The following is a 103,227-nucleotide window of genomic DNA, read 5'->3' as shown; positions in this document are numbered from 1 at the left end:
ACTACTTGACTTCTATCAAATCTCATACAAACCACCCAGGTGCCTGAAAGTTGGTGTAACACCTTTGAAGATAGTGTATTGAGTGAGTAAGAAGATTGATGAAAGTATAGCACTAATTAATCATCACGGCCTTATTTACGAATCATGATGGCACCTACTCTGTACCGCTAGTAGGTAAGTCGAACCATAGTCCAGAGCTTGAAACAATAGGCTAACTTGGTGGAAAATTGCTTAAAACCTAGAAATTAAAAATTAAAGACTTAAATAGCAATAATACAATCATAAAGTTCTAATAGATAGATAGATAGAAAATCGACAATCATCCCAAGACTCAGTAATGTCAGTTCAAGAGCTACTACAAATGAACTATGAGTACTAAATTTCAAATACAATCCATCTTAAAGATGAAAGACTAGACAGAGAAAAATAGAAGGAAAAAGGGTAACTCCGACTCTAAGAGCTCAACCAATCATCGAAAATAACCTTGAACAAGCATTGAATCAGCGATGGCAACTAGTACTCGGATCTGCACCAAAAATGTACAGAAGTGTAGTATGACTACGAAACTACGGGTACTCAGTAGGAATCATTAGCCGACCGAGCTAAATCATGATACAAATACAATAAAATACAGGATAGAAAAGCTAAGTCAAGGTAAATAGGGCCAAACCTGGAAATAATGAGGCTTTGGGCCTAACAATATGTCTGAAATAATTACAATATTATAATCATGGTCTTATGCCCACATACATATCCAGAACTCATATAAATAATCATATCTATAATCCAAAGCATATTTTTGAGGCATAACATACCCATAAGCCATAAAGCATATCTATAATCATCTCATATATAGGAGGCATCTCATATCTATAGGCCACATATCACATCTAGGATTCATAATATCAATAACGCATCTCACATCTAGGAGGCATAATATCAATAAGTCATCTCACATCTAGGAGGCATAATATCAATAAGGCATAATATCAATAAGGTATCTCACATCTAGGAGGCATAATATTAATAACGCAATAGCTCATAATTATGAGGCATAGCACATCTATAAGGCACCTCAAATATATAGGCCATATATCATAACTATGTTTATACCTATATTATTAAAAATGTCGATGGACCATATCATAAATCAAGTCTGAAAGCCATATCATAGCTATAAGCCCTTAATCATAATCTGAGAAAACCATCATCATTCACCAAGTCTCGGAGTAAACTTAAACTAAAGGCTCAAAAGTCTCAACTATGTCAAACATGTGAACATAAGTCCATAAGGGCTAATACTAGTCTTGGCCTAAGGTGGGCTAATACTAGTCTTGGCCTAAGGTGGGCCAGAAGAACCCACTTCTAACCCTTGAATTCCATATTTAGTCAAATTCTACCCCAGACTATGCTAAGGTGTCTATATTGATTTCTAGATAGTACATAAGTCATAATTAGCCCTAAGATAGTAATTCCACCTAGAGAATGAGCAATTAAGTCAACTTCACCTATTATACAATATCAAGATCACTAAATTAGTCCAAATAAGGTTAATCATACTAACCATATTTCCAAAATTTAAACCATATTTCAAACCTAGTATCATATCATATCTATTCTATGATTACCTCAATCTATAAAGGAGGCAATAGGATTTTAAAAGTGTAATAACTGTTTTACCTTATGGGTCAAAACCCTCATCTAATTCTCTAACTTCAATATTCAAGACTAATTCAATCTACCCATAATAAATCTTAGCATTTAGAATCACATACAATATATAACATACATCATCTTACAGCGATGATTAGACAAAATCCTACCTCAAAACCAAACTGTAAATACTTAATCATCCACAGAATGTCAGTCTTCACTCCATGATCTTGAAATACCTTTATTTTATAAAAATCATAATCAACATGTTATTAGTAGTCAAATGAGACCTATGTTTCCATATAATAGGTCAGGTCAAATTTTGGGTCAAGAACGAGCTTGTCGAGCCCGCTAATGAAATACAAAAATTAAAACTGTCATGAGGTCCCTCGAAGAATAAGGAAGCTATGCTACAACGTTGATCATAAATGGAACACAATTTGAGTCTCACATCGACCCTTAATGTTTAGGAATTTGAAGTCCTAATTTCTAAGAATTTATCAATAAATTAAAGGAAACTTACTATGAAATAAAAGGGAAATCATGAAACAATTAATAACCAAGCTCCCCCAAATTACCTACAAGCTTAGACCCAAGTTTTGCCTCTCTATTAGGGTTTTGGCTCTCAATATATGGATGAAAAATGGGATAATTCAAGACATAAGGGGTCTATTTATACCTAGACCAGGTAATCAAAAGTTGTTATCACAACCAGTAGGTGTGCAATTTCACCAACTTGGTGATTGCACATCGATTCATGATCGCCTATCATCTTTGTGATCTTACTATCTTGCCTGCCAAGCATACCACGATCGTGACACTTGGTGAGCGATCAGATGCACCAGCTGACAGTTGTGGACATAAAATTTCCAAGTCCCCGCCAAGACCTTGAGATTCTTTTAGAACCCCGCATTCACAACTAAACTATGTAAACACACTAAATTTGATGCTATAGACTCAATGGTGCAATTAAATTTTCCATCATGGTCATAACGACCAAATGTGGGTGCCATACCTAAATTTCATTTTCTTAACTTTTCGATCAATAGCTTAAAATGAGCACGGCTGCCTTGGGATCCAAATGAAAGGTCTACCCTAAAATTGATATGTCGGAGTTGATGGCTCTATCAAAATTCTTATCTGAGGTCATTTACTAGGATTTATGGTTCGAGACCAAATCCTAAATAGTGAAAGCTCCAAAATAGAAAAATAAGTGATCACCAAATTGATAGTTTCGACATATCATAAATGACCTGTAGTCACTGTAGGAAGGCTCAAAATATTAGAAATGCGCATAAATTAAGAAAATGAACTGGAGGTTCATTACACTATACACCTTCATTTTTTTTAGTTTAGAGACCTAGGGAATCAAGCTCCATAAATTTGGGGGTTCAGGCCATATCAGAAGGTATTGTCCTAATTTTCTGTCTGCATGTAAGGTGACTCAACAATTGACTTCTAGTTCTCTAGTTTTAGTAGGTTGTGGTGTGGAGGAAATGGTCGAATTCATCCCTAAAATAGGTTTGGTGGATAGTTCGCATGAAGGGATAGCATCCAATCCAACTGAGGTACAGGAAAGGTTGATATAAATAGTGCTAAGGCTAGTAGAGGCGGTGATCAAGGTAGTTAAAGAGCATAAATTTTTGTTATTCCATTTTATGCTGAAGTAGAAGCTTCTAATGATGTAATCACAGGTACTATTCTAGTCTATACTGTTATGGCTTCTGTATTGTTTGATCCATGGTCTACTTTCTCTTGCATGACTATGAAGTTTTCTTTGTGTTGGGACTTGACTTGAACTGCTTAATACTCTTATATATATGTCTACACCAGTTGGGTGTTTGTATGTGTTTATTAGGTTTATAGGGCATGCCCTGTGATGTTTATGGGGTACAAAACCTTAAAGACTTAGTAATTTTATACATGGAGTATATTGATATTATCTTGGGGATGAGTTGGTTATTTCTTTATTATTCCATTCTTGATCGTTATGATAAAACCATCAACATAGCGATGCCTGGGATGGAAAAGTAAGAGTTAAAGGGTACTTTTAAGCCTACTCGTGTGAAATTTGTCCTTGGGAAGGGGTATAGGATATTTTTAGCCCATATTCATAAAGATAAATTTGTAGACCCTTCGATAGATTCAGTCCTAGTTGTATGTTAATTCTTAGAAGTATTTCCTAATGACAAAATTGATTTCTATATAGACTTAGAGCATAAAATTCAACCCATCTCTATCCCTCCATATTGTATGGCAACAATTAAGTTGAGAGAATTGAAGTCTTAGTTACATGAATTATTTGACAAGGTCTTTATCCTCCCAAATATTTCTTCTTAGGGTGCTCCCATTTTTCTTATGAAAAAAAAGGATGGTACTATGCAGATATACATAGACTACCATCTGTTAAACAAGGTAACTATTTGCAACAAATATCCCTTGCCGAGGATAGATGACCTATTTGACAGTGTTAGGGAGATGCAATGTTCCCCAAAATTGATTGAGTTCAGGTTATCATCAGCTTAAGATTAGGGTGGAGGACATCCCAAATATAGCTTTCTAAACTCATTATGGGCACTAAGAGTTTCTAGTCATGTCCTTTAGCTTGACCAATGCCCCAACTACATTTATGAGTCTAATTAATAGAGTTTTAAAGTCTTTTTTGGATTCTTTTATTATCATTTTTATTAATGACATACTAGTTTACTCCAAGAGTAAAGAAGAGCATAAAGCTCATAGGTGTATAATACTGGGGTTTCTTAAGGAGAAACAACTATATACCAAATATTAAAAATATGAGTTCGAGCTATCTTGAGTATCCTTAGAGCACATTGTACATAAGGAAGGTTTTATGGCAAACCCACAAAATGTTGGAGCTATCAAGATCAGGCTAGATCGACGAATATGATAGAATTTTATAGTTATGCATGGTTAGCCAGTTATTATCACTGATTCGTTAAGGGATTCATTGTCATCACTTTCCATATTACCCAACTTACTTAGAGGAAGTTTCATTTGTGTGGGATTACAAGTGTGGGGAGAGTTTCCAAAAGCTTAAAACTTTGCTAACCTCAACCCTAATTCTCACATTGCCTATAAAGATAAGAATTTAATTGTGTTTTTTCATGCCTTGTGGTTGGAATTATGTGTTGTATTGATGCAGGATAAAAATGTGATTGCTTACATTTTAATGGAACTAAAGCATATTAGAAAAACTAACTAATACATGACTTGGAATTGGTAGTTGTGGTCATTTCTTTGAAAATTTAGAGATATTACATGTATGGGGTAAAGTGTGAAACACTCATCGACCATCACAACTTGAAGCATGTGTTCACCTAGAGAGACATAAGTTTGAGATAGAGAAGGTAGATAGAGTTGATCAAAGATTATAACGTCTCAATTTTATATCATCCAGCTAAGTCCAATATGGTGGCAAACATGTTGAGACAAAAACTAGTGAACATGGAAAGTTTAGTCTGGATGGAGATGTCAAAATGCCCATTGGTGAGAGAGCATAATCTTTGGCTAATGATTTACTGAGATTGTAGGAGACTTGCAAGGGAGAAGAACTGTCCCATTTAGAAGTTAGGTCTACGTTATTTGACCGTATTTAAAGCAGAAAATTTAAAGATATAAAGTTAAGCAACCTTCGAGAAAAAGTCTTACAAGGTTAAGCTTGAGAGGCCATCCTGTATGATGAAGGACTATTAAGGATTAGGGGGAACATGTGTGTACCTTATGTGGGCTATTTGATTTTTTCTATTGTAGCGGAGGCCCACAACTCTAAGTACACTATGCATTCAGTTCCAACCAAAATGTATAGGGACTTGATGCAATATTACAGTGCCAAAGAATCGAGCATGATATTATAAATTTTAGGACCAAGTGTCAAAATTTCCAGTCGATCATGTATGAACATCTAAAATCTAGAGGCACATTTCAAAGGATGCCTATTCCAAAATCAAAGTGGGAAAAGATGACTTGGACTTTGACGGCGCCCAAGCATACACGCAAGTGTACGTGGTCTTATCAAGTAGTAAAGTGGCTTCAAAAAAGCACAAGTATCGATCTCTCAGGGACTGGCGTTCGCCACCTATCCAATTCTAGTTTAACCAATTGAGGAGAGTAGCAAATAGAGTTTTAAAGTTGTAAATTAAAGCTAAACTAAACTAATGCAAAAATATTAATAACTTAGGACAATCTATAGATAGTAGCCCAGAGTTAAGGCTTACGAAAATCATACTATGTTATTGAACTTCATTCATTAAATCACTTATCTTGGTTGTTGATTCGTAGGGTTAATTGCATGATCATGGTTTCCCAACCTCTAATACTTTACCTAAGTTGAACCTTACAACTACATCGTTGAGAAGGGATGTCATAGTCCACTTAAGTTCTTTACAAATATCATCCTACATGTGAATCAAGTAAGGTATCTAAGTACATCCATGTACTGGATACTAATTTGAATTCCTTATTCAGAAAGAAACACAAACTATACTTTGCTTATTCCCATGTTCTATCACCCTATTCCCTCTCCCGAGTTTGAAAGGTTGACAATTGATGTATTCTAAGGGTAATTAGTCCTTAAAATAGTTTAAAAAATCATAAAAAAACAACCAATGATGATAAGCAAATTAACAAACTTAATTCAAAACAAAAGTAATCATGAACGTGGTCATAACCCCAGAAAAGAAGTTTTAGCCTTTAATGGAAATATTCATCATCCAATCCCTTAGATTAATGATACAAACCATAAATGAAACTAAATTAAAGATATATAAGCCCTAAAAAGAAGTTGTGTTAGCCTCCTCATTCTTCCAAGACGTCCAAAAGTGTGCAAAAACGTTATACAACATGTATTTATAGCATAAATGTAAGCCAAATCCCCATAGAAGTTGAATTATCTTGAAAACGCCCGGGTGTGGAGTGGATAATACATATCATTATCCATTGATATGGAATAGAGCGTGTGTCGCATGCTAATCGCATTCACTCTCTGGAAGTTGTCTTTGAAATTTTTTCTAAGGCATGGGAGCACCGAAATGAGAATGTATCACATGCTAATAGACTTTAGGACCACCACGCACCTATTGGTTACTATTTTTGGCATATTATAAATCCATTGGTATTTTTAATGCATCCATTTTCCTCTCCTACAGTCCACACGCACCCAAGACATTCTAGGGGTCCAAAATTACGTCAATCTACGTATTATGCCTTCGTTGAGCCATTCTAAGCCTTTTTGAGTTGTTCCCACTTGATTTGAAGCTTGTAAATCATTCATAATTAATCATAATCCATTCACCAAGTATACTATAGCATTAAACACAACAATTTAAATCTCAAAGAAACACAACATCCAACACAGCGAACTAGAAACACTAGCTAAGCATAGGCTAATTTCACCCTGATCTTTAACTCATTATTTTGACCCTTGGCTTGATACAATTGACCCTTGAGAATTATAAACAAGTTTTTTAACATATAACTACACATAAAAACCATTTGGAACACTTTAAATATAATAGAATCCACCGGAATCAACTAGACAAGCACCTAGCTCAAACTAGTAACACTAGTTTTCCGGTTGAACTCTAAATAAATATTTTAGGTACAAACTTGTTTGAAACTCACTCTTAACATCCTAAACACATGTTTTAAATCTTTTATACACATTTATATCATTATCCACCATTACAGAATAGAATCATCCTCAAAACAAAGCTAAAAAGGCTAGAATAGGGACACAAGAATGCATAAATACACCCAATATCAAACTTAATGGTTAGTCTTCCTAAGATCTTGAGAAAGTGTGGATCTATATGGGTTATGGTTTATCAATTGACTAATATGGATCACATTATCCTGATAAAGGTGGATTATAATGTTGTAAGTTGGCAAAAAAAAATTTGAAGGAGATTGTAAGGCTACATAGGGTACTTATTTTTGTTGTGTCAGACAAATGTACTCAGATTACCTCTAATTTTTGGGAGAAGTTCTAGTCATATTTGAGTTCTAGATTGGACCTAAGTACATCTTTCCATCAAGAGAAACACAGACAGTCAGAGAAAACTATCCTAGTGCTTGCGAACATGCATTGGCATGTGTAATGGACTTTGGGGGACAATGGGACCCATACTTACCATTATTCAAATATGCCCATAATAATATCTACCACTCTAGTAGTGACATGGCTCTTTTTGAAGCCTTATACAATTGAAGATATAGGTTTCCAATTGACTGGTTTGATGCATCTAAAATAAGGACTAGGGGTACTGACATGCTCAAGGATTTGATGGAGAAGGTAAGGTTTACATAAGAAAAGATCATAGAAGTTCAAAGATTATAGAAAGAGTATGCAGACACTAGGTTAGAGATAAAAAGTTTGAAAAGGGGGAGACAATACTCTTAAAAGTGTCACCCATGACGAGTGTAATGCATTTTGGTAAGAAGAAAAAGTTTAATCTGAGGTACATCAGACCCTTTAAGTTCTTGAAAGAAGTGGGGTCAGTAGCCTACAAGCTAGACTTGCCTCTTAGTATGTATGGAGTTCATGGGGTATTCCACATATCTATGCTAAAATGTTATCATGGAGATAAGGATTGCATCATCTATTTGGACCCTGAGTTGTTTATCTTATAAAGAGGAACCAATTGCTTAAAAATAAGGATGTGAAAAAGTAAAGGACTAGAGTTATTCCTATTGTAATGGTTCAATAGAGGAATTGTCCAATTGAAGAAACAACTTGGGAAATAGATGCAGACATGCACAAGCGATACTTGCACTATGAACTCAGGTATGTACTCTTGCTTATCTATGTAAGTTTGATCTACTTGTCAGTCAAGTACAAGCGAGTTGTAAATTGGTATCTAATGTAGCAATCCAAATCATCATTACACTGAAATAAGAAGTTAACTTTCACCAACTTTTCTCTTAGACAATTTTTAAGAAAACTAGGGCTAGCCTTTTCTATTAGACAATTTTTAAGAAAACTAGGGCTAGCCTAGTGTTGGATGATTTTTTAGGGTGTACTAGTCTAAGTAAATATAGTATTAATGTGAGTTTTAGTGAGAGTGTTTTACTTGGTTTTTTATATAGATTACAAGTTTAGGAAGTTGCAAAAACTTTCATTATATAAGATATATAGAACTCTAGCTATAGAGTTTACTGTGAAAGGGTTGGTTCATGACATCGTATTTTGAAGGGTGTGTTGTAAAATATATCCAACTGAGTAGAGGTCCTGAGATTCTTTCTTGATATTACTGTAGTGGAAAAATAACCATTGCATCGGTAAAATTACCACTGCAACTACAACAGTAGCCTTAAATACAGTTTTGACAATTTTTAAAGCCAGAAACATATTTCATTCCCTACTATCTGAAAAATGAACCAAGGCCATGGGGAAGGCAATTTTCTAAAAAAAATTGGAAATTTTTTCTTTGGAGGTAAGTTCTTTACATTATAAACATGAATTACTTGAGAATCGTTAGAATTATGGGGTTAAGCACTAATTCATAAACTTGATACAATTTCATGGAAATGTGTATAACATCAATTATAATGATTTTATATTGTTAGAAAACACTATTTAGAGTAGAATCATAGTTGTTCGTTCTAAGTAAAGTGGAATTCGTGAAGTTTAAGGGGTAGAAAACCCTAAGATGATGAACTAAGGTAATATTATGGTTAAAATTGATAATTATTGATACTTGTGGTTAAAAGGGATGAAATGATTGAATTGGGCATGTAACCTTGTTGTTATACATCCAGAATAAAGTGAAAGAGAAATAAAAGGCAAGCTCATGGCCTAGAAGTAACTTTAAGTAGGGAATCGAGATAGGTTACAGTTTATTGTAGCAATTAGACTTACATGACTCTAAGCTTTTATGTAAATACAATATCTGTAATTATTTTTGGGCACTACTTGTAGTTATTCATTGCAAATGCATATTCATACATATTGATCATGATGAGTTGAAGACAATGATGATGCTATCAAAATCATGATATTCATTATGTTGAGAGGATAGTTATGATGATAAATGGATGATAATGTAGATAATATTGAATTCATGATGTTCAAGATGTTTAGAATAATGTTGATGAGATTGAGAAGAGAAATATATGATGTGCACATCTTGCATGAATATGCATTGAATGTTCGATTATAATTATATGCTATGATACAACTTGTTGTTGAAATTGTCTAAGAATAAAAATACATAAATATGAGACTTTATACCCTCTAAAATGAAGAGTCATAAATATGTTACTATCTTTGGTTATAAGTTCTGTGATGATCGCTGTTGCATTTATTTGGTTTGCTTATTTGTATGGTGTTGACTTGAATTAGCCTATGATGCCTACCAGTACTTGTTATTGTACTGATGCTCCCTCTATTTTTTTGTTAAGTGCAGAGTGTATTCCAAAATTTGAGATGAGACCCGTGTCTAACCATCAGTTGCAGACTTTAAGTTAAGGGTGAGCACCATGATCGAGAATCCCATTGAATTTTCATACTTATTCATGTCCCTTATTTCGGGACTAAGACACTCTCTTGTTTTATTTCATATTTTGGATAATATTTTAGCTATTCTTGTATGGTGACTTTAGGTCCTGGAATGTAATAAATAGAGAATTTTTTCACTCTATTAGTGATTTGATGATGACGTTGGATTTGACATTTTTACTTTTTTATAGAATACTTGAGTCTAGAATTTATTAATGATAAGGTTAAAAGAAAGTAAATGTTGACTGCTACACTTGATTAATAAGGGTTGGGTTAAGTATAGTTCTCTCGCATTAAGGGTAGGTGCCAATAATGACCGTTTGGGTTGTGACACCCACCAAAAATTTACATGAACTAGCATGTGAACAATGTCTCATGAGGGTCCGTCTGAATACCAATGATGGTGACTACAGTCTGCGACCTCTACCAAAGACAAAAACTAGTCTCCATGAAACTCGAAACCAATGGTCCTGAGTTTGAAGCACAATCTCTTAAAATTGGATGATCCACTCCAGAATTCCCCACTGACTGTAGGTGAAATCATGTTATGCCCTACTTGTATACACCTCCCCCACTGAGTAAGACCTCCAAATTCTGATAAAAACTTAGAACCAAGCCCAGTAGTAGTAGAAACCAACACTATGTGCCAATGAACTTTCCCTTGAACATCTAAGTTAATTTATTTGAACTGAAGAAAATTGAACTGGTAGATAATAAGAAGGCCTAGTCAACCTGTTGTTGATGTCTCAACTAGATCAAACCTTAAAATTCAAGTTGCAATCAAGTTATGCAATCTATATCTATAACTTAACATTGGCTCTGAACAACTTGGATTTAATTCCCAAATTGGTCCTATTGACAAGGAAGAATCCACGCACGAGATCTATCACAACTCTCAAGAAGTAATCCAACGAGTCCAAATAATAACTGGAGCTAATGAGTCTTCAAGAATATCAAATACCCAAACCAATCTCACCTTTAGAAACTAGGCATAAATCTAACTATTCCTGCAAGAGTTGAAACTAATATAAAATCGAAGAACACAATCACAATGGAGCAAAACCACAGGCTAAAGGAACGAGCAATCAAATCCACAACTATTCAAAAGAACAACACACCAAAGCATGACTAAGAACTTATCAAGACTGTAAAGAGTCCTCATGATAGACAAATCGAGGAACTTAGAAAAATATGATCACTAGTACTCACTCCCTAGAGTCATACCCTTTGGTTGCGGACAACTGATACATAAGAATACAATAGTCCTCTTACACCAAGTGAAAGTATCCCATAAAATCACATTAGGTGAAACAAATCCCTAAATAAGAAGCCACTGAAACAACCTATTCAAACCTCCCTCAACCCAACTGAACCATGGACGGCATTATAGAAAAAAGGGATTACCTGACCCAATTTTAATATTTGAGTCAAATCACAATTGAGACAAACCAAGAAACCCAGGAGAATAACCAACAAAACATATCCCTCCAAGGGACTGATAGAAAAATAGGAATGCCAAAGCAAACTTTAGTAAAACCACAGAAGGCTAAACCTTTCTTCACCCACTCCTTTCAATAACCAACCTCACCTTATAAAAAGAAAAATATCCAACAATCAAGGTATCCTTCTAAGCCAAATAAACAAAATTACAAGAAAAAAGACACTACTAGATAACACTAGTCCCACCATATATTAAATAAGGAGCCACAATAGATAAAAGAATAACAAGAAGCAATAGGATAAAGTGCAAGTGGCATAAAATAAAAATAAAAATTCCCGCTCTAAGATCAGATCAAGGCCACTATGGAAAAGAAAAGGGAATTTACCCAAGGCTACACCCCAATTTAATCACAATACCAATCCACCTAATCCACTACTAAAAGAAAAATATCTATGGGGTTAGTTAAATATGTTAAACCTACATAGGCTAACAATAATGTATATAATAATAGCAAGGCATATAGACACGGATGGGTATGAAAACCCCAATTTAAATCAATTAGAACTAAAATATAGTAAATAAAACTTCCACCTATAATGATGGAATCTGAAGCCATCATCTCTGTCTAGCTTAAAGAAGTACAAATTGAAATGCGTCTGACCCTGAACTGAGTATCCAAACAACTAACTAAAATACCCAAGGCACCACCTCTAACTAAAAGTGCCACATCCCTGAGCTATCGATTTGGTTGCACTGATTGCCTAATAATCCCATGTTGGAGACACTCTCTAAACCAATGAAAAATCTTTCTGCAATTTCAACAAACCCCTAAAGCTCTAAATTGGTGAGAGACATTAGATAACCTCAATTGGCTAATCAACTCACAGCTGGGACACTCTCTAGACTAATGACCAACCTTTGAACAATCACAACATGCCCCCAAAACACTCTAATGGAATGAACCTACTTAATCAAAGTGGCCACCATAGCCTAAAGACCTAGATCGATAACCCCATGATGACTAACCAAAAATCTATCCACTGTGACCACATGATCTATCTTAGAGTCACTGATAACCTGAGGTGCTACCTGTACAGACCTAATAGGCTTTGAGTGATGTTAACTCCACTGGGAGGATTATTTTCTCTAGATGGAATACCACAAAACTATGCTGATGGTGAGGCCTTTTGCTACCACCTCCATATCTATCAATATATGACCACTCTAAAGTCCTCACATAATCAACAACCTGGAGAAAGGTAGACCCAAAAACTGTCATACACTCTAATGCCAACTAGAGTGGTAAAGAAATCCTCTAATAAACCTTTAGACCATCTCATGTTTAGTAGGAAATAACATAGGAGTATATCTAGCCCACATAAGAAAACCAATCTCATACTCTAAAACCAATAAAGAACCTTTTTGAATGCTACAAGACAACTATGGCCTGAGAATGAATCGATATGCCGAATACAACCTTTGACTGTGGCTTATCCACAAAAAGGCTCAAAATCTCTAAACAAAACCTCAAAGAAATAAGGTGATCTAAACCCTGTTAGATCCTAGGTTGGACCTACACCCTTTGGTTGACACTAAAGGTCCTTAATACCAAGTTTAGACCCTTCATACTTTAAACTAAAACTCTAGTAACACATGTAGAAGTCTTGTCCACGGCTATCAAAAACCTCAATCTAACAATCTGAGAAGGAGTGGAGCCAAAAAAAAGTACTTATATGTTGACAGAAGTCAGCACACATGATGAAGAATCAAGAAATGGGTTTTCCAAAGAATGCCCTATAGCCACGTAAATATAAGATGACGTCACCATACCAATCTACAAGACTCTACTAGGCATTTTGCTCTTGTACCAATGGCACCAGTGAATCTAAGTCTGACACCAAACTATCAAGGCCTGATTTTATAGGTCATGATAATATCTACTATAACCTACCAGTAAATAAGCTAACCCATAGGCTAAAACAATGAGTAATAGACTAATAAGAGAAATGGAAGTCAAACTCTATGAAAAAAGAAAGAAAGCCCAAAAATAATAATTATTCCTCAAAACCTAGTGAGGTTAGTACAAGAGTCACTAGTAAACAAAAATACAAGGTAATCATATAAATATGTACAGAACTTTCCCCAAAATGTAAAATAAAGTCAAAGTAACAAAAAATGGAGAACAGGAATAACTCTAGACACTAGGAGCTCACCCTAAACCTATGATCCATGGAAGCTCCGCATAATACACATGTCAGCAGAAAGAAATTTAACATGACCTAAACTTCGGGCCATGTCGTATAGGCACCTCAAGAACACATGTACTTGAGTTCACCCCGATAACCCAACCTAATCACCAATAATAATCCACAAGGGTCGGATGGATCCCGACCATAAAATAAAAAGAGAAAAATATAAATCTAATAGCCAATGTTAGACAATATCTACCATCTTATTAATATCAATAGTCTAGCCAATATGCCCAAGTCCACAGTCATTCACAAAACCTCTAACAAACTAAAGTTGACAATACGTCGGGACATGCCCTTGACATAGCCAAGTACCAAACCTATACAGGTCTATGACATAAAGTAATACGACTACGAGAGATAGGTATTTAAGAGTATGAAAGATAACCACGTCAAGATCAATGTACAAACCATCTCAAACACCTATAATTGCATAGAAGAAAATAAAATGCTCCGGCGCCTACATCGCATGGAGATATAGTATCCAAAGATAGTGGTTGGAACGCAAGCATGTAACTCAAGGATAGGGATAAAATAACATCACTATTCAATACAGGTCAATATACATCATATTCAATCATATTCACACATTTGTCCTTACACATAGATATATCACATGCTAATCAAGAAATGAAGACTTCATAACATTCTCAAATACTTAAATCATATGACACAAAGTAGAGGACTCTGGCATTCCATGCTTAGGTTCATACTATATTCATTAGGCATAAGACTTGAACAATATTCACATCTCAATGGGAAAGGTACTTCATCCATGGTTACACTTCATCAAGCAAAAGGGCTTCAACCGCATAGTAATTTATTGAAATAAGGTCTCTACCCATATACCATAATCACTTAGGCATGGAACTCTAATCACATGATCACATATTCAACTAGGCATGGGACTTTAATCAAATGCTCTCGCGTTCACTTAGGTATGGAACTCTAATCACATGATCACACATTCTACTAGGTATGGGACTCTAATCACATGCTCTTACATTCACTTAGATATAGAACTATAATCATATGATCACATATTTAACTATGCATGGGATTCTAATCATATTCTCTCATATTTACTTAGGTATGGAACTCAAATGACATGATCACACATTTAAGTAGGCATGGAACTCTAATCGCATGCTTACACGTTCAAGTAGGCATGGAACTCTAATCGTATTTTTATACGTTCAAGCAGGTACAGAACTCTAATCGCATGCTTACATATTCAAGTGGTCATGGAACTCTAATTGCATGCTTACACATTCAAGTAGGCATGGAACTCTAATCACATTCTTACACGTTCAAGCAGGCATGGAACTCTAATTGCATGCTTAGACAGTCAAGTGGGCATGGAACTCTAATCGCACGCTTAAACATTAGGCAAGGTATTTTAACCTCAAGAGATCTCTTTAAGAAATGTAATCCAACCACAAGCTATTAGATGAAGTTCTTTGACCACAAGTCATTTAATAAGGCAATGGACTCTAGCCACAACCCATCACATTGCCATCATTAGTCGACATTTGAACTCTTAACCCACTAGATCATGTATTAGCATCCATATCATTCTTGTCACATAATAGAGAAACACCAAACATTCAAGAGCTTTAGCTTATTTAGACATTTCAACACCATACATGACCACATGGTCCTTATAGGAGCCTTCATTGCTCAACCATCTTAATAGGACAATGCCTCTATTCAATTCATCGTGCAATTCAAGTTATGGTCCTCGGGACCCACACAAACTATTTACAATTCAAGTTCAAGTTTAGAGAAATAAACCCCTCTTCTTAACCATCAAACCAACATAGTTAAAGATTAATAAATTATATGACTAACCACACCAACACAATACCAGTTAGCAAACATTTATACAAAAAGGGACATTGCCTCATTTAAGCCAAAAGCTAATGCATTACATGCTTAACAAGGTTATTATCATCCACTTCCAAGCATTCAAAGGTATTCACATTCACTTAGACATTATCATGACGCATTCATGTTCACTAGACCTTTTTACCTAGATACACATTTGGCCTTCACAAGACTATTTAACCACTCATCATGTAAATAGGACAAATGCTTTGATACAACATATTATTCATTAAATTTACGGTCATCAAGACCCACAGAATCATTCATATTACATTGGCAAGCGTACACCATATTCTCACCATCTTTGGGTTCAACACCCAAAATAAGTTCATTTTCATGTTTAGGGCCTTAACCCCGTATTAGCCATTATCCCAACAATATCATCAATTACACAATACATGACTCATAATACCTTTTACAATACGTCAACCATTTATACTCCTCAGGCCATTTCTCTAGCTAAACACATCACTAATATTTTACTAGACAACTCACTTAGATATTTTCACAAACACTTTATGTGCATACCTTTAACAAGGCTATTTTATGGTAGATATCATCAATATTAGGGTTACTTAATACACCCATGTAAAACAACATACCACAAGCACCCGCATATACAATCTACCATCAATAATATGTATCAACACAAGTATAAGCAAGAATCATCATTATTTATTTATAGGTATCAAAAACCCTTGCCATTTTATTCAAAACCACCATGTACACTTACTAATCCATGTGTGAAATACATAGGTTTAGAGTTATTTAAATAGGGTAAGAGATACATTCCTTAAACAAGATGACACACCAAAAATATTGACTTCTTCTTGCCACTAAATGAACACCCTCCAAACCCTAGCCTCCAATCTTGCTCCAAGAAGCTTTTTAGAGTGTTTGGAATACTCAAGTCTTGTAAATGAAGACTTAGGAGTCTACCATGCCTTATATAGTGCAAGGAATTAGGGTTTTAGGCAAGGGAAATGACCAAAAGGTCCTTTATAAAAAGCTGGAAAGTATACTTGTGCAGGAGTACGACTCCCCTATATGGTTCATGTGGAAATCGTGAACAAGGGTACTAGTGGTACCCTAACTCATACCCTAGAACTCTCCTAGGTTAACCACACTGGTTAAGGTATGACTAGACACCCTTGAGTTGTATCAAAAGGGTATGACTTGTGACCTAACTCATATAGACCACTCATAACTAAAACAGTCCACTTAGTTTGAGGTCTCTCTCTTCATGGTTGAGTTACATAAGACTCATATGTATTGGTTATGATTGAGAGAAGGTCAAGTCATATAGAAACCAGTATACTACCTTAGCATTCTATCTAGGATATAAGAGAGGAGGACGAGAAAGGTATGAGTCATGACCAAGGGTACGACTCAAGCCCTTTAACCGTACCTACCCCAGAGACTCCAAAATTTGTTTTTATTATAAGGGTTTAAGTCTAGGTTCTTCAATTCTCCCTCACTTAGACCATGTGCCCTCGAATGAGAGGCGAGGCAAGAATAAAAACAAGTTAACACATCAACATGCATCAAGTCAACCTTTACACAAGTTAGAAACAACATGCAACAAGGATATAACACAACACATATCATGATCATTACCAATCAACCAAAAATTTTTGCAAGGCCACATTCTTGGGTGTTTGAAACTTGTACTATGATCTGCATGGTGCAGAAGTATAGTAATAGTACCAAACATGAGGTAATAAGATAATGTAATTATAAATAACATGTAAGGCAAGAACATACATTATAAGCAACTAACTAAGAAATGAAAAATAGTAATGATTATGGAGAGGTAAAGACAAACTACCATATTCTACAAGTAACTATAGACATGAGTGTGATACAATAGGTAGTTAGAAAAAATACAATAAAAAAAGATATATAATAGTAGTACGAGGAAAGGAGGTGATATACAAAAGAGCAGGTAGAGAATAAATGAATATCCAACAGTATTGTACAAGAAGATAAACATGAAGGTTCTAATCTGAGGGAGCTAATCTACAAACCTAAATCACTATAAGAAGTGCATCAGTGTAAATCAAAAATAGTGGTATGCACATGTATCCTTCTTAAAGTAAGTTAACAATAAGATTGCCTAATATTATGACTAGCAATGCTAAAAAACAAAGGGACCACAGAATATACCTAAGAATCCAGTGCATGCGAATATTCACCCTGCCACGAGCTATACAATAATAATCAAATAACACAAAATCAAATACAACCGAACAACAAATATCATAATTTGCCCCCATAAGCCCAGAAGGTACACAACAATAAACATAACCTAACCAACCCCCCTCCCCCCACCAATAAGATGGGCACGCACAATAACGTACAATCATACTACCTATAGATGATGCATACTACCTAGGTGATTCAGGCTAAACCAAGTTTCATACCCAACACAAGTACACCTTCCCCAGCTTAGTAGCTTATAAGGGTAGGACCTACAACGACCACCCTCCTCTAATATTATGGCTCATCAGAAAAAAGGGGCCCATAGAGGACTCAGGATATCTATATACATTGCCTTGTATCAAACTAGGACTTCCATAATCTATAAAAAATCCACTCCATCCAAGCATGCGTAATAAGTGCGCGAATTTGAATCAAGGCCAAATAACTAAAAATTCATAAAGTGTGGTGCCCGAATTAAACTCAAGACTAAAATGGAAAAATAATGTAGAAAGGGATAGAATCTTCCTTGACCAAATTAAGTAATAGTTATAAATTAGTGGATCAAGAATCCATCAGAATTTTCCTTGATCTAAATCTCCAAGATAGTATGTTTAGTTTAAAGAACTTAAACAATTAATAAGGGTGGTACGGCATTCATTTAAAAATTTGTTTTAAAAGTAATGAGTGGGAATCAATCCTTTTTAGGTAAAAAAATTAGGAAAATTTAAGCTTTTAGTTGGAATTGTACCACTAAATAAGCATTAGTATGTGTAAATATGTGCTTGTCATCACTAGTATCCAAACAATTGATATGTAAGCAGATAAGCATCTATGACTAAGCCAAGACTCCTTCAGGACATAGAGACCTAACCTCATATCCAACCATTCTTGTAATCAAGGCCTCGAGCCTAATAATAAACAAAGTAAAGGGATATCAATATAAAACTCATAAAACTAATCTAAACATAAGCACAGATACTGGAGGACTAACCAAAGAATATTTCCCAAAGCACTAAGAATATTTCCCAAAGCACTAAGTATTATAATAAATCTTATACTAAGGGTCTCTAGTTCCAACCTAAGGTCATGCAAGTAAAAAGTTAAGCTTAATATAACCCTATAGCTACGGTGGGTATTCTAGGCTATGGCTCAAATGAAAATTGTGAGAGTTGTATTAAAATTTTAGGGAGGTACTTAATTCACTTGAAAGTTATTTAGGAGGGTAAATAACTACTTGTGGAGTTAAAGGTCTATATTAAGTTTGTTGTACAAGTTTAGGGGTGTTTCGATGCCTTTTCGCTTAAAAAATGTATTTCTTCACTTATCAAACACACTCTTAGTTAGTGACATATTCATATTTTATTTAAGCTCATGTTTGTATCTTTCATTACCTAACTGTTGTTATAAAACTCCATTTCCTGATTATGTCCGCCGAGGCATCAAAAGAAATCACCTATTATATATTTCTCAATCTAGTTCATTAAACACTAGATCATATCCATGGGTGCTAGGTCTCAATCTAGTTAAAAAGCATCTTTTTTTTTATTCTAAACTTCTACATTGCTTCTATGTTTGAGAAAGATGACTTGGAAATGTAACAGATTAGTGAAAGTACATAAATTTAATTTTTATTAAGAGATTATGATATATTGATTTGCTTATTTCTTGTAGTTTTGATCATTTATATTTGAATCTACAATCATATTTTTCTATAATATTCATCCTCTATAATAACATTTCACTGCAATGTCCAAGCTTTCTTTGGAAGTGACTTTCATATGACGTTATATTATACATTCTCTATAACATTTTATGATGACCCTCATTTTCAAATTTAGAAATTTATATTGTTGCTTTTTTGGTCTTCCCCATGATTGATTTATCTCATTTATGAGTTGTGAGGATGGTTGGCACAGCTCCCAATTAATCAGTAATGATTTGAGAGAGTTTGCAGCTTTGAGAGGCTTTAAAAGCTATATAGTTGACTTTGATCAACATTTGATGTTCTGAGTGTCGGATGGCAATTTGAACAGTTTTATTAGATCTGAAACATCAATATTTGGATTATTAACCTAGTTAGTTTGAATCTCAAACCTTTGTTTTATATTTTAACTCTCCGTTCAGAAACTAGTTAAAATAGCCTATACATGAGTAAAATAGTTGTTGGGAGTTAATTTATTGTAAATGATCTTTCTGCATAAATACAATGATTTTATTGGATCCTAAATGTTTTTTATAATCAATTTTCACTATTAGTTCATGTTCATAGTATTCTAAATGAGTTCTAAGGGTCAAAAATAAGTTTTGAAATTATTGATACTGGTATGGCCGCTAAAGTGGCTGGTTGACTGCTTTAGCGGTCGTTCACCATTTGACCGACCGCTAAAGTGATTACTTAACTGCTTTAGTGGTATTCTTATCCTTTTACTAGATCACTTTAGCAGACAAAGTGTCGCTTTAGTGACCATCGCTTAGTTTAAGACCAAACTGAATTTATTTCATATTTTTGACATTTTGAGAGCTAGAAAAGTCGAATTTTGATGATTCTCAATGCATTTTTATTGTATAATAATTGTATATGTGATTACAATTTTATATTTCTCATTTTCAAGAATACTCATTCTGTTTTTCAAGAATTCTAATGCAAGTTGAAATTCAAAACTATTTCATCATTTTCAAAGCTTTCAAGCTTGTTTTGAGAGTTTTAATGTGGTTTTCAATCTTTGAACTTCAGGTGAACTTATAAACTAGTATTTCACTATTTTTCATTTATTAATTCACATTTTCATCTTCAAATTTTTTATTTGAAATATGATTTTTTAGGGTTTTGCTGGTAAAGCTTAAAGATAGTTTTTCTTTGATTTGGACCTTTATTTTAACTCATTTTTGTGTGGTTTTTAGCTGTACGTTCCTAACAATATAGGTAAAAAAATTTACAAAATAAAATTTTAGTTATCCTTTTTATTTTTAAACTCATTTTTCGAACCCATTTGGACCTATCATGGATAGGATCAATATGGGTATCATTAGCTTTCTTTTGACTTGTAAGTGATATTTTTAAGGGATTAGATGCATTTGGTGTTGATTCGTGGGAGTTGGGCTTCCAGTTGAGGTTTTGGACTTGCGTTTGGGCTAGCAGATCTTTATTTAAGGTAAGTTGAGATGTACCTAGACTTTTTCCAAAGTGTTTATATGGCTTATGCTTGTTTGTTATATTCTGCGTATCGCTAAGGATTGAAGGACCTGCTTAGGTGAGATGGAGAGCATCTTCGTGGGAACCATAGTCTTTGATGGACTGTATTTGGATTATTGGCTTGATTACTTAGTGTCACTATTATTAAATATCCTTACAGTAAAATGTAGATAGATAACCTAGTGAATTCTCAAATAATTATTATTGAACGCCTATCTTAGAGCTTGAATCTTGTTAGCAAACTTTATTGTGATGATTGGGGTTTAGTGCCTTGTTAGGGGGTAATTATGTTAGTATTATCATTATTGATGAAATAATGAGTCTGTAAAGAATACATAAAGTATGAATAGACTTGTAAGAATTGAGGCTTAATGCATGAACCAAGTTAGATTTGGGCAGTCCATGATCTATTATATTACTGTGATAGCACCTTGTTTGTGATATTGTGTTTAAGCATTCATTTCACTTCATTAGATTATCTTATTTCATTTTATATTGATTGGGAGGTTGGGGCATTATGAAATGTGAGGTACAACAGTGGCTTGATCAAAAGATAGATGGATAGCACCTTTTGGTAGCATGAGATACACCCTTATTTATATACACCTCTCTATGTTTCTATCCCATAATATTTGATTAATGATAATTGATTAAGCTTATTTTATAGTATTTGTGTGACTTCTTCACAAAGGACTTTCTTTGTTGTTGAATATAAATGAATAATGTTGACTCACTTATATCAATTTGCCTACCCTATATTTGACATACGTGTTGACCGTTGTATTGAGTTATCCTGATAGGATGAAGTACTATGATTTGGAAAGTTATAGATTGTTTAGGATACCTTGGGTAGTTAAGGTGGTGGTTCTCGCCATAGCTTTAGATTATGATCGATTATCGATGATGCTTACTGAGTACATGTAGTTTTGTACTCACCCTTGCTTCTCTTTTTTTTTTCTTAGTTTTTGCATCCCGTGCAGGTATTGGACCAAATAACAGCTTGTAGATTATTTTTTTCAGCACCGACGGTGCACCGATCGAGATAGTGCTGGTGGACTCCAAACTATCCAGATCTCTCTTTATTTATCTTATGCTTAGCTACATTTAAGATACTTTAACTATTATTATCAATCTATATTTAGAGACTTCTACTGATGACAACTAGAAAAGCATCCCAATAGTATAAGTATGTATGCGTGCGTGTGTGTGTATATATAAATATGTGTGTGTATATAAATACACACACACACACTTATACTATTAGAATTCTTTTGTTCGTACTATTTCACTTTTGATTCACTTTATTTCTTGTTTCTTGGATTAGGTTTGGCTTACTTCTCCGGAGGGTGGGACAAGTGTCATCGCATGCCTATTTTAAGTCGTGACAATCTCGCTATAGCAGTCGAAAAATATTCAGTCAAATGACATCATCATAGAGAGGTTTGATTATAGTTGAGAATATGGTATTCAATTGTATCTAGGGTTCTTCGTGGATCGGGTTGGTTCAAAATTTTTAAATACCAAACTAAAACATTTGCGTTGGAGTTTTAAATCTATAAATCAAACCAATAAAATTTGAATTTTTCAACTTCGGATTATTTTAAATTTTTTGAGTTTTATTGGATTTTCCCGGTAAATTCTTCATACAAACATATAATTAGTTTGTGCTTCCAATATTTCTTTAGTCCTAGCAAGATACAACTATCTTAGGTGTCTCATAAAAAATAACACTAAATATTTAAAAAAATCTATGTTATGTATTTATGCGAAACTAAAAAATAGATATCTAACATTATTGTAATTCCTAGTGTTTAATTGAATATTTTTATTTGTATTAGTATTAATTTGGGCTTTATTTGAGCTACTAATATCTATGGGAGAGTGTTTGATTGAATATTTTTGTTTGTATTAGTATTGATTTGGGTTTTATTTGAGTTACTAATATCTATGGGTTATAAAACTTATTGAACCATTCAAAATTCTTAGTTTAAACTTGAAATAATACGTTGAAAGATAAAGGGAAAAGGACATAAATGTCACCTCGCCTAAAATATTTCCACTGATATAGCCATTGATTTGGCAATTCCAATAGATAGCATTAGGCTTTTCTATCGTTGCTACTATCCTATTTTTTTTGTCTTTTCCTTATTTATTGTTTAATTTTTAATGTCAATTATTTTACAGGTTACATTCTCTTTCTTCCTATTTTTTTTTGTTTGTTTTTCACTATTTTTTTTCTTTTAATGTTGTTAACTTTTTTTTTTTTTGAGAAAAGTCCACTTTGTCCACCTATTTATTTTTTCAGATGTGATCACGGAAATAAAAACATGAAATACAAGTCCACCCATAATTGTTTTATCTCTTTTCATATGAGTTAACACTATAGCAGCACTTTGACTTTTTTTTTTCTACTATCTCTCTCTTTTCAATAAAAAAAAATTAAGGAATGTTTGGACAGTATGGGTACAGGATTTAATAAATTTTGCATATGCTTGCACAAATTTTCTCTGTAAAAGGTGTATTTATGTGGTATGTATACTGTATCAACGTGGTATAAAAGTGTATCAATGTAATATAAAAGTGTATCAATGCAGTATCAAAGTGTATCAATGTAGTATAAAAGTATATCAATATGGTATAAAAGAGTATCAATTGGTTATAGGAACTGCATGTACAATTGGTTATAGGAACTGCATGTAGTTGCATAGAATTTCATTTCTCTTTTTTAAAAAGTGTCTCAATATAATATAAAAGTGTATCAATGTAGTATAAAAGTGTATCAATTGAGTATAGAAACTGCATGTGTCAATTAGGCCTAATGGCTAAAAAGGATAATTAAATTGGGTTGACTGGCTAAGGTTGTCCACCTTTTCAATTATGGGCCATTTTTTTTAAAAAGGTTAGCCCGTGTCCTTTTCCCAAAGATAAAAGCAATGAACAAGTTTAAGAAATATGTATAAATTACTTTGTAAATATTTTTATGTATTAAATATTTGTAATAATTGTACATACCTAATATCGGGTTGATTCGATTTTGTTTGACCTTTTTTTATTTAAGAACAAAGCAAATCAATTATAGTTAGGTTTTTTTAACACCAAATCAAGTCAAGCCACACCACCGGTCGGGTTTTTTTTCGATTTGACTCAATTTACAAGTTGCTTCGGTTTATGATTTGATTTTGTTCACCTTATTAAGTTGGAACTTGGAAGTGAAACGGCGTGAAAATGTGTCTATTCTACTTGTTTTAAATGTTCTTAATATTGAATTTTCATGTGAAAGATTGCTTTTTGTTCTGTCATTAGCCAATGTTGACCAGGTAAATACCATATCATTTATGAGACCTTGAATTTCATGAGGATCTTCATCTCTGTGCTGGTTTTCGAGCATATTTTGGTGTGGTGTTGAATGGGGCTAGAACTATCGCTCGTCTAAATAAGAACTCCCATTGCAAATTATTTTGTCACAGTCTGGGATCGGAGATCCATAGGTTATCCTAATATGGGCACAAAATTTGGTGCCTTACTAAGATGTTTTACTTGCCCATTACTCTACCATTTTTGTTCCCCAGATACATGGAGATGTTCATTCATTTTTCTCTCGTCTCTTTTAAATGAGCATGTTCTTTTTTCGCCTGACAGAAAATGTCTAATGTTTGCATATTTGGGGACTATGCTTAAAATTGATGCTTCAAGAATTTTTAGTTAATTGTAGTAGATCTGCATCTTCACTCGAAAATGTGGCGAAGTTCTTTGAACCTTCTGGAAGAATAGGAACTAAAACTGATGTATATCAGTATTGAGCCCGAATGCACCTAACTAAAGATGGACAGTCTTTCTCAATGTGTCGAAACATGTACATCAAACAGTACAAATTAATGGTTGATTTTGGTGTTGCTTTCTTATGATGATTAGAGATTCAGATAAGATGTCGTCTACACGTTTTAGTGAATAAATGAAAAGACAATTAATTAAGTCAAAACAGTAACTTCATTACCAATCGAGTAAAGCCTCCTCATAGGACGTTAAATTAGAGTCGTCGAACATGTCATGATTTACATCAATCCTCCATACGTAAAGCTTATTATTTTATAAAATTGTGTATCACATAATTCAACATACACGTGCAACACACATAATGAGTAGCTTACAAATAAAAAAGTAGGAAAAACGAAAAAAATATATATATTAGAATGAAACCAAAAAAATATACTGGGTATGTTGTTGAAACCAAGAAAATAAAAATAAAGAGTGATATAGTATATTCTAAATCATTGAATGGAAAAAGTGATTTAATATAAGTAACGGTATCTTCTTTTAATCAAGAATGTAGATGGTATTACTTGAGGACAAACTTTCCTGCGTCCAACCTGTACTACAAGACGACATACAAATAACATGCAGTCATCGAATAATACAACGATTTTCAATCATCGTCTTATAATAGCTACTCTGATTTCTGTAGGTGACGAAATGTCTGAAAAACTTTGGTGAAATGAGCAGGTGTAACTCCTTTTGCCAAAGATTTGGTCGCACACTTTTTGAGTCTTGCCAATTACCACCCAAGTGATAATGTGGTCAAAAGTTGGGTCCAGTTACATTCTTGAAGAGACTCGAACAATAAAGGCTATTACCAACAACAATATCTTGAGCACCACGTCTCGCTCAGCTGATTCTTGATAAGCGGCGAGCAAAATTCGTATGCAGTGCATGTCCGCCCTGGGCAAATGAGGTTTACTTAAGCAGCTGAAAATTATTAGCATATTGTTCTATTTCCGAGAAATAGTAAAAGATGTTTACCCTCAATCCAATGTTGGATTTTCAGCAATCCGAAAGATATTTCAGCATTACAGCCTTGTTAAATACAATGCATTGGTCAAATAACAGCAATGAATCACAAGCAAGTAGTAATAGCCACAACCGTCTCACCCATAATTTCATGTATATCAAGCTGAGTGAGACATAATATTATGTAAGCCCGAAAAAATCCAATGACATGAAGGAATTGCTAACTGATATCAAGAGTGAGGATGTGGACGGCTACAAAAGCTTTCAATCATCCATGAAGAGCTCGAAGTCACGGAAGATTTATTAAAAGATCTTTTAAAGTTCATAGCAATGCTCAAATGGATTTATGAAAGGAGTGATTACAATCATAAATGTCATTAAGGACTTTGGAGCATTCTTCCAACCATCATAAGCTTGGGGGAAGACTTCAAGGCTATAAATATCCAAATGGCTATTTTAATAATTTGGTCATTCTTATAATTTGGCTATTTTTGCAAGATTACTATAAATAGTCCTTATGTCCTCACTTTAGAGTTAGATTTTGGGATATTGTGTGCCTCCTTTGTAAGCTTAGGGTTATTTTTTTTATCTCTTTATGAACCACTTCTTGGTAAGAATTCGATGGTATGAGTTCATTCTCTTCTTTCATGATTTAATCTAGTAAATTATAGGTATATTTAATTGTTAGATTAACCTTTCTTTCTTCTCATTCTTTCCTCGATTTCTTAATTATCTCTTGAATATCTTTTTCGTGTATCTCGTAATACATCAATTGGTATCAGAGCAAGGCTGAAGAAATGTTCCTACAATTTTTAATCCTTGGCTAGTAGTTTTTGAAATTCAAAAGAAGGAAAATGGAAAAAGAAAATTGAAATTGATTTGGAGGTTGTTTGATATTGTTCCTTGCTAAGTTGCTCGGACTCTTCAAAAATATCCACAGGTATGTGTTGGATCCTCCAAAAATAGTGTATTTCTGAAGGATCTGACACGGGTGCGGCAACATTTTTGGAGAGTCCGAGCAACTTAGGTTCCTTGAACTACATATTGTTGTTTCTTAGTTGAAAATCAAGAATACACAACAAAAGAAAAATTGGAAGCCATTGTTGAGATTTGAAGCTTCGAAGAAGCTTGAAAATGGGATTTGTTGTTTTAAGGATATGTTTTAAGGAGATGCCTGGAGGTGAGTGGAGTACCGCAGGCATATATCAGAGTAATTAAGGATATGTATGAGGGAGCGAAAACCCAGGTGAGGACGGCGGGAGGAGACTCAGAGCATTTCACTGTCCTGACAGGATTGCACCAGGGATCTACTCTTAGTCCCTTTTTGTTTGCGTTAGTAATGGATGTGTTGACGCGGCGTATCCAAGGGGAGGTGCCGTGGTGTATGCTTTTTGCAGACGATGTAGTCCTGATAGATGAGACTCGAGGGGGTGTGAATGACAAATTAGAGTTGTGGAGGCAAACTCTGGAGTCTAAAGGGTTCAGGGTGAGCAGAACCAAGACAGAGTATGTGGAATGTAAGTTTAATGACGTGAGGCGGGAGAATGAGGTAGTAGTGAGGCTAGAAGCACAGGAGGTAGGGAAGAGGGATAAGTTCAAGTATCTCGGGTCCGTGATCCAGAGTAACGGTGAGATTGACGAGGATGTCTCGCACCGTATTGGGGCGGGATGGATGAAGTGGAAACTCGCATCGGGGGTGCTGTGTGATAAGAAGGTGCCGCCCAAGCTTAAAGGCAAATTCTATAGGGTGGTAGTCCGTCCGGCCTTGCTGTATGGAGCGGAGTGTTGGCCAGTTAAGAACTCCCACATCCAAAGAATGAAGGTGGCAGAAATGCGGATGTTGCGCTGGATGTGTGGACTGACCCGAGGGGATAGAGTTCGGAATGAGACTATCCGGGAGAAGGTTGGTGTGACTTCAGTGGAGTGTAAGATGCGGGAAGCACGATTGAGATGGTTCGGACACGTGAAGAGGAGGGGCACGGATGCCCCGGTCCGTAGGTGTGAGAGGCTAGCGTTGGATGGTTTTAGACGGGGTAGGGGTAGACCGAAGAAGTACTGGGGTGAGGTGATTAGGCGGGACATGGAACAGTTACAGCTCACCGAGGACATGACCCTAGATAGGAAGGTATGGAAGATGCGAATTACGGCAGAGGATTAGGGCCAGTTCGGGTCGCTAGTGTAGGGAATAAATTGGTGGGGGTGTATTCCTGTTATGATTCCGTATTCAATGTTCCGTGTTCCGTGTTCCATGTTTATTACGAATATGTGTGCTTTCCTCCGCTGTATATTCCTGCATTCCTGCTTTACTCTGTTTTATATTCCTTATGGGTGCCGTATCTATGTTATGTCATCTGCTTCTGTGCTGTACTATGTGTTTGTGTGATATCTCGTGACTTGAGCCGGGGGTCTTTCGGAAACAGCCTTTCTACTTCATCAGAGGTAGAGGTATGGACTGCGTACATCTTACCCCTCCCAGACCCCACTAAGTGGGAATACACTGGGTTTGTTGTTGTTGTTGTTGTAGTTTTTGTTTGAAGAAATTGTTGGTTGGAAGTTGTTGATAGAGTTGTAGGGAGGTTGCACCTCAAATTTGAGCTCATTTTATTAAAGTATTAAAGGAGATTGGTTCAAGAAAAAAAAAAATTGAACTTCTTGGAGAAGAAGATGAATATGAAAATTACAAAAATAGGCCCAATCTTTCCCCTTTTAACGTATAGTCTTCCAACTTGTTTTATCTTCCTTTTCTTGTTAATTCTAGCTAGTGTACTTTGAGTATCAGTTCATACTTAATGTTAAATTAGTTTTTGTGCATTTAATCCGTTTGTGCCAATTTATTTCATATTTTTTCCTTCTATTTCATTGTATATTTGTTTCTTTGTCCCGTAGTTTTTAATTGCCCTTTCTTGATTTACATAAACTCCACTCCAAACCGATATTTGAATGCTTACTTTGAGTTGATTGAGTTGTTGATTCTTGAAGAAATTTGAGGAAATTCTCTTGAGAGGAAAAAAAGCAAGAGTTGGTGAGATTAATTGAGTGAGATCTAAAAGCCTTGACCTTGAGCGTACACACTAGTGTTGAGTGATACATGTGAGGGAGTGAATATGTGAGGTACTTTAATTTTGTTTCTACCTTCGGTTGGTTGCAAGCATGTCTTTCATAGTTTCGGATGATCCTTGTGATGATGATTTTAAAGACTATGATTGTGAGGATAACGAAAGTTATTATGATGAAGATTGTGGATCTGGATCTTATGGTGAAAATGTAAGTGTTGAGATTTTTATGATTCCAATAATGACTTTGAAGATGGTGACCCTTCAAGATATGACTTTTTCACATACTCTTCTTAGAATGCATCTAATGGTGAAGAAAGTCACTATAAGCTTGATGATGATAATGAGGAAACTCGTGGTGAATATTCTTATTCAACTTCTTACTATGATTCTGATTCTAAACATGAGAATGATAGTGGTTTTTATGTTTGTTTTGTTGGAGGAGGGTGTGGTAGACCTTTCACAAAAGAATTGAGGCAAAATGTGAATGGATATGATACTTATAGTAAAAATGTTGTGCATAGGCCTAATGATGATATGAATGCTTTGATAAATGGAGATCATTTTGAACGACATAAATGTAATAAAGCATGCATTAACTAGTGGAAGAAAGAAAGAACATGTTTCATATTCATGGTAAAATTGAAGGACTTTGCGGTGCCATGATTATACATAACATGAGTTTCATAAATATTGCAAGTCCAAGTAAGGTTGAGCACTTAAAGTTGAAGACTAGAAAACATCCTCAACCATGTGGATTGTCATGGCCAAATGGAAAACGAACTTTAGAGATCACAAAACAAATTTTACTGAAGTTTCAACTTGGCAAGTTTCATGATGAAGTACTATGTGATGCTATCTCAATGAAGCTTGTCATTTGTTACTTAAAAGATCTTGGATAATTGGAAAAGAAGCTATTTTTGATAAAAAGACTAACAAGTGTCGTGTCGGCCTATATTTCTTTGTGTCATCTACACTTTTAAAGGTAAAAGAAAGATATTTGGAGTTGTTAAAATTGCCAAGAAGAAAGCCAAAGCTTGAGAAAAAAGATGGCATTGCTAAAGACAATAACGTGAAGAGCAAAGTTGATGATTCTCTTAGTGTAAAGTTCAAAGTTGAAGTGAAAAGTCATCCTAATCCTTCAAAAGGAATATTTGGGTCTTGCCCAATGTTAAATAATAATGAGAGAGAAAAGATTAATACTCCTTCCGTCCCAAATTATGTGTCGCCAATTGACCGGACACGATATTTAAGAAATAAGTATTGACTTTGTTAAAGTTACAAAATTATCCTTCTTAAAAAAATATTGGACCATTATGCACTTTTATTATTTTAACTATAAAAATGTACTCTAAAGTAGTACAGTATTACTAGTGGAGTAAAAAAAGTCTAAAACGGTACAACACTTGCACAGCTTTGACAAAGAGTAAAGTTTTTCAGATACGAATTTGTTGTCATGTACAAATTTGCCGCGAAAAGTTACCTTTCTAATTTGATTTTGATTTCAATTTTGTGGCGGAAAACTTTCTTTTTGTTTGAATTTTTAGCAAGTGTTAGTGTAAATATAGAGATGTCCTGTATTTTCTGGTTACTGCTTTTTTTTCTTTTTTTTTTTTGGATGATTTTTGGATTCTTCCTTCATCCTCTCTCTTATTTTTGCCATTACTTCAAAGATGAGGTTTTTCGTACCTATAGATTCAACCACCAAAAGTAAGCGATTGAAATTAGAAGAATGTCAAGCAATTTTAAGTTTCTTTTGAAAGAAAGCAAGGAAGGAAATCTTAAAGACGGATCTATAACACAAGCTGCTATCTTGTTCAAGAAATCAATAAGAACTATTCAACGCATTTGGAAATCATCAGTTGATAATGGTACGTCCTTAGATGTGTCTTTAAGACTTAAAGGCAGAGTTGGAAGAAAACAGATTGAAGTCGACATTAATCAAGTTAAAGACATTCCACTTTGTCGTCGAACAAATATTCAATCTTTGGCTTTTGCGATGAACATGGCAAAATCAACCATCTTTCGGCGTGTGAAGGATGGAACTATTCGAACATATTCAAATTCCATCAAGCCTCAGTTAACCGAAGAAAACAAAAAGGTACGACTTTAATACTGCTTCTCAATGATTGATCAAAATACAATCCACATAATTCCCATATTTATGAATATGTTTAATTATGTTCATATCGACAAAATGAGGGTTTTTTTGTCCAAAAAAAAGGGAAAGGTACTACCTGCTTCCCGAAGAACATGAGCCAAATCCATATCGTTCTTGCAAAAGTAAAAATTTTATCCCAAAGGTTATGTTTATAGCTGCTGTAGCACGTCCTCGATTTGATGAAAATGGAATTGAGTTGTTTTCTGGAAAAATAGGCATTTTCCAATTTGTAGTTAAGGAACCAGCTAAGAGGAATAGTAAAAATCGAACAGTAGGAACTATGGAAACAAAACCCATTCAGTAACTAAAGAGATCACTAGAGCTTGCTTGATCGAGAAGTTCTTCCTGCTATTAGAGCAAAATGGCCAGCTTCTGATTCATATAATCCTATCTTTATACAACAAGATAACGCAAGGCCACATATTGGTAACAATGATTTGGAATTTATTGAAGCTGCCAACAAGATGGATTTGACATTAGACTTTGTTTTCAACCACCAAACAGTCCAAATTTAAATGTTTTAGATCTTGGTTTTTTTTAGAGTGATCCAATCTCTTCAATATCAAAAGACACCTAAAAATGTTGATGAATTAGTAGAAGCGGTGGAAAGATCTTTTGATGAAATGAAAGCGGAACAACTCAATCATGTGTTTCTTACTTTACAATCTTGTATGATTGAGGTGATGAAAGATAATGGCGACAATAACTACAAAGTGCCTCATTTGAACAAAAATGGACTAGAAAGAGAAAGCAATCTTCCTCTCCAACTTCGTTGTGATATTTATTTCGTCAATCAAGCTTCAGCTCTACTTCAACAATGATATGGTTTGTTATTATGGTAAAGCTATCTATTTTGAAGTAGGAATGATGTTTTGTCAAGTATGTTAAACTTTTGTATATAGTCATAGTGATCAACAACAACAACAACAAACCCAATGCATTCCCACAAAGTGGGGTCTGGGGAGGGTAGAATTGTATGCAGTTCATACCGTTACCTCCAAAGAAGTAGAGAGGCTGTTTCTGATAGACCCCCGGCTCAAGATAGAGAATAGTAAGCAAGAGCGTAATGCACCATTAAACATGGTGGGTGGCATAACATAAAAGGAATAGTCATAGTGATCATCATGTAATTTCTACAATGATGTTTTGTCAAATATGTTAGGAGTATTATTATTGTGTATAGACATGGTGATCATAATGTAATTTTTGTGCTCATGATTGTGTATAGACATAGTGATCGTAATGTAATTTGAGTTGGCAGTGTAGTTCTTTCTTTTGTCAGTGAACCTGACATAAAGTTTGAAATGATTGTGTATGTGGTATAATTATCTTTTTTCTTCTACTATTCATTAGTGGATTGATGATAATTGTATTTTGCGGTCATCTGCATAATCTTTTTGATCATAAATGGTGGTTTAGCTGCAGGATTACTTGGCGCGCTCCCTTTGTTTTCTGTATGTAGTTATTCATTGCTTGAAACACTGCAACAATTAAGTTATCAAAGGTTGTGCCTTTCAGATTCAATTATATTTTGCTTTCTACATGAACAAAGCACTGCATTTTGCCTGAATTGCTAGACTACTTAGTTAATTTGGGATGCTCATACACCTCAAGATTTATTATCAGAATCATGTTTAAACTTCATATTTTGAACCATAGCTTAAGCTTGCTAGATTTTGATCTGTAAGCGACTGTAATAATAGTGTGATATAGAGTTTACTGTCTAGTATTTGATCTTTTACTGCATCCACAATTTGATCTTTCACTCCCTCTCTTTCTTCTGAAATGAATTTTCTTGGAACTGTAATAATAAAGGAGATAGAGAGTAGTTTTTACAGTACTTGATATGTGTTATCCATGGCAGGATCCAGCTTATTGAATTTCTGGTTATGAATTTTGTCAACCTGGTCATATGTTGGAGATTTTAATGTAAGTTGCTTCTTTTAATCATTTGGATGCAACAACGTTTTTTCTTTCTTCATAACCTATATCCTCTCCTTTCGCCTTGTTCGACACAGCTCTGCCTCCAAATGAAGGAAAATCAAATTGATAGGCTATGGATAGTAAACATATTGTATCTGAGGTATATGCCCACAAGGATAACTGTCGAAAATATGTCTCAGAAATAAAGGAGTAGATAATTTTAGTAGTTTTAAATTATTAGAATCCTATGTGGCTTAGACTTAGGTATTAGTTATCTTTTGTTATTTGAATTAGGAATTAGTTATCTTTATTTGAGTTGAAGTCTAGTTAGAAATTTAGCTATAAATATATGTCTTTGAGTTATTAATAAAATAATTCCCTTTGACAATACAATTGCAGTATTTTTTCTCTCCACATCTTTCTCTTTTATTTCTTTAATTTCAAAGCTAAAAACCAACAATAACTAGCAGGCTCCACAAATAACTATCTCGTGAAGGGTATTTTCGTACTGTTAATGACTGAAATAGACCTAACATATTCATACGTTGTACTCGGAGTTGGGCTGTTTGAAGAATGGGTTTGTATCTATTCTCCACGGAAGAAAAGCATTGGAACTACTAGAAAACAAGAATTGTGTAACGGCGGTGCAACAGTAGAGAAGAAAGCAAATTCTCTTCGGCTACTACTACTCATATGCTCCTGTAGCAGTACATTTTGGTTAAACGGAGCTCGTCGCTCGCTGTCGGTAACAGAGAAAGTTGAAAAAATGTCAGAACTAGATAAGCAAATTGAGCAGCTGAAGAGATGTGAACCGTTAAAGGAATTGGAAGTTAAGGCACTTTGTCTTAAAGCAATGGAAATCCTCGTTAAAGAAAGTAATGTCCAGAGAGTTGATGCGCTTGTTACTATATGTGGTGATGTCCATGAACAATTTTATGACATGAAAGACCTATTCAACGTGGGAGGTGATTGTCCGAAGACAAATTACTTGTTTCTAGGGTATTTTGTTGATAGAGGATTTTACTCCGTTGAGACATTTCTTCTTCTATTAGCTCTTACTGTGAGATATCCAGATCGGATCACTCTTATCAGAGGTAACTATGGTCTATGAGAGTTGCCAGTTCACATAGGTATATGGATTCTATGATGAGTGAAGTATGGTTCAGTAAATGTTTGGAGATATTGCACGGATATATTTGACTACTTAAGCTTATCTTCTCTCATCGAGAATAAGATATTCTCTGTTCATGGTGGTCTCTCTCTACAATATCTACATTAGACCAGATTCAAAATATTGATAGGAAGCAACAAGTTCCACATGAGGGTGCTATGTGTGACCTACTACGGTCAGATCCAGAGGACATCGTTGATGGACGGGGATTGAGTCCTCGTGGTGCAGGTTTTCTTTTTGGTGGCAGTGTTGTCACTTCATTTAACCATACTAATAGCATAGACTTCATATGCTGTGCACATGTTCAATAATCAAATAGTTATAGTCTAGTCTGCTCCGAACTATTGTTACAGATGTGGAAATGTTGCCGCGGTTCTTGATCTAGACGAGAATCTTACTAAGCAGTTTCGTGTGTTTGAAGCCGCTCCTCAGGATTCAAGAGGAGCACCTGCTAAAAAGCCTCCACCAGATTACTTCCTGTAGGACCACTTAAACAATTCAATTTTTGCCATCAATATACCCATATTGTGGACAATATGGTTGTGAAGAGCACACACAGGAGATGCTCTCACATGATTCATTTTGGCCGAAAGGCTTCTCTGTTTACAGAAAGAATGGTACCATTGTTGGGGTTTCTAAGATTATCGAGGATCTAAATACGTGTTGCCCATTTTGAAATCCCATATGGCAATAAAGCAGATATCGCTGCAAAAGAGGGTGTTAAGAGGAAACAGTGGCAATCTTGTCAATATGGCTCGACAGTGGGTTGAGAAGCAAGGTCTACTTCCTTCCAGCGAAGAGATCCCATTGACCGAGAGTTTTTCTGGTGGTGGAGGTCTTATTGCAGTAATTTTATAAAACACAACTCGTATGGATTCACAATTGAAAACTTCTAAAGAGTGATCTTGTTTTGTTTTAAAAATCAATTGTGCTCCGGGCAACATAAATTTCTGGTGCTTAAGCTGTTACTGCAAAAGGGTTCGTTACTTATTTGTCCATGCTAGTACGTAATGTCAGCTTTTTGTTGTGGTCTCACACAATTGTTTTTCTCCTTGTAATGGTAGTGTGTGTATTAGAATGGGACATTGAAGTGAGAGTTCCAAATTATGAGGCAGCTTCACTCTCCTGTAAAGGAGTGGTACAACTGAAGTTGAGGACTCTATTTTCAGCATTTTGTTACGTCTGGACTTTGGTACACATCAGTGAATATATCTTGATTCGATGTTGCATTAAATGTATTTCGGGGCTGTGTTGCATAAAAGGAAAAAAAATAACAAGAATTGTGTAATTGGAGTTGTGGCCAAGCAAATGGGACAGTTGTTATTTTTGCAAAATCTAAGTCCTCAGATTCTTGAAAACTTGTTTAGCCAAGTTAAAATATGTTCCACCAAATTATCGGTTTAAGTCAATCTTTGACTTTTCTATGGCATTACTATTTTTGGTTGAAAGGTAAAATAAAAGGCTTAAATTTTGATTGAAGTGATTTGATTGTTACTTGAAAAAATAAATAAAAAAAGAGTAATAGTATTTAAAATCAAGTGGGACCACTAAGGGTAAAATTGTAATTGTGTTTTAAAAAACTTACCGAATAAGAAAGGCGACATTCTTTTTGGGACGGTCTAAAAGGAAATGGCGACACATAATTTGGGACGAAGGGAGTATAAATAAGGGAGTGACAAATGGCAATTCAAGAATGGAAAAAGGAGGCTTGAGTTGAGGATAGTGAGCGAGTTGCCACAAAAAAAGAGAAATATTTGAAAATGAAAAGAAAGAGGAAAAGAAACTCGAGAAAAGTGAAGAAAAAAAGAGTTTGATGGAGTATCTCCCTTGTTTTAACTCTAATGCTAATTCTTTGTTCCTAGTTGTAATGTCTCTTTTGTAGACATATTTGAAAATGAAGGCATGAAGCAAACAATAATGAAGAGTCTTTTACTGTTGAAAATTCAAGAGGTGGTGGAGACACCCACAACTTTTTCAAGTGTTCAAGTGAGAGCTTAAATGAGAAAAGCAAAGGTAAAGAAGAAATTTTAGGAGCATTTCAAGGTAAAATGGCTAACGCTAATACTTTATTTCTTCAAGTGAGCTTGAAGGAAAATTCAGTTGAGGTGGAAGTCATTTTTCTTTTGAGAAAATAAATTTTTTCTTTGTGATTAAAATCATGTTGAATTTGTAGCCAAGTGAAGTTACTTGTGCAAATTATTGTGATGATTCTTTGAATACATGTGATGAGGATTATGAATATTCCTTGTGTAAAAAGAAGGCTCTTGTTGTTGATAATGGTGTTGATGAGTCACTCCAAGATAAGCTTGAATTTAAGGAATGTGATTTTTTTTTTAAATTGATTGTGATAGCCAACTTGCTTGTGTTGACTTGTGAATTATTTAGTGAACCTCAAGTTAGTGTTGAAAATGTTGCATTGGCATTACTTTAAAAGATTATGATAATCTCTGTCTAGTTATTGTTCCCTCCTTTCTTTTGCAAGAGTTGAATCCGAGGATGAATTCTTTTCAAGGAGGGGAGACTGATGTAAGCTCAGAAAGCTCCAATAACATGAAGGAATTTCTAATTGATATCAAGAGTGAGAGTGTGGACTATATTGGATATAAAAGCTTTCAATCATCCATGAAGAGCTCGAAATACCATGAAAGATTTGTTAAAAAATCTTTTAAAGTTCATAACATGCTCAAATGGATTTATTAAGGATTACAATCATAAAAGTCATCAAGGACTTTGGAGCATTCTTCCAACTATCATAAGTTTGGAGGACTTAAAGAAATCATGGTAGGAAGACTTCAAGGCCACTAATATGCTTAAGTGGCTATTTTAACAATTTGGCTATTTTTACAAAGACTACTATAAATAGTCTTTATGTGTTCACTTTAGAGTTAGTTAGATTTTGGATATTGTGTGCCTCCTTTGTAAGTTTAAGGTTATTTTCTTTATCTCTTTATGAACCACTTCTTGGATTCTTAGGAAGAATTCCATGGTATGAATTCATTCTCTTCTTCCATGATTTAATCTAGTAATTATATGCATATTTAATTGTTAGATTAACCTTTCTTTCCTCTCTTACTCTCCTTAATTCTTAATTGTCTCTTGAATATCTTTATCGGGTATCTCGAAATACATCATCATATCATATTCTTCATGCCTCGTTTTCTCCAGAAACAGTCACCAAATTATGTCCATGTCTCTGTCACGATATGTCAGGGGCATCATGGCTTGACTATTGCCCTCTATCAATAATGAAGGTTTGCGCTTCTATTGCCAATCAACTTCTTTTGTGCAAATATGTATAATAAAGCTCATCAACGATTTTATGAAGACATGCACAGAAACATTTTCAACTTTCTCGCTAATTACGAATGGAGTAGCAATTTTTCCGCAAACACTAAGTGAAAAAAGAAAAGAATAGAAAAGTTGAAAATTCGAAATTTGAACTCTACCAAAAGCATAGGGACCAGACAGTTTCTCCATGTAGATGCTCACGGTATCCTAGAACTTTGAAGGAAACTACATTGCTATGACTATGACCAGAAGGTAACCAAGTTTATGATGCCGCAACAATGAGGTTCAGGACCAGATACAGCACATGCATTGTTAAAATTAGATATGGGAAAAGTTTGAATAGAATTTAGTTAAGTTTCCTTTCCACCTTTTCTTCCCACAAGCAGAACTAAGAACCTATGCTAAAGCAGGCAGCATACTGTGTAATAGTAAACAGTAACATCAGAAAGTTCCCCATGCCAATAAAGAAAGTTCAGCCAGGTCTGAAAGCTCCGTATATAGCAGATGTGCGAACAAGGCTTCAACAAGAGGTCAGGCAGAGGCTAAGAAAAGGTCACATTTTGTTCTAGACAACCCTTTCCATGGTCCATCACCATTAAACAGAAAAGTTAAATAATTTGAAGGCAAAGAAACAAACCTTATAAACAATAATGTGTGCGACTGGAAGCCCTTGGTTACCACCATGCGCCAAAAGAGAAAGATCACCTATAAGATCTAAAACCTTGTGTCTGCAAGGTTCATCACTAAAACGCAGTGGTGGATTCAGCCAGCCTCTACTCTCACTGTAGAAGAGGAGATACCACATGTGAGGTAAAAGTGAAGAAGATACAACTTATAGAAAACATAATGGGCTCAGATTGTCTGAGTGATTAATTTTCAAATGGATGTAGCATCCAGGCAGGCATGTCTGAATAAAAGCTAGAACGAGACATGCCATGCATCCTTAGATCACACTAGTTATTCCTAATTAAATATTTCTTTAAGCTTTCAAAAAGTTGGATACGGCATAGATGTTACCTATGTATATTTCCAGTATTTTTCCAAATAAAATTTAAAAAGAAGTGTCTCTACCTACAAACAATGGCATTTTTGGCAGAACCCCCCTTGATAACTCCTGATTCGCGTAGTTGTTCAACCTGGATATTAATTCAGCACAAGTACTATAAAAAAATGTCATAAACATAACAACATGGATGATGAGTCATCAGCTATGTCAGACTCCATAACTACTGATGAAGGAGGACTGCCTTTTCACGATAACCATCAGGAAGACGGATGATGAGAGATGTTATGTCCCACATGGGTTGTGGTCAGGTTACTTGGTCTCTTTGTATGATCTAGGGCAAACCTCACCTCGAGTAAGATCTCGGGGTGAGTTAGGCCCAAAGTTTATTTCTTTGACCTGGTATTAGAGCTAGAACCATCCAATTCATTGTTTACCTAATGTTGACCTCCATTTTATTTTAGGCTCTAGATGTCCAATCTTGGGCATGCCAGGGAGTGTCAAGTCCCACATCAGTTCTGATAGGGCTAGGTGTTACTTGGTCTCTTTATATACTCTTGGGCAATCCCACCTTTTGAGCTAACTCTTGGGGTTGATGTAGGTCCAAGTTCTATTTCTTTAACAAAAGAAATAAATGCAAAAGACTAAAGCAAACTAAGTCAATTCACAATGATTTTACATCATGAAACACAATTCAGGATGTCATGTTTTTTTCACACTAGTCTTTTCTTTTTATAATGGTGGTTTTGGGACAACTTGCGTGCACCTTGACTAATTCCACGGGATACCTGTCACCTCCTACCAACAATAGGTACTAGGTAACTCTATCAATCAAGGCTCGAAAGGATGGGAAGAAATCACTTAGTGTTTTGTCTCTACTAGGATTTGAACCTAAGACCTCATGGTGCTCAACCCACCACATTGATCACTAGGCCACACCCTTGGGTGCAACCGATTTTAGTTATTTTTTAACACCTCCAAGACAGTTAAAGTGCTCCTAAGGTCCCATTTTGGGATGTCAGAAGACGTTCAACCATGACTGCATGACACTCATCTACAACAAGACCAAATGTCCGACTATCAGTGCAATTACATATTTCAAGGATTCAAATTCATTTAAAAGCTCATATTTAAACCATGACGTAACATATTTATCGGAAAAGAACCTCACACGACTAAAAAAGGGCAGCCCGGTGCACTAAAGCTCCCGCTATGCGTAGGGTTCGGGGAAGGGCCCCACCATAAGGGTGTATTGTACGCAGCCTTACCTTGCATTTCTGTCAGAGACTGTTTCCAAGGCTTGAACCCGTGACCTCCTGATCACATGGAAACAACTTTGCCAGTTACTGCAAGGCTCTCCTTCTGCACTAATTTGATTGACCAAGTACCAAAGTAAAAAAACTCGGCGAATAAACGTACTATCTCTTTGCCTTGTCCACAGATGGCATATCAAAATAAATCCATGATGGATAAACTATTACAAAGTGCTTCTTGTCACCAAAGCTAGATCGAAATCTCATAGTGTAGTTGTTCTAATACAGAAAGGAGAGCTGAAATAACATTTTGAATCAGAAGATTGGAAGTTACCTGTTCATAAATGCAAAAGGTTCTTGCAGAAGCTAGTTCTTTGGTAAAGAAATCTTTATCCAGGTAGGTTGAAGAGAACCACTGACAGCCAATTTCAGGGGCCTGCAGGCAGTCAAACCAAAGGAATACATTTAAAATACTTTTTTATCGAAGTACTCCACCAATGAAATAATCATTATCTCCTTTCAGATTTTGATTACAAACAACAATTAACATTCCCAGTGAAATCCCAAAATTGGAGTCCGGGGAGGATAGAATGTACGCAAATCTTACCTCTTCCTCATGGAGGTAGAGGTTGTCTCCAGAAGACCCTTGACTGGAGTACAGCAAATTGAAGTAGGTATGACATGGGAAAAACGACAATGAAGGAAATATATCAGCTAGTTAAAGAAACGAGTAACAACAACGGCGTAGAGCGATAACTGAAACACAAAGGCAATACACTACAAGAATTAGGCTATTAGTACAACAAACAACACTTCACTACCACTAGCCTTCTAATCTAATCCGCGACATCCACACCCTCCTCTATAGGATCATGTCCTCGGTAAGCTGAAGTTGTGTCATGTCCTGTCTAATCACCTCTCCCCCATACTTCTTCCGCCTACATCTACCTCTCCCTATACCCACTATATCCAACCTCATGCACCATCTCACTGGACCATTTGTGCTTCTCATCACATGCCCAAACCATCTCAGCCTCACTTTCCTCGTCATGTCTAAGGCCAATCCAACTTGTCCCGGATATCTTTATTCCTAATCCTATCGCCAGAGACAGATACAGGATTTTAAGTTAGTGGGTTCCAAATAAAATAACTGAATATGCAGTAAAATCAGGAAGTGGATGATGAAGTTGGAAGAAGAACCAATGCAAGTTATTAACCCTAAAGATAAAAACGTGAGCTTTTGCGTTTTAGAACTAAAAACAATTTTACTAAGAGCAAAACAGAAAAAAAAGGTGTATTTTTAGAACTTAAAAACATAAAGGGATTTTAATCAAAAACAAAAAAATATTGTGAGTTTATAACTAAAAACAGAAAGGGATGTTACTTTTTTGTAAAAAAAAAAAAAGAAAAAGCTGAAAATGAACACGTCTGCTGGGGTTCGAACCCGCATTGATACAACTGCCCAGTAATTTAGTGGTCCCTTACGCGCCACTGAACCAAACCACTAATTTGGTTATGGGCTCCCATCTACCTATAGTTAGTCTCTTTGTATATTTTTCCATATAATTATAGGATTTACGGTAGCGGTTGGGGGTTCCCGTAGATCCGCCCATGCCTATCGCTTCTAGAATATCCACACATCCATCTCAACATCCTCATTTTTGCAACTTGAATCTTCTGAACATGGAAGTTTTTAACTGGCCAGCATTCTGCCCCGTACAAAGTCGGTCTAATCACCACCCTGTAGAACGGTATCTTTTTATCGTGTAAGACTCCGAAAGCAACCCCCACTTCATCCACACCGCACCAATACGATATGTGACATCATCAAAGATGCACCCACTCTCTTGGATTAAATACCCAAAATACTTGAAACTCTATCTTGAGGATAACATGTGTGTCAAGCCTCACTTCCATGCCTGTCTGATGCATTGCGTCACTGAATTTTCACTCCAAATATGTTCTTGGTCCTGTTCAGATTTTGATTATTGTAACAAAATACTTGACCCATGGTCTGAGCTAATTTATGGTGGTCTTGACCATGAAGCTGTTTGCTACACAATCAATTGCTGCTCATTAGACAGATAAGTTTAGCACAGGTATCACAGCAGAGAGTTCAAATTCGACCATAGGATATTAACAAAGAAACCCCTGCACTATGTCAGTCAATCAATGCAATTAGTTAAATGCATTAAGATCTCCATATCGTTGTCTATAGTGTGCACAAAAACAACTTTGTTTACTTCTTTATCATCAGTTACACTCAACTTCTTCCTTATTTTATCTAACTGAGAAGAAGAATAGCACAGCAGACAAACTCAAATAAATATACCTGTGGAAAGTCGATGCCATAGGTAATCTTGATCTTTGAATAAGGGAATGCAGCAATAAAAGAATCATTTTTCCATACAGTAACAGGTTCTCTAAGAACAGGAGCTAATTTCTCACAGCTTTTACCACTACGATCTAATGCTTCCTTCAGCCCAGCTTCTTCAATTGCGTCCACCCATTCTCTTGCTGATCCGTCCAGAATAGGAACCTGTCTCGGTTTGTTTAGTTCAAAAATTAGTAGTTCTTCTATCCAAATATTATTTTTGATACTGCCTTTCAGCTAGTTAAATAAAGATATTTGAACACCATATTTTCCATGAGTATATGCTACTGTTAAATATGCTATCATTAATAGATAATTTAGATACGAGAATATCTCTATACTTAAATAGCGTAGATGTGGGAATATCCTCAAATCCCCACAATTAGGCACTTAGAATATTGTGTAATATTCTTATTAGTTTTCTTTCTTATTTATATTCTCTGTAACACTATAATCCCACTAGCTTGAGGGAATAATCAAGACATAAATTCTCAAATTCTCCTCTTCTTCCTCTAATATCTCATGGTATCAGAGCAAGCAGAGGTCTTGGGATCGAATCTCACCACCACCCATTATTAAAAAAAAAATTCCACGGGTCAAAGTGTTCTCTCTAACAACTTAAGCTTTAAGATGAGATGACCATACTGCAACGTGGTATCAGAGTTGTCCTTCCTCTAATTTTTTCTTCTTTTTCTCAAAACTTATAAAAACAGATTTTGCAAAGCAGAATTACAGAAACAGATTCTGCAGAATAGAATCACAAAAATAAAATAAAAAATCCCTGCCAGTTTTTGTTACAGCTGGTTTCTACATCTTTTTGGTCATAAATCATGCCTCCGCACGATAATGACCACCCTAGATACACAACAAATATGGCTAATAACGGAAATGGTATTTTTCCCACACCTAATTTCAGGGATGGATCGTCAATATCTTTCACTTAACTGCAGCAGACTATATTGACTACCTACAGTACAAAGCATCAAGGCAACAATCAACTTTATCAGTTGTTTACACAATGCAACTTGGTAACTCCTTTGCTTATGTCACACAGTCTTCATCTCAGGAACAATGGGTTCTTGATTTTGGTGCTTTTAACCATATTTCTGGTAACAAACATACTCTCCCTTCTCTTACTACCCCTTCTATCCTCTCTACTATGACTGGCTAATGGATCAAAAACTAGAGTAAAAGAAATAGGTATAGCTTGCCCTCTGCCTTCCATATCTTTAAAATCAGTTCTTTTTGCACCTAAATGTTCGTATAATCTTATTTCCAGTAGCAAATTAACCAAAAATCAGAAATGTGTTATAACCTTCCTTGATGATTTTGTTCTTCTACGGGACCGACATACGGGACAAATTCTTGGAAAATGACATGAGTCACAGGGATTGTACTTGCTATCCACTCCACAACCACATGCTGCTTTCACTTCCACTACTTTCTCTTAATTGCTCCATAATTAACTAGGTCATCCGAATCTTTGGAAACTACAGAAAATGGTTCCCAATTTATCTAGTCTATCTTTGTTAGAATGTGAATCATGTCAGCTTGGGAAGCACGCTCGTTCCTCTTTCCCAAAGCGCATCAATAATAGGGCCACCTCTATGTTTGAAATTGTTCATTCTGATATATGAGGTCCCAGTCATGTCAGTACTTCCTTAGGTTTTCATTATTTTGTGACTTCCATTGATGACAATTCTCGGTGCACGTGGATATTCTTAATGAAAAATAGATGTGAGTTATTCTCCATCTTTCAAAAATTTTGTGCTAAAATTCGCAATCAATTTGGTACTGCCATTAAGAAGTTAATCGGTGATAATGCCCGAGAATATTTCTCTGCCCCTTTCTCTTCTTTACGTCCTCTCATGGCATATTACACCTTGTGCACATACTCCTTAACAAAATGGAGTTGTTGAGCATAAGAACAGACGTCTAATTGAAATAGCTACGACATTGCTTATTAACAATCATGCCCCTTTACGTTTTTGGGGTGATGCCATTATTACTGCCTATTATTTAATCAATCGTATGTCTTTCTCTATTTTGCAGTACTAGAGTCCATACTCAATCCACTATCCGGAACATAACTTGTTCCCCTTTCCTCCATGTGTGTTTGGTTGCACTTGTTTTGTCCATAACCTTACCCTGGAAAAGACAAACTTCAACACAAAGCTTTTAAATGTATCTTTCTCGGGCATTCTCGGCTACAAAAAGGTTACAAATACTTTGAACCCTCTACTAGTAAGTACTTGATCTCAGCAGATGCTACCTTCTTTGAGTCTTCTTCGTATTTCTCCTATTACAAAAAATCAAAAAACCATATCAACTGTTTTTCTAATTCCAACTATTCCACCCAAGCTTCACCTCCTTCTCTTACCCAACCTCCTCCCGAGCCTGCTAATCCAGTTAGTATTTCTAACTCTAATACAAGTACACAAGACATTCTTGGTGCCTCATTACCTGCTCCAATAATGTCTCCTATATCGATCGAGTACTCATCACATGATCTTCCCATTGCTCTTTGCAAAGGTACTCGAACTACTGCTAATCAAGCTCCTATTTAAGCTATCATCGTTTGTCACCTTCATAGCATGCCTTTATTATTAGTTTATCCACTATCAAAGTTCTGAATGCAAAAGCATTGGTTCATCTAGGATGGCATCAAGCTATGATTGAAGAAATGACTGCTTTGCATGATAATGGTACTTGGGATTTTGTTCCTTTACCGAAAAGCAAAACCACGGTTGGTTGTTGTTGGGTATTCACAGTTAAAGTAGGTTCGGATGGAGCTATCGATTGTCTCAAAGCGAGACTGGTTGCAAAGGGATACACTTAGGTTTATGGCATTGACTATGGAGATACTTTCTGACCGGTTGCCAAGATGGCTTCAATACGTCTTCTCATATCTATGGCAGCAATGAAACATTGGTCCCTTTTCTAGCTAGACATAAAAAATGCATTCCTTCATAGAGAACTTGCTGAATAGGTTTATATAGAGCAACCACCAGGATTTGTTGCTCAAGGGGAGTCTGGACTAGTATGTAGACTTCGTCAATCTCTTTATGGTCTCAAACAATCTCCTAGAGCATGGTTTAGTTGTTTTCGAGCTGTTGTCCAAGAGTTTAGACAGATTCGAACAGAAGTTGATCACTCCGTTTTTTATAGGCATTCATCTCATGGAAAACGTATCTTTTTAATTGTTTAAGTTGATGATAGTGTTATCATAGGTGATGATCATGAAGGTATTTCTCAACTCAAACAACACCTTTCAAGTCACTTTCAGACTAAGGATTTGGGAAAACTGAAATACTTTCTAGGCATTGAAATGCCACAGTCTAGTGATGGTATTGTTATTATGCAAAGAAAATATGCCTTAAGACATTTTGGAAGGCGATGGTATGTTGGATTACAAACATGTGGACACTCCCATAAGTCCAAATACTAAGCTTATTCCAGGACAGGGGGAGCCTCTAAAAGATCCTAACAGATATTGGAGACTTGTTGGCAAACTCAACTACCTTATGATCACACGACCAAACATCTCATTTGTTGTTAGTGTAGTTAGCCAGTTTCTGCAATCACCTTGTGATAGTCACTGGAATGCAGTGATTCGCATTCCAGGATATATAAAAAGCTCTCCAATACAAGGTTTATTGTATGAAGACAAAGGACACACCAACATTGTTGGGTATTTTGATGCAAATTGGGTTGGGTCTACTTCTAAAAGGCGGTCCATTTCAGGTTATTATGTTCTAATGGGAGGTAATCTAATATCCTGGAAAAGTAAAAAACAAGATGTTGTGGCTAGATCAAGTACAGAGGCGAAGTATCGAGCAATGGTATTGGCTACGTGTGAGCTTGTATGGTTGAGACAAATTCTCCCAGAATTAAAGATGGGAAGAGTCGAACTAATGAATTGATTTGTGATAACCAAGCTGTACTACACATTGCTTCTAATGTCGTATTTCATGAAAGAATGAAGCACACTAAAATTGATTGCCACTTCATCCGGGAGAAGATTGTGTCGGGATATATCTCTACAAGTTTTGTTAATTCGAAAGATTAATTGGCGGATATTTTCACAAAATCACTCCGAAGATCTAAAGTTGACTATATTTGTGGAAAGCTAGGAGCATATGACTTATACACTCCAGCTTGAGGAGGAGTGTTAAATATGATATCATTATTAGATAATTTAGATATGAGAATATCTCTATATTTAGATTGTGTAGATATGGGAATATCCTCAAATCCCCGCAATTAGCACTTAGAACATTGTGTAATATTATTATTAGGTTTCTTCCTTTTTTACATTCTCTGTAACACTATTTAATCCACTAGCTTAAGGGAATAATCAAGACACAAATTCTCAAATTTTCTTCTCTTCTCCCTCTAATTTGTTATCTACGACTATCACAAAAGGAAAAGAAAATGAATTTACTTGAAAGAAAAATTATAGCCCCTAAGAAATCTGGTAGACCTATATCTTTTTAAATATAGTAATGTTGTTAGAAAATTAAGATTTATCTAGAAACTCCTAGTTAGTAGATATTTTTGTAGTAGAAACTCCCAGATATTAGATATGTTTTGGAATAAGTTCTTCTAGAATATCATAGTGTAGTATCTTGAATAAATATCTTGTAGAATTTTCTAGATATTCTATAGTAGAAGATAAGGATGGCTACATTTTTCTTGTAGATGTATCTAGAAAGATATCTAGAATCATCCATGGACTAGTATAAATAGGAGGCACATTGTGCATTTGTAACCATCCAGAAAAATAGAAATCACTCAAAAGTTTCAGCTTTCCCCTTCCCTACAGTCTCTTTTGTAGCAATTTACAGCTGCAATTTTCCTATATTTTTCTCCTTGTAGCTTTACTCTTTACGTCCCCTTTGTTTTTGACATGGTATCAGAGCCCATTTCTTACGAGATCTGAAGCTGTTTTTTGTTGATTGGCTCATCTTATTTTTAGCTCCTTTTCTTGGATCTATTTGCTAAAAAAACATGGCAAAAGAAAATCAACCAACAACGGGTCCTCCGATTTTCTCGGGGGAGAATTATTTGGGCCATTAAAATAAACGCTTATTTGAAGGCTCTCAACTTGTGGGATATCTTTGAGAGAGGAGAACCTGCTGTCCAGTCATTGAGAGATAACCCAACTCTCAATGATATCAAAAAGTATGATGAGTTGGAGACTAAATCTCCACGAGTTCTCACTTGCATACATTCAAGCCTTACGGAAGTGATGTTTACAAGGATTATGGCTTGTGAAACAGCCAAAGAAGCCTGGGATAAGCTAAAGGAGGAGTTTAAAGGCAGCAACAGCAGCAACAGAGTTAAGTCTGTTAAGGTCTTAGCTTTGAAGAGGGAGTTTGAGCTCTTGAAGATGAAGGATTCGGATAGTGTGAAAGAACACTCTTCCAAGCTGATGGATGTTGTGAACCAAATAAGGATAGTTCAGAAGGTTGTAGAGAAGATCATGGTCAGCCTTCCAGATAAGTTTGAATCAAAAACTCAGCTAGTGAAGAGTCTTGTGACTTGACTACTCTTTCAATAGTTGAGTTGATCTCTAAATTGCAAATCCAAGAGCAACGGGTAACCATGAGAAGCGAAGGGGCAATCGAAGATGCCTTTCAAGTAAGGCATAAATTCAAGCAACAAAAGGAAGGCAAAAAAGTCTCTTTATACCACTCTGGAGAGGTGAAATTTGATGGATACCAAGGTGAATCATCGAGGAGAGGAAAATTTCCACCTTGTGGTATTTGTAAGAAGACAAACCACTTGGAGAAGAATTGTTGCTAGAAGTCCAAGAGGTCTCTTATTCAATGCAGATACTGCAAGAAGTATGGGCACATTGAGAAGTATTGCAGGCAAAAGCAAACTCAAAGTGGTCAGTTTTCCCAACGAGTAAATATTGCGGAAGATCACCAAGTTGAAAAAATAGAGGAGGTATTCATGGCTTCACACACATCACGTGTTGATCGATACAATTGGTATGTCGATAGTGCGTGCACAAGGCACATGGCAATTAATGAAAATTTGTTTATTAGCCTGGACAGGTCTTATAGGACCAAAGTGAAGCTTGGAGATGGTGCACTGCTGCAAGCTCAAGGAAGAGGATCAGTGAAATTCCCTACGGACGAAGGTATGAAAATCATAAACGATGTTCTTTATGTGCCAAGCCTGACTCAAAACTTATGGAGTGTTACTCAGTTGCTTCACAATAATTATTCACGTACTTTTAAGGGTAAAAAATGTGTCATTTATGATACTAAAGGTTGTAAAGTAGCTAAAATTAGCATGATTGGCAATTCCTTTCCAATTTCATGCTATTCTGCTGGAAGTTGCTCTTTCAATGTTGAAATGAGTGATACTTGGCTTTGGCACAAAAGATTCAGTCATTACAACCTTAATTAATTGGTGTATATGTAATCCAAGGGTATGGTGCTTGATATACCCAAAATTGACATGTGCCGAGATGTTTGTGAGTCATGTCAATTTGGTAAATTGCATAGACGATCCTTTCCTAAAGGAAGTCTTTGGAGGGCGAAGGAAAAGCTAGAGTTGGTTCATACACATATATGTGGACCAATGAGGACGGCTTATTTGAGTGGGAATAAATATTTTATTCTCTTTATAGATGATCTAACTAGAATGACATAGGTCTATTTTCTAAGTAGCAAAGTTCAGGTGTTCCTTGTTTTCAAAGAATTCAAGGCTATGGTAAAAAGGGAGAGTGGCTGCCAGTTGAAGTATATCAGGTCAGATAATGGAAATGAATATACTTCGCATCAGTTCAGCAAATATTGTAAAGATGTGGGTATTCAATAACAATTCACTGTTAGCTACACTCCATAACAGAACGGGGTTTCTGAGAGGAAGAATAGAACAGTGATAGAGATGGCGAGATACATGTTGGCAGAAAAGAAGATGCCTAAATATTTTTGGGTTAAAGAATATTGCCGTCTATTTGCTGAACAGATTACCAACCAGAGCACTTCAAGACATGACGCCATTCAAAGCATGGAGGGGTATAAAGCCGTCTGCGGGACACTTATAATCTTTGGTTCAGTCTGCTATGCACATGTTTCAGATGCTAAAAGAGGCAAATTGGATAACAAGATGGAACTCTGTATTTTATTGGGCTATAGCACAGCTGCAAAAGGGTACAAAGTGTATAATGTTCATATGAAAAAGGTGTTTATCAGTAGAGATCTTGCGGTGGACGAGTCTAGCCACTATGATTGGGATCGAGATATTGTTGTTAAGAACCAAGATGGGAGTACTTCAGTTGCAGCTCAAAATCCGCATACGAGTGATATTTCTTCCAGTCCTATTGCTGGAGCGGGACACTTTTCAAATGTTGAATTAACAACTGATTCTCCAATTTTGAAGACCAGATCACTAGCTGAAGTTTATGAGCAATGCAATTTTTCTCTTGTCGAACCATCTTCCTTTGAAGAAGCAGCGGGTCATAAAGCTTGGATTTCTGCAATGGAGGAGGAGCTTGCCATGATTAATAAAAATGATACTTGGGAGGTGGTGGTATCTCGTGCCTTGAGCTGGGGGTCTATCGGAAACAGCCTTTCTACTTCTTTAGAGGTAGAGGTATGGACTGCGTACATCTTACCCCCCCAGACCCCACTAGGTGGGAATACACTGGGTTTGTTGTTGTTGGGAGCTGGTTAATAGGCCCAAACAAAAGAACATCATCGGTGTCAAATGGGTCTATAGAACGAGTTCAATCCAGATGGCTCCATCATCAAACATAAAGCCAGACTCGTAGTTAAAGGCTATTCCCAGCAGCCTGAAGTGGACTTTGGAGATACGTTTGCTCCTGTCGCAAGGCATGAAACAGTAAGATTTCTAGTTGCTCTAGCAGCACAATACAAGTGGAAAATCTACCATTTAGATGTCAAATCTGCATTTCTAAATGGATTTCTTGAAGAAGATATTTATGTTGAACAACCTGAAGGTTTTATAGTTGCAGGTGAAGAAGACAAGGTGTATAAGCTTAAAAAAGCTCTCTATGGCCTTAAACAAGCTCCGAGAGCTTAGTACAGTAGGCTGGATACTCATTTGCTATCTCAAGGCTTCAACCGAAGCCTAAATGAGCCTACTTTATACTTCAAAAAGCAAGCTGATGGGAAGTTAATTGTGATATCCATTTATGTTGATGATTTGATGATCACAGGTGAAGATTCTCTTGCGGTTTTAGAAGTTAAAAATGCAATGCTAAAAGTTTTTGAAATGTCTGATCTAGGGGAGATGAAGTTCTTCCTGGGAATGGAAATTTCTCTCTTATCCCAAAAGAGGTATGCCTTGAATCTCTTAAAAAGGTTCAAGCTTGATAAGTGCAAACCTGTTGCAACACCACTTGTTATGAATGAAAAGTTAATGAAGGATGATGGAGAAGAACGGGCAGATTCAAAACTTTATAGGAGCCTTATTAGAAGCTTGTTGTATCTGACTGCTACCAGGCCAGATGAGATGTTTGCAGCTAGTCTACTGTCCCGATACATGCAATGTCCCAGCACCAAGTATCTGGGAGTTGCTAAAAGGGTGTTAGAGGTATATTAGAGGGACAACTGATTATGGCATTTGGTACAAAAGTGTGGAGAAAGGAGTTCTTATTGGCTATTCAGATAGTGACTGGGGTGGATGTTTGGACGATTATAAAAGCACGTTTGGTTATACTTTTTTGGTTTAGGCATTTTTCTTGAAGCACAAAGAAGAAGGATATCGTAGCTCAATCTTCAGCAGAAGCGGAGTATGTAGTTGCTGCATCAGCTACAAATCAAGGAATTTGGTTGAAAAAAATCTTGTTTGAATTGGATCTTTTGCCCAAAGAACCAACAGTGATCTATGTGGACATTAAATCAGCCATTGCTATGGCTGAAAATCCAGTGCAACGTGGAAGGACGAAGCATATCAACATCAGATTCCATGATATGCGAGATGCCGAGAAGAATGGGGAAGTTAAGCTGGTGCATTGCAGAAGTGAAGAACAACAAGCCGATATTCAAACAAAGGCTCTTCCCACAAACAAGTTTGAGTTTCAAAGGTCGTTGCAGGGAGTTTCATTGAAAAATCTTGAGAAGGAGTGTTAGGAAATTAAGATTTATCTAGAAACTCCTAGTTAGTAGATATTTTTGTAGTAGAAACTCCTAGATATTAGATATTTTTTGGAATAGGTTCTTCTAGAATATCCTAGTGTAGTATCTTGAATAAATATCTTGTAGAATTATCTAGCTATTCTAGAGTAGTAGAAGATAAGGATGACTAGATTTTTCTTGTAGATGTATCTAGAAGGATATCTAGAATCATCAATGAACTAGTATAAATAGGAGGCACATTGTGCATTTGTAACCATCCAGAAAAATAGAATCACTCAAAAGTTTCAGCTTTCCCCTTCCCTACAGTCTCTTTTATAGCAATTTACAGCTGCAATTTCCCTATATTTTTCTCCTTGTAGCTTTACTCTTTATGTTCCCTTTGTTTTTGACAAATGTAAACCTGACCTATAAAGACTCCATCTATTCCAAATTTACTACCCAGGTTGACCTTGGTAGTAAATTTAAGAGTAGGACAAAACTAATAGGTTTGTTAGCATATGAGTAGGAACAAGAATAGCAAATTTTTCTTTAGTAGCAACAGGTAAAGAAAACTTGTTCAAAATAAAATTTAAAATCGTCGAATGAGGATGACCAGGCAACAATGCCATAGCTGAAAGGAACTTTTGTAGAGGCAAGATTGATGGATATTGGTGGTCTCGGTGGATGCTGTGGCCACTCATAGAGTCCATTCTTATTCCGTCCTTGTACCAGCGGCTTCTGAGTATACAGGTCCTTCACAAGAAAAGTAAAAGGAAAAAATTCAACAGATGTTAGATTGTCTTGACAAAATTTGACTACAGAAATAAGATTTTTTTAATTGATGGAGCACATAGAGTGTTAAAAAGCCTGAAAGCAGAATTAGATGCTTGTATCTGAGTTGAACCAGTATGAGTAATAGAAATGGTCTTACCATCACCCATGGATATTCCCTCATTGCCTGTATACTCTTCAAGATTGTGAGGTTCAGTCGTGACATGATGAGTCGCACCAGAATCCAGAACCCTAGAGCTTTCTGCTGACTGCAAACTAGAGGGAAAGTTGGCCTTTAGCTTCAAAATGATTGTGCGATTTGGAACGACATACATCTGCAGTGTGACCAAATTTTTGGCACAATTGACATCGAACAGACTGTCTTGAATTCGAACTCCAATTCTGCTGATTGTTTGAGCTGGATTGTCAAGGAGAAGATTGGTTCCACTGTTGATTGTTGAAGCTGGATTGTCGAGGAGCAGATTGGTTCCACTGTTGATTGTTAAAGCGACGATTGTTCCTATTAGACTGGTGTGGCATGTTTGTCTTCTGTGCTACAGCAGTTGTGATATTGGAGGATGACTTCTCGAGATCTTAGTGCTTGAGGAAAAGCTCGTGATCTGTGAGCTTGTGAAACAATTCGTCAAAACTCAATGAAGAGTCTCTTACTCTTATAGCGGCAGAGATTTCACAATACTCGGCCTAAGCTGAGAATCTTGACAATAAGTTCATCATTTGAAACTGGTGATCCTGCAACTTTGAGAGCATTAGAAAGAGATCGAACCTCTTGTAAGTATTCTACAACAGATTTAGAGAATTTCTTGATATTTTGCAATTGGTCGCACAAGCTAAAAATGCAAATATGTCTCTTATTTGCGTAAGCCGTGTGAAGAAGTTCCCAGGCTGTCTTAGCAGATAGAGCTGTGGCAACAGTAGGCACAGTGGTGGGATAGACAGATGCCATCATTGCTTGATGGATCAGTTGGTCCTGAGAGAACCAGATTTGATAGCTGGGATTTGGCATTGTAAGGTTATCTTGAGCAATGGTCATTGGTGGTGCCTATTTTGATCCGACAAAATGTCCCATGAGTTGATGGCCATTGAGTAGCATCACAAGTTGTGTTTTCCAAGTCGAGAAGTTGAGATTACCTTGCAATTTGATAGGTAACTGAGATGCGGGATTGAACTGTACCACATGTACAATAGGTGAAGCAGTAGAAGCACTGTTGTTGGTAGCAGTAGAATCACCAGAGTTATAACTAGAGGGATTGTTTCTCGAAAGGCAGCCATAGATGGGGAGAGAAAAAGGATCTAACTCGTAAGAGTCTAGAGGCGCTGATACCATATAAAATCAGATAGAGAGAAGTAGTCGAAAGATGATTTTATTCCTTAAGCATCCAAACTTTAAATAGAATAAATAACAACAACCTATAGCTGAACTTAAGGAACCTACTTGCTACGTATACTCCTGAACAGTTGGAGTCTTCTACAGATATACAACAACAATAAACTCCTGCAATAGGAGTCGTCTTCTATAAATATAAAAAAGCAGGAACTATAACAGTAAATTATTCTAATAATGATAATATAAAATAATTATGCTTAATAATTACCTTCAATGGCCACTTCCTATATTATCCTCCAAATCTTCCTCATCCATATCTTCTTTTTTCTTGTTTGTGATTTCCTGCTTCTATTGCTAATGGTACAATACCTTCTATCACCATGACTTCCTTGTTAGAATTTTCTTGTTCCAACACCATCAGTTCTCCTGCTATGGTCTGTTGTTTTGTTGTCTGTTGTTGTTCTTGTTCAATCTGCTTTTGTTCCTCTCCCTACTTCTGTTGTTCATCTCTATGCTCCATATGGTTCTCTGCTCTTGTCTTATCATCTATGCTTTGTTCTTGACTTTTAGCCTCCAGGGTTTGATCTGTTATTTTTGCTGGTTGTGGATCCTTTTCTGACTTGCCAAAGCTCTTATTCACCCAATATTTTGTACTTTCCTTGCTTTGATCCACCTTTTCTTCTTTATCTTTATCTATTTTCTCCTCATGCAAGATATCAAAGGAATTTGAAGTAGCAACTCTATCCTTAGTTCCATTCTCTATTTCACCTACAATATGTCCATACCTATCTCTCTTGTATTTGCTTCTCCTTGTTAATAATAACGAATAATTACTAGACACCTAATTGTTGTAGAGTTCTTATAGTTGTTGTAACTTTTAGTCTATCCTTGTTGATATAGGTCTTATATATAGTCTTGTACAGATACTGAAAATAGTAGTCATTCTATCAATAACTTACGATTCTTTTCCCATCTTCTACTCTCTATCTCTTTAGTTAACCACTGTTGTTTGTTTATGTTTTCTCTCTTTCCTGTATTAGCATTTTTCCTCTGCCTATTATCTTTCCCCTCTGCTCTTTTATTAGCATTCTCTTCTTTTTCCTCCTGCACCTTGTCATGCAACTCTGGATGAATATTCCACCAGCTTTCTTCATCATGGCCTTGTAAACAACATTTTTTGCAGTACTTAGGCATATAGTCATATTGTATTTGGATCCATTTTGACTTTATTTCTCCTGTAGTATCATTCTCCTCATTGATTCTCACTCTTTGTGGTAATTTAGCAATTAGATCCACCTCAACTTTTACTCTCACACAACTAGGTCATGTTTGATTCCTGGTAGCCATGTCCACTGTTAAGGGTTTTCCTAATGCTGAAGCAATCGAGAAAATAGCTTCCTTAGCAAAAAAAATTGGTGGAAGATCAAACATTGATATCCATGCTACTCCTATTGTAGTCTCAATGTCGGGCTCAAACCAAGGATCCCACTTTAGTGTTCTCATCTGCCAATACATGTCCTTGGTTTTTATGTAATATGCTGCCGTAGAAAGCAACTGTACATAATCCTCCAACCCCTCCAATCTGAAAAGAATGTGTCTTGCATCCAATACTCCTCTCGTACATTCATCCTTTATTCCACACTGCATTGGGATTGTTTTTCTCAACTCTTTCGGTTTTCCACAAGGAAACTTACAAATGATAGCATATTGTTAATTTTCTTGTATGATTAAGTTTCTCACCTCTGGTTTTGGAGGAACCTTATGCACATGCACTCATATCAGCATACATTGGTCCCTTACTGTCCAACTGTGGTCAAATATTATGCTCTACATTATTCTTGCTCACTGTTTCTTCTGGTGGGGTGCTCCCACCGAAGGTAGTGGCCATGATGGCCGGAGAAAATACGTATTTTGTAAAGTAGGTTTAAGGTTTTTGCATGCGGCGCCTAGAGAGTATGTCTGTGAGGTTTCCTTGTTCAAGATCTACTCATCTCTTGATTTCGAGATGACTCATATATTTTATACCAGTTTTCGACAATTTTCCAGTGACAGATCGACTATCCGATGATGTTTACTACATTTCAGATCACTTTTTTAGTTTTTTCCTTTTCATTTGAGGTCTCCAAGACATCCAGAGCAGTCCTTATCAAATCAATTTTCTTGCAGATATCTTCACTAAGTCCCTTACTATCCTCGTATTACTAACTAGATATTTCCAACAATCCTAATATATACTTGACACAGTTATTTTAGAATGTGGAGCCATTAACTTGAGCCATGTATATTCAGTTAATGAATAAAAGAGAGGACATTATTTATTGATGTGAGGCAAGGGAGACCTACAGTCGTATAAAATCTTGTATTACTCCTAAAAATAAAGTGGTCACCTTTTTGGATCGACCATTATGGAAGGGAAGTAATGCAATGATGGTTGTTAAATTAATCTTTTGAATAATGGATATAAAGCTACTGCTAAGAGTGGAATCAGAGTACCTCATAGGATGAATCCTGAGGATGAGAGCTTTCGATTTCGAGACGGCAATTATCGACACCGGTGGCCTCCAAAGCGGAAAGTAAGTGCTCAACGGTACTAATAGAGTGCCCATATTTGCAAAGTGTCGTGCAGAGTGGAGACTCATTGGCGTAATCAGTAGATGCGCGAATGACATTTGAACCGAATTTGAAGTACCTACCCTTGCCAGCTATCTCCGGCAAGATTCTGACGGAAGAAATCTTGCCGGAGTGGAGACCGATTCCGGTGAGTTCTATACAGTTAGCTACTGTTTTCTGCATCTTACCAGTCTGAAAATAAGAATTTAAGGTAGAATTTGTCAGTTAACAAACAATGTTTTGTGTCTACAGTCTACGTACATATAAATATAGAAAATGAGAGTACGGGAATCCATGAGATAAGGCTTGAGGAGTTGCGAGATCTGTTGAAGGCTCGACTGTAAGTCATCGACGATTTTGTTTAGGAAGTTGACGGAAATTTCTTTTCTACTTCTATACTACTAGAGTAGACAAACACGGGCGACAAACGAAGTTAAAACATCCTTTTTAAGTACCGGTTGGCCATTCAATTTTTTTTTACTTTTTTCCAAAAAATTATTTGACATTAATGATTAATAGTGTTTAATCATAAAAATTTCAAATTATTAAGGGATCCTATATAAAAATAATATTAAATAAGATATATTAGTAATACTTGTATTATTAATACAAATATTAGTAATGATGGTATTAATTATGCAGTTATTATTTTTTATACAACATTTGATTAATGTATTAAAGATAATATATATTTTTATAATTTTTATAGAAAGAAATTTGTTTACCAAAATACCTTTCTTATATACTATCTTTCACCTTTTATGCACTCACTCTTTTCCGAAAAAAAAAAAAACAAAGAATGCTTTTTCTGTCTACTGAGCTTTTCTACACAATGTAGTATCCGTCCTTCAATTTCACTTACTTCAATTCAACCTCAAAGCATCTTGCCAATTTTTTCTAGTAGACTTATGCGTCAGTAGAATTGAAAACAATAAATAATAGAGAAACATAACTTAAGTAATCAAGCAAATATACAGGTCATCTAATTTGAAGATTTGTGGTGTCGTTTGAGAGGATTTGGATGTCATTTGGAAGCTGTTGTGGTTATTTGTTGTTCACTGTATGAATGTTGTTTCTTGAAAATGGGAGGAGAGTAATAAGGATGAAATGTTTTAAGGGGCAATAATGGCATTTATCTAGTTAATACATGTGTGGTATTACTAATACATTAAAAATGGTGTGTATTACTATTACACACCTCAATACATAATAGAGTGTATAATTAATGCATTAGTTATACATAGGCTAAAAAATGTACCAAATAAGATACTAGTAATGCACATTAATTAATATATGCATTAATTTATTCAATACACTCTACCAAACGTCCCCTAATTTAACTGTATGTGTCTCATAAGTGCAATCTTTAATTAATCACATACTTTTTACGTTTTTAAAATTTTGATAATCTTAAATTTTTCATATTCTAACATTTTTATATTTATTTCTAGATTTTCAAAAAAATTAAAATTAAATTTAGTTTTTTTAAAATTCTAACTAATGGAAAAAGTATTAGTTGTAATGAATTCTGATGACTTCTGATAAGCAAAGATTTTACCATAAATATTTAATTAATTTTCAACTCTTAAATAATAGGAAAAGACTATTCTGTCCGAAACCAAAACTTTTAATGAAGGACAAAAAATTTAAATAATATTTCTAAGGCCCTTCACACTTTTAATATAGTATAGATATAGATATTTGAAAAGGTGAAAAACAAATAATTTTTTACTCTTAATTCTCTCACAAAATATCAAAAAAAAAAATAATTTACATTCATGGCCAAACACAACTCAAATTCCAACTCCAACTCCAATTTCAATTTTCGAATTATGATTTTCATGGTCAAATGAGACCTAAAATTAATTAAAGAGACAAGTATTGAAAACGCCTGAATTTTTACTTTCCTTAAATTATCTACTATTAAAAACACTTATATACTTGACTAATTAAATTTAAGAACACTCTTACGACAGACACTATACCTAGCATTAGCTTATCCCTAAATAATAACCTCACTAAATAAATCACAAATCAAAACGAATAAAAATTATACATTCTGTTATCAAAGATCTTTAGGCTACAATCCTTAATTTTCATGAAAATGAAAATCAAAGGATTATATTGGGGAATTTTAAAAAAATTATGAGAAAAAGTTTAAGTGTGAGAGAGCTTGTGGGGTGATTTCACCAGGTAAGGTTATTCATCATTAGTTATATCGCGAGTGAACACACATTAGTTAGACATGACAAAATGGGGCATTTTAAAATTCACTTGGTCAAGTGTAAGGGTGTTTTTAATAGTAGATATCATTTAGGGACTAAAATAATAATCCACGCCAAGTTTAGGGGTGTTTTCTATACTTCTCTCTTAGTTAAAAGGTACAAGTGAGTCTCATTATATTAATTACTCCCTCTGTTTCTTTATAAGAGCTCCTTTTGAGTCGTGATTTTGTTCCCAAATAAGTGTATGTTTAAGCCTTCAAGAATATTTTAATCATAATCTTCCTAATATGTCCTTAAATTTAAATATAGTTCTCAATGTCAATTTAGAATGAAATAAAATTTAATTCAGGGTAAGTTGGTAAGGGAATCTCGATGCACTAAAGCTCCCGCGATGTGTAGGGATCCGGGGAAAGGTCCCACCACAAGGGTCGATTGTACGTAGTCTTACTTTGCATTTCTGCTAGAGGCTGTTTTCGAGATTTGAACCTGTGACTTCCTCGTCACTTGGCAACAACTTTACCAGTTATTCCAAGGCTTTCCTTCAAGTTGATAAAATTATCTTAAATTTTTTAGGAGAGATTGTTTTATTAAAGGGTGTGTCCAAGTTAAAAAAAAAAATACTTATTTAGGAATAGAGGGAGCAAGTTAAAAGGGGTCAAATTCTTCAAACAATTATAGGAGTTGTTCAACAATTGTAGAGTTGTCCCAACAACTATTTAATTTGTCCAACAACTGCACATAATTATCGAACAAGTGTAACAGTTATTGGAGCAACTTCTACAGTGGAAAAAACTTTTATAATTGTGAGGCAAAAGTGTAAAAATAAGAGGTTTGGGGATTATTGAAAAAAATTATCACTATTATCCAATTATAAATTTAAAGGACTCACTTTATTGATAAACTCATTTGTCTTGTTTAATTGATTCGTAAGCACTAGGTATCAAGACACTTGGGGCTTTGAGCTGTAGGTGACAAAAGAGTTTTAAAATGAGGTGTAGGTGACACAAGTCTTAATTATTGAGTGGAGGTGACAATTACTTTATTATGGATTAAGAAAGTTTGGTAAGTTTGAGAATAGCTCAAAAGTTTTTAAATTTACACTTTGATCTAAATGTTTACCTAATATAACGGAAAACGGAGGAAAAGAGGGGTGTCTTTCTCTTTCTTCTCATCTATTGTTGTTTTCTCTCTCTTAGTGATTTTTGTTGTTCATTGTTGCTGCTGCTTTATTCATCATCTTCTACTTCATTATTATCTTCATCTTCTTCTTGTTGACCATTGTCATTGTTGTTGTTGTTGTTACCACTACTGTTGCTATTTGACTAATTTCTTAGGTCAAATTTTATTTCGTACATCACTTTTCACTTTGGAATTACTTCATAGAAGACTTTGGTAAGTCAAATTATGATTTTTAGTTGAATTTGTCATCTGGGTAACTGCTATTGTGCTGTTTTTTCAACAATAGATAGCACGGGAACATGAATGCAACATAAGAGCCATCTGTTTAAACAAATCTGTTTCAAAGGAAGACTCATATGTTAGATTTATGTTTATAGTTTTATAGTGTTGTAACATGAATCGAATAGATGGGTCATCTGTTACAACATATGACCCATCTGTTGCACAGATTAGTTATCTGGTGCAACATGATAAAAATATGTTGAAATAGATTACTAACCTGTTGCAACAGAACCTAAACTCGATTCCAACAGACATGTTATCTTTTGCAACAGGGTAAATATCTATTGCAACAGATTATTAACCTGTTGCAACAGAACCTGAACTCAATTCCAACAGATGGTAAATATCTATTGGAATATATTAGTAACCTGTTGCGATAAAAATTGACCTCGATTCCAATAGATCATCATCTGTGGCAACAGGTAAGTCCTCTGTCACAACAGGTTAATTATCTGTTGCAATATGTCACTCATTTGTTGGAATCAACTTCAAAGGTGCCTCAGTACTGTAATATCAATCCCAACAGACGCTTCATCTATTGCAACAGATTATAGTCTGTTGCAACATATGATTCACCTGTTATAACAGATGACTCGTTTGTTGAAATCAACTTCGAGAGCGTAACATGAATCTCAACAGGTAAGTAATCTGTTACGACTGATTACACATCTATTGGGATTCATTTATGGCACTATGAAATCACTATTAACTTTTTTTGACAAATGACTTTATTTAGGTACCACTAACGGAAGGATCAATAACAATAGGGGTGGATTGTCATGGTCAATGTATCGAGAAGAACAATCGATATGTATGGCATTGGAACGAGGGTGAAATGCTAGAGATAATAGCTATGACAGTCCAAAGTGATGTTTCATATGATGATATTGTAAACTTAATCATCAGTTATTATAGACTGAATTGTCAATCGGAAGAACTCATCATCAGCTACATGTACAGGTCCTTTGAAAATCATAGGGTACTCTGTCTTTCAAGATAACCGATCAGATTCGGTTGTGAGCTTATTTTAGTGATTCATCCAGGCTGGTGTTAAGGGTGTACGTGGTTGAAAATACGAGAGAGAATGAGAACCAGAATATAGAAGAAGAAGAACAACAAGACATCTTTGATGATAGGTTGGATGATCTAGACATGAATATTCCAGATGATAATCAAACACCTATGCCCATGATGCGACCAATATGATGGGTAGTTCTTCTCAATCGACACAGTCTGGAAATCTTCAAGACAATGGGACCAGCTTTTTTGTTGGAATGTCATTCAAGGACAAGAATGAACTATCTACCACTTTGTTTATTTCTTGCTTGAAAAAAGATTTCAGAATAAAGAAAGTGACTAATTCGAGCAGTGTCTTTTGCTTCAAATGTGCTAATCCAAACTACAAGTGATGGTTGAGAGCGATGAAGTATGCAAGTTCTGATAGATTCGTTATTCATAAACATGAAAAGCATCACACATGTGGTTTGGAGCACATCTCGGACCAAAATCCTCACGCTATGACAAAGGTCCTTGGTAAATATTTCAGGAGTATTTTCCCCGATGACAAAGGCCCTTCAACAAGGGTTATGGCTGATTAACTCCTTACGAAATTGGGTATCTTGGTTAGTTATTGAAAGATACATACGGCCATAGGGATTACCAAAGACTTGGTTAGGGGGACACATGAGTATGGGTATGCAGTCCTGGAGGTCTACCGTTACATAATTGAGTCCACAAATCCCGGAAGTAAGACGACATTGTATATTGATAAAGACGGAAGGTTCAAGAACCTTTTTGTATCCTATGGTGCTTGGATTTAAGGTTTTCGACATTTGAGAAAAGGCATAGCCGTCAACAGTACCTTCTTGAGGAGCAGGTATAATGGAGTTCTGCTAGTGGCGGTAGCACAGGATGCGGAGAATCACATCTTTTCTGTCGCTTTTTGTGTAGTAGACAAGAAATGTGATCCTCTTATGGAATTTTTTTTGAACAACTATGAAGTTGTGGCGAAGATACCGAAGAGTTGTGTTTTGTTTCGGATAGGAATCAAAGTATTCCAAAGATGGGTTCAATTTTCTTCACTTCAGTTTACTTTGGTTGTTGCATCAGGATCTTGGAGAGAACATTCGGACTAACTATCACAATGAAAGGGTCGTGACATTTTTTTATAGAGCAGCTAAAGCATATAGTAGAGAGGAGTTTTAGACCATTTCAATCAAATAACGGATGTAAATCCCAAGGTAGTAGAACTTCTCGTACGTGTCGATTTCGAGAGATGGAGCCGGGCATCCTGTCCGACAGATAGGTACATTTTTATGAATTTAATGTCTTGTTTGAGTTACAAGTTTAGTATGATGTACTAAGTGATTCTTTTGTATATGTACAATCTTATGACATCAAACATAGCTGAATCGGTGACTTCATTGTTTGGCGATGAAAGAGAATTTCCCATCAAGGCTATGTTTGATGTAATAAACTAGAAGTATGGTTGATTTTATAACGAAAGACGTGTGTAGTTCAAGGGCTCAAAAAGCACCCGATTTGTTCTCGAAATTAAAAAAATCATATCAACTAACATCAATTTGGGGAATAGGTTATTATCTTATAAAATAGCAGATTACAATTCATTATCACCGATCATGGTAATGTTTCCACGGTCGATCTTCAAAAAAGATCTTGTACGTGCAGAGTTTTTAACTTGGACAAAATACCTTGTCCATATTCCATGGCAGCACTTCGAGCTCAATACGGTTCAAAATATGAACCTAAAGTTTACGATCACTCCTCTCAATATTATTCGATAGAAGAATATGAAATAACATATAGTGGGCATATTACTCCGGTGCCTCCCGAAGAATCTTGGGTTGTTCCTGCAGAGATTTTGGAGAGATTAATACCTCCTCCATATATTGACCCAAGTACTATCAAACAGGGAAGAAAGCTATATAAGAGGAGGCGTGGAGTCGGAGAATCATTTTCATCAATAAGAAACAAGTGCTTCGTATGAAAGCGTGCTGACCACAAAAGAACTACATGCCCGGATCGTAATCCACCATGATCGTTGTAATTGCACTTGTGTTGTTGTTTGTTGTGGACTTTAATATATTTAACTCATTGTTGTGAACGTAATGTTATCATTTATTATATATAAAATATCTTTTTAATAACTTGTGCATCAATAATAAGAGGTAAAACATGAACTAATAAATACAGCAGACTACAATTATTCTTAATAGATTAACCATCTGTGGTAACAGATGGACATTAGCTGGAAGAACACAACACAGTTCTATCAAACTAGAATATTTTCCTCCAACAGATGATAAATCTGTCGCAACAAATGGATAATCTGTTGATAGAAACCCAATCGATGACCAATCTGTTCCAACACATGGTCCATCTATTGAAAGAATTCAAAATCCAAAATTATTATTGCTACTGGATTCAAAATTGCTCCTTACCTCCAACCGTCGACATGTTAACATTAACATGTATGTTTAGAAGAAATAGACAGAATGAAAATTGAATAAGAATAAAAAAAGCCAAATTCGACTAAAAATAAATTTTTCACTAAACAAAAAATAAAATATATTAGGTATAGATCCGATATAGAAAAATTAAAATACATACACTACAAGAAAAAAACATTCTAATTATTATTATTATTATTATCATCATCATCATTAATGACAGTTGACCAATCAACTCACAGCAACAAGGCCCTCATTAGCCTCTGCATCTCTCTGAACATTATCACTCTCATGGCAACCAACTTCTTCTGTAGGTCATTAACTTACCTCTGAAGTTCCCTTACTGTGTCGCACAAAATAGCAACATCCTAAATAGGATTAGCCATATCTAGAACACGCATGAATTGATAAATGTAAAGAAAAAGTGTCTAAATATAATACAACGTATACTACCAACTGGTAGATTTATACCAAAAAACTTATCGCAACGAGAAAGGAATATGTTCTTTAAAGAGAAGTGGTTGAAGATGTCACACGAAAAGAAATAATGCAAGAAATAAATAAAGCTTAGTAGAATGAAGATTAAGAAGGGACCTATTTATAGAGGATTGAATCAGAACATATAAGGCCAAAAGGCACGACTGTTAAGCTCCATTTTATTAATTACATTCAAACTGGTGACATTTGTTTTCTACGAAAAGTCGCGACTTTTTATTTTACATTAATACTTCTCACCTTTTCAAAATAGTTTTGAGACTTGATAACAACCGTTATTATTGAGTTGTTGAAACAGATCATCCATCCATCTATTAAAATAGATTATCTGTATATGTAACAGATAGTCTGTCAAAATAGATTTACCATATGTTGCAACAGATGGTTTGTATATGAAATAGATGAGACATCTGTTGCAACATATGTATTATCTGTTATGATAGATGGACCATCTTTTGGAGTTTTTTGATTTCTTCTAACAGCTGATTCATCAGTTGCAACAGATGGAGAATTCAATTTATCAACTATTTTGAATGTGTTAGATTAAAAGTCACGACTACCTATTTTTTAATAGTCATCACATACGTGCAGATAAATAACGCTGTCTGGTTGTCATAACAGATTTACCATCTATTGCAACATTTATTGCAATATATAGATTATCTATTGCGACAAATGGACCATATATTGGAGGAGATGTTTTGATTTCTTCTAACAGTTAATTCATTAGTTGCAACAGATGGAGAATTTGGTTCATCAGCTATTTTGAATGTGTTAGATAAAAATTCATGACTCTTCACCTCTTTTTTAATAGTCATCATATGCGTACAGATAAATAAACAATATCTGGTCTGTCGCAATAAATTTACCATCTGTTACAACATATGGATTATCTATTGCGACAGATGGACCATATGTTAGAGAAGATATTTTGATTTCTTCCAACAACTGATTTATCAGTTGCAATAGATGGAGATTTCAATTCATCAGCTATTTTGAATATGTTAAGATAAAAAGTCATGACTCTTCATACCTCTTTTTTAATAGTCATCACATACGTGCAGATAAATAAACAACACTGTCTAACATGTCTTGATGGGGTTGAAAGAATAAGGTACATGAAATGGATCCACTTTCATGCGTGGGAGTTATGTATTATTGATCAGGCTACCGTGACAGACACACATAAAGTGAGTTTTTTACCGATTAGACACTGATCCTTCAAACAAGATCCCGCATTGTACAGTTTAGTTTGATAGGTACGAACTGATAAGGCCGAAGCATTCCAAAGCGGTGGTGTTGATACCCTGTCATAATTTAATGACGGTCTATGCTTATATTCTTGTGTCAAGTTTGGGGAAGGGTTCAAGTTTTTGGCGGCAGTATAAATATCCAATAGTGATTGGACCGATTTTAATGGCGTAATGGACTTCTTGAAAGTCCTCCAAAGCCTCGCACTGCAGTAAACAATGATGGAACCAATAGAAATTCGCCTGGTCTAAATTTATATGGATGGATTATTAAAGGAGACTTTTATACAGTAGAAGGTACTTGGGAGAATACCTGTGCGGGAAGGGGGGGGGGGGGTAGAGAAGGCCATAATCATCTCAGACCTTGTTTAAGAGAAAACACAGGGAAGAAAGTAAGGAACTTCTTGCGGGTCTAGCCAATGAAATTGACATGAGAAACCAAAAAATTAGATGAGCTTCAAATGTGGAAGTATATCCAAATATAAAAATCTGTCAGTCGCTGAAGAAAAAGAAGAATGGTCAACAGGACTAGAGCTGGACACTTTGCTCGAGAATGCAACTAGTGAGCGTGGCCTCAATGAAGACTCTCAAAAAGTGCAGGACAAGAACTTTAAGAAAGAAGCTTCATGAGCACTGGAAATTGGTACGATTGTCGGTCAGAATTGAAACCTGAACCAACAACTCCTGAATTAAAAATAAGGGAAGCCAAGGCGTCAATTTCTGAAGTCTAACTTGCATGCCATGACTTCTGTTTGTGGCTATGATAAGGTCAATAGCAGTAGAAACAAAAAGGTTTGAAGTTGGGCAGAAATCCTATGCCTTGTAATTTCCACTGCCTTTGACCTGACCAGAGCCATAAATAGGAGGCATGGGATGCAAGTTTAACTTGAGAAGCTGCCACCTTGTCTTGATCCCATATTTTTAATTCAGGAGTAGTTGGTTCAGGTTTTAATTCTAACCGACAATCTTACCACCTTCCATGCTCGCGAAGCTGCTTTCTTAGAGTTCTGGTCCTGTATTTTGTGGGCTTTATTGAGGCCACGCTCGCTAGTTACAGTCTCTAGCAAAGTGACCAGCTCTAGTCCTATTGAATATTCTTCTTTTTCTTCAACGACTGATGGATTTTTATTTTTGAATACACTTTCACATTCGTAGCTCATTTAGTTTTTTCATTTTTTATGTCAATTTCATCAGCCAATTTTACTACACTTTCCTTCCTACCCTGTGTTTTCTCTTAAACAAGGTCTGAGATGATATATGGCCTTTTCAACCTCCCCATTCCCACACAGGTATTCTCCCAAGCACCTACTGCTGGATAATAGTCTCCTCCAGTAATCTATCTATAAAAATTTAGACTTGGGGAATATGTATTGGTTCCATCATTGTTTGCTACAGTGCGAGGCTTTGGAGGCCTTTCAAGAAGTCTATTGAGCCATTAAAACTGATCTAATCACTATTGGATATTTACACTACCGCCAAAAACTTGAACCCTTCCCCAAACTTGACACAAAAATATGAGCATAAACAGTCATTAAATTGTAACAGGGTATCGACACCACCTACTTGGTCCCTCAGCCTTACTAGTTTGAAACTAACAATTTTAATTATAAAATACCATATCTAGTTTGAAGGATTAACACCTAATAGGTAAAGAATAAATATTCACAAAACCATTATACTGGATGTGTGTTTTCACGATAGGTTGATCAGTAATTCATACCTCCCACATATGAAGTGGTTCCATCTTTAAGCAGCTTATTCCTCCAAATCCATCTTCACTCTAGCCTTTAATGCTGGTCGGGAAAAAGTGGATCCAGTTTTATTTTCTTTTATCTGCAAACAAGAGAAATATATTTGATGTCAAACAAGAGAAGAACAAAAATAACATTACAAAAGGGTAACACAAAATTAAGTGAATCAACAGATGACCAATCTGATATAACATATTACCCATTTGTTCAACCTATGAGGCATCTATTGCAACAAATGGATGACATGTTGCAACAGAAGGTTCATCTATTGGAATAAATCAAACTAGCCTTGCTACTAGTTTGATTTCTTCAACCAGTTGCTTCGTCTGTACAAAAGGGTAACACAAAATTGAGTGAATCAATAGATGACCAATCTGATGCAACAAATTACCCATCTGTTCAACTAATGAGGCATTGTTGCAACATATAGATAATATGTTGTAACAAATAGTTCATTTGTTGGAATAAATCAAACCATCCTTGCTACTAGTTTGATTTCTTCAAATAGTTGCTCCGTTTATTCCAACAACTGATTCATCAAACTATACTGATAACAAGGTTTTTTAAGTTCTCCCAACAGATAACTTTTTTCGCATATTTTAATGAAGGTTCGTTCATTCATGACTTAAAAAGTCATTTTTCCTTTAATTTTCTCAAAAATAAGAAACTGGTAATGGGTAAATCATTAATAGCAACAGATGTAAATATCTAATTTAAATGACATACAAAGAAGAAGATGAGATGAAAAGAGCAATAGTGAACTATACCTGCAATGTGAAAAAATCAAATGGATCAGAACATCCAGTTTAGTTGAGAAAAGATATTGATTGGTTGAGATCCGAAAGGATCCTCATTCGAAAGAAAAGAGAAAAAAGAGAAAAAAAAGAAAGAAAGAGAATAGAGAATAAAAAAGAGTGATAGATGAGTTGAGTCTTACTTTATGGATAAAGGAGAGAGTATTCTTCTAGATATGGGTTTTAAATATTCATTAATAACTTTTGGAGGGCACGAGGAGATGGTGAAATTGAAAAGACCAGATAAGAGTACTCACTCAGGAGATTTTTGAGTTATCTAAGTAATATTTTTTACCGCCTTAGAATTTTAATTTATTCATCTCGGATAAGAAATACCTAAATTGCTTTAGAAAGGGTCTTAAAATATCTAAGTGAAATAGATGATAATTTCTGTTTGAAATTTCCAAAGCTCAGTTATTTGTCGCAATAGATGCAACACCTGTTTGATAATTTATAACATATGCATAATATATTACAACAGATACTTAATCTGTATGATTAAATCCAACAAAAAAGACATCTATTACAATAGATTGAACATTTGTTTTTATATAATTTTAATTGATTTCATATGATAGAATAATTCCTTAATTGACTAATCTAGGACCAGGGATGAGCTCTCATATGGTCAACTATAACTTCAATTGATTCTTTCAGAAATTGCATGATGAGACGGTATTGCGTTCCTCCCGACCAGAGTCGTCGATCGATAACTATGAGCTGAACCGATTCTTACTAACTCATATGTTAGAATAAACCTTAATTAATTAATCTAGGACCAGGGGTGAGTTCTCATAGGGTCAACTACACCAAATAGCAATGCCTATTTGATAATTTACAACAGATGGGTAATCTGTTGCGATTTATGACTTAATCTATTTAATCATTTACAACAGATGGGTAATCTATAGCAATAGATGACTTAATCTATTTAATAATTTACAACAGATGCATAATCTATTGCAATAAATGACTTAACCTGTTTAATAATTTATAACAGATGGTTAATCTATTGCAACAGGTTGAACATTTATTTTTATACAATTTCAATTGAGTTCATATGTTACACTAATACCTTAATTGATTAATCTAAGACCAGGGGTGAGTTCTCATAGGGTCAACTATAACTTCAGTTGAGTCTTCTGACAATTGCATAATGAGAAGATATTGCGTTCCTCTCGACCAAAGTCGTCAATCGATCACTATGAGCTGATCGATTCTTACTACCTTATATATTCAACTAATACCTTAATTGTTTAATCTAGGACCAGGGGTGAGTTCTCATAGGGTCAACTACAACTTCAATTGAGTCTTTTGAAAATTTCATGATGAGACAGTATTGCGTTCCTCCCAACCAGAGTCGTCAATCGATCACTCAAAGCTAAACCAATTCTTACCACCTCATATGTTAGACTAAATACCTTAATTGATTCTAGGATTAGGGGTGAGTTCTCATAGGGTCAACTACAATAGATGGCAGCACCTATTTAATAATTTACAACAGATGGATAATCTGTTGTGATATATGACTTAATCCATTTGATAATTTACAGAAGATGGGTAATTTGTCAAAATAGATGGCTTAATCTGTTTGATAATTTACAACAGATACGTAATTTGTTGCAACAAATGACTTAATTTCTTTGATAATTTACAACAGATGGTTAATCTGTTGCAATAGGTTGAACATTTATTTTTATACAATTTCAATTGATTTTATATGTTAGACTAATACCTTAATTGATTAATCTAGGACCAGGGGTGAGTTCTCATAGGATCAACTACAACTTCAATTGAGTCTTTTGTCAATTGCATGATGAGACGGTATTACGTTCCTCCCGACCAAAGTCGTCAATCGATCACTCTGAGCTAAACCGATTCTTACTACCTTATATATTCAACTAATATCTTAGTTAATTAATCTAGGACCAAGGGTGAGTTCTCATAGGGTCAACTACAACTTCAATTGATTCTTTTAGAAATTTCATGATGAGACGGTATTGCATTCCTCCTGACCAGAGTCGTCGATCGATCACTCTAAGCTGAACCAATTCTTACTATCTCATATGTTAGACTAATACCTTCATTGATTAATCTAGGACTAGGGGTGAGTTCTCATAGGGTCAACTACAATAGATGGTAGCACTTATTTGATAATTTACAACAGTTGGGTAATCTGTTGTGACATATAACTTAATCTATTTGATAATTTACAACAAATGGGTAATATGTTGCAATAGATGACTTAATCTATTTGATAATAGACAACAAATGCATAATCTGTTGCAAGAAATGACTTAATCTGTTTGATAATTTACAATAGTTGTTTAATCTATTGCAACAGGTTGAACATTTATCTTTATATAATTTTAATTAATTTCATATGTTAGAGTTAATATCTAAATTGATTAATCTAGGACCAGGGGTGAGTTCATAGGGTCAACTACAACTTCAATTAAGTCTTTTGGCAATTGTATGATGAGATAATATTGCGTTCCTCCCGACCAGAGTCATAGATCGATCACTCTACGCTGAACCAATTCTTACTACCTCCTATATTAAACTAATATCGTAATTTATTAATCTAGGACTAGGGGCGAGTTCTCATAGGGTCAACTATAACCGATGGCAGCGCCTATTTGATAATTTATAATAGATAGGTAATCTGTTGCGACATATGATAATCCATTTAATATTTTACAACAGATGGATAATCTGTCGCAATAGATGACTTAATCTGTTTTATTATTTATAATAGATGCATAATTTATTGCAAAAAATGACTTAATCTGATTGATAATTTACACCAGATGTGTAATCTGATGCAACAGGTTGAATATTTATTTTTATACAGTTTTAATTGAGTTCATTTGTTAGAGTTAATATCTAAATTGATTAATCTAGGACCAGGGGTGAGTTCATAGGGTCAACTACAACTTCGATTGAGTCTTTTGGCAATTGCACGATGAGAGGGCTAAAAATTATCCATATCTTTGATAATTTTAAAAAATAATTATGATCAATTCGGACCAAATTAACACTTTCAAAACTTGTCATTCTTTTCCAAAATACAAATCAACCCATACAAATCATCCATTTGCGAGAAAAATATTTCATTATTTCAAATTTTGAGTTCTCGCTCTTTTCTCTTTCTCACTCAATTATACAGTACAAACAACAACTACTCAACAAATTGCTCTACCCTTCACAACAGATCGATTTTTTTCTTATTTCCAACCATATAGGTGTTATTTTTAACTTTATTCTTGCTTGTACAGTCATTTTCTCTGTCTTTATTAGAAACAGAGTTCGAGAAGAGTTCTATATTATTTATTTTTTTCTAAAATATAATAACTTTTAAGTTAATGATGAAAAATAAAACTTTAAGTTGTATTATCTTTGAGAATAGGTTTACAATTTTGAGTTTTGATGGTAAAATCATAGGAAGAAATTGAGAAAACCCTAGTTTCTATTGCTGTGTTTTGTTGACTATCGGGATATTATTGGATGGTATTGGTGGTGGTGGTTGTGGTGGTTGTTGGTGGCAGTGGTTGGTGGTGCTTGTGGTGATATTGGTTGGTGGTGTTTGTGGTGGCTGCCAGTGGTGTTAGTATTTATGGTGTTTGTGGCATTGGTTGGTGGTATTTGTAGTGGTGGTGGCTGTTGGTGTGTCAGTATTGGTGGTGTTTGTAATGTATTTTTTTTTAAATTTATGCATATATCAATTGTAATGTAATTTTTGCTTTTCTGTTGTTTCTAGGTAAAATATGTCTCCCAAAAGAAAAAAAAGTGAAAGTGGATCAACGTCTGACCACCCAAAAAAAGGCTGCAGTACAGAGGGATTCGGAGGAGTTTCCTGAACAATCTCAGTCAGGAAAAAGTGAAGCTGAAGAGAGAAATGAAAATAATATTGAGGGAGGTAGACAAGGGTCTGTAGATGGTGATGAAGAAAATAAAAGTGAGAAAGAGGAGAAATTAGAGAGTGAGAAAGAGAAAGAAGATAATCACCAAATTGATGATAATGGATCACTAATGAGGCGTGAATTAATATCGACATCCCAGCATGATCAGGTCAAAACTTTTAGTATTGACAGGTTTCAAGTTGCAATGCCGATAAATGATCCAAAAGCAGAAGAAGAGCTAACTGGTGAACTTGTACTTAAATGTCAGATGGGGAGAAATTTTATTTATTTTAGGAAAATTATGAAGGACGAAAACATAGACGGACTTTTTAAGAAGAGCTGCTTTGGACGCTTTCTTGAGCTGCCTGAGGACCCCTCTGCCAGTTTCTATATGAAGATGGTATGTGGTCTTCTCAAGTGTAGGATCAAGTATACGGGGGATGATAAAGATTCGAAGGAGGGGGTCAAAAAGATGAATGAAATCTGGATCAACTGTTGTGGCATGGAGGTTTATTTTGGCTTACAAGAGTTTGCCATAATGATGGGATTGAGATGCCATTGTCCAGAAGAACCACCTATCACCAAGAGAATACCCCGCAAAAGATCCAAGGAAAGAAAATACAAGGAAAAATGATGGGTTGTTTGACATTGCTCGACGTGGATACATAGCATCGAATTTATTGACAGATCTCATGGATAAAACCATACCAAGTAGTACATAGAGTAATTTTGCTTAGTTTGGTTTGCCCATTCGTTTATATTGGCAAGAGACGTCAACAAGGTCATAGAAGATGATTTATTGGCGCGTGCTGAGGATTTTGATAAATTCAACAATTATCCCTGGGGATATGATAGCTTCTACTTGACTATCCAATATTTACTGACAAAGCTATCCTTAAGGACGACCACATTATACGGCTTTTCTTGGGCTTTCATGGTAAAATTAATCACTATTTTTACTCATCCATTAATTTATATTGAATATAGTTATTATGATTTTTTTTGCTTGCTTCTTATTTACATTTTTTAGGCTTGGGTACTTAAAGCCATTCCTCCCCTCCGAAAATAGATAATGGATTACCCGAATGAGGTTTCTCATCCAAGAATGTTTAGGTGGTTGGCTGTAAAGAACAACACCAAAATTAAGGAGGTTGATCTCTTTAACTCTCCAGATGATGCAGTACGTCTTCTTTAAGTAAAATAATTTTACTCAATGAAAGATATTAAACAGATGTTATATCTAGTGCAACAGATGTTATATCTGATGCATCAGATAGGATATCTGTTGTGACAGATTACCTGTCTTGTGTCAACCGATGTAATAGATGGATAATCTGTTGCAATAGATGACTGATATCTTATTTCAGATTGCCCATCCACTGCTTTGGTTCTTTGAACCCGACTCCTAACAGATTAACTATCTACTACAAATTATGCAACAGATGTATAATCTGATGTAACATATTGTTAATTTGTTGCAACATATAGATCATCTGTTGCATAACATATAACCCAACAAATTACCCATATTGTGCAACTGGTGCAATAGATTGGTAATCTGTTACGATAGATGATTGATATTTTGTATCAGATTATCCAAGTGTTGCTTTAGTTCTCTGAACCCAACTCAAACAGATTTTAACCATCTACTGTAAAATAGGCAACAATGGGTAATCTGATGTAACATAATGATAATCTGTTGAAGATGTTGACAGTGTATAACCCAACAAGGCTCATCATCGGTGATCACTTCTTATATTACTCTTGGTTATGTTGATACCATAGCAAACCCAATAGTGGAGTTAATAAAGAAGGAATTGGATGGAGGAATGCCATAAGAAGAGCAGTTAGGCAAGGTCATCCTAATATTGATTCATGACCAACCTACTAAGTCAAATCCGAGTGCTTCTTTTGGTGGTGGTGTTGGCGTTGGTGGCAGGCATGCTGATGATGCTACCACTTGTGATGATGAGCATGTTGATACTCAAGAAAAAATAAATATATTTGAAAACACCCTTTTCACCCTTACACAGGTCCCTCTCACTCCTCTTCACCCTCGTGTTCTCGTTGCGAATGCGAAGAGTACAAGGACAACCAGGATATACAAGGACAACCAGGATAAACTCTTTGAAAAAGTAGAGGCTATCTCTAAAGTTATCAAGGAATTCAAATCCAAGAGGGGTGTCATACCATCAAAGAAGGTGAGGCATCCATACACTCCTACAGCGGCGGTTAGGAGGAAGAAAAAAGCAATTAGCGACGTACTCTCTGATTAAAAATAAAAAAAAACTGCAACTCCTCCCTCTCCAAAAGATGTTGAAGTTCAAGGGCTATTCAAGAAAGTGGACATATACGTGGAACTTGACGCCAAAGAGAATGGATCTACAACAGTCCAAGAATACCAAGCCAGGTGTACTAGATTTTCCTAGGCCTCATTTTCCCCCTAAGACTTCCAGACTATGACAGAAATGCGTATGCGGTACGAGGACAAGGCAAGTTTACTTTTCCTAACCTAGCCTTCTGATCTACCCCATGAAAAAAAGGCTACGAAACTGATGTGAAATCTGTTGCAACAACTGGGTATTCTGGTGCAACTGGTAGTGGTTTGGTTGCAACTTGCTATCCATCTGTTGCATAAGTTGCATTGAATTATTGATTCAGAGATCCTAAGAAACAGATAGACAATCCGTTGCATCTTTACAATTACTAACCTATTTAAAAATTGACTTTTTATATCATAGCATGTTGATAAATTCTCTGCCTCATGAGGAAAAGGCAATTAACGTACCCGAAAGCTTATGACACCATGTCACGACCCGAACTAGGGCCTGGCCATAAGAGACATCCCAAACCATGAAGGTCCGAGCATCCTACTCTATCTGATCTGCTAATTATGCACAACATTCATATCATAAAAGAAAATGCAGAAATATAATCTAATATGAAAACATGGTCATTAACTCTGGGTTTTAAGACATAAGAAGTAAAACTGCAATTGAAAATATCTGAACAAGATCTGACTCAGTCTGTAAAACGTCTACTATATCTCAAAATTGTTCTGAAAACTGGGACAAGGCCCCAAGTAGACTAAACCAACTAAATAACATAATCTGAAATATCAGGCCTTCTAGAACAAAGAAGGCTCTCTGGAATACTTTACTGATTAGCTAGACCCTTGGATTGAGCCTTCGAACCTGGGAGGTAGGGGGTCAATACAGATGTACTGGTACGCAGAGCAGATCCAAAATACTAGTTTATATTCAACATATATGAGAGCAATTTAAAACAGTTCAAAAACATATCAGATAGTAAGAAATCTCATGGGCATTTTCGAAAGACACTGTAAAATCATCTGAACTCTAAGACACTCTTAGTTTTACTTCTGCGCTAGGTGGTATACCTAACAACTCTGAAATTTCACAAGCTATATGGAATCCGCCATTGACTCGGCGGGGAAGCCTCCAACTCAATTGTGCCGCAAGAGTTGAAGTTTCTGACTCTACTACGCCACATGGCCGTTGCCAGCATAAAAATAATATACCCGGATCGGCAAATCATGGTTTTAGGCTAAGAGTTACTTGAACTCAAGCCTTCTTCAGGTAACCATCTAACCCTTTTTAAGCCCATTTTCTTACTCTTTAAAACATGCATTCTCTAAAACACATATTCTAAATACATACTCTGTTATGGCATACATACTTATGGTATCGTCATACCATTGACTTGCTAGTCACATCTCTGAGCCATTATTAGTATATGAAAATCTTTTTTTTCAAAACATAAATTTAGGACCACCATATCAATAAATCATTTCAAAGAACTCTTTCTCTAAAACTCATGTAAACATATGTATGCAACTCTCTTTGTCAAACTTTCAATGATACAAGGAGGTCATGTCAATCTCTTAATCTCATGCAAACCTTTCTCTTTTAACAAAATATATTTACATCAAGAAACTCTCTCTCTTAAGTCTTTAAATCATTCTTAAAATACTATGGTATTTGAGTAAACAAGTTTCAAGCCATCAATCATGCGTTTCAAACCCATCATATTAAGATCATAAACTTAAGTCATCACAAGAGAGGGATTTCATAAGTTGTGCTCTCAAACAATCTAAAATCTAAATTTTCATACATATATATATACATATACATATACAAATACATGTAAATAAATTTAAAGGGGAAAGGCCTAAAGATCAAATCATCAATATCTTTAAACATTCATAATGCATAATAAAATCATGGATCTAAAAACCCCTTTATAAATTCATTCTTGATAGATCATTAAATCATACTTGAATATTTAAACAAGCCTATATAGTTTAGGATAAACCCCACGTACCTCAATAAAGAAATTTGATGGATGATTCTTGAAGCCTACGATTTGGGGATTCAAAATCTTCAATCAATCTTGAAAACCCATGGTTAAATCTTGAGTTATTTGGGTTTTCCTGTTTGAAACCCTAAGGAGTGTTCTTGATGATTTTTGATAAAAATATCAATAATGAGGTCATTTGGGTTTAAATTCAGTGTTTAGGCTGATAAGAGGGTAGAAAATACTCAATATACCCTTAATGAGACAGACTAAAAATATAACTAGGAGCCTGATTTCATGGGCCACCGCAACGCGCCACAATCGTGGTGGCTCACTGGAAATTGATGAGTGGGATTCTTAAGGTCACCGCGATGCGGAGCCATCGCGTTGTCCCACTGATTAGGACCTGAAACTTTAGCGCTACGTGCCACAATTGTGCTATGCTACTAGAATTTGACAATTTTAAAATAGGCCCCCTCCGCGACGCACCAAGCACCAAAATGATGGTATTTTACAACTAGAACATAAATTAGCCATAACTTCTTGCCCGAGTATCGAATTTTGGGCGAATCTTATATCGACGGAAAGCTCATTCAATTTTCCACATGATAAAAAGTCGAAATTAGGGAAATTATATATGGATTAAACTTGACTCACTTTGGAAATCAAAAATGAGACTAAGTTTCTACACAATTCTAGTCATTTAACTCTAAAAGTATATTACCACGAGCTAACGCATGGACTATTTTTGCGGGGTGTTACATTATCCCCCCCTTGGGATCATTCGTCCCCGAATGATGATGCGGAATACAGACAAGCACGATTTAAAGTATACTGAAGCCATAAAAGAATAAGACAAGGATTGTACCTTTCATTTCGTAATCCACCGGATCAAACAAGTCTGGGTATCTATCTCTCATGTTATTTTCTGATTCCCAAGTTGCTTTCTCAACTTTTTGATTTTTTCAGAACACCTTAATCGACACTATCCCTTTGCTCCTCAACTTCCGAACTTGACGATCTAAGATTGCAATATGTTCCTCTTCATATGATAATGAGTCTGTCACCTTTATCTCTTTTACAAGCAGCACTAAGGAATGGTCTCCAATATATTTCTTCAATATGTATATATGGAATACCGAATGAACAGAGCCCAAAATTGCAGGTAACTCTAACTCATAAGCAACTCCCCCTATTCTTCTCAAAATCTAGTATGGCCCTATATAGCAAGGACTCAGCTTACCTCTCCTCCCAAAACGCATGACTCCCTTCATAGGAGAAACTTTGAGAAACACCCAATCACCAACCTCAAACTCTAAGTCTCTTCTCCTAACATCGGCGTAGGATTTTTGTCGACTCTGGGCTATCTTAAGTCATTCTCTAATAATTTTCATGTCCTCCATTGCCTGATGAACAAGATCGGTCCCAAACAACTTAGTCTCACCAACTTCATACCACCCTATTGGCGACCTATATCTTCCTTTACACAATGTCTCAAAATGAGCCATCTTAATACTGGCATGGTAACTATTATTATATGCCAACTCTATCAATGGAAAATGATCTACCCAACTCCCCTTGAAGTCAATTATGCAGACCCTTAACATATCCTCAAGAGTCTGCATAGTGCGCTCAGCTTGCCCATCAGTATGAGGGTGGAATGCAGTACTTAGGTTCACTTAGGTACCTAAACCTCTCCGAAAAGACCTCTAAAACTATGAAGAAAATTGCGTACCTCGGTCAGATATGATAGATACAGGTGCTCCATGCAAATGGACTATCTCCTCAATGTACAGTTTGACATAGTTATCTCCCGAATAGTTAGTTCTGATGGGCAGAAAGTGGGCTGACTTGGTCAGTCGATCAACAATCACGCAAATTGAATCATACTGGCTTCGGGACCTCAGAAGTCTCATGATGAAGTCCATATTGATCATCTCTCATTTCCACAAAGGCAAGGCTATCTCTTGGGAAGTACCACCTGGCCTCATATGCTCTACTTTCACTTATTAACAATTCAAACACTTGGCAACAAAATTAGCTACATCACGTTTCATATTATTCCACCAGTAAATAGCTTTCAGACCATGATACATCTTAGAAGAGCCTGGGTGAACAACATACCTTAAAGTGTGAGCTTCATTAAGGATCCTCTTTCGTAACCCATCTACATCTAGCACACATAGTCTACCCTGATATCTCAAAACTCTATCACCACAAATTTCAAAAGATATCACCTTTTGTTGACCCACATCTTTCTTGATCTGCATCAAGATTAGATCTTCAACCTACTTCTCTTAAACTTCAGCACAAAGGGAAGATTTAGCTACCTCATGAACAACCACTCCCCCATTTTTGAAAATAAAGAGTCGTACTTCTAGATTTGCAAGTCAGTGAATATCCTTCACCATATCCCTCTGTCCCTTTTCAACATGTGAAAGACTAACCATAGATAACTTACTGAGGGCGTCGGCTACCATATTCGCCTTGACCGGATGGTAGTGCAGGCTCACGTCATAATCGTTTAAAAGTTCCAACCAATGCCATTGCCTGAGGTTCAATTGTTTCTGTAAGAAAGCATACTGCAAGCTCTTGTGGTTAGTAAATATATCAACATGTACCCCATAGAGATAATACGATAGATTTTGAGCACAAACACCATAACCGTTAATCCAAGTCATGGGTGAGGTAATTTTGCTCATGCACTTTTAACTTCCTAGACGCATAAGCCACCACTTTACCATGATGCATAAGTACACACCTAAGTCCCACACGGGACGCATCACAGTACACAACGAACCCTTCCATACCTTTCAAAAGAGTCAAAATAGGAGCAATTGTCCACTTATCTTTTAACTTCTCAAAACTATTCTCACAGGAGTCAAACCACACAAGCTTCAGATTTTTCTGAGTCAACTTAGTAAGTGATGCATCTATGGAAGAAAAACTCTCTATAAATCTTCTATAATACCATGCCAAACCCAAGAAGCTTCGAATCTAGGTTGGAGTCATAGGTCTGGGCCATTTTCTCACTGCCTCAATCTTTTGGGGATCAACCTTAATCCCATCACTAGACACGATATGCCTCAAGAAAGCAATAACATTAAGCCAGAATTCGCACTTGGAAACTTTTACATACAACTCATGATCTTTAAGAGTCTGAAGGATGATTCGGAGGTGATTGGCATGGTCCATCTCACTCTTAGAATAAATCAGAATATCATCAATGAAAACTATTACAAACAGATCTAGAAACTGACAGAACACCCTATTCATAAGGTCCATGAAAGTCACAGGGGCGTTAGTTAACTCGAAGGACATGACTAAGAATTCATAATGACTGTATCTAGTTCGGAACACTGTTTTAGGAATATCTAACTCCCTAACCTTCAACTGATGATATCCTGAATGAAGGTCTATCTTTGAAAAACATTTAGCACCTTAAAGTTGGTCAAAAAGATCATCAATCCTAGGAAGAGGATATTTATTTTTAATTGTTCAACTAGCGGTAATCTATGCACATACGAAGGGAACGATCTTTCTTTCGCATGAAGAGTATAGGTGCACCCCAAGGAGAAACACTAGGATGGAATAAACCTTTATCTAGAAGATCTGCTAGTTGCTCTTTCAACCCTTTCAACTCTGTAGGAGCCATTATATATATAGAGATGGGACGAGTATCTGGAAACAACTCAATACTAAAATCTATCTCCTTGTCAGGTGGTATTCCTGGGAGATCATCTAGAAAAAACTTCTGGGAACTTATTCACCATAGAGACAGACTGAAGAGAAGGGCTTTCGGTATTTGAATCTTTAACCCGAATAAGATGATACAACCAACCCTTAGAAATGAGTTTACGGGCTCTAAGATAAGAGATAAACTTCCCTCTAGGTGCTAAAGAATGTCTCTCCTATTCTATTGATGGTTAATTCGAGAAAGAGAAAGTAACCTTTCGGGTTCTACAATTTAGTGGGCATAGCATGAATGAAGCCAATACATTCCTAAGATAGCATCAAAATCAACTATGTCTAAGTCTACGAGGTCTGCCGCAGTATCCCACCCACAAACAGTCACCACCTAATTTCTATACACCCTCCTAGCCACAACAGAGTCTCCCACCGGAGTGGAAACAAAAAAAGGTTTGGCAATTACATCGGGCTCAAACCCAAAACCAACAGCCACATAAGGGGTTACATAAGACAGAGTTGACCCGGGATCAAGCAACACATAAACATCGCGGGAAAAAATTTGCAATGTACCAGTAACTATATCCAGTGAGGCCTCAACCTCTTGGCGGTTGGTCAAGGCGTACAACCAGTTATGGCCATTTTTGATGGCTAAAGTGGCACCCTTCTGAGGCAATGGTGTTGCAGAAGAATTAGCCTGTGACTTAGCTCCACCAACATTACCTTTTGCTACTGGACATTCCCTTTGGATATGGCCTGGAAGGCCGCACGAATAATAAACCATAGTGCCAAACTGACATCTTCCTGGATGATTTCTCCCACATTTCTCACAGCGCGGGTATGTCCGAGAGGTCTGAGCTACACTTTCTTGAGACTATGAACCCTGCATCCTCGGCCCCTGCCTATACTAAAAATCCTGAGTGCACTATCCGGATGGGGGTCTAGTCATCGGGGCACTGGCTGCAGATTGCGCATTACCTCAATTCTTCTTCTACTATTTGTTACACCGATTCCCACTCTGCTACTGACTGTAGCTCTGTTCTACTATTTTGGCTTTCTTTACCTGTATATCCTTCTCTCTAGATTCAGTAATTTTATTTTTCTTTTTCTCAAATTATTACATGTAGACTGATAGCCTAGAAAAATCCATGTCTCGATTCAACATTGCTCCCTGACATTCAAGCACTAAGTCATATGAAACATCGAATGTGAATTTCCTCATTCGGGCTCTCATGTTATTAGTCATCTTTAGAGCATAACAGGCTAGTTGGTTAAACCTTAGAGTGTACTCCTGGACATTTATTTTACCCTGCTTTAAATTCATAAACTCTTTGGCTTTGGCCTCTCTCATCTCGAGAGGAAAGAATCGATCAAGGAAGGCTTCCACGAACTTGTCCCAAATGGTGGGCTCAGCATGCTCACTCTTTGAATCTTTCCACTCGTTATACCATTAGTTCACTACATCCTTAAGCTGGTAAGCAACTAACTCAACCCCCTCTACCTCATCTACATGCATCACCTTAAAGATTTTCTCCATCTCATCCATAAACTCCTGTGGATCATTTTCTACCTTGGTACCAGTAAACTTGGGCGGTCTCATCCTCATGAACTGTCCCACTCATGTAGTCTCAGATGTAATAGATGTAGACCCAATATCTCCCAACCTTTGAGTCTGTATGGCTACCAACTGGGCAAGTATGTGAATGATCTATCTAAATTCTGCATTAGATACCTCTCTCTCATGAGGTTGAGTGCGGTTGGTCCTTGTTTGGGAAGCCCTGGGTTCCCTAAGTGGGTTGGTCTGAGTAGGTGGGACTCTCAGAGTAGCATCAATCTCCAGAGTATGAGCTCTATTTTGGGTCCTCATCCCATGAGTGGGACAGACCTTATCTATTTGTGTATTCTGATCGATAGTACAACGAGAAGGCATGATTGTTTTTCTAAAACACAAGAGATAGTCGATTAGGGGATAAATCAGACTCTGAAGCACAAACTAAACCACAAAGAAGAGAAATATTCCTAAACACCTAGTAGCCTTCTGCTTATAAGTGTGGCGCGCTACACACGCATAAATAAGATTCTACCCAACGCGATTTTCCAGATACCCTGGGACCATGAACCATGCTCTAATACCAAGTTTGTCATGACTCAAACTAGGGCCTGGCTATGACGGATATCTCGAACTATGAAGGTCCGGGCGTCCTACTCTATCTGATTTGGTAATCATGCACAACATTATATCATAAAAAAAAATGTGTAAATATAATCTGACATGAAAACATAGTCATTAACTCTGGGTTTCAAGACATAAGAAGGAAAGTTGCAATTCAAAATATCTGAACAAGATCTGAATCAGTCTGCAAAATATTATTTTCCTCTCATTTCTCTTATATATATATATATCATGTTAGGGTTAGGGTTTTAAATTGGGGGAAATTAATTGGAGGCTTTGATTCAAGAATTCCTTCCATTAATCTCTTCTAGCCATGAAATATAAGGTATGCAAGTGTTTATCTATGTGCTCCTTTCGTCCATAGAGCCCACAAATCCCTTTTCAAAGGCTCAAGATATATGTGTATATATATATATATATATGATTATACTTTCTAAATTTTCATTGTGTATGTGTGTAGTATTCACATGATGATTGAGATATATGTGTGGGATGATTATGTGTGTTGGTTGAAGTATATGTGTGTAGTATTTGTGTGATGGTTGGTGTTTATGTTGTTGAAGTTGAGGATATCCAAGAAGGGATCTTTGTATGTTTGTGGAAACTATGGTGGTGTGTGATGTATAAATATATGAAATGGGTGATTGAATACTTGTAATCTTAATGAATCCACCTATGCCTAAGAAGTGCATGTAAGGTGTTTGTGAAAATACCTAAGAGACTAGAGATTTTGTTTTTATAACATAATAGGTCCAAAATTAATTGATTGTGAATATATGATGATTTAAATATTTAAGCCTTGATTTATACTATTATTCCATTATTTCCTTGTTATGACTTGATAATTGTTATTGGGAATTATATATCCCTACTATTGATTGATATGTCAAATATTTTCTAAATGTGAGTTGGATTGTGAATTGAGAAATGTGGATGTTGAAGTTGAAGGATGATGGTGTTGTGGTGCATGAAATTGAGCATTAAACCTATGCCCTAAATGATGCATGTAAGATGATTGCTAAAATGCCTATGTGAAGAAGAATTAAGTATTTGATATGTTTGTTATCCAAATTATGATTTCATGCCACATCCATATGCTTAACTTATGTCTACCATATGTTTGACAAAATATTTAAGAGAATAGGAAACTATGCATTGTGGTTCATTAGGTCTTAAAAGATAAATTCATGCTTTGCTACTATGGATAGTTGATTTCCTTAAATTTGTGGTGCGTTGTGGGTGTATGATGGAATGCCATGATGAATTGTTGAGGTAACTATGATGTTTGTGTGTAGTATTTGCTGTGGACCCAAAGTATGCTCCCCACGTGTTCAATTGGATGCTTATATGGAGAAATAAGGCCATTTGATTTGCTAAGTATGAAGTCCTCAATTATGTGTTGCGTATGATAGCCTATGGGCATGTTGTGTATGAGTTATCTATCTTGTGTTACTTTATGCTTTTGTGTGCTGGGGGTACGTATGTCCAAAATAGTCTGCCGGTCTAGAGCCGAGTCAGTTTCACGGTAATCTCAATCGAGCGATGAACAATGAACTCCCGATTAGTTTTAAAACTTGGGGAAAACTGAGTAATCTTGGAAATCATTATTTATCAAATAATTAGGCCATGAAGCTCTAAAATCTTACATATTAATTCACTCCGTTACAGACCTCTGTACATTTTGTGAGATAGTAAGCTTATCTTAAAAGTAAGTGGAAATTAGAAATACTCCGTCAGAGAACAGAATTAAGCGAACTCTATCATACTGATAAAGTATCATAATGTGAGGTCCTGATAGTAGAGGGTCCTATGCAGTTGTCTTTACTGGTGGCGCGGTATTGACACCCTTCCAGCTGGGGTACAGGTTGGATCCCACTTATGGTAAGTGGGACATGTCAATTAAATGATCACTCCCATAATTTCAGTAACAGTCTTTGAAAAGAACTCAGTTAATGTACAGAGGTTGAGGCTGTCAGATACAGGCCTCCCAGTATTACTATCATTATCATTGAGTAGAGAGACTTCCTTTGAGATGAGGGTTGCTCTCGAACTTATTTATCCATTATCATTATCGTTGAGTATAGAGACTTCCTGCTAGATGAGGGTTGATCTCAGATTCAGTTGTTTAGTGTTCTAGAGACTTCCTGCTAGATGAGGGTTGATCTCAGATTCAGTTATTCAGTGTTCCAGAGTTGGTGAATTTGAATAGCAAATATCAGTAATATCAGTTATCCGATTTCTCAGTATAGATAAGTACAGATGTCAGCTCTAGTAGCTTCAGATACTCAGTATCTTATTGTTAGTATTAATATTTTTGGGTGTCAGCGTTCAAAATGTAACATTTGGTGTCATGATGATTTCAGTTGTACTTTATGCATCCATATGTGTATTGTTGATCAGGCATGTTTCAAAATTGGTAACTGCAGAGTTTCTATATATGTTTATTCCAGCGAATACATATTATTCAGATTGTTATGTTCATGCATAAGCCTTATATTTTACCTTACCCTATCCTTGCATACTCGGTACATTCTTTGTACTAACGCATTCGCGCTATGGTGCTTTCCCCACCATAGGTTCAGAAGAGCGAGATTCAGAGTATATTTAGCTGTCAGATTTTGTAGCAGTGGGTGCAACAGTGAGTCCTCATCATCCGAGGATATTCTATTTCAATGTTTTAGTAATTTTAGTAGACGGAGTTAGTTGGGGAATTGTCCCTTCAACTCCACAGTTCAGACGGTGTAGAGGCTTTTCAAACAGATGTATTGATATTTAGTTTTCAGTACTGTATATTTAGATGTTTGAACCTTATGGCCAGATTTAGCCAGTTTCTGCATTTATCATATTATATTATGTAGTGAACAGATACGGATATCAGTGAAGGGTTAGCTTGTGGTCCCTCGGGGTCACGAGCACCGTGTGGCATTTCGGTTCATGGGAATCATGGCGTTACAATGGCATACATACTTATGGTATCGTCATACTATTGACTTGCTAGTCACATCTCTAAGCCATTATTAGTATATTAAAATCTCTGTTTTCAAAACATAAATTTAGGACCACCATATCAATAAATCATTTCAAAGAACTCTTTCTCTAAAACTCATGTAAACACATGTATGGAACTTTCTTTATCAAACTTTCAATGATGCAAGGTGGTCATGGTAATCTCTTAATCTCATGCAAATTTTCTCTTTTAACAAAATATATTTACATCAAGAAACTCCCTCTCTTAAATCTCTATATCATGCTCAAAATACTATGGTATTTAAGTAAACAAGTTTCAAGCCATCAATCATGCATTCAAATCCTTCACATTAAGATCATAAACTTAAAGTCATCACAAGAGATGGATTTCATAAGTTGTGCCCTCAAATAATCTTAAATCTAAATTTTCATACATATACATATACATGTAAATCAATTTAAGGGGGAAAGGCCTAAAGACCAAATCATCAATATCTTTAAACATTCACAATGTATAGTAAAATTATGGATCTAAAAACCCCTTTATAAATTCATGTTTGATAGATCTTTAAGTCATACTTGAATATTTCAACAATCCCATGTAGTTTAGGATAAACCCCACGTACCTCAATACAGAAATTTGATGGATGATTCTTGCCTACGATTTGGGGATTCAAAATCTTCAATCAATCTTGAAAACCCACAGTTAAATCTTGAGTTATTTAGGTTTTCCTGTTTGAAACCCTAGGGAGTGTTCTTGATGGTTTTTGATGAAAATATCAATAATGAGGTCATTTGGGATTAAATCTCGTATTTAGGATGATAAGGGGGTGGAAAATACCCAATATACCCTTAATGAGATGGACTAAAAATATAACTGGGAGCCCAATTTCATGGGCCACCGCGACGCGCCACAATCACGGTGGATCACTGTAAATTGATGAGTGGGATTCTTAAGGTCACCGCGACGCGGAGCCATTGCATTGTCCCACTAATTAGGACCTAAAACTTTAGTGCGATGTGCCACAATCGCGCTATGCTACTGGAATTTGAATTTTTCTAAATAGCCCCCCTCTGCGACGCGCTAAGCACCAAAATAACGGTATTTTACGACTAGAACTTAAATTAGCCATAACTTCTTGTCCGGGTATCAGATTTTGGGCAAATCTTATATCAACGGAAAGCTCATTCAATTTTCCACATGATGAAAAGTCAAAATTAGGGAAATTATATATGGTTTAAACTTGAATCACTTTGGAAGTCAAAAATGAGACTAAGTTTCTTTGACACAATTCTAGTCATTTAACTCTAAGAGCATATTACCACGAGCTAACACATGGACTATTTTTGCGGGGTGTTATACGCTGTCGATAGGATAATGGACCTCGACTTCTGCAAGAAGCTTAAGGATTAGTATGATCAACTCAATAATGTTGCATTAGACTGTGGCACGGGATTTGATTTCTCAGTTTCTACTTTGGACTAGGATAAAGAAGAAATGACAAAATATGTTAGAGGTGAGAGGCCAAATCCACACAGCAAGAGCTGGACTAAGGTAAAAAGGATTCTTGTAGTCATTACAGTGTGGACAACATACATTATCAGGCTACTGAGATAGTACTCAAGAAGGAAAAGATCAAAGTTTATGACTGCAACGTACCTGCCATCGACTAGGTCTATTTTTTCCACGTGCAGCGACTGATGGAGTTGTTCCCTATCTTGTTGAGAGAGAGTAAACTGATGAATCATTTGCCAAAGAAAGTGTGGATGAAGAAATCATAGGATTTTGAAGGTCAAAACAAGGGCATGAACCTTTTAAAAAATGATACCAGTTACGCGTGCGGCTCGCACGCTCTTGCACACATCGAATGTTTGCTAACCGCCACAAAAATGGTCGAGCCAATAACCTTTCTATGCGATAACGTTGTTGCAAGCCTACAAGAGGTCTGGGATTATGGGGTACTAACTGAACGCTTGGAGCCTGTGTATATAGAAGAGATTGTGAAATAACAATTTTTTATTTCAAGTCATACTTCACTTTACTTTAAACTACATGTGCATGTAGTGACAATAATTTTTTTTGATGAAAGATGAGTTTTTTATAATGTAATAGATTGACAATCTATTGTAAAATATATTTTATCTGTTCTGGAAGATACTTTATCTGTCGCAATAGGTTGGTCATCTGTTACATTATGCCGATGTTATTTCTATCTAATATGTTAGAACAGTGGAAAGACCTGTTTGATAATTTCCAACAGATGACCTAAATTTTACAACATATACCTAAATTTGTTTGATATTTTTCAACAATTACGCATGAATATCCATGTGCTCGACAACACCAAACCAGTAGAAAATACACCACCATGAAAATTTCATAAATTAGGCTTGAATATCCATATGCCTAACAACACCAAACTAGTACCAATAACGACAGCAATGTAGCATCTTCTTGCTCGATTTTGTTTCTTTTCAGAAGCCTTGACTTTGTTCAACAAATCCCAGATTACATGATTTTCTTGTGAAGGGTGTCATTCTTCATACCAATCAAAGTAATTGCATCTACCTAATTTATATAAAAACAAAAACATAATTACAAGTCAATAATTAATCAACTAATTAAATAAAAAAAATATACCTTTGAAATCTTACAAGTAAAAAATCTATGACCTAGATTTTGTTGAGTTCAAAAAGTCTTCAATAGAGTTTCGTGACCGTATTTACAATATTAAAAATCTTGATCATAAAAAAATAGTAGAAGATACGCTCGACATTACGAAGCTCGGTTGGAAAAAATGAAAAAAAATAAAGAAAAGAAAGACCAAATGCAAATAATTTGAAGAATTTGGATAGATAAAAAAAAGATGATGATGAAGAAGAAAATTTGGGAATTTAGAGTTAAAGTTTAGGAAGAAGATGAATATATAAGACAATGGGAAAAAAATGCCGTTGAGGGCCAAATTAGACGCCAAGTCAGCAAAAATGGGGGTTCAAAAAGCTTTGGCTGTGTGAATTATACGCAAGCAGCCAACAGGGCAAAAAGTACCAAACTGACACATTTGATGCCTATTTTATTTATGTGTTTAAAATGAACACTGTCTACTTGATGTCTATTTTATTTTAAGTATTTTGAACTGAACATTGTCGATGGGTTCTGCCTTTTTTATTTCAATTTACCTTCACTTTTTTCATGTAGTGGCAATTATTTATGTCTAATAAAAGTTGAATTTTTATAATGCAACAGATTCTCCATCCGTCGTAACAGATATTCTACCTGTTCTGACATGTAGTTTATATGTTGCAAGAGGTTGGTCATCTGTTGCATTATGTGGATGTTTCTATCTAAGTCTATCTATTGCAACAGTAGGAAGACCTGTTTGATAAATTTCAACAGATTAACTACCTGTTATAATATATGTCTAGATCTATATGATATTTTTCAACAGATGTGTTATTTGTTGCAACAGATACATTATATGTTGCAATATTTGAATCTAGTATTCCATTTCAATTAATAAGTTCAAATCTAAGGAAAAAATGAATTTCATAGACAAAATAAAATAAATCGAAGCCTTCAGAAATTAGCTTAAATAAATCAACGAATAAATAAAATGTAAAAAAACTATTATAGGTACAGATCTCAACAAATACATCAACAATTTAAGTATTGATGCCAAGGATTCCTAAGGAGGTGTCAAGTTATTACTTTGACAGACTTAAGCTATAAAGATCTACTCAATATGGACAAGTTGTTCTTTATCAGGTGCTATGGAATTTGGCTTTGATTGTCGTGGATATTTATTGTCGCTTACGTAAGGTTTCTGCATTTTTTTATTCTTTGTATTTCCATAAAAAGTAGCATATTGTCAATGTTGTTCAGCAGTAGCTTCTACATCCACCTGAAAGGTCAGAATTGGTCAATGTTAATCACGGAGATACAACAAAATAAAAAAGGATAATTCATCAATTCTAGCAAATCAAACAGGTTTTCTTTTGTTTTAAATTATCCCAAATAGATTATATTTTATTTGCAATAATGAATCAAAAGTTGGGACAAATTTCTACATGAGGAAGACCTGTATGATAATTTCCAACGGATGAACCATCTATTACAACATATGACTTATCTGTTGTAGCAGATAGGTCATTTGTTGAAATAAATAAAAGAGGTGCGAAGAGCTATTTGATTTGCTAAAAATATGAGACACATGTCGCAACAAATACTTTATCTGGTGCAACAACTTAGTCAACTGTTGCAACAGATATATATATATATATATATATATATTATATAATATGCGACAGATGTGTCATCTGTTAAAATAGATATATGTCTATTTATTAGTTGGAATATATATATATATATATATATATATATATTTAAACAGAAATTTATCTATGTTAAAATATATATATGTCTATTTATTATTTGGAATATATATATATATATATATATATATATATATTCACCTTATTTAGCTCGTGCTGCTCTCCTTTGGATATTGTACATTGCTCAATGCAACACACGGACAGAGGAGTTGGAATTTTGCTTTTTGGGATGCTTGCTAATACTTTGGAAATCAGTTTCTTCTCCTCTTAACCTTAATCTCTAATGGGGTGGATGGATATAAAACCCTCTTTGATGGAATGACACCCCTCTTAGGTGTCAATTTCTTTACAGAAGTAGTTAATACATTACTAGCATTAATCACTACATCTTGTTTAGTTCTGCAATCTTAATATTTGCATGAAAAACATTCGCTGGGAGAGGCAACATATGTATAACTAGTATGATCATACTCATAATGTTTTGTTTTAAATACTCTAAGAGGAGTATCATTATCACCAACAGCAGCACCACTACCACCACCAACAGCTCCATCACCACTAAGACCATCAACAACAACAAGCCCACCCTCCAAAATTATTTTTCTTGTAATAGTTGTTCCAAACAATTCTATTTTTATTCTGTCAATGACGTTAGGGTCCAATAAAGTTTGCATAGACTGTAAAGTAAGAAAAAATGACATCTTCAACTCTTGATAGGTCGAAAATAGCGACGGATGCACAATCTAACATAAATCATTACATATATTAGAATGATAATTAGATCATTCAAAAAAATCATTAATTAAAACAAAAAATTAATTATAATTATACTTACTGCATCCTTTGGGGGGTTGAAGAGATCAATAAATTTTGCATTTTTATCAGTTTTGGCCGACGACCATCTCAAGATACTTGGATAGGAAACTTCTTCCTTGTAGTTCACTTGTTGTCTCAAATAAGAAATGGCTTCAAACGTCCAAGCCTATAAAATAATGCCAATAAATTCAAATTATTATTGAGTAAAAAAATAAATGATATCATAATAAAAGAAAGAAAGATTTACCATAAAAGCCCATGGAAAGCCATATAAGTTGACAGTCTTTGGCGCTAACGGAGTCAACAAATATTTGACAGTCATTTTAAATCTTTCATACCCTCAAGGATAGCTGTTAAACACCTCAAGATGCTCAGAGAGCTTTATTAAACCGATGCTTATGTTGTTGTTAACGTCTCTCGCCCAAAGAATATTATGTACAAACCAAACCAAGCACAATGACTGCTTGTGCTACTTTGAAAGTCCTTTACCTTTCAACGCTTCTATCAAATTTTTTTAGTTGAAGGTTGGACCAACAATGGACACCAGGTCATCACGATCACATGACTTGCCTTTGCCATTTTTGGGTGTGCAGGGTGTTTTTTTTAGGTTAGAATAGTTATAACTTGAGAAGGAGGATAACATTTTTGTCCAGTAACTATGACAAACTCCTTTCAACCAAAACAAAAAGGCATGCCATAGTATTTATCCACACGTCATCCATCTTATCTTTGTTTTCATACATAAACCTATGCTTGAGAAGTTCATATACCATTTTTATTTGGAAACAAACATTGTTGTTCTTCTGCAAATCAAGATATTTCCCAAAGTAGTTGTCCCTGAAATAAGCATCCAATTTTTGTTCTCAAAATATTTTTTTGAAGGCGTCAAAAGATTTTTCCATGACTGACTTAACCACAAAATTACCCATTAAATTTGTGGCACTATCGCACTGTATTCTCACAGGATAACAACCAATACTAAAAGTTTTGACCAACTCTTAGGTGGCAGGGATATTAATATTTGGATCATCTCTTTTAAAATATTTCTCCTCCCCATGTTCATCATATTCTGCTCCTGATTGAGATAACGCTTGTAAAGCAAGCTCATAGAGTGGTGGATGTAGCCTAATTGCTTTACTTGTTCCTTTACTTTGACTTGATTCAGTTTTTTTCCTCTTGGGAGCCATATTATCCAAAATTAATAGGAACATAAAAAAATATATTATAGTTGATTAATGCATCATTAAAAGGAATAATAATAAATCTAGCAAGATAAATAGTAAACTAACAGTTCCAAGAGGTCACTGATTTGTTGTACCAGGTAGTATATCTATTGCAGCATATAACCAACCTATTGCAGTGGATGAGTAATCTGTTGCAACAATACAAAATATATCATTTATCTTTTAAGGCAGATGAATGGTTTGTGCAACAGGTCATACATTGTTGTAATATATGAGTGATCTATTAGAATAGTTAAATAACCTACTGCAATGGATGAGTAATCTGTTGTAATAATACAAAATATATCACTCATCTATTGATAAAATAAATAATCTATGCAGCAGATCACACATCTGTTGCAACATCATCTGTTGTAATATATGAGTGATCTGTTGGAACAGTTAAATAACCTATAGCAATAGCTGAGTAATCTATCATGACAATACAAAATATATCACTCATCTATTAAGAAGGATGAATAGTCTATGCAACAGATCACACATCTGTTGTAATATATGAGTGATCTGTCAGAACAGTTAAATAACCTGCAGCAATGACTGAGTAATCTATTGGGACTATACAAAACATATCACTCATATGTTGAGAAAGATGAATAGTCTATGCAACAGGTCACACATCTGTTGCAACACATGAATGATCTATTGGAACAGTTATCAACGATCAATATTATTTAGATTTTTTCCAATAGAAGGGTCGTCTATTGTGGCAGATGAATGATCAGTTGAAAAAATCAAGTCTTGGACTGTTAGAAGATTCGATAGGATTTTATCCAACAGGAGGTCCATCTGCTGCATCAGATCTTTAATTAGATGGTTCTCCATTGCATCAGATGATTAATCTATTACATCAGATTTTTTATCTGATGGTTTCTCTATTGCATTTGATAGTAAATTTGGTGCATTAGATGGTTAATCTGCTCACCAAATAGTTAAACTATTGCATCATATGATAAATTTATTATATCAGATTTTGTTTATCCGATGGTTCCTCTATTGCATTAGAATTTTAATTTGATGGTTTCTTTGTTGCATTAGATGATTGATCTATTACATCATATGAAAAATTTATTGCACCAGATGGTTAATATGTTGCACCAGATAAATAATTTGTTGGAGAAAAAAAAGCAATAGCACGATTTTGTTCAACAGAAAATAACAATATCACCATTTTTACCAAGAACAAGAATAGAACAAATCAACCTAAATCGTTGTTTTGTTTGTATAAACACAAACAACAAAAATCAAACTTAAAAATAAAGCAACAAACAACAAAAAATCATAATTCACTTCGAAAAGAGAAAAGAAAAAATACCAGAATTAAGGTTTTATTCAGAACGTATTTTAAATTGAAGTAACAAATATTGAAATCGTTAACCAATAATATAAGAGAAGTTGGCTCAAGTTCCTCTTTTTCTTCAAAACTAAAAAGGCCATAAATTTTTACCTGTGAAAGAAGAAAAGGAATGATGAAGTATTTAAAGCTATTGTGGCCGGAGAGCAAGGCTGTAACATCGATTGATGATTGAAGTAGAAAAGAAACTTGAATCCCAACTATTTTTCATTAGAGGTTGAAGTCGCCGAGGATTGAAAGGAGAAATTTGTAGAGCTGTTAGTTAGGAGAGAATTAAGAAAAGCTGTCGAGAGAAAGAGGTAAGAGACTGGTTGATTTGGATTGAAGAGGGGTGTGGGTTGGGTTGATTTATATTTTTGAAAAGATTAGAAAGGTTTGAAAATATTAATCAAGTTCACAATTAACTTAATCAAGTTTTCTAATTATGTTTGACCCTTTAAGTTGGTCAATGTCACTAATCCTTCATTCAAGACTTAAAAGGCACTTTTCCTTCAATTTTCTCATGACACTTTCCAGTTTCATACTTTTTCTTTTCTTTTATTCTTCATTGGTTTTTATGATCACAAGTCTTGTTGCTCCAATATTTGTGAAACACTCCTCTATGTACTAGTAAAATCTTTTTACATTTTAGATTTTCTTGGTTTTTGAGGCTGTGCTTATTTTTTTGGTTTTTAATTACAGGTTTTCAAATATGATTTTATTTATTTATTATTATATAGGAGAATGAGTTGGTGGACGACCAACGGTATAGTTATCATTTCACATTTAAATGGTACAATTATTAATCATTAGTAATATCAACAAAGAACTCCATTAGTCATTTCTTTTTCTCTAGCTTTTGTGTCTACCTTTTCTAAGTAAACCCATTATGTGGCTAACAACAATTTTACTTCCAAGTCCCAACTTATTCAACCATATTATTTACGAAGTAATATTTTAAATAAATTTAAATTTATAATCTGAATCTCCATTTTTTTTTAATTATTATTATACTATATAGAAGAGTCACCAAAGGAATAACTAAGGGTAAAATAGTCAATTTACCTAATAAAAGATCTTCCACTGTTACTGTTTATCTTTGTTCTTATTATTATCTGTTTCTCAATCTTTCCTAATCTCTTTTGCTCTTTCCTTTTCTTTCGAATTCAAATTCAACACTAGAGTTTCACCTCACAATACTTAACAACTCTAAATTCAAACTGCAATTTACATGCACGTGTATATTTAGAATTTCTTGAGAAAGTAGGGTAGTTGAACTGATGATAATGAATATTCAAATATTATCTGTTTGGATCATTGGCATGAGTTGATCCTTTTTGTTCCAAGGTGGTGATCCACTGGATTTTAATTAGTAAATGCTACTTTAGTTAGTAGGTGTCAAGAATAGACCTTGGGCCTAACTCAACCTCACAAGCTAGCTCAAGAGGTGAGGATTATCCAAGTCCATATAAGCAAACCACTAGTCCATTGCCCAACCAATGTGGGACTTTTACCCACTCTAACACCCCCCACGCCTAGGCCCAACTAGTACTGGCGCATGGATCGGGAGCCCAAAACGAGAATGGACCTGGCTCTGATACCATGTCAAGAAATGAACCTTGGGTCTAACTCAACCTCAAAAGCTAGCTCAAGAGGTGAGGATTACCCAAGTCCATATAAGCAAACCACTAGTCCATCCCTAGCCAATGTGGGACTTTTACCCACTCTAACAGTAGGGAGTGGATGAACTTCAGAGTTACCACTAGGTGATGGTTTCATCCACTACTGTAATGGTGAGTGTTAGAGTTCTTTTTAGTTATATTGTCTTTATCTTAAAAAGGTTAAGCATAAATGATCCTTGTAGAGGAAGTGCAGCAGATTTTGATTTTAATTAGTTTAGGCTCACAAAAAAGTGATCATATTTAATCTTTTTGGACTTTTAGAGCTTTTTTTCTAAAAATCCCCAAATTCATTCGTCGGAACCCTCGCTTTCATAAAATAGTACTAATTCTTTTTTTGTTGTGCTAATTTCTATATTGATGTTGTTTATTTTGATGTATTAGTGAAAAAAATAGTTTGATTTTTGTTGAACGAAAGAACAAAGGGACTTATGGCAGATAGTGGGAAGGTGGTTAAGCATTCCAAGTATAAATCATCAGTCAAAGTAAATGGTATGTCCATTATGATTATTTGCATTGTCAGTTATGTTGTGTTATGATTGAGTTGTATTATTATTTTCTATGTGCAAAAAAATGGTAGCTGGATGAACTAACACTTAAGCAAATAGAGCTGATAGATAGCGAGGATTCCCATTTGTTTAAGTATTATTGGACAAAGTTACCAAGTAATTGTTCTGCTGGGAATTAGCAGGTACCTTATGCTGGTAGGAGGTACCCATGTAATTAGTGAAAATACTGAAAATTAGCAGGTCCATGTATTAGTTAAAAATAGTTTGATTTTTGAACGAACAAACACACACTATGGCATATGGGAAGGTGGTTAGGGTTGCTAAGTATAAATCTTTAAGTCAAGGTCCCTGGTGTTTTTAAGTTGGTATTTTACTTCCATTCCCTTTTGATTATTCGCATTTTATGTCATGATTCTGAGTTGTATGATTGTTACCTATGTGCAAAAAAAAAATAACTCGATAAACTAAAGCTCCTACTATGTGAGTCTAGTGTATTATACGTAATCGTACATTGCATTTATGGAAGAGATGTTCCCATGGCTTGAAGCTGTGACACTGTTTACTATGCCTAAGTTGAAGAGAAATGAACAGTAGTAACAATAACATTAGTCCCAAATAGAGTTGATAGATAGCAAGGATTTATACTTGTCCAAGCCCTGGTAGACAGAGTTACCTGATAACTGTACTGGTGGGAAGTAATAGGTACCTTATGCTGGTGGGTGGTACCCATGCAAGTAGTTGGAGTGAGAACAAACCGACCCTAATATAACAGTTATAAAATAAAATAGACCTGGACTGATATAGAGGATTAAAAGATGTTGAGACATTCACCTATTGGCAACATAAAAAGATGTTTTCATTTGTTATGTATTTATGTATTAGCCTCAGATCGGAAGTAGCAATTTTCAGGGAAGAATCACTTTTGGATTGTAGAGTTAATTTTTCTTTTGTTAATCCTTTCATTTGTTTTATTAATGTTGTGAAAAGGTAAGTATTTTTCTTCTTTTGTAAAGTTAAACTAAATGTTTATATTTTTTTTCAAAACTTAGCTAATAACTTATACTTTACCAAACGACCCCTGATAGTTGAGTGATTCATTAACTAAGTGGGAGAATAGATGTGAATGGTCTTTGGTGTAAAACTCTTGTCAAGGTGAGAATAGGCGTGAATGGTCTTTGGTGTGAAACTCCTGTCAAGGTATTGTATTTTAATTACATAGTAGTCGTAACAAATTATATTAGGAGCTAAGAAGAGTATGTTAATTCCTTAATTTGTGTATTGTTAAATCCAAACGACATTCAGAGTCTTCTCCATAAAGTAACTTTTTCTATTTTTTTTGCTATTAAGATCCAAGATTGAGAAAGGAAACAATTTATTTCTTCGGTTAATTTTACTTTGGTGGAACTAATACAGGCCTAATCTTCATTTTTGCTTGTTTTTTACAATTATTGAGTAATTTTTTATTTGATATAGTAACTTATACCTCACAACAAATGATCCATTAGAGTTGAGTGATTCATGAACCAAGTGGGGGAATAGGTGTGAATGGCCTTTTTTGTCAAGGTGTTGTATTTTAATAATGTAGTACTCCTGAGTAATTATATTAGGAGTTAAAAAGAATATGTTGATTCCTTAATTTGTGTATTGGAAAATCCAAATGATATTCAGAGTCTACTTCATAGAGTAACTTTTCTATTTTTTCGTTGATAGAGAAAACAACTAACAATAACATATCCAGTATAATTTGACAAATGGATGTGAGAAGGATAGAGTTTCTTTATTAATCCTTATGAAATTCTAATAATTTGTATATCTTGAATAGAGGAAATAGGTAACTTGAAGGCTAGGGCATATGATGATCAACGTAAAGCCAATTGCCATAAAACTATCATTTTTGGATCGTTTTCTAAACCTAAGTTGTCCTCAGGTAATTTAACAAAATTTCTTTCATTTAATCGAATTCACTTTATGTGGCAGTTGTGTTTCAGTGTTTAGATGCTTTTGTTGACTTGTTCTTATTGTTACTTCCGCTGCAGATAAAAAAAAGAAACTAATCCATTCAATTTTTCCAGATTAAAAGAGCTGGTGGAGAATGTTAGCATAATGTAAATATTGTATATTAATGTAATCATATATTATTGTATATTGGTGTAATTACATAGATTTCATTTAGTAGTTAAAGAAAATAATAATGACCTTAGTAAGAGCAGATTTGGTGGGATAGAATAGCAAATTTAGAGGGATAGAAAAGTTGATCTTTAGGGATAGGAAGACGGATCTTTAGGGATGTAATTATTGAATATTTTTTATTTAATGACAAGACTCTCAATATTGAGAGCCATTCAGCAGAAAGTTGTCATGGTATTAGAGCCAGGTCCATTCCTGTTTTGGGCTCTCGGTCCACGCGCCTGTGCCAGTTGGGCCTGGGCATGAAGGGGGGGGGGTGTTAGAGTGGGTATGTTAGAGTGGGTAAAAGTCCCATATTGGTTGGGGAATGGACTAGTAGTTTACTTATATGAACTTGGGTAATCCTCACCTTTTGAGCTAGCTTTTGAGGTTGAGTTAGGCCCAAGATCCATTCTTTACATGGTATCAGAGCTTTCTCTTGGCTGTCTTGTTTCATAGAGTTCATTTGTGGTTCTTTTCAATCTTTTTGGAAAATTTTGGTTTTTGTTGATTGTTCCTCGGCAATTAACACTTTGGATTTTGATCTTGGTCATTTTGGTTATTCTTTTTTAGTCAGTGTTTCTAGTTTTCATATATATGACTTCATATCAGTTTGAATTATTTAGTGTTTGTTTCACTGGAAAGAATTTCTGGTCATGGGAGTTTCAGTTTTAGTTATTTATCACTGGAAAAGAACTATGGGGCCATATAGATGGAGCCGATCATGCTCCTACTGATCCTACAAAGTTAGGTGAATAGAAAATTAAAGATGCTCGGGTGATGACATGGCTTTTAGGGTCAATTGACCCTCTTATTGTTCTTAATCTCAGGCCTTACAAGACAGCTAAAGCCATGTGGAATTATTTACAAAGGTTTTACAAACAAGATAATAGTGCCCGACGCTTTCACTTAGAGTATGAAATTGCTAATTACTCTTAAGAAGATCTTTCTATTTAGGATTATTTTTCTGGATTTCAAAACTTATGGGCTGAATTTACAGATATTATTTATGCCAAAATACCAGCCGAATCTCTCTCTATAGTTCAACAAGTTCATGAGCAAAGCAAGCGAGATCAATTTTTGATGAAGTAACGCTCTGAGTTTAAGACTGTTCGCTCCCACTTGATGAATCGAGACCCGTCTCCCTCCTTGGATGTTTGTTTAAGGGAATTACTTCGGGAGGAGCAGCATTTTGTCACACAATATGCTTTCAATTAAGTTGATGATATTGTTATTGCATTTGCTGCCCAAGGTAAAGGAAAGGGTAGGGATATGACTAGAACTCAATGCTACAGTTTCAAGTGATATAGTCATATTGCTAGTAATTGTGGCAGGAAGTTTTGTAATTATTGCAAACAACAAGGACACATTATCATAGAGTGTCTCACACGCCCTCAAAATCGTAAGGTTAATGTTTTTCAAGATGGGACAAATGGTTTCACTATTAAGAACTCATCTTCGGGACAAGTTCTTACTCCTGAAATGGTAAGACAAATGATCATGTCAGCCTTTTCAGCTTTAGGGCTACAAAGTAATGATCTTGCATCTAATTTTTGGTTTGTTGATTCTTGAGCTTCCAATCATATGACCAACTCATCTAGTATGCTAAAATTTGTAAGTATCATGATCCATCACAAATTCAAGTTGGCAATGGTAGTAATTTACCCATTACCAAGGTTGGGGATATTACTAAAACTTTCAATAATATTTTTGTGTCACTAAAGCTCTCCACTAGTCTTATTTCAGTTGGACAATTGGTAGATAACTATTATGATGTGAATTTTTCTCGTAATGGTTGTCTTATGCAGGATCAGGTGTCGGGGACGATAATTGTGAAGGGGCGTAAAGTTGGACGACTGTTTCCTATACACTTTTCTATTCCTCGTGTTCTATCATTTGCTTGTACTTCTACACCTAGTAAGACTGAGGTATGGCATAAGCTCTTAGGACATCCAAATTCTATCGTGTTATCTCATTTATCAAATTCGGGTTTATTGGGGAACGAAAATCAATTTTCCACTGCTTCATTTGATTGTTCCACTTGTAAATTAGGCAAGAGTAAAATTCTTCTTTTTCCTAATTTTGGTAGTCGTGCTACAAAGTGTTTTGATGTCATTCATAGTGATGTTTGGGGTATTTCACCAATTGTTTCTCATGCTCATTTCAAGTACTTTGTGACATTTATAGATGATTATATTCGATTTACGTGGGTATATTTTCCTCATTCCAAATTTGAGGTATTTTCCATATTTAAGACATTTTTGGCCTATATTGAGACTCGATTTTCTACTTGCATCAAATTATTGAGATCTGATTCTGGTGGAGAATATATGTCTTATGAGTTCAAAAATTTTTTGCTTGAAAAAAGAATTGTCTCACAACGCTCTTGTCCATATACACCACAACAAAATGGGGTTGCTGAACGTAAAAATTGTCATCTTTTAGATGTCACTCATACTTTATTGATTGAGTCCTCTGTTCCATCTAAGTATTGGGTGAAAGCTTTGTCTACTGCTGTTTACTCAATTAATAAACTACCATCTAAATTCTTAAATCTTGAATCTCCATATTTTCGTCTTTATCACAAAAATCCAAGCTATGATAATTTTCAGACATTTGGTTGTATTTGTTTTGTGCATCTTCCTCCTTCTCAGCGTAATAAACTTTCCGCTCAGTCTACTAAATGTATTTTTATGGGTTATAATACTTCATAGAAAGGTTTTCTCTGTTATGATCCATGTTCTAATAAATTTCATGTTTCTAGAAATGTTGTTTTCTTTGAGAATCCATGTTTTTTTCCTACTCATGTTGAGTCATCTCCTGCTTCTCTTCTTCTTCCTGCTTTTGAGGATTTGTTATTTTCTTTTAAGAGGTTCAAACCTGGATTTGTGTACGAATGTCGGCGGCCAACTTTACCCCCTCCTGATATTGATCCGCCACCTGAAACTGCTACACAACTAGAATCTGAGAGTTCTTCAAGGCCTACTCCTCTTGAGCCCACTCAGCGATCTACGAGAGTATCTCATCCTCCTAATTGGTATGGATTTTTATCTACTTTATCTACCATTTCTATTCCAACTTGTTACTCACAAACTTCCAATTATGAATGTTGGCAGAAGGCAATAGAGGAAGAACTTTTGGCTCTTAAAAAAATGACACATGGGATATTGTTTCATGTACTTCAAATGTCCATCCAATTGGATGTAAATAGGTTTATTCAATTAAACTTCATTCTGATGGAACTCTTGATCGGTACAAAGCTTGATTGGTTGTTCTTAGTAACAAGAAGGATTATGGTGTGAACTATGAAGAGACTTTTGCACCAGTAGCAAAAATGACAACGGTGCAAACTATTATTGCCATTGCTGCTTCACAAAACTGGATGTTTCATCAAATGGATGTCAAGAATGTTTTTCTTCATGGTGATCTCAAAGAGGATATTTATATAAAACCTTCACCAGCTTTGTTCTCATTACCTACATCAGATGTATGCAAGTTGAAGCGATCTCTGTATGGATTAAAACAAGCTCCCAGAGCTTGGTTTGACGAATTTTGGTCTACTTTTCTACAATTCTCTTTTGAGCAGAGCAACTGTGACTCATCTTTGTTTCTTCGGAAAACATCCACAGTTTGTGTTCTTCTTTTGGTATATGTCGATGACATTATTATTACAGAAACTGATTCTTCACTAATCACTAGCCTGCAACAGCAACTTAAGGATTCTTTTCATATGAAAGATCTTGGTACTCTTACATATTTCTTGGGTTTGGAAGTTCATTATGATTCATCTAGTGTGTTTCTAAATCAACACAAATATACATAAGATTTAATTTCTTTGGCAGGTCTTCAGGATTCCTCCTCTGTGGATACTCCATTAGAATTAAATGTAAAGTATCACCGGGAGGAAGACGATCTTCTTCCTGATCCAACTATATTTTGGCAATTAGTTGGGAGCTTAAATTACATTACTATTACCAATCTTGATATCTCTTTTGCAGTTTAACAAGTTAGTCAGTTCATGCAAGCTCCCCGTCATCTTCATTTGGCGGCTGTCCATCGCATCATTCAATAACTCCGAGGAATATCTAATCATGGATTATTCTTTCCTAGTGGTTCACCTATTTGTCTTAATAATTTTAGTGATTTTGATTTGGTGGGATGTTCTGACACTCGTCATTCGATTACTAGTTGGTGTATGTTTCTTGGAGAGTCTTTGATATCTTGGAAGAGTAAGAAGCAAGACCGTGCGTCAAAATCTTCAACAGAGGCTGAATGTCGAGCAATGTCTACTTCTTGCTCTAAGATTGTGTGGCTTCGTGGACTATTTGCTGAGATTGGATTTCCTCAATCTAATCTTACTCCTCTCCATGTTGACAATACAAGTGCTTTCAGATTGCTACTAATCTGGTTTATCATGAGCGGACCAAACATATCGAAGTAGACTGTCATTATATACGAGAAGCTGTAGATAAAAATGTCTTTACTCTTCCGCACGTGTCCAGTGATCTTCAAATAGCTGATGCATTTACAAAATCAATGGCACGACAACGACATTAGTTTCTCATCGGTAAATTAATGCTTCTTGATCTACCAACATCAATTTGAGGTGGGATGTTAGCATGATGTAAATATTGTCTATTAATGTAATCATATATTGTTGCATATTGGTGTAATTACATAGATTTGATTTAATAGTTAAAGAGAATAATAGTGACTTTAGTAAGAGCAGATTTGGTGGGATAGAATAGCGGATTTAGAAGGATATAAAAGTTGATATTTAAGAATAGAAAGATGGATCTTTAGGGATGTAATCATTGAATATTTTCTATTTAATGACAAGACTCTCAATATTGAGAGCCATTCAGCAAAAAGTTGAGAGAGAAAGCTTTATCTTTTGTGAAAAATTTTGATCGAATTGTTGTTGTCATAGTTCATTCTGTTGATTTGGAGATGTGCTTCGCATTGAATTAAAAATAAGAGTGATTTGAGGGAATAATCTTGAATTTATATATGGATTCATAGGATCATTTTGGTGAAGTTGCAAATATCGCCCAACTTATTGCTATAGATCCAGTGAGACTAATTGAGATGATTGTCAAAGCTGCTACCACTACTCGGATGCACAAGACAAATTGCAGGCAGTTTGCACAGCATCTTAAGTTAATTGAGAACTTATTGGAGCAGCTAAAGATAACTGAACTTAAGAGGTATCCGAAAACCCGAGAGCCATTGGAACACCTTGAAGATGCATTGAGAAGGTCTTATATATTATTCAAGGGCTGCCAGGACAGGAGGTATCTTTATCTATTGGCTATGAGGTGGAACATTATATACCAGTTTTGTAGGTTCAGAATGAGATTGACCAATACTTGAAGATTATTCCTCTTATCACTTTCGTGGATAATGCACGAGTCAGGGTATGGCAACCTTGCACTTTTTGTCCATAGTGTTTACCCTTCAGGTTTATATATACTTTCATTATCTGTCTGTTTCATTGCTCTTCCATCTTATAATCTACATCTGTTCTTTCTTATTTTTGCTGGTGACATGGTAAAGATATATTCGAGTTTGATAAGTTCATGTTTTGAAGCCAGAATAGTTGGTCAATTTCAACTCTTGGTTAGGTTGACTTGCTAGACTTTTGGAAAGTGAAGCTATTTTAGATCTTTTTTATTTCACTTTTTAGATAATGGTGGTGTCTGGCTAGCTTGAATTAGGTACCTGCTATCTCCCACCAGTGCACATCTATCTGGTAACTCTTCCCATGTAGGCTTAGGGTGATGAGAACTGATCATTTGAGTTTTTTTCCCACCAGGATCCTTACCCTGGTATCCTAGGTTTCACACAAACTTCATTGATCACTTAACCACATCCTAAACCCTTGACTATTTTGAGTTTATTACAATGATGAATGAGCAGTAGTGTTGTTTTGTTATTTCAACCATTTAGGTAGAATCACTTTTCTCTAACGGTGAGAACTTCTTATCACCTTTGAGTTGAAGAAAATTGCACTGATTATAAGATAGTGCATCTGTTACAATAAGAGTAACCTGCTGCTTAACCTAATATTTTTGTTCTTCTAATATTAAATCAAGATTGCTTAAGCTTATTTGACTGCAATCTCTCATAACTAGAAAGAAACAATAATTTGAGAAGTTGGAGCACTGAGTTTCAATAAATTAAACACAACTCACTCCCAGATTAGTTATTAGTTATACCTGTCCTTATATCAATATTCAAAGTATCCATTACAGTTAGACTATGGCACCCCATCAATGGATTATGGCACTTGATAAGAAAGAGAAATATAAGATATCCCTATTGCAATAGTCAGAGGATTCCTAATAATGAGACTATGTCACCCCTGTCAAGTGGAATATGGCACTTGATAAACCTGCGTGTTGACTATATTCATTTGTGTTTTTTTAAATAAAGGTCAGGTGTTTTGTTTTAATAGATTTGTGTTTTTTTTTCCTGGTAAATCAAGTGACTAGGAGTTCACGGGTTCTAGCTGTGGAAACAACCTCTTGCAGAAATGCACTGCACTAAATAGATCCTTGTGGTCTAGCCCTTCCTCCGACCCTGTGCATAGCGGGAGCTCGATGCACTAGGCTGCCCCTTTTTTTGGGTTTCGCTTTTGGTGTAAAGAGGCCCTTTGCAGATGTAGATTCCATAATTGAC

At 35.4% G+C, this 103,227-nt stretch overlaps 1 protein-coding gene and 1 pseudogene across 3 annotated transcripts; one reads left to right on the top strand and one right to left on the bottom strand.

The window, feature by feature from the left end:
* Positions 1–25,376: 25,376 nt before the first annotated feature.
* On the bottom strand, positions 25,377–56,400 carry LOC107877947 (probable UDP-3-O-acyl-N-acetylglucosamine deacetylase 1, mitochondrial). Of its 3 annotated transcripts, XM_016724782.2 has the most exons (8): positions 56,265–56,384; positions 55,862–56,170; positions 42,110–42,316; positions 40,112–40,213; positions 38,593–38,657; positions 38,159–38,303; positions 25,938–25,991; positions 25,715–25,856 (listed from the first exon to the last, which is right to left on the bottom strand). In XM_016724782.2, the coding sequence occupies exons 1-7, from the start codon at positions 56,325–56,327 to the stop codon at positions 25,959–25,961; spliced, it is 924 nt and encodes a 307-aa protein (XP_016580268.1). In that variant the 5' UTR covers positions 56,328–56,384; the 3' UTR covers positions 25,715–25,856; positions 25,938–25,958. The 3 variants fall into 3 exon arrangements, with proteins under 3 accessions (XP_016580258.1, XP_016580268.1, XP_016580273.1); XM_016724772.2 differs by lacking the exon at positions 25,938–25,991 and having other exon boundaries at positions 25,377–25,856; positions 56,265–56,400; XM_016724787.2 differs by lacking the exons at positions 25,715–25,856; positions 25,938–25,991 and adding an exon at positions 37,294–38,039.
* On the top strand, positions 33,826–34,802 carry LOC124896042 (annotated as a pseudogene).
* Positions 56,401–103,227: the final 46,827 nt, after the last annotated feature.

Source organism: Capsicum annuum, chromosome 1 (genome assembly GCF_002878395.1).
Source record: "Capsicum annuum cultivar UCD-10X-F1 chromosome 1, UCD10Xv1.1, whole genome shotgun sequence".
Classification (NCBI taxonomy): domain Eukaryota; kingdom Viridiplantae; phylum Streptophyta; class Magnoliopsida; order Solanales; family Solanaceae; genus Capsicum; species Capsicum annuum.
Note: the sequence above shows the minus strand (reverse complement) of the source record. Positions and strands in the feature narration are given on the sequence as shown.

Coding starts and splice junctions, on each gene's coding strand:
- LOC107877947 (XM_016724787.2), bottom strand. CDS start 56,327: ATGACTTACAGTCGAGCCTTCAACAGATCTCGCAACTCCTCAAGCCTT. Junction 42,317..55,861: donor CTCAGGATTCATCCTATGAG/GTACTCTGATTC, acceptor AAACCGAGACAG/GTTCCTATTCTGGACGGATC. Junction 40,214..42,109: donor ATGGCATCGACTTTCCACAG/GTATATTTATTT, acceptor GACTGCCTGCAG/GCCCCTGAAATTGGCTGTCA.